General features: G+C 29.8%; 7 protein-coding genes across 11 annotated transcripts in view; 6 read left to right on the forward strand and 1 right to left on the reverse strand.

Annotated features, from left to right (window-relative positions):
• Window positions 1-13,505, reverse strand: part of LOC119687114 — a 19,176-nt gene extending 5,671 nt beyond the window's left edge. For both annotated transcript variants that reach the window (XM_038101304.1, XM_038101303.1), the window contains exons 1-8: window positions 13,263-13,505; window positions 12,856-13,187; window positions 7,971-9,269; window positions 7,159-7,569; window positions 6,982-7,099; window positions 4,764-4,899; window positions 3,681-3,813; window positions 3,421-3,612 (exon numbers count right to left, since the gene is read on the reverse strand). In XM_038101304.1, coding sequence (XP_037957232.1) covers window positions 3,421-3,612; window positions 3,681-3,813; window positions 4,764-4,899; window positions 6,982-7,099; window positions 7,159-7,569; window positions 7,971-9,269; window positions 12,856-12,946 — 2,380 coding nt within the window. In that variant the 5' untranslated portion in view covers window positions 12,947-13,187; window positions 13,263-13,505. The remainder of the gene's footprint in view (window positions 1-3,420; window positions 3,613-3,680; window positions 3,814-4,763; window positions 4,900-6,981; window positions 7,100-7,158; window positions 7,570-7,970; window positions 9,270-12,855; window positions 13,188-13,262) is intronic.
• Window positions 13,506-19,947: 6,442 nt separating this feature from the next.
• On the forward strand, window positions 19,948-26,825 carry LOC119688040 (dynein assembly factor 1, axonemal homolog). Of its 2 annotated transcripts, none has more exons than XM_038102662.1 (8): window positions 19,948-20,131; window positions 21,185-21,348; window positions 21,403-21,773; window positions 22,020-22,118; window positions 22,176-22,240; window positions 22,548-22,633; window positions 22,688-26,415; window positions 26,468-26,825. In XM_038102662.1, exons 1-8 carry the CDS (start codon window positions 20,100-20,102, stop codon window positions 26,741-26,743), a joined length of 4,821 nt encoding a protein of 1,606 aa, XP_037958590.1. In that variant the 5' UTR covers window positions 19,948-20,099; the 3' UTR covers window positions 26,744-26,825. The 2 variants fall into 2 exon arrangements, with proteins under 2 accessions (XP_037958590.1, XP_037958591.1); XM_038102663.1 differs by having other exon boundaries at window positions 22,688-26,406.
• Window positions 26,826-27,382: 557 nt separating this feature from the next.
• Window positions 27,383-44,193, forward strand: LOC119662780 (dynein assembly factor 1, axonemal homolog). The gene is made up of 12 exons (XM_038072532.1): window positions 27,383-27,472; window positions 29,666-29,879; window positions 29,947-30,317; window positions 31,378-31,476; window positions 31,534-31,598; window positions 33,272-33,357; window positions 33,413-39,268; window positions 41,519-42,348; window positions 42,410-42,560; window positions 42,623-42,712; window positions 42,814-42,876; window positions 43,912-44,193. Exons 2-12 carry the CDS (start codon window positions 29,726-29,728, stop codon window positions 44,103-44,105), a joined length of 7,959 nt encoding a protein of 2,652 aa, XP_037928460.1. The 5' UTR covers window positions 27,383-27,472; window positions 29,666-29,725; the 3' UTR covers window positions 44,106-44,193.
• A 2,004-nt stretch (window positions 44,194-46,197) lies between these two features.
• LOC119688668 (dynein assembly factor 1, axonemal homolog) lies at window positions 46,198-47,195 on the forward strand. The gene is made up of 3 exons (XM_038103338.1): window positions 46,198-46,404; window positions 46,459-46,829; window positions 47,076-47,195. Exons 1-3 carry the CDS (start codon window positions 46,245-46,247, stop codon window positions 47,193-47,195), a joined length of 651 nt encoding a protein of 216 aa, XP_037959266.1. The 5' UTR covers window positions 46,198-46,244.
• A 4,660-nt stretch (window positions 47,196-51,855) lies between these two features.
• Window positions 51,856-59,404, forward strand: LOC119689582 (dynein assembly factor 1, axonemal homolog). Of its 3 annotated transcripts, XM_038104445.1 has the most exons (9): window positions 51,866-51,914; window positions 52,816-52,919; window positions 53,637-53,798; window positions 53,850-54,220; window positions 54,284-54,382; window positions 54,454-54,518; window positions 55,166-55,254; window positions 56,416-56,475; window positions 56,759-59,404. In XM_038104445.1, the coding sequence occupies exons 3-9, from the start codon at window positions 53,639-53,641 to the stop codon at window positions 59,323-59,325; spliced, it is 3,411 nt and encodes a 1,136-aa protein (XP_037960373.1). In that variant the 5' UTR covers window positions 51,866-51,914; window positions 52,816-52,919; window positions 53,637-53,638; the 3' UTR covers window positions 59,326-59,404. The 3 variants fall into 3 exon arrangements, with proteins under 3 accessions (XP_037960374.1, XP_037960373.1, XP_037960376.1); XM_038104446.1 differs by lacking the exon at window positions 52,816-52,919 and having other exon boundaries at window positions 51,856-51,914; XM_038104448.1 differs by lacking the exon at window positions 52,816-52,919 and having other exon boundaries at window positions 51,888-51,967.
• Window positions 59,405-73,145: 13,741 nt separating this feature from the next.
• On the forward strand, window positions 73,146-75,701 carry LOC119688669 (putative gustatory receptor 39b). Its single transcript, XM_038103339.1, has 3 exons — window positions 73,146-73,721; window positions 73,823-73,993; window positions 75,627-75,701. Exons 1-3 carry the CDS (start codon window positions 73,146-73,148, stop codon window positions 75,699-75,701), a joined length of 822 nt encoding a protein of 273 aa, XP_037959267.1.
• Window positions 75,702-84,069: 8,368 nt separating this feature from the next.
• On the forward strand, window positions 84,070-95,702 carry LOC119689280 (cytosolic 10-formyltetrahydrofolate dehydrogenase). The gene is made up of 4 exons (XM_038104072.1): window positions 84,070-84,108; window positions 92,530-94,241; window positions 94,304-94,691; window positions 94,903-95,702. Exons 1-4 carry the CDS (start codon window positions 84,103-84,105, stop codon window positions 95,530-95,532), a joined length of 2,736 nt encoding a protein of 911 aa, XP_037960000.1. The 5' UTR covers window positions 84,070-84,102; the 3' UTR covers window positions 95,533-95,702.
• The last annotated feature ends 26,648 nt before the right edge of the window (window positions 95,703-122,350 follow it).

A 122,350-nucleotide genomic window follows, 5' to 3' on the forward strand; every position in this document is an offset into this window, starting at 1 on the left:
TTTTTTTTTTTTTTTTTTGGGGGTTAATAAAAACATTTAAACCAAAATCTTCACGTTCTCAGCAGCACTTCAAATTAAAAATATATACTAAAAATAACTATAACATTCATATATATGGTATATTTGTTTATGTAAAAAGATACTTGTATCTTTTATTACACTTATCTTACGTATATTAGTGAAGAGTCAACATTAACGACTTTAAAAATATTTTATTGTTTTCATTTCATTTATAAAAATAACGTATTTTACAATAATTATATTTTTATTTGATTTGAATGATTCGAACTTTAATAACTGTAATCATTATCGAGATTTATAAGATATTTCATGTAAGAAGGTTTTTAATTTTTGATTTTGCAATGATGTTATGTTATCATACTTATTTATTCATTATGCACATATTTATATAAAAATGAAAAGAAATATGTGTGATATACATATATACATATATAGAAATACATAAAAATATAAAATATTAATATCATAAATAAATAAATAAATAGTCATAAGAATGGAAAGAAAAATGGGTGAAATATTTACATATATATAAATATATAAAAATATAAAATATAAATATATATATAAATACATATTTACATATACATTTATAAACACAAGTCTTACATTTATATGTATATAAATATTTAGCTATATACACAAGTTAATATAATTAGTACAAAATTTTGAAAGCTAATGCCGTCAAATAAATTTTTGAATTAAATATAGTATTTAAATAAAAAATTTTATTTATATATACGACAAAATATATTTATATTTATATTTATATTTATATTTATATTTATATTTATATTAATATTTATATTTATATTTATATTTATATTTATATTTATAATTATATTTATATTTTTAAATTAATATTTATGTTTATATATATTTATATTTATAAGTTTATATTTATAAGTTTATATTTATAAGTTTATAAGTTTATATTTATATTTATTTTTTATTTACATTTATATTTTACTATAATATAATATAAATTTAATATGCAAATATTATATTAATTATAAATAGTTATAGGACAATGTTATTAAATTAATATTTATGTTTATATATATTTATATTTATAAGTTTATATTTATAAGTTTATATTTATAAGTTTATAAGTTTATATTTATATTTATTTTTTATTTACATTTATATTTTACTATAATATAATATAAATTTAATATGCAAATATTATATTAATTATAAATAGTTATAGGACAATGTTATTAAATTAATATTTATGTTTATATATATTTATATTTATAAGTTTATATTTATAAGTTTATATTTATAAGTTTATAAGTTTATATTTATATTTATTTTTTATTTACATTTATATTTTACTAAATATAATTAAATTTGTTTTTATTTATATTTATTTTTATTTATGTTTATTTTTATTAATTATTTTTATTTTTATTTATATTTATTTTTATTTATATTTATTTATTTTTATTTATATTTATTTTTATTTATATTTATATTTATTTATTTTTATTTATATTTATTTTTATTTATATTTATTATTATTTATATTTATTTTTATTTATAATTATATTTATATTTATTTTTATTTATTTATATTTATTTTTATTTATATATATTTTTATTCATATTTATTTTTATTTTCTTTTATTTTTTTATTTACTTTTATTTATTTTAATTTATTTTTATTTATTTATATTTGTTTTTATTTATTGTTATTTATTTTTATTTATATTTATCTATTTTAATTTATTACTATTTATTTTTATTTATTTTTATTTATTTTTATATATTTATATTTATTTTTATTTATTTATATTTATTTTTAATATTTATATTTAATATTTATATTTATATTTATATTTAATATCCTTATATTTATATTTATATATTTATATTTATATTTATATTTATATTTATATATATATATATATTTATATTTATATTTATATTTATACTTATATATATATTTTTAAATATATTTATATTTATAATTATAGTTATGTATATATATATATATATATATATATATATATATATATATGTATATATATATATATAGTTATGTATATATACTATAACTATATATAATATAATTTAATTTATAATATTTATATTTATATTTAATATTTACGTTTTGTTTTTATTTATGCTTTTATTTTTGTTTATATTTTTATATTTATCTTTATATTAATTTTTATACTTACATTTGTAAATAAGTTGATAGATGAAATTATGTATATATATTTATAATTAGTTTGATATTATCTGCATGTTAATATAAATATACTCTACTCTTGGTAATAAAATTATTTATATATAATATATATCAAATCACAGTTAAAGTGATAATCAATCAGAGTATAAAGTTAATATGAAATCATCAAATCTTTAGACAAAACAATTGGAGTTACAAAATGGCCATGAATGAAATATATATATAATTATTTTAGATAAATGTAATAATAATAAGTTTAGTACATACTCTGTCTCTTATACATAATATGTCTCATTTAAAACTTAAAATTTTAAATATATTTAAAAAAAATGCCTAAACCCTGTAAAGTATATATTTTAGCAAATATTCCAGAAAAGTAGATAATTACCATATTCTTATGTTTTGATAACTTCTTTAATTATAAAGAAGTATATATAAAATATTTATTTTATAGTTAAATATTTTACTATTAACGACCTGAAATTAATGCTTTAAATAGCACTAATTAATTGCTGTATGCGTAAGAAAGTTATGAGACATATTGAGAGACATATTGGTAAAAAATAAATTAACATTTATGCCTTTTGGCATACTCAGACAAATGGCATCGAGGAATTCATTCAACTTCTGAAATCTTGACTTAACTTGCGTATTATTTTTGAAAATGTATTAATATCTGGGTTGTGAACTGGATATATTTTTAAAGTTATTCGTTTTAGGGGTTCCATAGTGTGAACCATTGATTCGATAGTATGAACCATTTATTCGATGTAGAGAAAAATTGCTCTTATACTTTTAACCACTAATTTACAAAAAGAGATCATCATTTTACAATAAAATAAAGTTAATTTAAATTCTACAATAATAAGTTTTAGATTCATTCGTTACAATTAAACTTTAAAGTCGAAGATTTAGGAATAAATCCAGTTTAACTGAGAAGGTGTTTTACGGTACTGGTTTTAGTGTTAATATATATTTTTGAATTAATGAATATATAAATGTTGGAAGTGGGAGCGATGATGATTTCAGTTTGATTGATTTCATTTACTATATATACTGATGACTTAACACTTTAACTTTAATATAAATATACCATTCACTGATAATACCCAACACCAAAAGAAAATCTTTTTTTAAAATAAATATATAAAATAGAATAAATACTGCATACTAAATGTTTTAAATACTAGGAATATATTGTTTACCTATACTATTCGTCTCCTCAGTATGCTGCAAAAGACTTTTCTCAAAAGGTTTTGGTGCTGTCATTACGGGTGACTCTCCAGCAGTGGACGCTGGTGATATGTTGTTATCATCTTGATTTTTTTTTTCATAAGACTTTGGCAGTTCATGTAGTTCAGCAACAAATTTGCTTTTGCAGTCGGGACAACGTACATCTGTGAAACAGATCAGTAAATGTCAAAAATAAAATTCGTATGTATTGATTTAAATAAAATGAATTTACCTTGATTATTTGTACTGAGGTTCCTATTTTCATGTGAAAATTGACACGAACAATTAACGCAGTGGTATAGAGTTTGATTCATTTCAGTGAGATCACGTTGGGAGAGTATATTTCTTAATTTCTTTTCCAGTTCCTGGAAATATAGTGATATATTTTAATTAGTTATACATTATATGCTTAATTGCAATAACTAAGTACATATTTATATTCTATAAATCAGTCGATATATAAAATAAAGTAAACAATTAAAAAACTTTCAAATCAATTGAAAAATCAAAGACTCTGAACAAAAATTTACATTAAAAATCATTTAATTTAGAATTATAATGCCCACAATATTGTTTCAAAATTGATATATATTTACGGACCTATTCTGTGCACTTTATAAACTTGTCAAACATTGACACTTGTCAAAATTAACTGCTGTAAAGGTTTTGGTATTCTGTGACATAAATAAAAAGCTCTTTTCCTTGTTAGTTGTCAATACTACAAATGCTGACAACTATTAAAATATGCTCTTTTTAAGCATTTTTTATTTTTTGCATGTATGACAAATATTTTTAACTAAAATATACGCTCTTTAGAAGCATATTTTTTATTGTTATTTGAATGCATGAAAAATGCTTTTGGCAACTTAAAATATGTGCTCTTTACAAGCATTTTTTACGAACAGTTACGAACAATTACGAACAGTTTTCTATACCAAACATTTTACACCATAGTGTGGTGAGAAGCACTAGGTACTTGAGCTTTGAAATTTGTCAAGATGTGTCCAGAATACCAAAAAGTTTTCTGCTTTATAAAAATCAAAAATTTTATTAAAGAATTTGACAAATCTGTCAAGTGCACAGAATAGGTCCGTTAGTGTATTAACGCAGCGATGGGGAATGTACAGCACTTGTGCCATCGTCCCTGGCAGGCAGGGCGATTTTAATTTATTTTTCTTATGTAATGTTGTTCGTTTAAAACATCTGGATATGCTAAAAGTTCACAAATCTTAATACTTATCACGCCTTTATAGAAACACCATTGCACTTTGCCATTGCTGCACTTAAGCATTTAAGACTTGAAGTATTCATTTACCTTACATAAATCATCTTCCACTGTATATATTCGTGACTGTTTATCAACTTTTACTGTATCAAAATGTATTCTTAGAGTGTTTGATTTCACACGCTCACATGATTCTAAAATTTTCAAGCTCCATTTTGTTCTAGTCCTGTAAAACATAATAAAAAAAATATATAATTAGAAATCTATACAAAGTAAAAATACCTCAATATTTAAATTTAATGTATAATCCAGCATACTGAAATTATATAATATATATAATAGCATAGTAGACTACAATATAAACAATAGAACAGCAGATATTATAATTATTATGTGACAGTGAGTACTGTCATTGTAATACATATTATATAATAATTTCTTCGTCTTAGTATTATAGCTCGTTGTGGTCCTCGCGACTATTATTTGGTGCCTTAGTACAAGCCTAAGATATCGTAAGTCTGTGTTTTAATATATTATATTATTTTTACATTTTACTCTTCTTTTCAATGTAGTGGATTTGTACAGCACTTGATTGTATAGGTTAAGGCAAGACTCACAGTTCAGTAGGAGTGAGCCATATATGCCAATATCTGATTCATTTTATACAAATTAATAATGTATACTTTACAACCGTATATAAAATTGAGTAAATCATACGTGACAACATTAAAATAAAGACTTATTTTTCGAATACATATAGAATAACAAAAGTTATTCTACAATCATTTTGTAAAACATTCAGTTCAGAACACATAGTGGGTTAATTCGGGACAATTTTAAAATAATTAATTTATTTTGTAAGAAGTTACAACGTCAGTAGATAAATAAATGTAATACTACGTTTATGCTTCAGAATCATCCAACGTCGGTTAGCGATAATTAATAAAAAAAATTTACATTAAGACAATGTAAACAGCTCTTATTGTATATGCACAAAAACATAAATGAATTCTGAAAATGAGCAAAAAAAAATTTATTTCACACGAACAAATGGTACTAGGCTGTAAAGATTTTAATCGACTTTTCACTTGCTTAAGTCTTAGCTAAAAACATTCGGCACTACATCATTTCACAATCTTTCAAAGAAATATTTTGCGAATATGATGTGTTGATTATAGTTACAAAGGTCACCTGCTTGTATGACCCCTTTGTGGGATGTTGAACGACGCTTGGTCGTCTTCAACGAGTAGACCCGGGACGTAGACCTGGTCGTTTTTGGAATCACAGCTTTACGAATTGCAACCAGCTGCCTTCGTATGTTGCATGTTGACCACCTTCATGCGGAATCGAAACTATTTTTTGTAAAGAAACACAACCAACTCCTGTCCAAGCAATTTCTCCTTGCGTGCCACACAGATGGATATCCTAATGGTGCCATGGCTAGTAGAGCCTTCCCTCCACGATGCATCCGTGGATCCCTTACCAACTATAACCATATCGACCAATATTGCAATGGAGCTAACATCAGTGAGGTCGAATACAAACGTGGACTAATATCACTACATACAGTGATAAGATGCAGTATCTTTTTCGAAACCTAGGTTGACTCCCAACAAAGTTCTCAATAGGCCTCTGCCTAATATATCCTAGGATGAACGTAGTCTCCCCCGTGCAGTAAGAACTGTTCTAGCTCAATTGTGATCAGGTTATAGCCATGTGCTAAACAGTTATTTGTCACGCATAAACACGTCCATTCCTAACGTGTGCCCAAATTGCAGCTCTACCCCCATGACGTCGCTCATCTGTTTTCTTGCCCCAATGCACACACTGATTTAAGTCTAATCGACCTTTGGACTCATTTTCTTAAGGTAGCTAGGTTTCTTCGGCTGGACCCTGGTTAATTTCAATCATATCGTCCCCCACTTCCTTTATCCCCTTAATTCTAACCCCACCTATCCACTCCCTTATCCATGTACTCGTCTTGTAATCCTTACGTGTTATCTGCTTTCAGATCTCTGCGGGTTACAACAACAACAACAAAAGTCTCCAACTGATTCCTTAGTTTAATGCAACTTCTTGTGAGTGTCGAGTGAAGAGGTTTATCTCACAATTGATCTGAATTAAATTTAGCAGGGGATGTACTGTTTAACAGAAGCATTTCTGAACTTTTTAAGAAATTTGTGTTTAAAAAACTATAATGCAATTTTAATATAGTATTTAATGAAATAATTAAATATAAGAAATAAATGGTAGTTATAGAAATGTTTTTTTTAAGTTATTGATTATAAATACTAGTAATTTCTTATACCTTTGAGATAGTGTATCTTTTTCACGTAGAAAGTTTGAAGATATTGTTAAGAAAATTGCTTTAGATTGATTTGAACCATATACAATGTAAGTTTCTTCATCGTCTTCTGGTTCAGAAACTAAAAATAACTTTTCTTAATTTAAGTTATAATCAAATAATTTTTAATAATAAAAATACCTTCAGGTTCACTATCACCGCATGCTGTATATACGTTTTTCAAATATCGGTCTTTATAGCTTTCTTCTAAACAAGTATCATCAGCATTTAAGGATTCCTCAACAATATGTGTAGTGATTTGTGCATTAGATTCATGTAATGATTTATGAAATGGTGATGTTTCAGTTGTTATATTTCCCAAATTCTCGACGGTAGTTTCTGCACTCATATAGAGTGTAGTATCATTGTCCTTAGAAGATTCTAAATCATTATTTAAATTTGATGCAATATTTATTGCTTGGAGACTAGAATTTATAGGCGTTGATGTTTTATCGGTTGTTCCAATATCACTTGTTTCTGATAGTTCACCTAAAAATTCTTTAAACATGTTTTGTGAATCCTGTGCTTCCAAATCATCATCTGTTTCAATACCTATGTGTAGAAAATATATGAAAATATATCTAAAAGTATTTTGCAGAATTTAAAATGAATGACAAGACATTATCAGATGTGTTCTGCAAATTGACATTTTAGTTTGATTTTAATTAGTTCAGTTTCTTATGGGCTAATTGATAGAAAGCATATTGTTATTAAATAATGTCGGTCTTCAAAAACAATATTAAAAACGGAAACATGATTATTTTTATAAAATAATTTTAACAAAACAATTAATCATTGTTGATCATTATTTTGATTCGAAAACTTAGTCCGAAGAAATAAGCCCTTAATCCAGGCTCAAAGCCCTGGAATACCAACGATTTTTTTCAGGCTAAATTCAAACCAACTGACTTTGAAATCACCGTCAAAGCGCAGAACACATCTCTATAACTTACCCAAAACGCTGTTTATCATTTCAGCGTTTCCTGCTTGCAACCATTCAGCACCATACTTTTCACGCAGTATATTAATTTGTTCCTTTGCTTCCAAATATGCTGTGCTTGTGTTGTTTGGCTCCTCACTTATAGAAGAGTTTTCAGATTGTACGTTTTTGATATTATCAACGGTGGACTCTTCATCAAAATTTACAGTGCGTATTTTTATTGTACGCTTTTTTGTATTCTGATCAACATTTATAGAGGATTCCGTATCAGTATTAGAATTTAGCAAGGAAAATGAACGTACGGAGCCAAAACTTGAAGCAGGTGTGTGTGAAGATGGCGTGGCACGTGAACTTATTGCGGGACTTGCTGATTTCGTCGAATATCGATTCAAAGTTGACCCATGTCGCATTTGGTGGGTCCCAGTGATTGAATTTTCTCTTTTGGAAAGCGGCTCAAAGTCTAGTATGAATTTCATATTCGCGCAATTTTTGTGTAGAAATTGTGCTGTTGCGAGACGATGTTTCGGATGACAGTGTAATGGATTTCCATATAGATTTAAAATTTTTAAAGTTATTAAGGTACTTAAGGGTAAAAGGTATGTGTGTTCTAGTAAACAGTTATCCGATAAATCTAAATCAGTTAGAGCACTCAATTTGGCTATACCCAAAAGATCTTCAACTAAATTGTTACTCATATTAAGCACTTGAAGACGCTTATATGCTTCCGCATGAAGTTGTGGCACACCTATCAAACGATTAAAACTTAAATCAAGAATTTTCAAATTTGGTAACCACTTAATAGCATCGACACTTTGTAGATTATTGTGACGTAAATTTAAGTGCTGTAGATACTGAGCAAATTCCAGGGAAGTATCAACTTTTTGTAAATTATTATAACTAAAGTCAGCCATTCTAAGTTCATTCCAAACGAATCCATTGGAATTATCACCACCACAATTTGTTATTATCTCATCAATACAATTTAAACTTTTAATACAGATTAATTCTTCCAGTTGAGAACGTAATGGTTGTATTCCGATTATTTGAAGCACATTTGTTTTTTGTACCTCAAGTCGCTTTAGCATATGAAACTTACTTATGTCGATGGTACCCTCGAAATACTCTTCGGTAGGGTAATGTATAATGCAAAGCAATCCAGTCTTTTGGACAAAATCGTGTATCAGTTGCAGATCGCGGAAAACTGGTGATTTTGAATTGATTGGCTTCGCTACCTGAAATGTATGTGAATCTCCAACATCCACAGTATCCGCTATAAGTGTGAAGGAATCATTTAAAGCGCGTAGTAGTGAGCCTATTGAAAAGAAATATATTATTAATGTGTGCTTCAAATTGTCAAATATTATTTTAAAACAGAATATAGTATTTATTTACAATGTAATAACAGATATAATTTAATTAGATTTCTTATTCAAACCAGTTCACTATTTTTAAATAATTCGTGAAAGTTAGAATTTTTCAATAGTAGCTAATAAAAAGAGTTGACTTTTTAAGCAAATGTGTCTTCAAATCTCTTACAAAGATTTCTAGTGCTAAGATTTTCAATATTTTAAGCTTTATGGGACCCACGAAATTGTTCCATATTTAAAAATCGTTAACGTTTCATGTTAAGTAGTGCTAATAAAATAGATCCCTAGGGGTTACAAATTTATTCGTACATTTTAAAATCCAAAATTCAGAATTAATAAACATACAATGCCTAAGAGCGACATAAGAAAGATATGTAATATATATAGAGTAATTGTTTTTAGAAAAAAAATAAAATTAAATGTCACACTAACACCTACTGCGAAATCTATATGTAAATATGTTTCAAATTAACAGTAAAAAATGTTGTATTAGAAAAGAAAATTTAAATAATTGTAACATACAACATATTTGGGTCCATAGGAGCAAATATATCCAATATAATAACTTATAAATCAAATCAATTGTAAATCACAAATTTTGGGCATGTCTGGCTTAAATGAACTACATTTTAATGGATAACTTCACAAAAGTAATCACCTCATATATTGTGAATTATATTTAATAAGATATTGAAGAAATGCTGAAATTTTAGCATACATCAGAGATATAATTAGTAGTAAGTGACTCTTAAACATAAACTGAAATAAATAATATATAAATTGAACAAGATTAGTGCTGTAACTTCTGGTTCTGTTCTTTAAACTCAACCATAGTCAACACTAAGTAACCTTTACGAAATGTGAGCTTTGTTTTAAAAGGAAACATTTGTATGTATATGTATATAAAATGTATATATGTATATATATAATGTATATATGTATATATATAATGTATATATGTATATATATAATGTATATATGTATATATATAATGTATATATGTATATATATAATGTATATATGTATATATATAATGTATATACAAATTTTTTAATATACAGTCCTAGCCAAAAGTATTTACACAACCTAAATTTTTCTGCATATTGGACTAAAGCAGTTTTTTGTTGTTGTTGTTGGAGGTAGGTTGCAAAAAAATGTTTGTTGTCACTTAACTTTATCTATACAGAACCAAATAAAAAAAGATTTGGAAAGATAACTGCCAAAAACTGCCATGAATCAAAGGGAATGCAGATGATTATTAGGAGTAGTCGTAGAAAATCCTACAATAAGACCTGTCAAAATTGCAGCATCATCGCAAAAGTTGATTCGCATTAATTATTATTATTTATTAACATTACTAACATTATTAATGATGCTACACTGCATCGCAGGTTAAAAGTTGTTATTATGAACACCTATGTAGTGCATAAAACTGTCAGTATTACTCTAACGACCCTATCAAATCGTCTCCCATTTGCTTTGAATTATTTGAAGAAACTTATACAGTTTTGGTACAATGTGTTATGGACAGATGAATCTGTATTTTAATTTTAGGGTTCGTTTGGTAAGTACTTCATGCATTTACAACAACGTCAACAAAATAAAGCAGTGCAGCTACTTAATAGATTTGAAGGTGGCATAGTGATCTTTACGGGATGTCTATCATGCTATGCATTTGGAGATTTGGTACCGACAAATGGCACCTTAAATCAGTCCCGTTATATTGGTATTTTAAATAACCATGTCTTTACGTCAGAAAATAGCCACTTTCCAATCAATAACTGGATTCTACAACATGACAATGCACCAAGTCATAAAGAATGTACTATTAACCAATTTTTAAAAGAGTTAAATCATGCTGTGTTTTTATGGCTTCTACAGAACCCTGATTTTAATGTCATTGAAAATACTTGAGGTTTCATAAAACAGCAAAGAACTATTGATAAAAATCCAAAACGTAGTGATACCATAATAGAAATATGAAATATTCAGGCGTAATTGATTCGCAATTTGATTGGATCAATTCCAGCAAGGTTGCAGGCAGTTATTGATGCCAAAGGTAGTGTACCTAAATATTAAAAATATTAATTAAATAAGCATAAAAAGGTTTTAAAAACTTCATTACTTAAGAAGAAGAAAATGAAATTAATGTTTCGTGTAAACACTTTTGACGTGAAAAAATTGTGTGTATATACTTTTGACAACTAATAAGCATTAGTGCATTTGCTTATATTTTTGTGAAATGATCAGTTATCTTTCCAAATCTTTTTTTATTTGGTTCTGCATAGATTAAACTAAGTGACAATAAAAAATTTTTTTGCAACTTACGTCCAACAACAACAATAAAAACATGTTTTAATCCAATATGCACAAAAATTTAGGTTGTGTAAATACTTTTAAGTAGGGCTGTATGTGCATCCATATATGAAGGTACATATGTGTGTATATATCAAGCAAGCATTAGTAAAATTTAATTTGTAAATAATACCTTATCGGTATTTGTAATTGAAAAATGTGTTCAGATGACGTACAAGTTTGTTAAATTTTCCTAAGATTATGCAAATGCATGAATATGAAACGTGAACTTTTATTTGTACTTTTGCATAAAAATTATAAAATTAAACAATAATAAAAAAAATTATATATTTTTATAATATTATTGTTATTATATAGTATATATACATATATATTGTATATACTATTATATTATATATACATATATATATCCCAGCTGACACATTCTTTTTCAATCGCTTATCAATCGGCCATAACTTTTTACTGAGATCGTTCCTATTAGTGCCTTTTGTAAAAATAAACAAATAATATAAAAGCAAGAATAGTAGTTCCAATAAGTATTGGTAATATCAACTCTCTATACATACTACAGTAAATTTTTTACGTATATAATATAATCAGTGGCGTATACATTGGAGGATGTTGGACTCTTAACATATTTTGGATTGATTTATACTAACACATTGTTTTTATTTTATATTTATTTTTATATGAACTTTGAATTACTTTTGAAAAACCCCGCTTAAATGAGTACTTGAATACGCTTCTGAACGCAATATTAAACAAAAATCAAAATTTTCTTAATTAAAGTAAAAATTAGTTGAATTTAATTTATGTAAAATTAAGAATTCATAAATTAATAATATAAAAATATTAATTTTATATTTCAACATATTTAAGACTATGCAAAATTATTGCAAGGCCATTGTACACATTCTTCTGTACTTCTTATTTGAGATCTTTAATAACATATTTGAAGAACGTTAAGACTTAATATATAAAGTATTTTATAACCATACAATTGTGTTCTTAGAATGTTACTGATATATGAAATAATTACGCCAGTAAAGTTTGTAGTATAATAAATGAAAACAACAATAATCTAAAAATACTTTATGATGCACACACACAAATATAAACAATTGCACTAAAATAATATAATAAAGAAATGCAGTAAAATTTGGTACACTAAACTAAAGCAAATTATTGATTCACATATTTTAGTTGATTACTTACCTGATAGTGTTAGCTTAAATTCTGAATTTAATATTTTGTCTCCGTTGTTTCTTAATAAATTTGCAAGCTCTGTTATTTTTTGTGGATCCATAGTTGGTACAGAGTTTACCTTTTAATGTTATGCGCTTTAACTATAAAGCAAATAATAATATTGCAACACAAGATTCTTAAAGCAAAAATTGTGGGTTAAACATATTAAAAAATTATTCATATATCAAGCGTTCAACAATGCTTGATATATGTGCGGTTGGAAGGCGAAGTTCAGTTTTTCGTTAGCTTCATGAGATGAATAATGTACAAATTTTCCACATTTTTTGAGTTTGTTCGTTGCACTAAGAAAAAATAATGTAAATTAATATTTACATTTTTATTAGTTTTTGACAAGTGTACTTTATTGCAATTCATACCTTCCTCCTTTAACAATGAGTACTTTCAGAATTTGTTGAAATTAATTTATTAATCTGACGATTTACTTTAGGGCTAATATGCCTTTAGAAAATATGTGAATACAACAAATAATTTAAATTGAAAATTTATTTTACAAACTAAAATATTTTAACAATGCGTGTACATGCCCTTTTTATTGTTATTGCTTTTCTTATTTAGTTAAAATATTGTTTTGTTATTGCGTTTTAGTTCTTTCTCTTTTTGTACAAAATTCTGTTTTTAAATATCAGCTGTTTAAACAGAGTTGATAATTGAGTGACAGCCACTCACAAATAAACAGGGATGTCATATATATCAATTAGGTTTAAAATTTTATATACACGTATATATTGTATTATATACATCCGGTGTTTGTTAAGGGTTACGTAAACAGATACATAAATTTAAAACAACATTAATGCTATAAGCTTTTATTCAATTTTACAATGCACACTTAAGAACCGATTTCACTTTAAAGTGACATTAATTTAAATTTAAATGACACTAACCAATATTGAACTTTTAAGGTTTACATGGATGCTATATATGTGATTTTTTTTATCAAGCTGTGAATATATACATATATATGCGAGTTCAAATACACATTTCTTTCGAAATACATGCAAAAACTTAAAAGATTTTTGATTTTGACATTTTCTCAAACATTCTCAAAATTTGAATTTTATTTTATACTTGGAAAATTTGAAATACTGGTACATATAATGATATATTTCCGCTGTTTTTTTGATTATTTTCATTTTTTGTATTTATATATACAAAATATATATCGCTTCATATACAAAAATAATGTAAAACTAATTAAAGTAAAAATTTGCCCTTGAAATCTATCATTCGCTTTATTTGTGAAGTTTGTGTCATGAAAGCATTTGTAAAACAATTTTCTCAAAAATGTTGCTAAAATGCAAAGTAAAAACTTTCATTAGGGTTATTTACGAGTTCGAATAACGCGCTCGGTAACCGAGTATCGTATTAAAAGTGCAAAGCAGCAACAACAAAATACATGTCGAGTAATACGTTGCAACAGTACTACGTTATACTACGTTTCCACTACTTTCTTAGTAAGTCATATAGTAACTTTGAGCTTTTTGCGTTTACATTATCACGCGTTACTTAAGGAATGAGAAAGAGCTTTTATGTGTTAAAAAGTTCTAGTTTTAGAGCTTTTCTGGGTTTACATTTCAATTGTAAACAGATGATATTAAATGTTGTATTGTTAGAAGAAAATAAATCAGCATGGAAGAAAACACAGAAAATTTGAGTAATTTAATATATAATGTTTGTAATGTTTTTCATAATATAAAAGCGGCAGTTGCTGCATATACAAAAGAACAAAAAATTACAAATTATTCAAAATCAAAACATCTTCAATGATAACTAGAAACCAAAGAAAGTGCTGGGCTTCTGGTAAATACGGGCAGTAAATATTATAAAATAAAGAATAAAATTTTACTGAGTTGCTATTTTAGATGAAAATGAAATCCGTATGTCGGTTCTGAGAAGACAACAGAGGGCTTCAAAACAAGTTTAAACACTAAACAACCACAATCCAAATAGAAAAGAAATAAGGCGATGTCTGAAACAAATTTTCAGTAACTTTTATTTTAATAATAACACTAATAACTTATAAACTTAAAGTAAAAACAACAAAAAATATATACTTTATTTTTTATATAATTAGATTTTATATAATTATAAAATTTATAAAAAATTTATATTATTACATTTATAATTTTAATAATTTTTAATATATTAAAAATAAAAATAAAAAAATATAGTCGGTTATCACTGATTTTTCTTTTCTTTGTAGGTGTGTTCTTTTTTGACTTCAAAGATGTTGACGATAATGTTGACGACGCTGACAGTAACGGTGAGGATGACTATCAGAAAATAATTCAAAGGTGTTGTCAATAGGCAAGTTCTTCAAAATTCTATACACGTTATGGACAAACTTCCACAATGACGGAGCCTCCGCTGAAAACCACAATACATTGCTGATTCTATCTGTTTTAAAATAAAAGAGAAAAGTAGTTAACATAACATTAACTATTAAACAAAACATCTAATATTAATCGTAAAAGATTATGTGGTTTTAATTACAAAAAAGTAATGATATGATAGAAATTTCACTTATTGAACACTTACCTAAAATGTTGGGTGAAGTGCACTTTCGTTTGCACTCCGGACGCGGTTACCATAAAAACTCTTTCACCTTTTTCATCGAAGAAGATGAAAAACACGCATTCCGGGTAATATTTTTTTGTTTTACATTAAACACAATTTCAAATTTATAAATCAAACTTGTAAGATCTCAATTATTGCTTTCCTGATGTTAACCTGAAATAAATAATTTTTATTATATTATATATGAAATTTTATATTTATATTAAATATATATTTGATAAATAAACTTATTTTTATATTTATATGTGCTAATTATATATTTTATTTATAAAGAAACAAATGTTTAAAAAAAATTCTTACCTGTTGTCTGTTTTGAATTTTGATTGCTTGTTTATGTTTACATTTTGCTTCATATGTCAAATATGTCAAATTTCGATAATTTCCAATGTTGCATTCGTCATATTTGGTATAATTTTGGTCAAATTTTGTTTACTATATTTTATAGTAAATGAAAAAGCACGGAAGCTCTTTGTATGGCTAATGCAATTTACTCAGTAAATGAAGCTTACTAAGTACTTAGTGGAAACGTAGTATTAGCCTAATACGGCGCTTACATTGGCCGAAAATGGCTCCTTTTGAATGAGCCATTTGACAGTGTTTACATTCATTGTAAATCGTTTGTTCTCATTTCAAACAGCTGATTTTTCAACTTAGGGTTGTTGATTTGATTTTTGGCCTGTGCCAGTTCTAAAATATTAGTTTTTATATTGATTGTATTTATCAATCAAATTGAAGCTTCTAAAGTTATTCTAGAAATTTTCTCCAATAGAAAAAGATTTATTTTTATCTCCATATTATGAAATTGGAGCTTCTATTTTCTACAGCGCTTCGTCAGATGTTGTGATAATTGTCAAACAATATTTTGACAGTTCATCAGTAAAATATTTGAAATTTTGTTGCAATGTAGAGCATTGGTTTTAAGCCTTAACTGAAAGTTAAATAAAAACATAATTGGGTGTTTTTTATATATCCTGATTATTGTATAGACTGTTGTAGTGTGGGATAATGTTTCCGATGTAAATGATTGTATCGGCTATGAATGCTTAAAAAATGTAATTGTATAGTGAAATGCTGTTAAAAGTGGGAATTGATTTGTAATTGCAACAACAAATCATCAAACATTTTCATAGAGTTTAAATGTGTTCCAGCGAGTCGCCAAATCAAATGTTCCAGTACAAGCTTACTGGGACATCAAAACGATTGAAGATTCAAACAGCTCTAATAATATTTGAAGTACTTGTGTTGATTTTAATTTACACTTTATATTAGAAATTTTTATTTGCATTTTTCATTGTATGGCAATCGGCATTGCAAATGGTGTCTTGTGGAAACAAATCTCTGCACACCTAGGCTTTAATCGTCTTGATCTGCACTATTCTTTTGAGCGCAATCACAGTCTGACTCGTCATTTTCCATAAAATCTGCCACCAATGGTTCTCCAAGTAAGCTTCTTCACATTCATTGAAGTCCATTCACATGTCCACCGGAGTCTACCGAGGTTTATTTTTACGACTATGTCCACTTCAAAGAAAATTATTTATGAGAGATCCCTAACAGATTGTAATTAGTTTTGTTGGATTTCATTAGCCACTCGTATTTTTAGTACATATTATTATTAGCTTTTTATTGCAAATGATGCATCGTCTGAGTGAAGAATTCTTGTACTACTGATTCAGCTTTCCCGAAAACATTAATTGCGTACGGGTATGTCTGTCTGGACTTTGTGGTAATAGTCCCTTTTGCTTAAGTATCAGTGACTTAGATTGATATTTCGAACGTCATGTTGAAGAAGAAATAGGCTAGACCTTCCCCATGTCGGTGTAAATATAAGATGATTACAATTAAGATGATTGATTATGATAATAACTTTTACTTGGTTTGTTATGGTGGTCAGAGGAAACCTACATAGTTGTACAGTTTGTTAGGAATGCAAACTTTTTTCATAGCATTGTGTAATTTTAATCTTGTAATCTTGTTGTAGACGGCGCAACAGTCCATAAATGGGCGGTCCAGTTGAATACTGAACACCCGACATTTTTTAATCGCTAGCTTCACTGTGAAGATTTTTTATTAAAAAAATCTGAAATATCTCTTCTTTTTTTTTAACTTTATTAATATTGTAGTGTGATGTATTGTAATAAATCAACGCCTGTACAATATTCGTAAAATTCTGTGACATCGGAGATATCGGTTATGGGCAATTTGCACTCGGTAACATTCTTAATTACACTCGGTTTTTTATAAAATTATAAAGGTTAACAGTTATGCTAAAATTAAGTTAATTAAGGTATGTTGCTAATATTTATCAATTGCGTATATGTGTATTTACAGTGTCAGCTGTTTGTTTATTTTTTTTTTATTTGAAACAACTGTTTTCTAATGGTAAAGCTGTGTTTGTTAATTGATTTATTTGTTGTGAATATTGTTTTCTTTTTTCTTAATTGTAGTAATTTTAGTTAATATATATAAAAATAATGGTGATTCCTTATTTTGTACATGTTTTGTATAAGCTTAGTATTAGGAAAGTCAGTCGAATCAGAAAGCAGTGTAAAGATACTGCTCTTTTCGTAATGAAAAATCTCCAGTAAAGAATTGTCTATTATTATATCCGAAAAATATATCTGCAAATAATTAAGATCTTTAAATCTATAAGTTTATTATGTGGATTTATTCCACATATTTGTCAAATTAAGTTTTGTCTTACTTGTATCAAGCCAAATAATAGACAAAGCGCAATATCACAGTTTTTGTTTAGGAATTTATTCTACACACAAAGTAACGCTTCCTGTTTACACTATTTTAAGTGCATTGAAGTTTACTCACTGTTTATGCTGATTCAGCTATGATTACTGCAGTCAGGCTGCTGTGTTCAGTTATGATTCGTTGTTTTCTTTATGAACAATGTTGCGCTTATGGTCCCTCCTATAGGAATCAACTTACATACGACAAACACTACCGCACTTATCTTAGGAATGCTAATCAATCTCAGCATGATTGATTTGGTTTGGTTAGCTTTTGCTTGATTCTTTAAATTCAGTTCGAGTCAAGCTAACAAAACATCAACAGCTTGTTTAAGTTCATAACAAGTTTAAAAGTTTATAAGTGTGTTCTATTATGATTTCATTTCAACAATAAAAAGGTCAACAGTCATTGAATGGTATTTCAGTAACAATAAAAGTGAATTGCACGAGCTGGAAATTCATTGTTGGAATAATAAAATTATCTTATATTGACAGTTTTGGTGTTTTCACCGATCCCATTTTTTTCTATTAAAATGCTCTGTGGACAGGGATTTTCGTTTCATCACAGAGTTTTTGGTCCTTAGTATTAGGTTACAATATTATGTTTAGTATAAGAATGTGTTAGTTAAATATGTTTATAAGGAAATAATTAGTCCTGATTAATTTCAGATAACCATATTAAACTGTGCACGTAACTCAATGCTTCTGTTAATCGATATTCAGCAGATGAAATAGATTAATGATTTTTTGAAGACATCGGTAATTAATTTTGAATAATATTGTGGTATGGGTTAGGACAAGGTTAAATGGCAGACGCTCCGGCAGTCAGGCTTACTTGTCGAAGAATTAGAGCCAAAGTGACACCATCAATGCTATGGTACAATCGGCAAACATAGGATTAGATAGAGCAGTTCAATGGAACATTTCACAGTATTGTCATAATGATGTTATAAATATATAACCATTTATATTGACATGTTACAACGTTAGGCATGCTAAAACTTAACGATTATAAATACGACTTATATGACAAGTTTTAGTATATTTTCGATCATCATATTTCTTCGCATTTTTTTTATATATAGAGATATTTAATTTATTGTCAATATATCTTTATTGTGAATAAATTATTTATCATTATATAAAATTCTTATATTGAATTTTATACAATTTGCACAATGATCGTTATTTTATATCACAGTGTTTTAAGAACATATTAATGAAATATCATAAATTATAATATATATCGTATTAAGAGTTATAGAATATAGGTTGGCCATTGCATTTTTTCAAGAAAGCATCATACAGTCTTCAAGTATGTGAGTGATAATTTGTTTCAGATGGTCACATAGAAAATTGGATCGTTTTTTAAGCCTCATTTTCTCAATGTTTCGTTAGGCCTTGTTTTGATGTAAATATCTTCTATAAATTGAATTATGCTTCCAGTAGTCTGATTAACGGATAGGTCATCTCGTGGGAGTCTGTTACGATTGAAACCAAATGCAACCAATGGTTTAATTGAACCCAAATCCAACTAATATGTTTGTTTGTTTGTTTTGTTTTTGTTTTTAGTTTTTCAAAAATAAATTCATAAATTTTGTAATTTTTAACTTTTTATGGAATAGGTTCAGCTAAAAAAATGGTCTTATTTTAAAATCGTAATCGAAGTTAACATAGATTTATATCTTACTTTACTGTAGTTGAATTTTGTTTAAACAAAAAAATAATTTTTTCCAATACTTACGTTAATCTCTTAATAAAAGGGAACGTGTACAATAAAAGGAAAATAAGGGGTTAATTAGATTATATTTTTGGTTAACAATTTACTTATATTTACGACTACTGCTTTAAGTCTGGCCCAGATGTTAAGAATAAATGACAACGTCAAAGATCTACTGCAATAATATGTAAGTACGATCATTCAAGAAAATCTAGATCTTAATTTATAATGTAAATATGTACGCGTATTTAACACTGGATATACATAACCTTTAAATTGGATTTGAAAACAATTGAGAACAATTATAAAGTTTTTTTTTTGCTGTAATGTCTAATCTCATAGGTTTTTTTAAGTATTAATATGTTGAAGCTGTTTTGAGCTAGTGCACTTAAGCCATTATACTCTTTTTTAACTCGAGGTTTCTTCAAAACCCCTCTTTACACCTTGACTAGGTTATTGTTTATCACTTCATCAGACTAAGCAATAATTGACCTCAGATCTGCATACCTCCCCGAGGAGCCTGTAACCATTCTGAGATTTGATAACGCGGTGTTGGTGTAATTGTTATTAATTTTGTTTTCACTATTACTATTGTAGTGAAGCAAGTATCGGATTTCCAGAAATTTTTTGATAGGTTAGAAAACAAGAAAAGGTTTTTCAAAAAATAAAGTGTATTTTTCTGATCATGTGTATATTTAAATACCAAACAATAAAGCATATGAACAACATTAGTTATAGAGTAGAGATACTGATCTGGTACATATTAGTCATAGGCATTTAGTTGAAATATTTTAGAATATTTAGTTTAGAGTATTAGTCTTATTATCCATTTTTAATAAGCTATTAAATATAACTGTTGATAAGCATTGATGTCCATGTGTTTACATCACCATGTGTAACGTCTATTGGCTTTAGCTCGTCAGGACTGTCAATACTGTAAATTTAAACCTAAAGTGTAAAAATTATGTATAAAGTTTTGCTTTTTTAAATCGCTTTATCGAATTTTAAATGAAGGGTATGAAATAGTAACCTTAATTTTTATATATGATTAAATAAATGATTAAGCGTTTCGACGTCAGTTCATAACAAATTTATGTATGACCAGCCAATAGGAATGGCAGACAATTTTTTTTAAATTAAAGGACATCTGTGTTTTGTACTTACAGTACAGTTTTGTATTTTTGTATTTTTGTATTTTTGTACTTACGTTATTGAAACGGGATTTGAATATATCGAATAGAATTATGGAATCTCCTTCTTCAAGTGCAGAAGGAGAAACAGAGTTGAAGCGCGAAGTTACTCGATTAAATCGCATTACGAAACCACTGCTTCGTGAGCTTTGCAGAAAACATAAACTTTATCAAACACCTGCTTTGAATGATGTCCTCTATTTGCATTATCAAGGTAATTCACACATTTCCGTAAAAGATTAAAAATCTATTATATTTTTATTAATAGGAATACAGTTCATTGAAGAATTGGAGGAATACACCGAGTTGAAATGTCTTTGGCTCGAAAATAATGCAATAAGTAAAATTGAAGGTCTTCAGAATCAAACAAAACTACGAAGTTTATTTTTACACTCAAATCTCATTAAACAAATTGAAAATCTGGAAAATTGTAAACTTCTAGATACTCTAAATCTAACATCGAATCATATACGAAAAATTGAAAATATTGGCTCAGAAATATTACCTGTTCTAAATACGTTATATTTGGCATCAAATTACCTACAGGATGCTGAGTCCTTAAGGGAATTAGAAAGCTGTCTATATCTCTCAGTATTGGATTTAAGTGACAATCGTATTGATGATCTATTAGCTATTAAGGTAAAAAAACTTAATTTAAGATCTAATATTACTGGGTGTTAAGGAGATAGAAATATAGAAATGCATTAGACATATTAATATGTTATACAATTTTCTCTTGTTGTGTAAAATGCTTTATTTTAATTTGTAATTTTAAATCTTGATTTTAAGAAAAATTTCGATACTAATCGTTTTTTCTGATTATTTTAAATGTAAATAATGATTTGAATTAGGAATTCTCTTTTAAGTTTTCTTCTTTTTTATAAGATCTTTTCAAAAATGCCAGCACTGCGGGTTTTAGTGTTGCGCGGCAATCCCATTGTATCCATGTTACCACAATATCGAAAGACAGTAATTTTGGAATGTGTAATATTTAAATAAATTTTATGAAATTATTTCTTTTATTAATTTTGTATATTTTAGAGAGAGTTAACATACTTAGATAGTCGACCGGTTTTTCCTAAAGATCGTGCTTGTGCTGAAGCTTGGTAAGATTAATCGATTTTACTACATATGATTTATTTTGTATTAAGTTAGCTACGCCAGCAAAGAGGACTATTAATTCTCTATTAGTTTTTATCTTGTAAAATCTACGTAAATATGCAATCTATCTATTATAATTATATAATAAAAACTGTCCGACTAAGACTGTCCGACGAAGAGGTTGAGTTTTTTCAAATCATGGATTTAATAGATTTTGGATTTAGAAATATTAGCCCGCAATGAAAGGAGTCCGTTAGGAGAGTTTTTACTGTATTACAAAAATATTAAAAAGTGAGCATTCTTTTCTTCTAGGCTTGCTGGTGGATATGAAGCTGAAAATAAGGAACATGGGAAATGGGCACGTAAAGAACACAAAAAAATGATACAAAGCATAAATGGTAAAATAAATTATTTTTTTTAGTATAATTTTACGTATGCTTTGGTTTTTGTAGCATCAATACGTTTAAGGAATAAGTATTCATCCGAAGAGTTTCAATCATCATTGCTTAGTGACTCTTCTACAGAGGATGAAACCGATACCGATAAAGGAACTTTGTACGAATCTATTGAAGAAAATAATAATATTGTGTCTTATGTGCCTAAAATCAGCTACTTTACTAGTTTAGATACTTCGAAAATTGATGCAAGTCAAATTGAAAACTCTGTTCCAAAAGAAGACAAACCACTTATTAACAATCCAATTGTTGAAAATTTTATTGATAATATTGAAGGTATTTCACGTGAATTAAAATACTCGCATACAAATAGATTGAATTCAAACCAATCTGAAGAAATGATTGTGGGATGTACAACTTCTGAAACATTAGACACTGCTGATTCTGCTCAAATAGAAATTGATTCAATTTATTCGCATTATGTGAATAAAATAGAAGCTATAGAAGTTAATGAATTTATGAAAAAAAAATTGAATGAATCATCTTCTCAGTTGGAATATCCAAAATTTGAAACAGAATGTGAAACTGATATCTATGATTTTAGTACAGACGAGAAAGGAGATAAAGAGATAGTTTCTATGGATTTAACAGAACTAAACAATAATGAATATCAGAGTGATGTTATGATATTTTCGCAAGATATAAATAGCAATATCCTAGCATCTAACTCTATCAACTGTCAAATTGCGGAAAGTAATGTTGAAACACTTCAATGTAATTTTAGTAATGAAAATGATCAACTGGAGTCGTTTGGTTTGAAAACTGAAAATGATGATAATTTTAAAATTACTTCTACTCGTTTATCTATGATAGATAACGAAAGGGAAAAAAATGACTTCGTTTCAGAATCTACAGTGAAAAAAGACTGCGATGCACTTATTAACACAAATGAACTATTTCATGACAATGTATTTAATGAGAATATAAATCTTAAACATAAAGAAATTAGTACAGAAAGTGAAACTGGTGAGCCATTTGAAAATAAATCAGAACCTGAGCTTAATAAGTCTAAGCAAATCTTAACTCTTTCGCATGACTCTCAACATAATTTTAAGAAAAGTGCAAAAGACTCTTTTTGCAATAATTTAACTCATCAATTGATTGAGTCAGAAGTCACTCCAGACGCAAATAAAAATTTATGTTATAAACTATGTAACTCTGAAGTGCTAATTCAAGATACTGAGCATATTTTATCAGAACGAACTGATGAAATTCAAATATCGAATGAATACAATGATTGCGAAACTCAGATTGAATGTTCAGACGAGTACAATCATAATGAAATTGTGGATGATATTGATTTCAGTAAGGATCTTGGGTATATCTTAGATTTATTGGAGAAAATTGAACAACTTAATCTACCGGTTCAGCAAGATTATGCTAAAGACACAGAGTTAATTCTTAGTGATGAAGTTATTCATACGGATACTTCAAGTGCTATTGATTTAATTCAGGATTTATCAACACTAAATGTATCTGAAATAATGCGTACAATTTTACAGTCATTTCGTATATTTACTAAAATATTAACTGAGAAACAAAAAATACATAACAGTTCGAAAGAAGCAGACATTCCGACACCTGTGCCATTAAATATATGCCACCTTAAGAACTTGTTAAATTCTCCAAATCTGAGTACTTTCAATAACGATACCAAAGAGATATTAGATAAAAAAATACATGAAATGAATTTAGAAAAAAAGCGAGAAATCAAACGAATTGTACATCGTGTTTATAAGCAAAAAGATAAATACGATGACACTTTAGAAGTTGTTGAGGGTAGGTTAGTTGTAATTAAAAAGGATACTGGAGCTATTGAAGATTTGCCAGAAGTTAAAACTTACTGTAGCGAAGATGATGATGAATATGAATCGGATGAATGGGAGTCAGAGAATAATGACGATCCAGTAATCGATAGCGCAGAAAAACAAAAATTACAAGATGTTTTTATACGAGATTCAGTTACTGATGAGTGCAAACCAAAGCCAACTATTGTTAGAACTTTTGAAAGGTTTTACAATGGCTTAAAAAAGTTTGAAAGTCATTCTGAAAGCCTTGAATCTATAAGAAAATTTGATATTAGCAATATAGATCTTGATGCTGATGACATATATGTGGTTACGAAATTCGTTAGTTGTTATAAGCATTTAAATAGTGTCGATAATGAAATAAACAAGGCTCTCAATTGCGATGAGACGCACCTTCTTAATATGATGTTGGATCTTAACAACAAAGCTACATTACTAAGTGAACCTGATACCGTATTTAGTTTAATAGATAATAAAAAAGAGCAGACTAACAGTGGCGTAAAGCCCACCAATTCCGCTGAATCTCTTGACGATTTAAAGCTGGAAAATAAACAGAACGAGAAGAAAGTACCACTTAAATTCAAAGTAAACGCTGTGAGACGTCAGAGACTGTCTTATAAATTTAATACTATTCGGAAATATATTGTCAAAGTCAACCAAATTAAACTATTGAAAGAAAAGAATATGGCAATTACTTGTATTAACAATGATAAAGTAAACATGGACACATTGATAAAAACTCAGAAAAAATCATGTTTATACTACAGGCCCAAAAACCGATATCGTAGGCGTAAAAGAAAAAGTAAATTGTCAAAAGGCAAGTTCTTAAATCCAATAGATCCTATAAGTGATATTGAAGATATGGCGGACTTGAATTTCGATGAAAACTTTATATGCATTGACAGTGTAGAAAATGATAGTCTAGCAGATGATCAAGATTATAAGGAGAATTCTATTCAAAACGAGACTAGGAAAAATTCATTTGAAGAACTCGAAAAAGAAAAACTTCACAATTGTAGTATTAAAGGAAGAAATGATACGTTCTTACTTCAGTTACTTGAAGACTTTTCGGAAGGGATTAGAGATAAAGACAAAACTGCCGAAATGATTGAAAACTATTTAAATGAAAAAAGTCCAAAACAAATTATTGAATGCCAAAGAGTAGCACCAGAGGAATTATATTGTTGCAGTTGTGATTGTGACTGCGATGCCAATTCTAAAATACCACGTGATAAACAAAATGAAATGCAGAAACAAACTAAGATTCACTCATGCGCTGATACTATTAAATTAACAACTGAGCAAGCACTTAGTGATAAAGCTTGTACAGAAACTCAAAAAGTCGATTCGGCTATTGATGGACAGAAACTATCAGAAAATTTGATACCTTTTGTTGTTCTCAATAAATCGAATGAAAACGACGAACATGGACCATATAATGAGAGAAACGGTGTAGGAGTAAATGACTTAAACTCGATATGCGGTCCACATATTCTTTCACAAAAAATGCTAGAAACTTGTGAAGCTATTGTAGCTGTGAATATAACGAACGATAATGATATTCAGGAGGTATGCAAGAAAGAAACTGATTTGAAAGAAGACGCTCCAAATTCTATTGGTGATACAGAAATTCTTATACAAAACCCATCAAAAACTTGTGTACCAATGGACCCTGTAAATACAACGAATGAAAATGGTATTCTTGAGGTGTGCAATGTTAAAACCGATACGGAAATAGAAACTCCAAACTCAATTTGTGGTACACATATTCTTACGGAAAAGCAATCAGAAATGCGTTTGCCAAGAGATACTGTAGAATTAAAAACTTCATCAGATGTATTTGAAAATGGAACTACTACAACTTTAGACAGTGATTGGTTAGATGATATATTTGATATTTTGGATGAAGTATTTGATGTGCGTTTTATTGCTTCAATATTAAAATAATAATTAAAAAAATTGTTTTCAGGAAACATGTAGCAATAAAAATAATACTGAAATTGATACTGTTAATTCGAAAAGTGATGAATGTCTCCTCATGCAAGGACAGTCTGCAGCTTGTCTAAATAATGATCATGTAGGCGATGGTATAATATTTCCAGAAATATTAGAAGTTTGCATCAACAACGATCTTTCCAAAGTAGAACGTATACATAATGATGATGCTATAAAAATAAACGAAGAAAATATAGGAACCGGGATTGAGGCTGAGTTAGGGGTAGCTGAAGAAAAAGAGAACCAGTAGTACCAAGCAAAGCATTTTCGTATAACTTAAGTATTGATCTTAGAAAATTTTAAAGAACAAAACATTGTAAGATTAATTTATATTTGAACATTTTTAATAATTGGTTAATATATTTTTATTAAATTTGTTTCTCATGCTTTTTTTTAGCAAAGGCAATTAAATGATTATACATTTTATTTGATTAGAGGTAAAAAAAGTACTGCTTTAAAATAATTAATTTTTAATTATAATATAACAAGTAATGCTGTCTCTGCTGATATTTGTTCGGCAATATATATTAGGGTCTTAATTTTTGGGGTATTTATTGTCTTCAAATAAGCTCTTTCTCCAGGTTAACTCCTTTGCAAATCTATTACAATCGATGCACAGTGTGTAATCGAGAAATAAATAAGAATGTTGCTAAATTTCGACTAAAATAGTTCATGTACTAGAAATATCCCTCAGGGTACCGTTAAGGTTCAATGTGGTTGACAACAAGTTAATTCTTCCAAATTTAATATAGAATTAAAAATTCAGATTAATTATAGGTATTTCATAGTGTGCAATGCATTCGTTATCAGAATGTGAATAAAAAATATCTACAAAACAAAATATAAATTTAATTTATAATTCAAAAAATTTGGTTAAAAATAAAAAAATAAAATATTGTGAGTTCTTTTATTTTCACTGCTGCAAAAATTATTAGAAGCTCTGAGAATTCAGAGTTGCAAATACTTTGAAACATATCAAGTAAGTAAAATATATGTATTTTTACTGTTTACAACTGTAATGTATGGAATGCGAAGCTTTGCGAAGGGATTCTCTAATTTTTTTTCTAGTTATCTATTTTTAATTTACACAGAAGTAATTAAGTGTGAAAGTTTTTGAATTCCCGCGCTTATCCAATCGGCAATTTTTCTTTATTTTCACGCTGGCAACACTATTACACACATTCTGTCAAAGTTTAACGCATATCGTACGATTAGTTTTTGTTTGGCGTCTATACGAAGAAGTCGAAGAATTTTCGTGTGTCGATTTTTAGCAGAATTTCATTCAAAAAAAGCATCGTTGTGATGTGGTCAAAGAGATGATTTCCAACGCAGATAGGGACCCCACATTCATTGAACGCATCATAACTGGTGATGAGACATGGGTCTATGAATTTGACATGCCCTCAAACAAGAATCGAGTGATGCTTTGAAGGTGAGCTGAAACCGAAAAGAGAACGCTAAAATCGGTCCAAAATCAAGGTTATGCTGACTGTTTTCTTCGATATTCGTGGTGTAGTGCACTATGAATTCCTTCCGGACGGTCAAACGGTCAATAAGGAGTATTATTTTACACCACGATAACGCACATGTTCACACAGTGTTGGTTGTGTCGCAGTTTTAGGCCAAAAACTCCATCAATATCATCATCAAGAACCGTACTCTCCAGATATGGCCCAGTGTGACTTTTTCCTCTTCCCCCGATTCAAATGGCCATTGCGAGGAACGCGTTTTGAGACCATAGAGGCCATAAAAGAGAATTTGCTACGTGAACTAAAGGCCATACCTTCGGCGGCCTATAAAACTTGTATGGAAAATTGAATCAAGCGTTGGCATGCATTTATTGCCGCAGGAGGAGAGTACTTTGAAGGCAATAATAAAGAAAATTATTAAAAATTAAATTTTTGCGGGTTTTTTTAACTTCTCGTCCTTTTTTGATCAAATGGTATATGGCTTTAAATTCTTTACTCTCTAAGCGAGCAAAGGGCTTCTTCAATGTAGTAATTTTAGTAGACTCGATTCTGATTCCAAATAGTACGCTTTTAGTAATTTTCAGTACACCTTGTTGTCTTGACCTTTTTGAATTCCATTTTGATGCGGTTATATCATTGTTGCTGTATAGTCCTTTGAGGACATGATCAACGCAGCGTCATTTGTTTATTATTGTTTGTATAACGTGTCTGTTTGTATAACGATCGAGTTGCTCGTTCTAATGGGTGGGGTTAGTCCTATATATTTTTCTGACTGGGTGCTTCATACGCACTTCCTTACACGAGAATCCTCTTATACAGACTGTCATGGTCACGTTGTATGAGTAATCAGTGTAAATTAAGTAATTGAAAATGAGAGAAATTCCGATTTAAATTTGGTCCCGGTGATAAAGATTACTGTGCCTCATTAGATTGATCAACACAGTGTTGTCCACTAATCAATGCCATTTTTAATTGAGACAAAATAAAACATACCAAAATAGTAGTAGAAAATTGACAATGGTGATATGAGTCCGTTGTCATATGACTGTCTGTGTCACATGGCCCCTTCGAAAGATGCCATTTGGATTCGCTTACAGTTTAGTGTGCTAACTATATTCTTTGGTATTTAGAATATTTTTTTTTAAATCAAAGTAGGCATGTAGGCATAAATGCTTATATATCGGTATCTGTATACGAGATACTAATTTCTTTTGTAAAATAAAATTTTTACTTTTAGCTAACGTTAAATTATTAACTTATTGGTATGTTTTAAAAAACAATTTGACTGACGAAGAGAAAACAAGGTAAGTGGAATTATTTTACATTTTTGTGAATTTAGGTTTTTTAAAATAAAATTCCACTGATATTTCTCATAATAATACTATCTGCATAATACAACTTAACGGTGGTTGTCATAGATCTTGCCTCATTAAATGCTATATATTGGAACTTATTGTTACTTAGAAAACATTTTTTTGTTTTTTTGTTATTGATGTGTATCTCAATTGCAACTTTAAATCAATTCTTTAGAAAAGTTGTTTATATCATAGCTTTGTTTATTTAAACAATTATGTGGATGTAATGCTTTTGTTTATTTGAAATCTAAGTTGTTAGTTACGTTTGCTTAGTAACATTGAGAACGATTAATAAATCAATAACACATTTTGTTCAAAAACTTAACACAAAATTTTAACGTTATTTAGAAATAAATATCGGCAATAGAGAATAACATAACCGGAGGAGGTTGCCACAAAAATACAGATATGGATCGCTCTAGTATTGTTGTGCAAAATGAGCAGAAAAAAGAAATTATGGGTCTGCATCGTATCACAAAAAAACTTCTCCGTGAACTATGCAATAAACATAAACTATATCAAACGCCTGCTTTAAATGATGTCCTCTATCTACATTTTCAAGGTATATACATTTTGATTACATATGAATTGTATAACAAATATATTTAAAAATATGCATTATTTTCAAGGTATACAATATATTGAAGAGTTGGAAGAGTATACTGAGTTGAAATGCCTTTGGCTAGAGAGTAACGCAATATGTAAGATTGAAGGTCTACAAAACCAAACAAAACTGAAATGCTTGTTTTTGCATTCCAATCTCATAACGCGCATTGAAAATCTTGATAGTTGTAAGCTTCTAGATAATCTCAATCTTTCATCGAATCATATACGAAAAATTGAGAATATTGGTTCGGAGATATTGCCCATGTTAAATTCACTCAACTTGTCATCTAATTATCTTAAAGATGCTGAATCATTGCAAGAATTGGAAAACTGCTCACATCTTTCCGTATTGGATCTTAGCAACAACCGTATTGATGATCTTCTAGTTGTAAAGGTAGGAGTGATCTGTTGTATTTTTATGTGATGGTATATATAACATTTATCAAAGGCTCCATATGTTTAATATGGGGTTTGCTATTTAACATTATATAGTATGAGTACTTAATAGATACAAAATGTAAAAAGTATAAAAACTTACAGCAAAATGGTGAATCTGTAGTACGTATATTTTACATTAAATTATCTTTAATGATGAGGCGTATTGTTTGTTAAGAGACTATGTCCAAAAAAAATTGAATCTGGGGTAATGAAAATTCACAAGTAATTATCTAAAGGGTATGGTATTCACATAAAGTTACTGTTGGTGTATGGGGGTGGTATTTGGGCTGAAGGTTTGCTAGATACACATATTCTTTTGTAAATGAAGGTGTTAAATAAACAGTAAATTCCGTTCGCTACAACCAAAGGATTACAAAATTTGTTTTGTCGTGAAATTGAAATTATAGATGTCAAAGGTATGTGTTTATAACAGAACGGTGCTACAAGATAAAATTCATACAACGCAGACTCATGATTCCACGTTTTGTTGATTCGAATTGGCTATTAAAACCATGAGATTTGTCTCCAATGGACTGTTTTTTGATGGATTCTTTTTGATGCAAAGAATTGTGCTTAGGTGTAAAATCCTTAAATTCTCAACTCTTTGAAAATGATTCTTAAAGGATTCAGTATTGTAAGATGTCCTGTGGATAACATTTCAATGATTTTGTATTTGACACTTAATGGCAACATTAAGTTCCGTTATATATAAAAATAAAAATTTATTCAAAATTTCAACGTTGATCTTTGGAGCCACAAAATGGATAACCTTATCATTTGTTATTAAATCCCTTTTTTATTTATTTTTATTTCTAATAATAAATTTATTTGTATTTTGGGTACAAACTATTATGGTTTTTTTTATTTAATTTTAAAATGTGATTATAAAATTTGATTCGTGCTCTAATATTGATTTTTATTGTAATGTATTTTATAAATTAAATACTGATTTTATATAGGTGTTTTTTTTTAAGTTTATTTTAGATTATAATATTAATAAAATAATTTTACATTAGATTTTTGCAAAAATGTCAAGACTTCGTGTTTTGATATTACAAGGAAATCCTATTGTGTCAATGCTGCCACAGTACCGAAAGACACTAATATTAGAATGTGTAAGATTAATTTCAAATAAAGTTGTTTACTTTAGCAGTAAATACTTGTCATTTCAGAAAGAACTAACTTACCTGGATAGTCGCCCAGTTTTCCCTAAAGATCGGGCCTGTGCAGAAGCTTGGTAAGTTGCATAAAAATTTTCTGCAAATCAAAACTTTAAATGTAACGAAGTGATTGGTAGATGTACATTGTATTTAGGAGGAGGGGTAATGCTGCATTGCCACCTAAGATATCTATAGTGGTATCCATATTAACAGTCTTTTAAATTAACCTGGTTCATTTAAGGTTATTTATAAACCTATAAATATCTCAGTTCAAGGCCACAAACCTTATTCTGATTAATAAAGACATATAGAGTAATTGCACTATAGATTTCTTGAGGATTGCAGAACATTAGCAGATAAGATTAGTAGAAGATTAACTTACTATTATACAAACTCTGTAGATATCAATGTCGTTCAGCCTTAACATGTTTAGTTAAGAAATAAATAATTTGACTTCAGATGTATGTAGAAGTAGCAAATTCTCAGTAATTGTTTAGATTGCGTTAGTCGTTTGGTATTGAGACAAGCCTTCTCAATCAGATTATGTTCAAGACATAACAAGTGGATATTCTGTAAAAAGCTGTAAGACTTATGCATGTAGTTAGATCATCCTTCTTCATAAGCTTGTAAGCTATTTTGTTATCACTGCATCTCCTTCAGCAAGATATTTAGATCCATTAGTCAAAAAACACACGTATTTTGGATTTTTACAAATCTATTGTCTTACACTTCTTTTGGGAGTGACCATATTTTAGTTGCTGGAGTAGTCGCCATCATAAAGTGTATATCGAGTCATTGAGGATAATTTGTTTAAGTTGTCGGTTGTAAGTTTTATGTGAGTTAAAAAATTCAATGTATTACATTAATTGAGCTCCGCTATGGCACTACAGAAGGGTATTGATTTTTATATTAACTTAGAGATAATCTATTTGGCGGTTTGATCAATAAAGCTTTACTGATGTGCGCTATTCCGATCTGAGGTGTTCTTCTTTAAATGTGACTATTATTTAAATTAAATCAATTATAATTTGAAAATATAAGTACATATAAAACGTATGCCGAATTTGAAGGGTTACTAACTTCTTAACTGCAATTTGCCTAATGCTTTCTTTAGATAATCCTTTATACATGATAGAATTTAAATGTAATAATGTGGTAATGTATAAGTTAATCAATCTCTTAGCCATCAATCTCTTAGAAAATGCTTTCATTGAAAACAAAAAACACAAAGTGTCTTTCCATTAAAATATTGTACTGTAACCAAAAGAATGGCGACGACCAAATCATATGAATTCCACTACGAATTACTTCAGTACAGATTATGCGGTCATCATCTGATCTTGAGCGAATATTAACTGTTCGCGAAAATGAAATGTTTCCTCTAGGACATATATTCTACTCCTGTTAAAGAATTAACAGCCGAAAGACACATAGCAATTTGAGTAAAAATTAAAAAAGTATGCTAAATTTTAGAAAAATTTTATGGGTGATCGCAGACTTTTTTTGCTGTGTGTATATTAATTTTGAAATTCATGATAAATCGTTTTGTAAGAATAATATATATATATATAAAAATAGATATATGTAAAAAATTTATTAAAATTACTGAATTAGAGTAGTATATAAAACCATATATAATATTTTTTTTGTATCAAGACATCACCTATTATGTTGATGCCATTTTGTTAGTAAATACATCGTTTAACAACTTCTCCAAACATGAGCTAAATATTTTAGCTTTCTGTTTCAGGCGTGTTGGAGGATACGAGGCTGAAAATGCTGAACACAAAAAATGGGCGCGTAAAGAGCGAAAAAAAATGACAGATAGCATTAATGGTAATATTGTAAAACTTCCATATACATTGTTTCTTTTTATACATATTTTTCTTAGCAACTATACGTTTACGCAATAAATATAAACCTCCTGAAGATCAGACATCATTGATTGGCACTTCTTCAGAAGATGACGAAGGTAAAGACGCAAATGACCTTTGGAAGGAAGTAGAGGATGATGAAGATACTTGTATACAACCGGAATACACATTTAATAAAAGTAAAAGAAGACGTAAACAGAAATCAAAGACAGTGGACTTGGATGAATTTAGTGTAGTACCGGATAGTGATGAAGATTCTTCAAGTGAACTTGAGTTCGATTCACCAGAGACAGAAAATTCAAGTGGCGAAACTAATTCCTATGAATTTGAGCAAGAAAATAAAGAAATGGTTACATCAAATAACAATAAAGATAAAGAAAATTATTTTGATTCAACTGAAACAACTGAAGAAACATTCCCAATCAACAGCATAGATATTTCACAATTAGGTTCAGAAAAAGTTGTTGTAGAAACTGACAAAGAAATTAGTATAAATGCAAAAAAAATGAGTGAGATTGTTAATAATATGGATGAAGATGGTGTGCAATCTGAATATGTGAAAACTGTAAATGCTATATTTAAAGTTGTTAACAATGAGACGGATAATAAAAATAATGTCCCATTTACGACATCAGCTCATGAGACCTTTATCAATGAATTAGAGACTTATGATTCAAATGAAATAAAATTGGAATCAAAACAAACTGATAAAATGGATAATTTGCGTGTATCAACTAAAAATGAAAATCGTGATGATAAATGTACTGCTAAGAGCCTGCTCTTGGATTATTTAAATAAAGCAGATTCTGAAGAAAGCAATGCCCAGGTTACGAAAGACTTCGAAGAGTTGTCTTCTAATATGGATGCTTTCATTGAAGAATTTCAAGAACACAACATAAAAAGAGATAAGTTTTTGGCAAATAGCAACGAGAATGTCGAAAAAGATTTTTCTTTAGGCATCGAATCAGAATCCGAAACAGAGTTTGATTTTGGTAATAACGTACTTCAGATAGAAGATACACATTTAAACATAAAGGATATAACAGAATTAAATAATAATAATGATATCAATGAAACTGTTGTAGTGAAGTCTATAGGTAATTCTGACCAAAAATATAATTTAAGTATGTCATTTTCTAAGGAAAATGAGAATAATCAATATAATTGTACGTATGATGGAAATGACGCAAATGCAGCTAATAAAATATCATCGAATATATCAAAAATATCTTATGAAGCCATGAATGAGGAAACTAAGGCATTTGATAAGTACTTAAATGAGTTTTATAACAAAACTCGCTCTAATACGGGTTTGATGAGATATGAAAGGGAAGAAAGAGAACTATTTGAAAAATTACGTAAATTTGAACAGGAAAATGGATATGATGATTTGATTGCGGAAAAAACTGATAAAGAAAAATTGATTGATAATAATACTGTTTCATGCTTTAAAGAAACAGTTAATAAAGTAGAACTGAACACATCATTTAAAGAAACGGTTTCAAGAAGCAAAAACCAAAATAAAAATGTTTCGTTTCTCGATTGTTGTGATTCTAATAAAGTAACAAATAGATCAACTTATAAAGAGTTGATTGCCGAAAATACAAAAATGGCTACAGAAGTATGTGATAAGATTAATCCATTCATAATTCAAAGCGAAAGTTTGGTACAAACTGGTGACATTGATGGTTCAAGAGAAAATGATGTTTTAGAAGAAGATAATGTTTCAAAACAGAATATCACGAACCCAACCAAAACTATATATAGTGTTTTAAATTCCTTTAACGAATTTGTTAATCAACTGTCTATTCAGCAACGTAATCGCGTTGTACAGAAAGAGACAACTATCAGTTTAATTTCAAAATATGCTCCACTCCTAGGACCATACAAAACTCATTATATGCGAAACTTAATAAATTCACCTTTCTTTAAAAGATTTGATCACAATATTAGGTATCCGTTTAATGAAGAAATATTGGAAATGATGGTTAAAAACATTAAAGAACGGCGCGTATACAATGAGAAAGATAGATACACTGATAAAAAACTGGTTGATAATAAAACTATTTCGATTTGGAATGATGATATTGAAAATATTAAGGATTTCTTAGGCCTTAAAGGCTATTATAGTGAAGATGATGTACAATTTGAAGTTCAATATGATTCTGAGAAAGATCTCGAAAATGACTCCGAATCTGAAAATATATTTAACATATGTAAATTTAAAAAAGAGTTGTCAGGGAAAGCGAAAGATGAGGCAAAAGAATCAAAACAACTAGTGCTTGATTATAATGGTGGAAATGATACTAGTTCCGACACAGAACGTCTTACAAACATGGTCCAGTCTAAAGACATTAAGACTAATTTTACTTTTAACAATAGTAACGAATTTATAGAATCTCCGAATCTCTTATTACAAAAAGAAAAAGAGGAACTTATTAAGAACGATGTTGTAGTTGATATTACAAACGAAGCACATCCTTGTAAGAGTATTGAGGAAATTACCGACAATAATAAAAAAAATGTATCATTGGATGATCTTCTACAAGAACTTGAAAATGACGTAGTCCTTTTAAAAAATTTGAAAATTTTGAGCAGCCCGAATTGTTTCGATTTGAATAGTAACAAAAATTTAGTTGAAGAAGAAAATATCACAAGAATTGAAAAGGATGAATTGATTTTAGAAGTTTTAGATGACAAAAAAAATTATAGTACAGAAAAAATAAATAATATTATTCACTTAGATAGTGAAAAAAGATGCATTCTCAGTTGTGACAACGCTTTAGTAAAAGATAATTTATTACAAAAAGATGTGTCAATATTAAGTGAATACGATGAGCTAACTCCAGAATTGATCAAAACTAATAAAGTTTTTGATGATAAATATAAATTACCAAAGGCTATACCACATAAAGATGAATCCACATCAAATGAAAATGATTTATCTGTCAAAGAAAACAATAGAGACAGTACTGCTGTTATCAGTCACATGCAATTAGCCTGTGATGATTTGATTCAAGGAGAAGAGTCTATACCCACTGAAGACGACATAAATAACCTGATCTTAGTTAATAATATAAATAAATCACGCTCTTTAGAAAATATCCATAAAATCCATGTTACTAATTATAAAAACAAATCATTAAACGATCTTTTACAAGAAGTTGAAAATGACGTGGTCCTTTTAAAGAATCTACGAAACCTATGCGGTACAAGCTGTAACAAGGAATTAGTTGAGGAAGCAAAAATTACAAGCATGAAGAATAATGAGTTGATTTTAGATGCTTTAGATGACAAAAGTAATCATTGTACAGAAAATGTACAAAAAGTCAGTACCAGTTATGACAATGCGGAAGTAATAGACTACACATTGCAAGAAAAATTATCATTCTTAAATGAATACGATGGACTTACTACGGAATTTATTAAATGTAATAATATTGTTAGCGAAAACAAATCATTGAATGCTTCATCCTATGAAGATATATCCACATTGCATGAAAATAATTTATCAATATTAACTACTAACAAGAAACAAGTCTCTATAGATGATTCATTGGAAGGATCAAATTACAATTGCAATAAAAATCTTATATTTAGTAAAGATGAATTATTGAAATTTGAAACTGCTACTAGCAAGGTGGTTAAGAGTTACAAGGGTCTTGTATTTATTGACGGTAATGTCGTCTCAAATTTATCATCGTGGGAAGAACCTATGCTGCATAAAAGTATAGAACCTATTTCTGAAGTTTTAGTAGACTTCGATAATTGTGGTTTAGAAAAAGTTGAAAACGCAGAAACCGAGGAAATAAAAAACAAAAAACACTACATTATTTCTGATTGTGAAAATAAAGAAAAAATGTCTGTTTTAGTCGAGAATTATGAAAATACGAATGCGCAAGTAATAAGTGATGTTTCCACAGAAGAATGTGATGGCTTGCTCAAGAAAGTACTGTTATTTAATAAGGTTAGTAGTTCCGAGCCACAAAATAATGCTGCTTTATCTGATCATGAATCTGTGTCAGAATTACACAAGGAAGAACTACTATATAATAATGTAATTGGTTCTGAACCACAAAATATTGCTGCTTTATCTGATCATGAATCTGTGTCAGACTTACACAAGGAAGAACTACTATATAATAATGTAATTGGTTCTGAACCACGAAATATTGCTGCTTTATCTGATCATGAATCTGTGTCAGACTTACACAAGGAAGAACTACTATATAATAATGTAATTGGTTCTGAACCACAAAATAATACTGTTTTATCTGATGATAAATCTGTGTCAGACCTACACAAGGAAGAACTACTGTTTAATAATGTAATTGATTCTGAACTACAAAATAATACTGCTTTATTTGATCATGAATCTGTGTCAGACTTACACAAGGAAGAAGTACTATATAATAATGTAATTGGTTCTGAACCACGAAATATTGCTGCTTTATCTGATCATGAATCTGTGTCAGACTTACACAAGGAAGAACTACTATATAATAATGTAATTGGTTCTGAACCACAAAATAATACTGTTTTATCTGATGATAAATCTGTGTCAGACCTACACAAGGAAGAACTACTGTTTAATAATGTAATTGATTCTGAACTACAAAATAATACTGCTTTATTTGATCATGAATCTGTGTCAGACTTACACAAGGAAGAAGTACTATATAATAATGTAATTGGTTCTGAACCACAAAATAATACTGATTTATCTGATCAAGAAGCTGTGTCAGACTTACACAAGGAAGAGCTATTACACAATAAAATTATTGGTTCCGAGCAACAAAATAATGCTGCTTTATCTGATCAAGAAGCTGTGTCAGACTTACACAAGGAAGAAGTACTATTTAATAATGTAATTGGTTCTGAACCACAAAATAATACTGTTTTATCTGATGATAAATCTGTGTCAGACCTACACAAGGAAGAACTACTGTTTAATAATGTAATTGGTTCTGAACTACAAAATAATACTGCTTTATCTGATCATGAATCTGTGTCAGACTTACACAAGGAAGAACTACTATATAATAATGTAATTGGTTCTGAACCACAAAATAATGCTGATTTATCTGATCATGAAGCTGTGTCAGACTTACACAAGGAAGAGCTATTACACAATAAAATTATTGGTTCCGAGCAACAAAATAATGCTGCTTTATCTGATCAAGAAGCTGTGTCAGACTTACACAAGGAAGAAGTACTATTTAATAATGTAATTGGTTCTGAACCACAAAATAATACTGTTTTATCTGATGATAAATCTGTGTCAGACTTACACAAGGAAGAACTACTATATAATAATGTAATTGGTTCTGAACCACAAAATATTGCTGCTTTATCTGATCATGAATCTGTGTCAGACTTACACAAGGAAGAACTACTATATAATAATGTAATTGGTTCTGAACCACAAAATATTGGTGCTTTATCTGATCATGAATCTGTGTCAGACTTACACAAGGAAGAACTATTATACACTAAAGTTATTGGTTCCGAACCACAAAATAATGCTGCTTTATCTGATCAAGAAGCTGTGTCAGACTTACACAAGGAAGAAGTACTATATAATAATGTAATTGGTTCTGAACCACAAAATAATACTGCTATATCTGATCAAGAAGCTGTGTCAGACTTACACAAGGAAGAAGTACTATTTAATAATGTAATTGGTTCTGAACCACAAAATAATACTGCTATATCTGATTACGAATCTGTGACAGAATTAGCCAAGGAAGAAATATTATTTAATAATGTAATTGACTCTGAACCACAAAATAATGCTGCTCTATCTGTTGATAAATCTGTGTCAGACTTACACAAGGAAGGAGTACTATTTAATAATGTAATTGCTTCTGAACCACAAAATATTGATACTTTATCTGATGACGAAGCAGTATCAGACTTACACAAAGGAAAGAAGTACATATAATAATGAATTGGTCTGAACCACCAAAATAATACTGATTTATCTGATCAAGAAGCTGTGTCAGACTTACACAAGGAAGAGCTATTACACAATAAAATTATTGGTTCCGAGCAACAAAATAATGCTGCTTTATCTGATCAAGAAGCTGTGTCAGACTTACACAAGGAAGAAGTACTATTTAATAATGTAATTGGTTCTGAACCACAAAATAATACTGTTTTATCTGATGATAAATCTGTGTCAGACCTACACAAGGAAGAACTACTGTTTAATAATGTAATTGGTTCTGAACTACAAAATAATACTGCTTTATCTGATCATGAATCTGTGTCAGACTTACACAAGGAAGAACTACTATATAATAATGTAATTGGTTCTGAACCACAAAATAATACTGATTTATCTGATCAAGAAGCTGTGTCAGACTTACACAAGGAAGAGCTATTACACAATAAAATTATTGGTTCCGAGCAACAAAATAATGCTGCTTTATCTGATCAAGAAGCTGTGTCAGACTTACACAAGGAAGAAGTACTATTTAATAATGTAATTGGTTCTGAACCACAAAATAATACTGTTTTATCTGATGATAAATCTGTGTCAGACTTACACAAGGAAGAACTACTATATAATAATGTAATTGGTTCTGAACCACAAAATATTGCTGCTTTATCTGATCATGAATCTGTGTCAGACTTACACAAGGAAGAACTACTATATAATAATGTAATTGGTTCTGAACCACGAAATATTGCTGCTTTATCTGATCATGAATCTGTGTCAGACTTACACAAGGAAGAACTACTATATAATAATGTAATTGGTTCTGAACCACAAAATAATACTGTTTTATCTGATGATAAATCTGTGTCAGACCTACACAAGGAAGAACTACTGTTTAATAATGTAATTGATTCTGAACTACAAAATAATACTGCTTTATTTGATCATGAATCTGTGTCAGACTTACACAAGGAAGAAGTACTATATAATAATGTAATTGGTTCTGAACCACAAAATAATACTGATTTATCTGATCAAGAAGCTGTGTCAGACTTACACAAGGAAGAGCTATTACACAATAAAATTATTGGTTCCGAGCAACAAAATAATGCTGCTTTATCTGATCAAGAAGCTGTGTCAGACTTACACAAGGAAGAAGTACTATTTAATAATGTAATTGGTTCTGAACCACAAAATAATACTGTTTTATCTGATGATAAATCTGTGTCAGACCTACACAAGGAAGAACTACTGTTTAATAATGTAATTGGTTCTGAACTACAAAATAATACTGCTTTATCTGATCATGAATCTGTGTCAGACTTACACAAGGAAGAACTACTATATAATAATGTAATTGGTTCTGAACCACAAAATAATACTGATTTATCTGATCATGAAGCTGTGTCAGACTTACACAAGGAAGAGCTATTACACAATAAAATTATTGGTTCCGAGCAACAAAATAATGCTGCTTTATCTGATCAAGAAGCTGTGTCAGACTTACACAAGGAAGAAGTACTATTTAATAATGTAATTGGTTCTGAACCACAAAATAATACTGTTTTATCTGATGATAAATCTGTGTCAGACCTACACAAGGAAGAACTACTGTTTAATAATGTAATTGGTTCTGAACTACAAAATAATACTGCTTTATTTGATCATGAATCTGTGTCAGACTTACACAAGGAAGAACTACTGTATAATAATGAAATTGGTTCTGAACCACAAAATATTGGTGCTTTATCTGATCATGAATCTGTGTCAGACTTACACAAGGAAGAACTATTATACACTAAAGTTATTGGTTCCGAACCACAAAATAATGCTGCTTTATCTGATCAAGAAGCTGTGTCAGACTTACACAAGGAAGAAGTACTATATAATAATGTAATTGGTTCTGAACCACAAAATAATACTGCTATATCTGATCAAGAAGCTGTGTCAGACTTACACAAGGAAGAAGTACTATTTAATAATGTAATTGGTTCTGAACCACAAAATAATACTGCTATATCTGATTACGAATCTGTGACAGAATTAGCCAAGGAAGAAATATTATTTAATAATGTAATTGACTCTGAACCACAAAATAATGCTGCTCTATCTGTTGATAAATCTGTGTCAGACTTACACAAGGAAGGAGTACTATTTAATAATGTAATTGCTTCTGAACCACAAAATATTGATACTTTATCTGATGACGAAGCAGTATCACTTGATGATTTAATTCATTTAGAAGTAATCACACCAGATGAAAATAATATTGAAGTAATTGACTTTAGTAGTAATGTGAGCAACTGTGTAGCTAAATTTGAAAATTTAAAGGACTTGAAAACGATTACGTATGAATCAGACGAATCTTGTATTGATTTCAATGCATGTCATTTAGAAACTAAGTTGGAAAATGATATTAAACAAATTCCTAGATTGGAAGCACTTCAGTATATTAAAAAGAGAAAGGGTAAAAGTCGATATGTAGCTAAATATACTATGCACGTTAAAAAAGTATCCGTGAAATACAATAATCTTTACAAGTTTCTCGGACATAAATTCAAAAGAAAATGTAAACATAGTAAACTTGAGTATTCTAAACTCAATAACTCAAGTGATTTAAGTTTGAGTGAAAATGAGGAAACAGAGGACGAAAATTCTGATGTCAATACAGATATTCAATGGGACCAATATGATAAGTTTGATGATATATCTTGTATGAAGCTACTTGAGCAAAATGAATTTGATTCGATTTGCAGTTTATCAGACAAATTTTCTAATAATATACTGCCAACTGATGATGATTCTTCCACTCAAATGGTTGAAGAATTCCTAACAAACTTTAAAGAGCAAAAAATGTTGCCGTTAAATCAAGGACTGCAGTATGAAACTGTTCAGCGATGTGCTGACGTATTTGAGAACGGCACTAACTTATTGTACCCTTCCTGGAGTGATAAGTCAGAGATGACTAAAGACACTAGCGTATCTGAAAACAACGATAATCTAGAGCATGTAAATAAAGATAGTAATTTTGCTGACAAAATTTAATTAATTGTCATTTCAACATTTTTAGGAAAAAAGTAATGGTGAATATGATAGAACTTTCGTAAACGATGCACCCAATGATACAGTGGAACCTTTTGAAAATAATTCGCAACTAAATGAATCTGAGGGCATTTTTGAAAATGTCCATACTCAGGCTATTTTTAGCGACGATGCAGATGGTAAGATATGTTTTTATTTGTTTTTAATTTTTAATAATATTATATCATAAACATTTTTGTAGAGCTACAACTTGAATTTAATTTTAATGAAAGAATTGTCAGCGTTCCATACGATGTTAATGCTGAAGAAGTATTCAATATAAATACTGAGGGTAACTAATATTTTCTTATATACCTTATTTCTAATAAATTGTACTTTACAATTGTTATATTTTTTTAATGTTCATATATAAATCATTACTTGTTTTTCAAGGAGGGACTGGTAACATTTCTAATGAGCTTATCTCGGAAGGATTGTGTAACGCGGATGTTGGCGGTAAAATCCAATTCAAATATGTTTAATTTTATTTCATAGTTTTCTTAAAAAATCTATTCGTATGTTTTTAAAGTTCTATTGTTTTAAATTATATTACTTTTTTCGCTTTATACAGGGCGTTACGTACCAACGTAGGGAGAAGATTTCTTGTTCCAAACTAACAAACTAATAAAAAAAAATCATGGGAGTAGATTAGGGTTTATTTTTAATATTTACAGAGATGCAGCATATTAATCATGCATATTATCGAAAACCACTTTTAGTGAAAGATTTTAAAAATATCTTAAAAACGGTTCATCTAAGCAAATATCTAAAACTAAATTAAAATATAAATATATTTAAAACTAAATTTTAGTTTATTAAAGTTTTTTGAATTGATTCTTAATATATCTTTTAATGGCAGGGGTCCTGTTTATATGACTTTTTCTATTTCTCGAACTGTGAAATCATCTCCAGGTTAAAGTACATATGTCCTGTTCATCAAGGCCAAATAAATGGTGGTATTAAGACATAGTTTGGTAATTTAATAACTTTGAATTGAATAAGGAGAAAAATATTAGTCAGATTTCTGAACGTATTTCTTGAATTCTTTCTCAGTGAAGTTGTAAAAGTTGTAAATATAACCAGAAAAGTACGGTTTTTTACTTTTTGTGTAATAATATTAGGAATAAATTCATGTTTTATTAAATACCTAAATATTGGTCAGATGTGATGTCTCTATAGCTTGGTAATTGGAATATATGGTAATTTTACAAAAAAAAATTTTATAACTATATAAAATTTTTTCATTTTTTCGATTAATCGAACAAGTCTGAATACCACTTATATTGCTAAATTAACATTAGAAATTTACAAATACTTGCGATCTGAGTTGTTTGCAATATTTCTATAATAAATATAGTGTTTATTTAGTGTATGTAGTACAATTATATTTACATACTTGCTATATTATATTGATCAATTAACCCGATAATTATGTGTAATTAAATTAGTAATTGCCCAAGAAAATTTCTTTTTAAATTAAAATTTTCGTAGAGCAACAAACGGTAAATTATTACACAGAACATACTGAAGACGTTTGCAATAATATGAGAGTTCATGGAACATATATTGATGAAAGTGGCAGCAAAACATCCATACAAACCATTCAGAAGAATTCATCAACTAGTGCAGATGAATTTTCATTTGATGGAAATTGCGGGGACGTTTCTAAGGACATTAATGACTAAAAAGCAGCACTAAAAATGATTGGATTTTGTTTTTTTAATTGTAAATATTTATATTGTTGAAAAAACATTCAGAAATATTTTATATATTAATTTTTAATGACTGCAAATAATAAATTGTCAAAATAAAATTATATATTCCATACTTTATTAATTAAACAGCTTAAGATTTAAGTGAACAATTAAAAAATGCATACAAATCGGTACATAATGGTATAGTTTTTCAATATTACTCTTTAGATTTATGCGAATGTATGTATGCCAATTTATTGTCAATCATCAATAAGTCAGAATTTTTTTTATCGTGTTTGAAGCAGAACCCATTTAGTGCAATTCAATTATGCTAGCACTATGCGCTTGACTAAATATTCCCTGCATTCATAGGCTGATTTAGGTATGACCTTTTCTTTTATGGCCGCAATCGGTTTGATACACCTTTTATATTCATGAACCAAAAAAAGCACATGTTACCAAAATAAGTAAGTATGGGGATTGGTTGATCAATTTCGTTAAGTTTTTTTAAATAAAAATATATTTTAAATGTAGAAAACAAAGATTTTAACTAAAACACCTGACTTTTATACAGGTGGACGTCCAAGAGTTTGAAATGGAGTTTTGTGATGTATCAAGAAAAGTTCTGTTATATTGACTTATTCATAAACATTAATATTCCACTTCAATATTAAGTGCTTGAGAGGGTCAAAAGCCTCTTTAGTTTCATATAAACGTTATTTTTGTATGAAGGATGGTATTAATTCTTGAGGCAGAACTTTGCAACTTACTGGAAAAAATTTTATTATAAAAATTCGATATTAATCTGTTGCATATGTTAAGTCTCCAGGACCTCATGTCAACTAATTAATGGTCAACAACTATGTGATTTTGGCAAAAATATTAACTTTTACAATTCGATATAGAGGTTTGCATAATATAAATGAAATCTCTTCGATTCCTCTAAAACATAGTAACCATGCAAGAAACCGAAATTTTTCTTAATTTTCTAAATTTTAATATGCAATAATAAAAAAGTAAAATGTGATTTTTTATAATTAAAAAATATTTGAAGGGTTTCTTATACAACAAGTAGCTATTCTAGATGTAATAAGACCGATCTCAATAAGTCGGTATTTGATATCTCGATATTCGGTAAAATGATAAAACTCTTAGTTCAAATTATTTGATTATATTTGTTTATTTTGAAACAAAGAATACTGAAACTAAAATTGAAGTTCATAAATATCGGTTATAATGGTTTGTTATTATTAGGGGCACCACTAATATTTAGAAAGGTTAATACGATTTAAAAATCTACTACATTATTTAAGAAATTAATCAGGTTCTGATAGACCTTCAATTAAGTTCAAAACTCCTTGTGGTATGACATATAGGATGTTTAGTAGAGGAAACATGTATTGTTGTAGTGTTTTTCCACATGGAATAAAATAGTATTGGATCCAGGAGTGATATGTAAAATAAGCAGTTAAAGAGTCAGCAAATGATGAACAAGACTCGGAATTTATTATGCAAGAGTTAGTAAAGTATATTGCTAATCTTACTTTTGATATATTTATTTCTTTTAAATTGTATATGATTTTCCTTAATCATCTTAATCGTTAATAGAATAATTCCGGTATAATTATCTTTGTGTTTTGTCACCATTTAATATATGTCGGTTATATTACTAAATCCATGCTGACTAATAAAACATCATGAGGTTATAGTATTAGTCTTATTATCCATTTTTAATAAGCTATTAAATATAACTGTTGATAAGCATTGATGTCCATGTGTTTACATCAACCATGTGTGACGTCCATTGGCTTCAGCTCTTCATGGCTGTCAATACTGTAAATTTAATCCTAAAGTGTATATCAATATGTTCTAAAGTTTTGCTTTTTTAAATCGCTTTATCGAATCTTAAATAATTGGTATGAAATAGTAACCTTAATTTTTATATTTGATTAAATAAATGATTAAGCGTTCCGACGTCAGTTCATAACAAATTTATGTATGACCAGCCAATAGGAATGGCAGACAATTTTTTTTTAAATTAAAGGACATCTGTGTTTTGTACTTACAGTACAGTTTTGTATTTTTGTATTTACTTTATTGAAACGGGATTTGAATATATCGAATAGAATTATGGAATCTCCTTCTTCAAGTGCAGAAGGAGAAACAGAGTTGAAGCGCGAAGTTACTCGATTAAATCGCATTGCGAAACCACTGCTTCGTGAGCTTTGCAGAAAACATAAACTTTATCAAACACCTGCTTTGAATGATGTCCTCTATTTGCATTATCAAGGTAATTCACACATTTCCGTAAAAGATTAAAAATCTATTATATTTTTATTAATAGGAATACAGTTCATTGAAGAATTGGAGGAATACACCGAGTTGAAATGTCTTTGGCTCGAAAATAATGCAATAAGTAAAATTGAAGGTCTTCAGAATCAAACAAAACTACGAAGTTTATTTTTACACTCAAATCTCATTAAACAAATTGAAAATCTGGAAAATTGTAAACTTCTAGATACTCTAAATCTAACATCGAATCATATACGAAAAATTGAAAATATTGGCTCAGAAATATTACCTGTTCTAAATACGTTATATTTGGCATCAAATTACCTACAGGATGCTGAGTCCTTAAGGGAATTAGAAAGCTGTCTATATCTCTCAGTATTGGATTTAAGTGACAATCGTATTGATGATCTATTAGCTATTAAGGTAAAAAAACTTAATTTAAGATTTAATATTACTGGGTGTTAAGGAGATAGAAATATAGAAATGCATTAGACATATTAATATGTTATACAATTTTCTCTTGTTGTGTAAAATGCTTTATTTTAATTTGTGATTTTAAATCTTGATTTTAAGAAAAATTTCGATACTAATCGTTTTTTCTGATTATTTTAAATGTAAATAATGATTTGATTTAGGAATTCTCTTTTAAGTTTTGTTCTTTTTTATAAGATCTTTTCTAAAATGCCAGCACTGCGGGTTTTAGTGTTGCGCGGCAATCCCATTGTATCCATGTTACCACAATATCGAAAGACAGTAATTTTGGAATGTGTAATATTTAAAAAAATTTAATTTATTTTTAAGAAGTTATTACTTATTAAGTTTTGAAGAAACTAGTAAAGTTGATAGTAGAGGGAAAAATAGGATTTTCTAAATGTAAAAGTAAATATTCAAGAGGCAAGGTTATAACTTCAATAGATCTTATAAATGATATCGAAAATGAGGCGGACCTTAAATCAGTTTAATGAACATTTTATATACATTGAGTGAATAGAAAGTATTACAGGTATTTATGATAATCATGCAAAATGCCAAGAATACAAAGCGAATAATTTAAATTGGTAATATGTCATTTGAAGTGATCGTAAGGGAAGAACTTCAACATTGTATTTTGTTAGAGGCAAAAAGAAAACGTTTTTACTTCAATTCCTTGAGGACTTTTTGGAAGAGAAATTGGATATAAAGACGAAACTGTTGAAATGATTGTGATTGTGTATGGGATACCTATTCTAAAATGGCGTGTAATATACATATACCATATAATGAAGTACAGAAGCAATCTAAAATTATCTATTCACAATTAAAGCAGTATGTGGTAATAAAACTAACACGAAAACTATTGATGGGCAGGAATTATAAGAAAAAGAAGAAAGCATCTATTGTTACTTAAAATATGACAACTGAAATAAACATTTAGAGAGAATCTAATAATGAAAACGATATGAAAGCAGAGATTCGACTTGTAGTTAGTTCTACACCGCAGCACTTTAAAATGAGCTCAGAAAAATTTACTATAGAAATCACAACTTGCCCAGAATAATTTTAAACCGGAACTGTTACAATTGTGTACTTTGATTGGTGAATAGTCCATCTATGTTTGATCTTATGTAGAGAGAACTTCGTGTATAAAATTTTGTTTCAATATTAATAAAATAATTGAAAAATGAGCAGAATTATTTCTCTAATTACTTGTTATGTGTTTTTATTTATTGTCATAATATTAGTTTATCACTCATCTTGAAGTTTCATCACTCTTAGCGTAAAACACGAAAGTCCTAGGTGTAGAGCTTGAAATTTCTTAACAAGTGCTAATAAGTCCCATGAGCAATTCTCGTTCCAGGAATTTTCGAATTAACGGTTGAAATAAATGGTGTGACTTTCGTTACTATTTAGATTTTCGCAGCTTTAGAGTATGAAATTTTGCATTTTATGACATATTCTGGCTAAGTTCAGTACTTCTTCACAGTCTAGTCTTTGAACAGCTGTTCTAATGATTGTTGCCCACTACTTCTAGACATTTCAAATTTATATTATACATGCCACATACTGCAATTTGACAATAAATAAGGAGTAATTGGATCTGTCTGCTGCAATTGTAACTGCAGCGAATATATGTATATAATATTATTAATATTATCGTAACGTATTACTTAAGTAGTGTTAATAGTATTTGAAACTTTTGCGGTTGCGTAATAAATTTTGATTAGGTTAACGAGATTATTAGTTCCGTCTAGTACAATGATACTATTTTAATGACACTTTCTCACTGATGGGGAATGGGGAATGAAATAGTTGCGCTAACTGAAATGGGAAAGAAAGGGATGGACAAGTGAAGATCTTATGAAAGATAATTTTTTTTTATTTTGCTTTTTGCCACGATTACTTGTCTTATAACATACATATTTGAACCCATGACCGTTGTCAATTAACTATTCTTTGTAGTACGCTAAAAATCACTGTAAGCTACTTCAGAATGCAATTATTATCCGGCCTTTTACCAAATAAGTGCAAATGTAACTCTTTAGTCACAGTTCCACACTTAATATATTATGTTAACAGTCCATAAATTTAAAGGCAAATTGCATTTACAGTAGCATATTTTCAACAACTGTCATAAGTATTCTTTTTTGTGTTTTGCAATAATATTTTTACAGTGAGCATTTCGATTGATTCCATAGAGTAATAATTAAAGACCAACCAATAGGATTGACAGACGGAATTAAATTTCTACCGCGCAACAAGGACAAATGAAATAATGTATCATACAATAAATTCCATCCCAAGGATAAAAGTATGTGTGTATATAGAGTATGACATCAATAACATAAAACCAGCTAATGAGCAGCTTCGGAGTATGACAATCAACATTGGCGTCTACAATAAAAATTATAAGGATAATGATTTAAGGATATATAAATTCAAACGTTTCGATCTTTCTTAAGAAATATGCCTCTATCTAGATAATGTCACCACTATTTAGGAAGTACGTGGGGTCAACAAGTCTATTATAATATAGCTGAGTGTGATTTATTTTGCAGCTGCCTTACAAGTAAGCGTGAATTCCAGTGCGGTCTTGGACTAAGTAATTCTACCTCAGTCAATTTGTTCACATTAATAAACAAAATACTATTTACTATTCACATCAAGTAAACGCTTTTTGCTTTTCGGTTATGTATACGTAATGATGGAAAAAATTAGAATAAAGATTGCAATTACTACGCCTTCAGGATTAAAATTGTACATGATGGTTTTTAAGTAAAGGTCGGAAGAGAGGGAATTTTTGCTTAACAGTCAAAAAATTTGTTATTCACTGTTCGCTGGTGTCAAGGTTAGCTTGCTATCTACTAATCCTTCAATGTAAGAATCTATTGATTATTTCGTAATTGTAGGAGTACGTTTCTAATATATTAAATTCGCATTAGTTTCGTGGTCCACACATCGACTTCCACCATTACTGTGTCCCTGCTTAGGTAGATTTGTTATGTAGCAAAAATTTAGTCTACCTCCTCAAGTCTACATGGTAAATTGTCCGACTCAACTCACCATTTTAATAAGATCTTTAAAGAATGGAGATATTTCTTCTACTTTCTTTGCGCATCATCAAAAGACATGTTCAGTTCTGATGAAACAAATAATACTACGAGGAATACTGTCAAGTAATTGACATTTTACTATGAGAATGTTTTGTAGTTAGTAGCGATATGGTAAATTTTATCATAAGTTATTAGTTTGCCTCAAGAATTATACTTAGGTATTACTTTGCGGGATTTTTTGCGGCGAACTGTTTCTGAATGATCTTATACATTCAAATAAGTACTGAAATTATGAAAGACAAATTTCTAAGAAATTTGTTTTTAGGGATTGTAATAAATAGGTATACCTATGGAAATTTAGGCTGTACTTTTTTAATAAGGGGATTAAGATATTTGAATAAATTACAAAATATAACTATACAAATGTATGCTCCATTAATGGGCGTTCAGAACTGCAATCAGTGCCGTTATAGGCCTGATGGTTTCGTTATTGATTTTATATTTACATGATCCTATATTCTAAAAAAAGATTAACTAAAGTGAGCTTACCAGAGAATAAATTCAAAACGAGGTACATACACTGAATAATACGATTTTTAGAGTTGGTTGAAATTATGATTATTATTATATTGTAGTTTTAGGATGTCTCAAATATATAAGGAAAATGAAAATTTTATATTTCATTATGTGGATTGATAAATACTTGGCCTAAGTAAAAAACGTTTTTTTTTAGAGAATTATATTTTATGCTTTTATATAGTGCATTTTTAGCTCGACACAATGAAAAGCATCCGACAATCTTTTAACATTTGGATACCTTTTAAATAATACGAATCATCCGTTGACGCAAGTCTTTATCTTTTTCTTTTCAAATTTTGAAACAGAAAATAGTCACTGGGGGTTAAATCTGGAGAATAGGGTGGGTGAGGAAGTAATATGTACCGTAATTCGTTTAATTTTGCATTGGTTTTCATTAACGTGTAAGCGGGTGCGTTATCGTGAAAAAACAAATTTTTTTCTTCAACAATTATGATTTTTCTTCTTGATTGAATCGATCTTCATCCAATCGATCCAATAACATGCAATAGTTATATGATGTTGTTGGTTCTTTTTTTATAAAATTGTCTATGAAAATTATTCCACTTCAATCCCAAAATACGGAATCCAAAACTTTTGCAGCCGATTGTTAAGTTCGTGGTCGTTTGGGAGCACTACTCCCGGGCTCTAGCCATGCAATGGCTTGTTGTGTTTTTTACCCTCAGGTGTGAAGTAATGGATTAATGTTTCATCATTTCATGAACTGTCACTAGTCGAAGTTCACATTTCCAAAAAATTTTTTGAATGACGAAGTCAATTGGTCAACTGTGAGCACCTATTTTTCATACCCAAATATTTATGTAAAATATTCAATCATCTTTTACGCAGTTTAATTTTTGGATTATCCAACACAACATCGGGGATGATTTTCAACGTTTTTTTTCAGTGGTGACCTCATTTAGATGATCCGGACGCTATTCAGCAAAAATACTGGTACGACCACGTTTCCGTTAACGATGGTATAGGGTTGTCGTAAATAGAATTCATTTCAAATTTGATTGAATCATTGTTTATTACTTTCAAATGGAGGAATTTTATTACTAAACGATGTTCAGTTTTTCCCATTTTGTAAAAACTCACCAATGAAATAAGTGGACTCTCAATTATTTGCAAAAAGCTAACTAAACATCTGATGAAGGCGAAACTTTTACAGTTATCGTTTAAAACTTGTCAGATATATAAAGTATAATTGATTTTGTTCTGGCGTTGCCACGTAATGTTGCAACATACTATGCATACATAGTATGCTATGTATTATTAGTTAATTTTTCTATAAATCTAGATATAGTTTGGTTAATATATATTTCTCTGTCAATTACGTGTGTCGCAAAACATATCAATATATTTACAAAAAGTTTTTCAAAAGTTTGTTAAATTTAAAGTAAGTCATAATTTAATTTGTCGAGTTTAAAGAACTCGACTTTAAATTTAAAGGTTATTATCTTCTTTATTAGCAATATTAATAATAATATTCTCATTTATTAATTTTTTACAGTAATATATTTAGAGTCCTTTGTAAAATCGTCCCATTGTGTAGTTTGATAATCAAATCAGATCGATTATGTATAATTTATTCTGATTTAAATTGATATAAATAATATACTTGAAAGCACCTTCTAACAAAAAAATTTGCGAAAAGTATGTTATTATGGGATATTACATACGAGTATCATTATCAATACAAGCAAACAGAACCTGGGGTAGGTCAAAGTTTCCCTCGCATGCCCACTTCTTTTCACAGTACATGGTCACTGAGTATAACTATTTCTCGCTCTTGGTTAGTTGTGCTGCCACAATTGAACTGGTTTTGTAGTTAGAAGGTTGCCTCTGATCGATGTTGCTCCGAATTTTAAAGGTGTTGTGTCTTAATTTCAACTGGCCAAAAACACGATGGAATTCAGAGTTGGATAGTTATATCTTTTTAGTATTATAGCGAACTTTAAAGGCATTATATTAGAGTTTCATAATATCATATACAGTAAATCTTAGTCTGAAATCTTATCTATATCTCACTGTCGCATGTGAAAAACGGTTGTTAGATACTTTGACATAAAAAACGTTCGATTTATATGATATGTATTAGTCGGTCTAATTATGAGGCCTTTAATTGTATTTAATTGTATTGAAAACATGATGTGTAGATACTGGAATTCTTGTATTTTTATAATATATTGTCTTTTGTAATATTTTAATTAATAATAATATTTAATAATAATTATTATTATTATTAATTATTATTATTAATTATTATTATTTAATAATAATATTTTGATTTTACATAGGTGTTTTTGATTAACTGGAAGATTTATATACTCTGCATGCACAAATATTTTTGCAACAAATGTTTATATTAGTGATGAGGGGAGGGTCGCCATCTCTTCCACATGTACGTACACTTTTATTTTTTTTTTATCATATGTGATGATTTTTAAAACGTAATGTAGCCTATCTTATTTGTATTACTATTCAGTACTCAGTATTACTATTCGATTTTTATTGAAGCGAATGGTGTCTGCGAGATATTTTTAAGTTTGTCAATATCTTTAATTCAGAATCGTCTTCTCAGAAAAAGGGCAATAGTGCTCATAGGTCGCAGTGCACTATTGTCTCTTTACACAATGTTATATGATATTACAGCGAGCGCCCATCTAGTTAAGTCCAGAATTTAATGAAAAAGAGATTTGATAGTTGTTTTTGAATAAGCACTTTGTTATTGTGGTATTGATGAGTTTGGAAGTTTTGTTGAAGAATGCAGATTTGTGCATTATTATTGCTATGATTAATACACAAAAAATCTTACTATGAGAATGTAGATGTTTGAAAATTATATTGTATTTGAATAAAGCTACAAATGACCATCTACTTTTATTTCCGTAATGTTAAAGCGAAGGGAATGTTATTGTCCTAAAATTTTTTTAAGGGTGGGTCATCATTTAGTGGGTCAGTATTCAAAAAATTTGAAAACATATTACAAGTATGATGAATAATATATTGTAGAAAATAATATATAATATATATAATATATATAATATATAACATATATATTATGTATATATAATATAATCGCGTTTAGTAATTATATGTTGATATTTTTTTTTTTAAGAAATGAAACGATTAAAGTATTCATGTGATGCTTCAAGTGATGACAATTTGATGCTTTTGGATGTCTCACGTATGACAAATGAACGATTGGATGAGATTTGCAAGAAATATAATTTATTAAAAGCCAAAGCAATAAATCCGGTTTTGTATTTATGTAATGAAGGTTTGTTTATCTTTTATTAAATAAATATAGACAGAAAACAGACTTTTTCAGGATTTGAAAAGATTGAATGTCTAGAAGAATATGTTCAATTGAAATATTTGTGGTTACATCGCAATGCCATAACACAAATTGGTGGTCTTGAAAATCAAACCAATTTAAGTCACCTATATTTACAGTTTAATCTTATAAGCCGTATTGAAAATCTAAATGGTCTTAAAAATCTGCATACTCTGAATCTGTCTTCCAATCGAATCGAGAAAATTGAGAATATTGGGTCAGATATTTTGCCTGTTTTAACAAAATTAGATTTGTCATACAATTATCTTTGGAATGCTGATTCAGTTAGGGAACTGGAAACCTGCTTGCAACTAACAGATTTAAATCTGAACAACAACCGTATAGCTCATCTGCCAGTTATAAAGGAAGGAATTAATTATTTTAAAATTTATTTAAGTGTACATTAATTTGAATTTTTTTATAAATAGGTTTTGGGGAAAATTCCAAAGTTACGCACTCTGAATTTTAATAAAAATTCTATTGCTTCCATATTATCTCAATACCGTACTACAATTATATTGGAATGCGTAAGATAATTTTATAATAAAATATATTATAAGTGAAAAGTTTCCACACAGTCCATTATTTATATATTTAGAACAATCTTACGTATTTGGACATGTATCCGGTCTACCTACTTGAACGTGAAAATGCTCGGAAATGGTATGTATTCGTATGTCAACTAAATATGAAAAAACTTTATAATTTTTTCGGTAGGGAATATTAATGACAGTAGAATTATAAACATACATTCGTCGTTAGAAGTGTCACAAGAGTGTTCAAGAATATCTCACAATTTCAATATATATTTAACTATTGTAAAATCTTAACTATGTGTTAAATCAACTATTGTTGAAGTGTACTTAATAGATATTAAATGACACTTGTGCGGTTTTACTGAATCAGTGTTCGGCTCTCATTAAAATAATTTATAATATAACATTATCCATATTAACTCATGAGATTTTGTTCGCTTTAGCCCTTTAAGTTCATTGGTAATATCCAGTAGTTGAATAGCTTCTACATTGGCCTGATTGAATAGTAATTTTTCTTGCCTTGTTTGGTAAATGTAATAACCACACTTCTTTGTTTTAATATGATAAAGGATTTTGATGTTGAAATAATTAATGAAATAATATTTAAAGCAGGGCAGATAGTCCATGATAAAGATTAATTGTGGGGTTATATTTGTTTTATACAAATACTTTAGTCAATTGGCTTTATTTATTAATTTATTTATTATTTTAATACTGATTTAACATTTGAATATGCATATAAGTACTTTCAATAAATGAAATAATAAATTTTAGGCTTGCTGTAGATTCTCAAATATCTACATTACGAAAGAATTGTTTTTTGAAGCGGTATTTCCATTTCAAAAACGAGTGCTTTGACTGTGGTAAGGTATATTAAATATGTACGTATATGTAAATATTATACTATATACTAAATAAATATAAATAAATATAAATAACAAACACCAAATGAAATCGTAAGGAATGGTTGTGTGTCCTTTTTATTAAATGAAAAGGACTTTAAACTATTTATCATTTGCAACATGTTTTCGGTCAATGGTGTAATTTGTGTAGTAATTGAGAACTCAAGCACAAAATAGCAATGCAGGGGTTACATGCCTTGTTAAAAAACTTGAAAATAGTAAAAAAAGATCCTTAAATAGAACACGTAAGAATTTTACAGAGCTAACCAACAAAATACTACATAACCTATTAACACTGAATATCAGCAGTTTGGATCGTAGGAAAAGATTTGACATATAGTTCTTGAAAGATTAGTATACCGACCGACTATTACTGAAAACAACATTACACTCACTACAAAATAATAATTATAGTAGTGACCACGAACTCAACAATCGGTTGGAAAAGTTTTGGCTTCCGTATTTTGGGATTCAAGTGAAATAATTGTCATAGACTATTTGAAAAAAGGAGAAAAGAAAAATAATAACATCAGATTACTATTGCATATTATTGGATCGATTGATTGAATAGTCGATCTTCATTCAATCACATCAAGAATCTAGAAAAAACGACCACCTTTGTTGAAGAAAAAAAATTTTTTTTCGCACGTTAACGAACCCGATCACACGCTAATGAAAATCATGGGAAAATTATACGAATTACGGTACGAATTGCTTCCTCGCTATTACCTGTTTCCAAATGTAGTAGAATAGGAAACTAAGGTATGTTTTGGAGGACTTGATAAATCATATTATTTAAAAGGTATCCAAATGTTAAAAGATTGTCGGATAACTGGTCAGTATGTCGAGCTAAAAATTGACTTTATTGAAGCATAAAAATCATTTTCCGAAAAGAAATGATTTTCTTACTTAGGCTAAGTATTTATCAATCCACCTAGTATTCGAGGGAACCATCTTGCAGATGTAGAGTTTTTTATGTAAAGTCTTACTAAACGCACTGTGTTTTGGCTATTTTTTGATTTTGATTTTCATATGATTTTGAAAGCAATTACCATGTCTAGACATAATTATGTGTGTAAATATATACAATATAAAAAATGTGAATGTTTTCTTTTTCTCCAGATCCTGTAATTTTGGACACTTCACATAACTCCTTCAGCAATGACGAAACATCTTCAGATGGTAAGTGAAAATCAATAGTGGTATATATTTCTATAAAGAATAAAAATAAAGAATACTTTTGTTTTTTATGAAAATAATCCACTATTCTTATTTAATGAATAAATATATCCTCTAACAAAATTTATTATATGAAATTAATGTTTAAAGCATTGTCTAAATTCTATGAAAAACTTACTGCTAGTCGTATTATTCGTTGTAATATAGATAACATATTTTTAATTAATAATAATTTTTAAAAAAATAAAAAAGATTAAAAAACTGATTTAAATTTTATCATTTTTAGAATCTGAAGTAATATCAGATGCAGATATTAGTGCGCAATTTCAAGTAGATCAGTGTGAAAATCTTAACGAATTGAGTATAGTTCCACTTGACTTTGCTGAAAAAGAGGAACCCTATTTGAGTTTTTCAGATGATGAAAATACTTGTAGTCATACTAGTATTTCTGAAAACTCACAAAAGGAGTGGGTGCTTAAAGCTCCGTGTTGGGAAAGAGTATACCACAATATTAAAAGACGTGCAAATAATGAATGTAATGAAAATAAAATGGGCTGTGTGAAAAATAATGATAAAGAATTATCCGATTTAAAGGAAATCCATGAAATTACGAATAGTGAAATTGAAAGTTTGCAGCAAAATAAAGTAGTTCTTGAAAATGATCTAGAATATGTTAACTCTACAGATAACTCTATTGGTACAGTACTTACTTTGATTGATTATAATGATGAAGAAAGTAAATTGTTGAGTGAAATACATACTTTAGAAACTGACAAAGATTGTTTAAAGAAAATCAATGACGTACAAAGGAACTTTTTTAAAGACAATGATAAACGAAGAGAACTATCTCAAGAAATAAATAAATATTATATGAAAATATTTTGTGAAAATTTATTTAATAATATTGGATCTCAAATAAGTACAAATGATACGGTATTACAAGAGGATTCTTGTCAAACGACTCCAGCTAATTCAATAAATGAAATGAATTCAAAGACCTCAGATAAACCAATAAGCAATTTGCATGTTTTTGCAGAAAATATTGCCAAAGAGATGTACATAAAGTACAAAAATTCCAATATAGGCATTCGGAGTTCAGGTTCAAATGATGTATCGGGAAATATAAATGGTGTTGATTACTTAACCATTGATTATGAAAGTTGCCACGAAAGTGATGTAAAACGTGAAATTTATCCACAATTGAAAACAATAGAAGAAAGTGACGAAGAAGAAGTTCCACATGGCTCTAAATGCGAAAATCTAGATGAAACTGTGTATAGTGTGGTTAATTCATTTAAAAATTTTTTGGAATTGTTGGACAGAAAAAAAAGTGAAGAAACTGCACGAAAGGCTGAAGTTGAACGCTTAATGCTCAAATATTCCAAATACTTGGAACCGCAAAACACAGACTCGAAAATAACGTATTATCGCGACTACGGCCCAAAAAGAAATGCCAATGTAGCGGGTACAATACAAAATGTGGAAGATATTTCTTTATCGAAAGAGAACGACACAACCATATCAAAAGCCATTGTTACGGCAGGTGGTACTTTGGTAGAATATATCAACCCTATTTCAATTAAAACTGTTCAAAATGTCAACGAAAGGAATGAATGCAGTGATTTATTTGAATATCATTCGACTATGCATGATAATAAAATGTTCTTTGATGATTTTTCCAGATCAATAAATCGTTTTAGCAAGGATGATGGTTACAATGATGATGAAATTACTTTCAATGTTGATGAATCAAATTTACCAAATGATATAGTGCTGGCAGATATAGAATTTTTAGAAAAACTTGACTTTGAGAAAATTAAGTTGGATGATTCTGATGAAAATTGTCCACTTGTTGAATGTGCTCAGAGTTATGAAGAGTTGAAAAAATTTGTTGATTGTAATGACTTGAATAGTGCCTTGACTGATGACGAAATAGTTATACTTAACGAAATATTGGAAATTTCAATGGCTAATAAAAACTCAATGAAGATTAATTCTGAAAAACATTTAGAGGAAAATATATTGTTGCAAAAATTGTTTGAACGTGTATTATATAGCAAAGAGAATTATGAACATGACTTAAATAATGATCAATTGAAATTAATGTATAAATGTGCACATCTTTTTGCTACAACTGAACAAAATCCTGCGACTTCTCAAAATAAAATGACTGATTTTACAAATTCAAATACATCTGAGACTAAGGGAATGTTGCGTAAATTAACGACTCCGAAAAAACATTTTAAAGGCAAAGTTGCTAATTATAATGTTAGAACTGCTACTAAGCAAAAGGTCAGAGGCAAACGAATCAAGAATTTGGCAAATTCTAAGAATAAATTAAAAAATGATAAAAAAGAAAAGAATAGTAAAAAGTCTGAAGGTATGGCATGTGCTAATGAACCAGATCAAAAAGTACTAGACTCGCCATGCAGTGAATTGCAATATCCAAATGTTTGCATGGATCAATCAAAAACTATTCCACAAGATGTAAAAGCAGTGAATCGTAATTCGAAGAGGTTAATAGAATTACTAGACGAATTTTCGAAAGGTGTAAGAAATAAAGAAAACACAGCTGATATGATTTTTTTTAGCATGCAAAATGAAAGTCCAATTAGCTCACAATGTGGCGAAGAAAAGAAAAGTACGTCTATGAGAAAGGATGATGTTGTTATCAAGAAAAAGCAGAGAAAGCACAAATTTAGTGCACGTATCTATAAATCCCGCTTAAGTGTTGACTCAAAATTTTCTATTTACTCCAAAGATTTGCTAAATCCAAATGGCTATAAATTCAACAAATCGGTGAAGAAAGCTGTATTTGATGAGGAAGAAATACAGCTTCTGGAGTTTGAATAATTATTGTTAAATTTCGGTTAAAGAAGCACGCAATAAATGCGTATATATTTATTAGCTTTAACTGTAAGGAGGTTTTTTATGCGCAAATTACAATTAAAATCATATTTTGAAAAAAAGTATAAATTCATTTTTATTTCAAAGCATTATTAGATTAGTTAATTGAAAGATATTTTCAGATATTTTTATCTCTAGTGTGCATCAAGAAACCACTATGTGGCTTTGGCTAGTATCAATTAGTGACAGATCAGTTTATTTATTCCTATGGCATGTTTATTAAAATAAATGCAAATGAATTTCATGTATGGTTTATAACTGACTCTATCGGCAAAGAGACGCCTATTGCTTTGTATCGCACTTTTGCTTATAACTAATTGAACAATTTTTGATTGTTTTTCTTCACGTCATTTTAGGCCGTCTGATCAAGATGTACATGGCCAATCTATTCCAAAAGCAGAACCTCTGGCTTGATACACAGAAGCAATCACAGGTATCTAGATCGATATCTGTCTTTACATCTGGCTTGATACACAGACGCAATCATAGGTATCTAGGTTGATAACTGTCTTTACAGAGTAATGGACCATAGGACAGCATGGAGCTAGACTTGGCCTGTGCTGTCGTGTCTCCTGCAACGCATGTCTACCAACTGTCGAAAAAAGAACACCAGAAGTCCTGTTGTGTATATGTCTAGGTTTGGCCACAACTAGGCTTTTTAGGGGTTTTTAGGGGTCCCTTGCTTTAATATACTTAGCAATATCTCCAGTATTAGCATTGACCAGACTCTCGCATTTATAAATGCTTCTGGCTGGTATATGAAAAGTGAATATATGAAAAGTGAAAAGATTAGTATACATTTTCAAAAAAATTAGATCAACAAAAATTTTCGAAAGTTCTCAAAAAATTAAATATTAAAGCGCTATAATTTTCGAACTCATTTAGCGATCTTATAACATACAGCAAACTGTTAAAGAATATCACAGAATGCACAGCATTTAGGGTACAAATATAGTCGAGTAGAGCATATGGACTGGTATGTTTACAACGTCTTCAGTATATCTTGCTCTAAACTGTAATAGGTATACAAAATAATGATTTAAATAATTTATTTAAATCTCTAAGATTAATGTCTTGTAGAGACTATAACTGCAAGCATACCGAGTGGAGGTAGTAAATAGTAATAGGGAGAGTTCGTCTTATAGGAATTTACTTATTCATAAAATGAATCAATTTAGGTCATTTTTATAACATATATGCAGATATATGGGAGTTATGTGCATCTAATGGGGTGTATAATATTATGGTACAATAAGGTCTGCTTAGATTTTATCATTAGATCTTTTCCTAATAAAACTGACGATTAACAGAGTTAGAGAATATAGAGGTGCCATCAATATTACACAATAAATTCACAAATTAAGAAAATTCATTACCGAGTTGCTTATTTCTAAAGTACACTAAGCAGTAGTTTCAACATCGATAAAGAAATAAAAAATATCTTAATTTTTATTTAGTCGGGGTAGTGATCTTCAATTCCCGAAATGAAATCAACGCGCAAGATAAGCAATGTCCCGATATAAATCAAAGAAATGATTAAAGATAATAGATATCTTAAAAAATGGCTATTTACCAAAAATCAGCAGTTAAAAATATATATAATAAAGCAATAAAAGACTTTTGGGCATAAAGCAGTTTAAACGACAAACTGCTTTATATGGAAAGCAACAAGAACTTTAGCAACTGATGTCGCACAGTGTGCCAAAACAGAAATTAGCCGATTAAAATTTTGTATTTTTTGAACCACTAGAAATATTGAAATGGAATTTTTCTAAATCTAAATTAAATTTAATTTAATTTAAACCCAATCAGCCTACCGAAACTCCTCTGAATTTTCTTAGTTCAGTCAAAAACTGTGATAAGTAGAGAGTAAAAATTTGATGCCTTAAATATCTATATACGCTATGTTATGTATGCCGTATGGCCTAACTTTTTTATAATAATTCGCTCACTGCAACACCCATCTGCCATACAAAATTTTTATTAAAAATCGTTTATTACTGTTTAAAAAACATGTTACCCTTATTAGACTATATATATTAATTATGTACATAACAATATAGCCTTAAGCAAACAATGGGCGTGAACCGCCTATTCTTAAGTTATTTGCCGTTTTATGCATTTTTAGCGAAATTGTTTGCGCACTCTATGTATTATACATATTTCAGGCCTCAGAAATCATTGTAACATTACACAAGATATGACCTTACCTTCAGGTAAGCCAGTCATATCAAAAATATTTGAGAAATTGCATATTGGAAGTTTTTTAAAATAATCCATAACAGAATCTAACACTAAATTATGCACTTGCTCAATCACCAGACATTATACCTATATATATATATATATATATATATATCTGTTTTACTGATATTTAGATCTAATTTCACATAATCACAGTCACAGTTTTAAGTAGTTATTTGATTATCGAATATTACCTATTATTAATTAAATTGTTTATATATCATAAAGTATGTTGAGTGGAACTGATAACTTCACTATATTTAACCCATTTATAACTTGATAAAATATATTAAAATTTTGACATGACATACTACGATTGAGCAGGTACATAGAGTGTTTCATATAGCTGGAAATGTTCCGCAACAAAACCACACTTAAACATTTAATAAAGTGTGACACCTGAACATTATGCAGAAGCTAAGAAACAACTCTTATATAAGTAATACACTTGACTCCGTTTTTATCTTAAAAGCCATGGGAAAATCCAATAAACTTAGATGTACCACATATGTACTTTCTTCAATTTACTTTACTTTACTTTCTGGAAATTTATGGATTCCGTGGAAAAAAAATGGTGGTCTGTTGATACGATCAATCCATCGAGACATCGTTTCTGAACAATCGGTCTTATAGAGCGCTTTATATTAATCGGAACAATGCTTTGAAAGTGTTTCTACTTGTGTTGCGACATGGACTTGAGCATAGTCGTGCAGTAAAATTTCTTTGCATTGTTTATTGGCCGAAATCGGATATTTTTGTTCAATGTATGGTTTAAGTCTTCCAATTGGCTTTAGTCTATCTCACCTTTAGCAGTAACAGTTTTTTTCGGATTAAGTAAATCATAGTACACTACTTCTTTCTGAAACCAACATATGCACAATATTACTTTACTTTCATCAATGTTTTCTTTTGCAGTTTGTAGGGTTCATGATTTTACCTCTCGGGCTATCATAGTAGTAGTTTATGTAGTTTATGTGGAACCCATTTTCCTTCTTCTTGAATCATTTTAATTGCATATTAACGTTTGACCACGATATGTAAACGCTTGAGTTACATTTAAATATTCTGCGAGTTCTATTTCTGTTTGAACAGGGTCTTTATTAAATAATGCTGACCATAACGTCCTTTATCACTAATGTCAAAATCACCACCTTTCAGCCTTTCGCAAGTCTGTCGAGCACTAGGATGTTATTCAGCTTAAAATAATTTTTTTTTAATTAGTAGAAAGAAGGAATTATTTTATAGGTGGTGTAATAAGAAATGAACAGCTGATGGAAAATAGAGAATAAATGAAACTGTTGAAGATGCAGAAGTGATCAATTTATCATTTATCAACTAAGCAGTATCAATGTTTGCCAGTCCAAAAGTGGCAATGGACTGGCAAATTGACTGGTTGTTTTCTTTTCATATTTTTCAGGCTAATTTGGCACTTCCATTCGAGTTGAGTAGTTGTATTTAATAAACGCTTATTTAAAAAAAAATGCATTTCACTTGTTTTTATATGACGACTCCTGGATCACTAATATTTTGTAAATTGGTACACAATTTTTTCCACAAAATTTAAAATTTTTTGTATTACAAATGGCGTGCATGGGTCTGTGTGCAGTAAAATGGGTGGGACTTTGTAGAAACCCCCCAAAGATGCACTAACTCGGAAAAGGCTCAACATTAGATATATAAACTTAACTTCTCCTATATAGCTCATTTAGTTATATTAGTTCTGAAATTTAAAATTTTTATTTGAAAAGTATGTAAACTTTTGTATTATCCCTTAACATATGTTTTCTTAATATCTTCCATATAGAGTATAAGAATTGTGTTAGCTTAAATGAAATTTCATATTTGCAAGTTTAAAATAGTAGTGATTTTAAAATTGATTTCTGAAAAATAGGCTGTCTATTTTTATTGCTCATTTTGTAGAACAACCGAAACAAAACAAAGCAATAAGAAAAAATAACATTTCGGTTAACAAATGGTTCCTAGCAAAAATTTAGATAATAAATACAGAGAAGGCCTGTAAACTAATAGGTTAATGTTCAATGTAGCAGTAATGGAAAAACATTGGAAGAAAAAAAATAGACTACGTTTTAAGAACAGATAACTGGAAACTAAATTTATTGATATCAACTGTATATTAAGTTTTGAAGTTGTTGAAGTTTTCGTAATAATAATGGTAATAAAAATATTACATGACGCTTAAATTTATTATTATATTGAAGCTATTTGAGCCAGTGCACTTAAGCACTTTTACTATTTATTAACAGCGAAGTATCTTCAAAACCCCTCTTTACGCCTTGACTGGGTTATTGTTTATCGCTTCATCAGACTACGCAATAATTGACCTCAGAGCTGCATACCTCCCCGAGGAGCCTGTAACCATTCCGAGATTCGATAACGCGGTGTTGGTAAGTCTGTCAGTTTTTGAAAATAATTTCAGGGCTCTATCTTTAGTTTACAAAAATTTGTTTTTAATTCAGAGCATTTTTTTTTTAAATTAAATAATTTTTTTTTTGTTAATCAATAAATAATGAATTTGTATTAAGGTGGGAGAGAAATAGATTCTCCAAGAGTGAGCGTTAGTGACACGGAAAGCATAAAATATCTGGAGGTCACATTTGAAAATGGCTCAATTGGTATAAACACATGAAATGCAAACGGAATAGCTATTCTAAAACTCTACATCTTCCAAAGCCGATGTTCAATAATAATCACTTCAACCACAAAAATAGAGAGTTACTATATGCTCAAATAATTAGGCCAGCACTACTGTACAGTCACATACAGCAAAGCCTCAAATACTGCCATAAAGCAATTACAGATAGCTCAAAATCTGGCTATAAGAAGACTATTTAAGATCCCATGGTATATAAGAAAAACAGAAAATATATATCAAGGACAGAGCCCTAAAATTATTCATTATTCCGCCCTAACAAGCCTCAAGTCCACCTCAGGACCCACAGAAAGATATGCTAACTTACGGTCCGTCATCAGTTAAACGATAAATAAACGAAATGAGTTCCAGTATAGTTAAAGCTTAGTATGGGGCAGAAATAAGCTCCCCAGCCACAAAAGAGTAAAAATGCGCAATAGCATTAACACAAGAAACCACAACGACAGTGACAAGTTTTTGTCAAAAGATTTTATTGACATTTTAAAATTTATTATGTTATTTAATTAAGGTGTTATTTAATTAATTAAGGTGCGCTGATTCTGAGCTTCATATTTGGCAGGACCCGAGTTCAATTCCTGGTACTTGCAGTCTCAAAAATAATTATTTACGAATAATTAAATATAAGAATTATTTCCAAGACCACTGATGAAGGGTATTTGACAATACTCGAAACAGCTGTATGGTCAGCCAAAAATTCAATTAATTAAAATAATTTAAAAAATAAATTTTTGTTGTTGTTTGACTTCTGTTCGAAAACCTCTTTATGTTATTTAATTAAGAATATATTTTTAAAAATACTTTAGTATACCTTATTTTAGGTTTTTGTTGATTTTTACACTGATGGCGCAGTAATCACACAACTAATTCGTTGTGTCTCCATTTTATTACTGAAACATTTCGTAACATGTCATTGCGCACCTAGTATGGACAGCTAAGATTAACATAGGTTCGTGTATCACAACTGCTAGTCTGGACAAACCCACATACGAAATTTGTGTGCCCGAAGGAAAACTGCAAGGTAATAAATAAAAACTACTTTACACATTTTTTTTAACTATGGAGAGACTTGTATTCTAATGCATTCATACGAGTATATTTATCATTTCTATCTATAGATATCATGGCACCACGATGGATGTTGAAAGAAAAAAAAACTTTTAGATGACTGATAAAGTTAGATATTTTTTCACTTCACTTATCGAGAAATCACTAGTAATATAATCTGTATCACATTAATACTCCCAAATAATGTTAGTTTTTACAGCGAGCGAAAACTATTCTCTTAAATGAAACAATTTTTTCAAAAGATCAAAGTAAGATAAGTCACTGTGTATCCACAGTATCCACAATTGTCTCAGAGAAAAGTTTGATATATGCTCTTATAAGTCAAATCCCAGAGATCGTGATAAGTTTGCAAGTGAAACTGCAAACTGGGTTGTCTATAGCACTCTAAGGATTTTTATATAGCAGGATTATAATTGTAATTATAATTCAGATTTTCCAAGCTCGGAAATCGCTCATTTTATAATGGATTCTAGTGAGGGCAGATATTTCAAACAACATTTCCTCTGCTAGAATATATGTATGTGAATATAACTTAGTTCTCGAGATACTGACTTTAATGTTCCAAAGTTTTATGTTCAACTTTCTGTCTAAAAGATAGTTGAATTTTTACCTAGCACTTCTTATTATTTAGTCCTACTCCATAAGCGACTATTTTAATAGCGTGTTCGGATCCTTATTCTGAGTTAAGATATGCCATTGCAATTCTGATTGGTGTTTTGAGTTTAATGATAGGTACATAGTGATCTACAGCATTGAAAGTAAAGCAAGCACCCTTGCAAAAAGATTACGATAAAGAAAGTAGACGCTGACCATATGTTCTGTTTGACCATCCTTAGAATAACCACATCTTATGCTTGGAATAGGATATGAATTCGAAGAAGTATGACTCCCCGCAATACTTGCACACAGTATTTTCTGTTAATTGTGTTTCATTGTGAAATTATCTCAGATTACTTCTCCAAAAGGATATCAAGGATTTGTGAAAATAAATTGATGGAAATAACAATGATGATAAAAGCCAACAATGGAATACATTGCATGTTAGTACAGGAACTTTAAGTTGAATATTATTCCTAAAGAATTTTGATTTTTTCTGTTGATCTAAGTTCATTTCATATAGACTTTATAGTTCAACTTTAAAAATTCCCTCGTAAATGATACAATGGTAGTTTTTCCTCCATAAGTTGTAGTTTTAGCCAAATTCAATTTTGATAAAAAAAGAAAATACTTTTCACTCAAGTCAACATTAAGAACATATTTTTATTTATATTTACATTGCGGGTATTATCATATTATTATAAGTTTTAGTTATCTTTAATTAGTTATGCTTGGACTAAGATTTTTTATTCAAGTATTTTAACAATCGATCGTAATCTTTGAAGGGAGGAACCCACTTATATAGGTTTACTCTTATTTATTCAAAAATATATGATAACTTTGAAAAATTATTTAAGCTCATGAACGATTTTATTAAAGTAACAATGTATACGTAAACTAATTTAATTATTCAATATTTGAAAATATAGATTATTAATTTTATTGTTACGTATATTAATAATAATAAAATAAAATATATAAAATTTATTTTAATAAAGTATGAAATGTGTTTTTTACTTGACATTTTGTTAGATGACACGAATAAAAATATGTATACATTTTAATTATTATATTGTGAAAATTACATTTACATCAAAATTTGTACTTCATCATCCTTCAAAATAAAAATATGTAAGGCATTTTATTGATTGATTGGTTGCAGTGGCACACAGGCCATCAGATAACTTTCATGTACCTCAATCAGCAATTTCTCACCATATTGCTCGCAAGAACCCCTAAATAGAAGAGTATAGCCTAAATACATCTAATCGAATTTAGGTAATTTCATAGGTGTTTCATCTTTACCGATGAACAGTATGATAAACTCTCAAAGAAGTAGCTTCCTAAAAACCTATTTGTTCTGGACGCCAAAACCGGACATTCACAAAGAAAGTGTTTTTTTCGTGTTTGGTTTCTTTTTCCTACAGGTTTCTACAATTTCTGCAGTGAGTATTATGATGAATGCGCAGTTTCTCTGCATGGGTTCCTGTAGACCAAAGAAAGAACTGCAGTAAGCCTTACAGTGCTCACGTAGTCTCTTGTAATAAGTTCCCAAAAGCATATTATTACTACAGTAAATTAATTTTTGTAAATTAAGTTTTTTATAACAAATTTATATTTGGAAAATTTTTAAAATATGAATACATTATGTAGGTACATGAAATCTTTTATTTTTATTTATATATATAACATCGGTTGTATATTTTATTAAATAAATTAAGTATTTCTCAACTCAAATTCTTTCTATTCATAAATAATTAATTTAAGAAGTCAACACTTTCTTAAAGCCCACTCACTTGGCGAAAGTGATTTGTGAAGTTCAGGGTTTGAAAAAAGAGATACACACTTTATTTATGTAGTTGAACTACTAAACATTGAAATCTTCCTGATGAAGGCAAAAGGGAATTTGCTGAAATACAGGAAGAAAATACACAAAAATAAACGTTCGAAATAAAAGTAAAAATCTACTTTATTTACTGGATATTGTTTATTGTAGAGGTCTCACTTAGGTCTCTACTTACGAAATGCAATCAGTGTTAATCCTCATTCATCGAGTATTGTTTATAAGGAGAAAAAATCCTTTACATAGTTTAGATGTCCTAGAAGTACAAAGAGATTTTACGGAAGCCTAAATAGTTTTTATCATTACCAAGTCCTCCGTGAAAATAAAGAATTCACAGTAATATAAAACAAATCCCCAAGGAGTGAATTTAAATGATCCAGCACTTTTATTGTCTCACGGTATCAGTCACAAATTATTCATAATCTCATAGACATATTTTGAACCTAACAATTGATAAAGTCCAAACATTATTTTTGTTTAACCGGTTCTGCAAATATTTTTAACCGCTTTGAGCTGGTTTGTTATTTTTGTGGCACAATTAAGTCAGACAAAGCTATCAAAATAATTTATTTTTCACATTAAAACACTAATCAATAAGTAAATACTTAAAAATAAACTCTGTAATCTAATGTTCCAGTAATAAGTAGCTCTTTAATCAAATATAATATACATGTATGTAAGAAGTATAGTTGTGTACATATATGCAAATATTGATAAAATATATACTAATTCCGCACGTACACTCTAATTTCTTTTTCAGTTTATATGAATAAGTAACGAAATTTCTATACAAATATTTACCTAAGAGCGTAGTATTTAGTGTAGTGAACTTATTTGTATAAGTTCCGTGCTTCCAATCCTGGACCTGAGCGTAGTAGAGAATAATGTAGAAATATTAATAATTACCGGTATTCAGTCATATTATATTAAACAATATGAATATAAGAGAGTCAGTATACCTTATAATATGAAGAAGTTTTTTCGTTTATCATAGGTGCATATACTACGTTGGGTTTGATCCCAAAGGGTTCTGTTCTTGTATTAATTTTTTTTTGATGCGATGAGATAGATGCTAAAATGCAGAGGCTTTGAAAACGTTTCCCTCTTTTAAGCAAAACATATCTGGTTTTATCTGGACAAAACCAAATGACATTTTATGTATGCAACAGAATTTGACAATTGTGCGACCAGTCCGATTTTATGGAACGTTTGATCAGTAAGAGAAGTAAAATATTCACGATTATTAGAAATAATTCCAATTCTTCAATTCGCAAGGGATTTGTATATTTTCTGCCATCAAGACCGAGGATCAGAAAGCATATGATAGTCATATGGCAACGGGGTCAATGGAATTCTAGGTGACTAGTGGATCCGCTCACAAGATGAATATGTAACTTTTGGCTTATGTAATACTCTTAAGGATCCAGGCATCTATTGTATACATTGTATTTTAGTTTTAAATAATTCCACCTAAAAAATACCAGATGTAGAGTATGTAGAGATGTAGAATTACTTGTTTGATACTGTTTAAGTGTAGTCTAAAACGTATGTAAAAAAGTAATAACTTCTGTTGCTATGTCTATTACTAGATCTTAACACTAGAACAACAAATGATTTGACAAATGTTTACAATATCTAACTTAATTACCGCGTCAAATGTTAAAACCTCTTGAGCAAATTTCAGATAAGTACGAAAAAATTTCCGAACCACTTTGAACTGGTTCACCAAAGTGGCATAATTAACTCAGACAAACTAATAAATAGTATTTTTATACTTTAATTGCGCTAAATCTAATCAAAATGAACGCTGTAATTATTTCGTTATCATAATCACGACTCTCATTGTGTCACTGGTGCCAGCGTTTGCCTTAAAATGTATATGAACATCTTATCAAACTGTGCTAGATTACCGGTTCTAACTGGTTCCAAAAATACTAAGCTCTCTCAGTTCAGTTATTTTCGTTTAAAGTGGTTCAATTAGTTATAGAGGTTATCTGTTATATTTTGGCATGGAAACATAACATATTGCTTTCAAGTGGTATTTATACCATTCAGGTACTGGTGATGTGTACAGTTGGGAATTGCATAAACAAACAAAATCTCTATGAGTACAACATCAGCTGATTTAATTTTAATAATTTATTTAATAATAATAGCCACTGCTTGTGATATTTTATTTAATAATTTCATTTTATAAATTCTGGTATTGATAAACTTCTTCTTCTTTCGCACTGCTCGCGTTCATCACGGAAGTCACGTATTGACGCTATTACTGATAAGCTTTTTGGCCATTCGACCATGAGAAATATTTTTGCTAAAAATTAGCAAAAATCGAATTGAAGCAAATTTTAAATATTTTAAAATTGATAACTTCATAAGCTAAAATTTATTGGTTAATTCGGCGAATTAACCAATAATGGAATTTGCAAGCAATTGCTACACACATGAAAACTATTCAACGTTTTTTGTCCCTAGATGGTCTTGATGCCCATATATCTGGTAACAGTAATCCGATTTTAAGCAACGAATAATATGTGTTTGAAAGGTAACATTTTGGGTTACATTTTTTGTGAAGACGATTGTGAAATATATTGCTTGAGTGAGAAGTTATGTTATTTGAAAATGAGTGAAATATCTGAAGACAAACTCTATGTGATGATTTATTATTATAAAAAGGTAAAAATGCTGAAAAAAGATGCCAAAAAATTCAGATCCTTTGAGGAAGCGCCGGGCCCGAGACTGGTTCGGTAAAATCCTTTCCAAAAACTTTAATCGCTCTCGTCGGTCAGACTGACATATCAAGAGATAGCAGAAGCACTAAACAACCACATGAAAGTTTAGAATTATTTGAAAAGAGTAGGCTACGCAATGAAGCTCAATGCTTGAATATCACTTGAAATTTGATTGACTGAATTAAGATCAATGAATTCCTTCTGAAACGCAACGAAAATGAAATATTTTTGAAGCGCATCACTACGAGCTATGAAAAATGGATTAAAGAACATTCAATACAAGTAATTATGACCAATGCCCAGAAATCTTTCACATACGACGTCAAAGCCTGAATTGACAACAAACAGTGAAATGTTGAGTGTTTTGTGGGGTTTGAAGAGAACTGTCTACGAGGGTGGTTTGATAAGTCAGTGACTTTTTGAATAAAACAAATTTTTTCCGACATTTTCCTAATTTTCTTATTTTCTCCAAATAATAGGTTTTCTCAAAGCTCTCAAAATACGCGTGTGTGTCGGTAATGACTTTTTTATTCGACTGAAATCTCTTACCGCCCACTCATTTCTTTAGGTTTAGAAACAGAAAATAGTCACAAGGGGCTAAAACTGGAGAATATGCTGGATGGGGTAGCAGTTCGTATCCCAATTTGTGACTTTGGGATCGAAATGCTTAATCAGCACACGAAATTCACTTTTTTCTATTTTCGTAAAAATTCACGAGGTTGTCTGCTTTGAACGGCTATCAAACACCAACTGAAGGATGAAATTACAGCTGACGGCAGCACTGTTGCATTTGAACTAACTGTGCGGGAAATTCAAAAAGTCACTGACTTGTCAAACCGCCTTCGTATTATGAGACGTTCCAACCTGGTGCACCGTACCATTCAAATTATTTTATTACTTAATTTACCATAGTTATGAATGGTCTTATAAAACTAAAATCAGAATACATTATGTTCCACGACATCCAAATTATAGAAAGTTGCCTTGCAAGAAGAATAAACTTTCTGTGATAAAGATAAGTCCATTCAAAAAGAAAAAAAAATAAAGAAACCCTTGAATAAATGAAAATATCTTAATTTTGACGTATGGCTTAAACATTTGCTGCAACTTAGGTGCAGGAATATTCTCGCTATTCACTAAAGATAAAATATTTCAGGCTAAATTTTAAATGATTCTCGAAGCTTGTAGATTAGATACAAATCACATCAGAGATAGGTGTAAATTTGTGTTTTTATCGACAATATAAGTTTCTCAAGCAGCAATATAAGTTTCTCAATAATTTACGAATAAATCAAAGGTCGTCAGAGAAGATAGCAGCAAAATTGAGGATAATCAACTTGTTGACATAACTCGTATTTAGATTAACGGTCACATTCACATATATTGAGAGAAATAAAATAGTAGACACACTTTGGTGCTTCTATGATTGTATCTAAAGGGATTTGAATGAATGTTTCTCTAAACATCGTTACAAGGTATACTTACTCCACTTTCTTTAGTTAAGGCTTAGTAATATTCTGTTGGACTTGGCAATTGTATAATAAGATTTCGTCTTGGCAAGTTAGAGTTTTTCTGTTGACTAGTGTATAAGAGCCGACACAGATAAACTAAGCATGTCTTATAATAATAATAATAATAATATCTAATTGCAATAAGTAAAATCTGCTTTGAGTTTCTAATGGTTTAACTTTGAAATAAATCTTCCTCCAATAATTGGGTGCTGGTCAATATGTTTTGTGTATGAAATACTTACAGTTACATAAGTTATAAGTTTTTAAATAATTATTATATATTAATTATAAATTTTTATTATTAAATATTTATAATAAAATAATAAAAAATACAGATACATTTGAGTCTTTAATATTAAAACTAAAAGTGATCAATTAAACTCGATTAGCATTTCGCAATTTTTCAATTTTTTTTCTAATACGAAATTAATTAAATTATTTTAGTAACTATTTTTACTTACATTTTTTTTTGTTTTAAAAACGCAAATAATTTACAGCTGGGAAAATTGAAAATTCACGTGAGTAATAAATTCATGTGAAGTTATCTTTATGGCAGGCATTAAAAATTAATATTACAAATTGTGTGTAATGAATAAAAAAACCAGGCGTTATCGTGTCTATCACGTTTTTTTAACGAATTATATACACTCGTATTGCAGCCTGAAAGTCTACTGAAACGGTGTGGTTTTTTAGTGAAGTTGTACACTTTCTTGTGGTAACAATCTGATATTAGAGAAATCAGGTGTAAGATACCTACTTCTTTCATGACGGTGCAAGATTTTTGGTTATGTCATTTTGCATTTCTGGGATTGGTACCGTTTCGGTACTATCAGCAGCAACATCGGAACCAATATAAATATATGCAGCAAATATACGCTACTACTATACTCTTATTCAATTGGTTTTTAACGATTTACAGCCTTTTTACACTGCAGATTAAGGATAATTTGATGATATCAAATTTCGTCAATATAATTGTTTTCATACTGAAGACTTTTTGCTTATCTATAATACTGACTGAGGTTATATTTAATTGCACAAAATTTGATATTTATTTGGAGAAGTGTAAACTTCTAGAGAAAAATTTTCGTATTCAGCTACATATGATAAGTAGCAGCTATTGGTCCTTGTTTCGACGTAAACATCAGAGAATAAAATATTTAATTTTCATCATAACGGTTGGAGTGGGAATTATTATTGCATCGCTGGTCATATGTCTACAGAACTACACAGCTTACTTTTTGTATTCTATACCGTCTCTATTGGTATTACGTGGTCGTTTCCTGCAAATTATGGTATATATAGACCATATTGTGATGTATATGGAAATGTTGAATTTAAAATTGAAGTCTGTTGTAAACTGTAAAATACGGAAAGAGCACATACACTTGGATTTAAATTATGATGCAATTGAGTCCTTGGAATATCTGTTACAATTAAAAAATATTTACAATGAAATCTATGAGTTGGTGATACATTTTAATGAGTTTTGTGGTTGGTCGATGTTTAGCTTATTCACAATTAATTTTGTTGATATCATTGTAAATGTGTATTGGATTTTTATGACCATTGTTGATCTCTATCCATTCTCAATGATATATTTTACTACGTCACTTGTAATGCCACTTATTGTCATTGTTGTTATGATCTGCTATAGCGGGGAATATTGTAAAAGGGAAGTAAGTGATGTGAATTAAAAATATTTTTATAATTTCAATATATAACAAATACATATTCAATTTGCTTTCTACATGTAAATAATGCGTTCTTATTATTTTAGCATCTTAATACAATGAAATTTGTTCAACGACTTTTATGTACGTCTTGTTATGATAACACCACAAAAGCTTATAATAATTTAGTGGCTGAGTTCTGTACCCAAATCAAGCAGGATCCTTTGCTCATAACGCCAAAGGAATTTTTTACTATTGATTTACAATTGCTGATGCAGGTAAGACTTTTTAACTCCATACCAAAACTTACCAGCTCTTTGTGTCTCAGTTGGAAAGATTTTTTATGCTGCACATATCTTCAACTATTAAATTGATTGTTAAAGCCTGTTTCGACGAAAGAAACTATATTCTTAATATGAACTATTACGAGTATTTTCAATAGATTTAATTTTTTTATTGCTACGCCTATTTGCATTATAAACAACGAGTAGCTTGTGTCTGATCAATAATATAAATACATAAATAAGCAATTTTCAAACGAAATTACTGTAGAAACTAATTCGTTGCTATTTCAGCAACATTTCGCCGTTTTAGTCGAAATGTTGCTGCAACCTCAGTGTGAAACATGTTGCTTTCGTCAGTGACTGGACAATTTTACATCACTGTTCCTAATGTGCCATGGTGCTTTTAAACGTTGGATTATTTTGAAATTATGTTGTCGAACACTAGTGATATTGTAACAACAAAAAATTATTCTTATTATTATTTTTAATTAATTAATGGTTTATATAATTTTTTTAAAATTCCAAGGTTAATATACGTACGTCGTCAATAATTTTACGAATAGTTCCTTGCCATTTCGAAACAAACTGTGTTTTAGAATCGATGTGACTAGTCTCAAAAAAGATGCAAAGCGTGTTTGCTTATTTTTGCTTACTTGAAGTGGTGAATTTCCGATCCAATATAGCAGTGAAACCATACAACAAAGTTTTTGCAATATTTTTGGAACTCATCGGACGAAATTGCTTTTGGTATGTCTTTTGAAGTTTTTTAAATGACCGATATAGTATTGAAAGAATTATCTTTCGTCGCGAATTTTAGTTTGCAAAATAGTCAAAAGTCACCGCCTGAAATAAATTCAGATGAATAAGATGGATCAGAATTAAAACGAATGATTATCTGATCTGACAAAAGTTAATTGCTTGGCATATTCTCTTCGACTGCCTTAATGTGTCTTTTTAAATGGATGAAAATAGTCAGCTGAGAGTACTTTGAGTCTACTGAGAAAACTGAGAGCTTTTGACTCATATTTCTATCAAAAAAATTGTTATGAATAAATCTTTAAATGAATTCGCCATATAATGTCTCTATGCAATTAGTTGTATTTGTTTGTAAATATATGATATTGTTTTTATCCGCTAGCTAAGGATGGAAGAGAATGATGCCGAAACTAATTTAAGAATGATGAGTTAATTTTTAACTATTCCCCGAAAACGAGTTATTACCATTTAAGTACGTATTATATAAAAATGTAATCAAGTTTTAAGATAAAAGGTTTTGTTTTGCTACCATAAAACAGCTATGCTTCCGAAATTATCTTGCAATTTTAATAATAGGCTTAAGAGAACATTCTTAGACTATAAATGATTTTTATCGTCTTATTACTTGTTAATAAGTTTATTTGCTTTTATAATATATTCTCATTTTGAAGGATAATAGAGCGACTCATATTGGCAACATAATGTGCTGTTAACTCGAATTATTATTGAATTAAATATGAAATAACACAAAGGATAATTAATATCATTTATCATTAATATTAAAAAAAAATTGGAACGAATATGTAGAATTGCATAGATTTATCAAACGATGTATAAGATATATATACATATAATAAATTTTTAATTTCAGATCTTTGCTGCGGTTGTTTCGTATGTGGTGATTTTAATGCAATTCCAGACATTAAAAAATGAAGCCCAAAACTAAATTCACGAAAGATTACAATTTAATTTCTAACTTATAAATTCGTAAGAAAAATAAAATCGTTTTTAAATATATATATTTATATATATATATACTCCAATTTACATCGATATAACTGATGAAAACCACTTTTGTATATTGAATAATAATAAAACTTAATAAATAATTTCGTTCATATTATAGTATTTCAATGTAATGTAGTTGCTTATAATCTCTTACTTTAATAAATCCTTATAAGAATAACTTCAAAAGTCTAGCACTAAGTATAATAAACTCTGGAATTATTCAAAACTTTGCATTTTTAAATACAGCAATAATGTCATGATATATACACGTATCTTCTGCTCAAAAAGTGCCGGGATTTTGATGTTTGTTAACTACTCCTTAATTAATAGACCATCTGTCAAACTTAAGTCTATTTAGCGATTTTCACTATGGAAAATTCTTGTTGTACGCGATTTTTTGACCAAACACGGCACCACTGTTATCGCTCAGGCACCATATTCGCAAGATCTGGATCCGTGCGACTTTTTCCTGTTCCCGAAACTCAAATTGCCCCTTCGTAGTAAGCGTTTTGAGTCTATTGAATCGGTAAAAAAGAATTCGCTGAAGGAACTAAAATCCATACTTGCGCGGGCCTACGAAAAGTGTATAAAAGATTGGATTAAGCGTTGGCATATGTGTATCGCTTCAGAAGGAGCATATTTTGAAGGAGATAAAATAAATTTGGAATAAAATTTAAATTTGTGTGTTTCATTTACAAAATCCGAGTATTTTTTGAGCAGAAGGCTTAAATGTTGTTGTAACATCACTTTGAATGTATAATCGGATACTTTTTGAACTAGTGTCACTATTTCTTGATAATTATTGACTTGAATAGTCGATCCTCTGTTAATATTCTATTCTATATACATATTTTGCAACACTTTATTTAGGGGAAACAGTTTTTTTTTTGTTTTGTATATTGTTTTATATGGTATTATATATGGTATTAAAGAACAATAAATAAAACAAAACAAGACATAAAGCAACTAGTTATAGATAACTAACAAGCAATTTAAATTTAAACATATTAGGGGATTCCACGCAATAATGAATTAACTGTAGTACATTTCAATGATTTAAGCCCAAAGATCGCACGGCTTTTGGCGCTTTAGACGGCGAATTGGCTCAGTTGTCGCTAGTAAATGCGCCTAAGCATTTATGTGACAACTAAGTCTATCTTGGTGTGATTTGGCTTTGGCATGAATTTCTTCCTGTACTGTTGACACTCCGAGGTCACGATGTAAGCGTTTGTTACACTCCGTAGCATGAAATTTTGGAATCTTTGAATGATGGAAATTTGTGTTTTGCTTGCGCAACCCCATGGCTGTATTCCATATGTCCAGATTGGTTGGAGCATTTGTTTGTATAATACAAGTTTATTGAAAAGCGATAGTTTTGATTTTTTGCCGATTAACCATTTCAACGATTTGAATTTAAGATCTAATTCACTTCTTTTCTTTTTTATGTGCTCGCTCCATCTTAGTTTTGCGTCCAAAGTCATACCCAAGTATTTCGCAGAATTTCAAAAAACATATTTAAGAAATCGTTAAACAACAAAATCATAACTCTTATGAAAAAAAATGTCTCTTCATCAAAACAAGTCAAAAATCAAATATCAATGACTGTGAAGTTTGAATTGCATGAATTTTATATTGAATTGGGTTCTTCAATTGTGTTACGGGACTAACTTCGTGGATGTGAAATGCACACTAACATCATGCCCTTTGTCACCCAGGATTTTTTGTTTTTGCAACGTTGTAGAAACGATCGTGTGTATAACGATAATCCAGAAATTCTCGACATTTTATAAACGAACATCTGTTAAGTTATTCTCGTTCTAGTACCAGCTACTATATATACCGACAAGTCATGAATAATGATCTCAAAAGGGCAATCGATTACATTTTAATGACGTTTTGTATCGCACCAAATAGTTAAGTTTAAACAAAATCAGAAATGTGTTTTCTACAGTTATGTATGTTTGGAACCATAAAATGAAGAACATTGTAATCTTATTGTAGTTTTTTTTATTAAGTAGTTTCAGTTCAGACCCGCATTAAATACCCAAAATGTTGTCTTATTAAGAACAACTGTGGCTCATTTTTTTCAGTTTGCACAATGTTATAGCTGTCCTGAATATTTTTTTCGTCAGTAGTTTTATTTTGTATTATAATTGGTCAGCATAATAAGATGTTAATCTTCAAAATATTAACAAAAATATTTTTAAAAGTATAGAAAGTATAGAAAAATTGTGCAATATTTAATAAATTGGATTAAAAGTTTTTGTTGTTGTGATTTGAGTTAGTGCTATTGTGCACTTTTACTCTTTTGTGGCTGGGGGGGGGGGGGTCTTATCCCTGCCACTTACTAAGCCTTAACTATACTTGTACTAGAATTGTTATCATTTATTTATCTTTTAACTGATGACGTACCGTAGATCAGTATATCTTCCTGTGCGTCCTGTGAAAGACTTAAGGTTTGATAGGACGGGGTTGGGCAACGTATCAACTTTTGTGAATAATTTTAGGGCTCTGTCCTTGATATATTTTTTCACTGAGTCGATCCTTAGACTCTATGCGTATCTGTTGTTCTGATTTACCATAGAATCTTAATTAATCTTCTTAAAGTCAGATTTTGTGCTATCTGTAATTGCTTTATGGCAGTATTTGAGGCTTTGCTGTATGTAACAGCTATTAGAACAGCTATTTCGTTTGCATTTCATAAGTTTATAACAGTTAAGCTATTTGTCAAAAGTGACTCCTAAATATTTTATGCTTTCTTCCCACCGTATCTTCGTGCTACCGACGCTCACTCCTGGAGGATGCTGTCTTCTCTTTCGTGTTATGAATATAGTCTTGGTTTTTTCGTTGCTAATTTTAATCTTCCATTTCTGGAAGTATTCCACCATGAGGTCTATATTTCTCTATAAAGTGTTACTTACATTTATGCCATCCCAGAAGTTTTTGTATCCACTCGATTTAGAACTGCTTTAATTTTGATACTGTATTATGTGCTTGCTTGGATTGCAATGCCATTATATATCATGAGCTGTTATTAGCATGCTTAAAAACTGGAACGAATTTGTGTTATCATTATATTATTGCGAAATGCGGTAAAAGAATGTCCTACAAATGGACCACTTACATCCTCCTGTTATCCGGCGAAAATTGAAGGATCGTATTTAGGAAAATCGTTACATCAATCTTATCAGTACATAAGGTACTGATACCTTATGGCAATATTTTTTGTTTTAATTCTTTCAATATTCTATTTGTGGCGTAAAACTGAGAACGATAATTAAAAAATGGACTGCGAAATGTACTCGTTAAATAATGTTGGAAGAAGATTGTCAAAAATGGGTACAAATATCGTATTTTCAACGAAAATAATATATAATTTTGACTTAAGGTTTTAAAGTAAGACCTACGCATATTTTAAGTTTTAAGTAATGGACTAAATATTGTTATGTTATAAATACAATATATATTGATATTCAGATGTCTGAGTTGGTGAAACAGCACCTTTACTCTATTTTATCTGTGGACAGTTTTAAGTCACACTAAATACGGGGCTTTATAATATGATGGATCTGATGTCTTTGTATCTGCCTGTGTTTATCAAATTTCGCTGTATTTTTAGGATACTGAGAGTTGGATTATAAATACAATATATAATGTAAATAATGTTCCAACATTATTTCATTGTGATTTATGTTTGTCAATTTTTTTGTAATTTTCTTTGAAATAATGATCATAAAATCTTTTATCTCCGATTACATATAATACTTGTCTATTCTATTATCAATATAAGCTCTTTGAAGACTTTTATTGTTTAGTTATTAAATTTGCAAGTTTATTTTAAGAATTTTGCAGAGAAGTTACCTTGAAGAGTTATAATATAGTATTATTTAATAATAGATCATTTTACAGTGTACATACATTGCTACTATTTGCATTGCATTGAAATATTAACAAAACCTTTTCTTACATACATATGTGTGCAGTTTTTAAAGACACTCGGCGAGCTTACTTACTTACATATTCAAGATACATTTATCGTTACCAATAAAATTAAAATTGATAAGAAAAGTACTTGGTTAGTAGAATTTATTTGTTTATATTTTTTGTTATTCGGAATTAGTTTATTTTTAAAATTTCTAATTATGTGTGACTATAAAGTTAGAAATGTTCATATATATTTCATTGATAAAGAAATTTTGCTTGTCATCTAAATTAACGTACATATAAGGTATAAAGAGACAAAAAGAGAGAAAGACTACACCCTACTTACGGTATACTATTAATGTAAAAGTAGCAAATAATTTCGATATTACAGGTATGATAGCTTAAATAAATACTTGATAAAATAGTTGTAAATAATACATAATATAATTTTAAATTAGTATCCAATAATTCGTGAAAGCAACTATGCTCTTAAGATATATGAAATTATTATATAGGTAGATAAATTAATTACGAATTATGGTAAAAAATAAAATTTCTAACATGAATTAAAAAAGGAAATAATATTATATAGCTCTTTTAATTATTACATATTCAATATTTAATTTTAAAGTTCCTTGATACTTTTTTTTGATATTAATAAACAGATCTTGGTCAGATCTTGGTTTAGTGTAGGTTTTATATTAAGGTCTTTTGTAACTTTATTACCTTGTTTTTGATTTGTTTTATAAATCAAGTTCTTATTCAACAAACATCAAATCTGAGATATCTTGTTTCCCTAAATTTTCCTACAACGACTGCAAATACTAATTATTTATTCGACTTGGTCACAAAATTTTTAAGACCTCAGCCGTCAGACTTGAAAGTCATTTGGCTGAGATCTCATTCCAGTAATCTGGAGGAGAAGATAAAAGAAACTTTATATTATGTACAAATGTATATATTTCGTAAGGATATTTAAATAATTTAATGTCATAATGACAAAGTTATCTATTTCCGTACAAAGATAAATACATATTGAAGATATTTTTCTTGCTTTAAATACAAAAATTTATTAATAATTAGACTTCATCTGTGGTTGACTGACTTTATATTTTTTTACAAATAATGGCAAATTGTAGAAAGACTTGATGCTTTCATAACATACAGTCCAAAAACTATATACGAACCATCAAATGTTTCTAAAGATCACTCACTGATGATATATATTTAGCGACGTTCGAAAAAGCTAAATGGTTAGATTAACATTTAACATATTTGTATTCAAAACAAAATTTATTGTGTAAGGACACATATGAATGTATATAAGAGTACAGTTCCATTTAAAATTTTGCTGCTTGTTAACAGTTTCATTAATATTATTATTAAAATATTATAATATTAATTTAAATTAGTTTCTCAAATACGCAAAATAAAGTATTATGATACTTCATAATACTTTATGGTGCTTTGTTATTGCGGACTTCAGCACTCATTGCATGGGTTTTATTATAGAATTATTAAAACTCTATTTCAAGTCTTGTCAAACTTAAGGGTTTAGTCACTTTTATAACGTGTACCGTATCACTTTTCATATCGATTTTTGGCACTGTATTTGAATCAGTTTATTTTTTTTAGTCGTCGAGTTTATATATATATAAATGAAACGCAACTGAGTTTAGTATTATATTTAGGATTATATTATATCAAGAAGAATCATAAACTATATACGTGATTTAACTATGCTCGGTTTGCTAGAAATTTAGTTTTTATCGGTTTTAGTTTTGTTAAATATTTTAGACTACGTTGTTAAAAGTTATTACAGCAATTTTAGTACTCTTATATTATTAATAAGTTTTTAGATATTCAATAGATCTTTGTTTAGTCGGTACTGGGCGTGGATGTTCGCCAATATAGTATAGATTTTATAACCTTAACTTGCATTCGATTGTAAAACACTTTTGCATAACAGAAGATACTTTTTCTGTGAAATTTTCCGAACTTTACTATTTTTATCATTCAATACTATATCATTTTATCATTCTCAATTTTTTCCCGTGATTTATTTTTATTTTTACCTTTTTATTATTATCGCTGCTTACTATAGACTCCAGATTTTTTCAATATCGATATTCTTTGAAATTGTATTTAGCTGTGTTTATAAGTTAGTATATAATAGTCGTTTCAATTTCATATCGATTCACATTTTTTTTTGTTTTATTTAATAATTTTTAATTGATTTTTATAAAAACAATATTAAAAAAATGTGTTTTTGAAATTTGTTTAGTCAATTATATTATTATTGTTTTTAATTAATATTTCAATTATTGAATACGAACATACGTTTCCTTAAAATTTTATGTTATGTAGAATTTACGTTATTTTTTAAATAATTGAATTTATTTTTAAAAACATATGGTTATGGGTCAAGTACGGTTTTGGGTCTTTTGGTTAAGAAGCGCTGACTCTGAGACTCACATTTGGCAGGACCGGAATTCGATTCCTGGTACTTGCAGTATCAAAAATAAATATTTATGAATAATTATATACAAGAATTATTTCCAAGGGCATTGATGATGGATATTTGGCAATACTCGAAATAGCTGTATGGTTAGCCAAAAATTCAATTAATTAAAATTTTTGTTGTTGTAGTTTACTACTTTTCAAAAATTAATTTTTATTTAATCTTATATATGAAAATAAATCGAAAAATGTATTGGTAGGCGCATAACTCAACAAGAGAAGCTGAACCCTACACACCAGGTTCTATTGAGGAGATTTTTTTTACCGACTATAAAATAGGTAGGAACATAAAACTGCCACATTTCAAATCTTTTTGACAGAACGAAGTCTGTCGGGTTCGCTAGTATAAGAATAAATTCTAAGGTATAGATGGTGTAAAAAGTTTATATGCAATTAATTATTTAAAACTATTAATGTAATACAATTTTATTCCTAACTGCGTTTCATTGTCGTATGGAACGCATATTCTCAATCGATGTACCTCAGACCATACTTGCATTAGTATTGCTGGACATAATTATATAAAATATAAATTAAATAAAAAATTAAATGTTGTTGCGATTTTATTACTGTTAAAAACCTCGCCATCAAAAACAATAGTTTATATTAGAAATTTACTTTCCTCATCAAAACGGACGCTAAAAATCATTTAATAAAATGTTAAATAAAAATTAAAATTATTGTATTTTTTATTTTAATAAGTTTTGTAACTTGCACTTAATAAAAACAAAAACTGAAATATATGAAACTTATACAAGGCTTTTAATCTTCTATTACACTATTTTTTTGAATGGTTTTAGCAAAGTTTTATTACTTATTTATATATTTAGCTGATAGCAAAGTTCTAAATCGGAACTAAGCCATAAACCGGTATATTTGTAGGAGGGGAAACCGACCCAACTGAAAGAAATATATCAGGCTATGGTTTTTTGAACAGTGTTGATTTATACCAATAAAATTTTTATTTTTATTTAATCAAATTTTTAGCCATCTACATAGCTATTTTGGGATATTTTAAATATCCATCGTCTGTGGCGTTTCGCAAACATTTTTTATATATAATGTGAACCGTTTTTAAAAAGTTGTTTTTATATTAAAACGGATAAGTATGTTTATTTATTAAATAAATTTGTTAAGTATGCTTTTTAAAAGAATAACTTATATAATTATAATAGTGCAGACACTAAAAATATTTTAAACTGGATCGTAAAAACCTCAATGTCAGAGCGAAAGACTTAACGAAACAATTCCATTTCTTTTTTTTTTGAATCGAAACAAAAAAAATTTTCAGTTCGAAACATTGCTTAACATATATCTAACCATATTTAAGCATACATTTTTTTTTGTACCAATGTCATATCAATAATTTAATAACTTTTCACACAAAAGCTTAAGAAAATAATCGTTAAGTGCAAATTTTTAGCTCATTGCAATAGTCAGTGAAACCGACTACAATAACTGATTAGTTTATAATAATCTAAATAATATTTATTTATGTAAAAATATTTGTACGATAATATGGTAATATGTTTATTAAATATTTTAACTTCCATTTTTTTGCTGTATTTGTACCAGCTGATTTGTTGATAATATTTGAAAAGCTTAAGATTATGAAAAAGTTCAAACAATAAAATAAAGTAAAAAACTTTTTAATCAAATGTAAGTATATATAAAGTTGTTCTGTTGCAGATCACTCAATAGTGCAGCAGTTTTCTCTACGATTAGTTGTACTAAACTAGGCTATTTGGAAAGTGTTTAACTAAAAGTTCATAAGCCACAATAGCGTTTAATAGAAATTAATCGCCAGAAAGTGCTTTTAAGTGTTTTTTAAAATAAAAAATAAATTAATATATACACAAAATCCATCCCGCTAAATTATATTAAAGAAGACTAAAATGGCAGTTAGTATTTAAAATTTTTACAAATAAAATTATTTTCTATTAAATCAATTTATTTTAGTTTTTTTGTGAAAGAATTAATGAAAGTTTTTATATAATTAATCAATTATAAAATAATTTTAAAGTGCTAATTTTTTTTCGTTTCACTTTTGCATTAATGCATTAAATTTAAGAAATTTAATAATGCGTTAATTTATAATTAAATTTATTGCCGTCATTTGTGTTAAAAATTCTATTCTTGCTTAAAGTGAAATAGTATGTAGAGATTCGTAATTATTCGATTCGTAAAAATATTTATTTAATTAAAATAATTAAATATGCATAATATGTAATTTAATTTCGGTTTTAGTATATTTGGTATTATATTTTTATATAAAAGATTTTTATAGAATAATATGTAAAATAATTTAAAAAATTAAGTAATTATATAAAGTAATTTAATTAAAATAAATAATTAAGTGTGATAACAATAAAATCAAAAATCATTTTTATTAATATTTTAAATATGTTATTAAACTATTTTGCTCATTGTTGGTTTCTTTTATTTTTTTTTATTTTCTATAAAAAGCTCGTTGTACAAATAATATCGAAAATTATTTGATTTTCATTTAACACAATTTCGGCCGGCGTCGTACTTTCGCTTTACTTGCGTGCTTGAAAGTAAATATGAAATTATTTTGAATGCTCATGGGGGGTTTCTTATCGGTCATAATTTCAAATGTCAACGTAGATACATTTTAATATAAGTATATATATATAAACTACAATTATTTGATTGAATATAGAGTACATTTGAGTACATTAAATCACACACAAATAAATAACGAATAACAAAAATTGTAAATAACAAAATGAAGTATATATTTTTATTGACATTAAAAAGTCATTATAATATAATACGACATTTCTCGAATAAAAGTAAAAGTAATATATTCTTATATTAATTTCAATGAAAAGATAATTAAATGTTATTTTTATATTTTAAAAATTGTTGTGGAATATATACTTGGATTATACTAATAAATTATACTAATTGATTTTATAAAGAAGACCTGGGAACAGGTGATTACTGACCAAAGCATTTTTTTTAACAGAGTAGTATCGAGATTAAACAATTAAAAATAAAAATATAATTAATTAATTAATTCAATTATTCTACAGCTGGTTTATGATTTCGTTCCAATATAAACACAGCAAGTAAATTTGTTAATAAAACTTTCACAGCAAAAGTAACAAAACTCCAGAAAAATAGTAGGGCTTTGGGTCAGTTGGTTAAGGTACGCTGATACTGAGCTTCACATTTGGCTGAACCAGAACTCGATTTCTGGTACTTGCAGTATCAAAAATAATTATTTATGAATAAATTAATACAAGAATTATTTCCAAGACCACTGATGATGGGTATTTGACAATACTCGAAACAGCTGCATGGTCAGCCAAAAATTCAATTAATCAAAATAATATAAAAAATAAAATTTTTGTTGTTGTAGTTCACTACTGTTCACTACGAAAAATCTCTTTTAATTTTTATGTATTATTTTATTTTTAAATTTTTTATGTTTCACAATAATTTTGTATATTTAAAAGTTTTGTTTGTAGAAATATTAAAATGTTTTTGGGTTTCTAAGGTAAACTAAAATATTAAGAAAATAGGAATAATTAGATATACAAATAGATATAATTAATAATCGTAATCTTCAATTTGTCATTCATATTCTTTTTATAATAAAAATAAGTAATAAATGCGCATAGATTAAAAAGTTAGTATTTAGATTTAGGTGTTAATCACTTCAGTTGTATGTTGCAGTTTTAAAAACATTTCTCTAAATTAATTAATAAATAACAAAACTTTTGCATTTTAATGATTTAAAGAGGACTCTAATAAGCAGATATAATAAAAGTACTTAGTCGTAGTTGTTACACATAGAAAGCATTTATCTATATATATAAAAATAAAACTTAAAATTAACACATATAGTAAATGAATTTAACAATGTTTTAATTATATACAACAGTAATTAAAACAAAACATTCTACATCAGGATTATGTTTCACTTTGTAAAATATATATCATGTAAAAGACTTTTGTGCTTTAAAAATTAAATATAACCGAAGTAAACTAATATTTTATTAAGAAAAATATTTGGAGAATCCCAAATAATCACAATAATATTAATAAATACTATTATTATAATTATTATATGGTAATATTATTATATAATATTGTAATTAACAAAAATTATAACAAATAAAAGTATATTTATGTATAGTATAGTATATAAAAATATATATGAATACTTAAGAGAAATATTGTTTTTATAAATGACTTACAAACATTTAATTATTTAAATTTATAAACAAATTTTAAATTCACAAATATTTCGCTTGACTTTATAGACTATTTGTAGTGTACATAATAAAAAAAAAGTTGGTTGAAATATTTGGTTACTAAACAATACTTTATCAAATTTAAATAACTTACGCACCTTAGTAGACTCTTAGAATCGTCCTTATAAACTTTTTGGCTGTTAATATGTAAACTCTATGTTAGTTACTGAGGAAAAAATAAAACAATTTATTTTTATATATTTTATTAAAACTCATATTTTATTATATTAAGCTTTTATTATATTAAGGCGTATAATTTAACATTTTTTTATTTTTATTTAGTTATATTGTTTGAATAAAACTAAATTATTAAATTTGCTGACTCAGGTAATTTGCATTTATTTGAGGATTTTTTAAATATATCTGCAATATTTTTATATATAAATAATTTGTGAGATTTTACAGGGATCAGATTGTTCCAAGACCCCTTTAATATGACGACGTCCCTCGAATAGTTTTTCAATAATATAAATTTATCTTTTTAATCTCTTTTAATCAATTCAACTTTTTTTTATTGGCAATTAAACTTAATAGATAATATTATTATTATTATTTCCTTGGTGTACTTTGGGTAAAGACACCGCTCTTAGTAAGAGCATAGGGCGGATAATGGTTCAGTACTTTCTCACCTTTACTTAATTTTATTATAAGTTGTCGATTTAAGCTGTAAGTTTTTAATATTGTTTTTATTTTAAGTGCTGTAATCGTTAGTAGTTTATTACTAAAATAATCTGTTAAATATTAATGAAATTTAAATAGAGTTTAGAAAATATTGATAATATTGTTGTTTTGTTTTAAAATATTATTTCACACACATTATATATATAATTTTTTTTGCTATTTGAGGCTTTTCTGAATTGCCAATTGTCAATAATTTTTTGTTGGTTTTTATTTTACCATATATTTATATAATAATTTAATATAAATAATTTATTCACATTTCTGCTACTTTGGATAGAAAAAAATAACAAATGATAGTTCGATCATAATTCTAAATAGGTTCGAATTGGAACAAAAAAATTTATATAAAAAATAAATCAAAATAATTATAATAATATAATATTATAATGTAATAAATATTTTAATAAATGGACTTACAAACTGTAATATGTGTCATATAAAACAATTTATAGAGGCGGTGACAGAAATCCTTTTTAAATTTTTTTTTAACTCATACTACATGTGGTCCCATTTTCACTAAGTCACACTTAAAAGTAACGTACATACTAGATTTCTAATAGATATAAATTTGTTTATTAATTATTTTTAAATTAATTATATTTATCATTTTAAAGTATTCTTTAATTAATAATAGAAGATGTAAAAAATTAAATTAAATTAAATTCAAATTTTTATTGAAATTAACTTTTTCAATCTCAATTGTTATTTTTTAAAGATATTATTTATTTTAAAAAAAAAATTTATTTTTTGAGTGGTACGAAGTAAATAAAAATTTAAAAAGTAAATCATTATTTTATGAAATTTTAGTAATATGTAGAATAATATAAATTACCATTATTAAATTAAATTTTTAATAAAATTGTAATGCATCAAGAGTCTGATAAATTATAGAATTATAAACATGAACAGTTTAATTTATAAATAATAATACAAAATTTTTTTTATTACGTGATATAAGTCGTTGTGCTTCAAAATACCTTTGATTTTGAAAAAATCTATAATATAATACTATAATTGCATTAAATGAGAACAAAATTTAAAAAGACTTAAAAGGCAGTAGTCTTAACAAATAGTGCCTACTTTTTTTTAGTTTGCAATTATACTTATACAATTATTAATACATTAATGAAATATAATTGAATATTAAATTTTCTAATGACTCCAATTATCCGGTCTTAGTATGAAAAAGTTAATCTTATTAAAGCCTCGTTATATGATTATTTGTAAATACTATAGTTTTGATTTAGTTTTAGTTCCTTCAATTATAGTTCATTAACAACATTGGTCTAGCATAACTTGATACTAGTAAAATACGTTCAAAAATTTTTAACTAATTTAACTTTAGGTTAACTGGCGATTTTGTGTAAGATTGCGACAGATTCCACGTAAAACGTTTACGGGTCCATTGCATTACACTAAAGCTCTAGTTTTCAATATGTTCCCACTTCGAGTGACTTGGTATCCTAGAAGCATTATATGATACTTGTATTCAAGATTTAACTGCTTCACCTTGACACCTATTTATGTTCTGTGAAAATTATGTGAAACTTCCGACATCAATTTCTGACAGTTTTTCACGGTCCTCAAAAAACAGAGGATGCATTAATTTTCAGTAATAAAAACGATGTTTAACGTTAAATTTTTCTTGCCGAGAGTGACGCGTTTTTATGATGAAAAGAAACTATTTAGAAGTTATTTAGAAGGATTCGAATAGCAAAGAAAGGACAAGGACAAAAATTTCTTTAATTTATTGAAATTCGGCTGACCATACAACGCTGTTTCGAGTACTGCCAAGTACTCATCATGAGTGGTCTTAGGAAATAATCAAATTTTTTAATTAGTTTATAGTCCATATGTATAAAAATGATATTTATTTAACATTTTTGTTTTTCATACCAAAGGTTTCACAAAACTAAAATAATTTTTTTTTGGTCTTATTACGTAGCGAAACAAAAAACTTAGATAAAAAAAAAAAAATATTACAAACTGTATTTCGTTCCGCATAACAAATTATTTAAAATTGTTTTGTTAGAAAAATAATGTTATGTTCCGTAACAATTGAAAAATTGTTCAAGGTGTAATATCACAAAGAAAATGTGATATGCAATCGAGTGATCTAGGTTTGTGTCTATGAGAATTACGTAAAATAAATGTACACAAATATAGAGAGAAAAAGTAGAAACCAAGGGTAGTAACTGTTAGTAAAATGTTAAATTTAAGCCAATAGTTATAATATAGGTAAGGGTTTGTATGTACAGAGATTATATAAATATAAAATTTATGATAAACCGATGCTATACATATATAAACAGAAAATATCATAAAAAGTGAATATGCGTATTTATGTTATATTTTAAACCCGCCAATAATACAGTTACTTATACAGTTTAACTATGTTTGGTATATATTTCTATACATGTTAATCGTTATATATAGAACTATTCCCTCGTAAAAATGTATATTACAATTTGTATGCATATTGCGCTATTTTAACTTAAATGGTTTAGAACTGAAATTATGTATAAGATGTGCCTAGTATAATTGCGAGGATTATTATAATTATTAAAATATGTTAATTGAAAATACTCATTAAACTATTTGGAAATTGTTATTCACACAAAAAAAAATGTGTAAATGAATTTTGTTTTTATAATTATTTTAACTATTTATTGTAGCAGAGAACTACAACGAGTCATAATTTTAATACTCAGAGTACACTCATAAAAAACCAAATCTAAGTGCGTATAAATATTTTTCACGTACACTATTTATATGCATTCGTATACGCCACAGCAATGATTCATAAGTGCTTCACAGCTCCACAAGAATGCATATACATTTCTAAGTAGATAAGCATAAATGGCAAATGATTCATGAATCATAGTATATACTCAGGGTGAGTATACTCATATACTCATCGAAAATGAATCAATCGATCGTTTTTAGCATTCGAAAAAATTTTGTGTGAACGCTGTTGTTTGCTAAGCAAAAAGTTTGCGTGTTGCTGTTGTTGTTAGCATTGCAAATGCATGTGTTTTGTTTGTGTTTTTGAATACTTCATGTGCGGTTGCTTTAGTAGCAAATTGTGTGCACAGTAAAGAACAACAGACAAATTTTTACCGACTGTGACGTAATACTCATGAATGATTCATACATCATTTGCATCACCTTTGTGTCGAATGTCGGTGTTTATGAATATCATATGAGAGGAGAGTATAAATTATTATAAGTGCTGTCAGCTGTATGTATGAATCAGGTGGAGTCGAATATACGAAAAAATAGAGTCAAAATGCATATAAATGAAACACAGTCACTGATTCGAGTATGATTCAAGTATGATTCGAGTGTTGAGCACTTACTGCAGTTCTCTGATATGTAAGCCATTTTTAACATAAAAATTACTAACGTCTTTGTTGTTTAAATGATCGTAACTTTATTTTTTGTTCTATTGCAGAACAGTTTATCTTTGTAAATTTATTTCTTTGTGACAGGAAAAAACAAATTCCAAAAATAATACTATGAAGTGAAGAAAGTCCATTGGTATGTACCGAGTTAGAAGACAACACAATATTTGTACTATTATAAAATTCAGAAAGAATTTGTACATGGTTGTATTTCAGTTTTGTTGTTGGTGTTTTAAGTATTATGCCCAAGTCATACACAATTCACCGAAATATCTAAATTGTGATGATTTCAGGCTTGCATTTCCTAAGAATATCTATCGGTTAAGTATAGGCAAATTCTTACTTAAATCACTTACTAGGTTCGTTTATGAAACTGTGATTTCTTTTCTGATGTCTTATCGTTCTATTCACACAAAGGTGGTGAACCTAAACACTGGGGAAGTTATTTTTGCTGTGCACATTAGTTCGCTATTAATAGTTCCAGAGGAATCACGTAAAGTAGTATGCCTGTTTGATTACAGCAGCGAAAGGGATTACTTTGTCGATAGCTAAGTTCAATAAAAGCAATAAAAAAATGTTACTTAGAAAATGCGTAAATGTCGAGACGGATGAGCTTGAGTAAAAGAGACTTTTCAATTTGTGAAATATGATTCCGATTTTTTTACAATTTTTAAGTAGAAAATATTATTTATTTTCTTTATTTGTTTATTAATTTTTTTTTATAAATTTTATAAGTTGAAATCATAACTGATAACACAAAATAAATTGCATGAAACCTCCCTTCAGCAAATTAATTTGTTTGTGTGTGAATTAAAATTGATAGGAAAATTTATTTTTTTATTAATATTACTAACATCACGATGATGATTTTTTTATAAATAATTTTATTAAAATAATCATATCCTTGAGTCCAAATTTCGTAGGATACAGGGATTGTACGCTTAGCTCTTTTCAGTAATTGTAATTTGTTTTATTGTAATCTTATTATTAAGAGATTTTTCGGGACAAACATTAGCTTTTTAAACTGGCTATAACGATTGATCCAATTATATTAAAAATTCTTTAAAATAAAAAATTACTTTTTTTTTTGCTATTCGATTATATTTGTATATTAGAAAAAAATATATACTTATTAAGGTGAAAGCATCATCCTCACTTCCTTATCATGAAGTGATTTAAGTATTTCCTAAGTGCGCCTTAAGTGGTAATATTATTTAAGTGCTGAATGCAAAAAAAAAACATAAGTATCTTATAGTATTAAGTCTCACACAAAGGAATATAATATTAAATGATTTTGAGTGGAATTTGTTTTTACTTAAAATAAAATGAAATTGGTAAGGGCCATGTTATGTAGAGTGTCATCGGCTCGTCATGAGCAAAATGGTTGTTGTTGTAAACGCAAATTATATAATTGAAAGTGAGAGAAAAAACAATATGTCGGTTCATATTTGATCATGAGAGCCGAGTCTATCTGTGCCTTGTCACTTAGGCAAAGCAGTGTTCTTCAGTAAGAAATGTTAACATTTGTATCTTTTAGAAGCAAATTATTACAATTTCTGTGACACTCTACATAACATGCTCAAAACAGGCAAATTGACGATCCAATAACACTCTACATAACATGGCCTTAAAAAACCAAATAATAAATTGCTTTAAATCAATGTAGTATAGATTTTAAGAAACAGGGTAATCCTTTCGATTAAATGGTTATTTTGATATATTGTTTGGACCATTAAAAGCTAGTAGGCATTGTTCAAATCAATTTATTAAGAGAAAACTTCTATTTTATAGTTCTTCTTTGATCACTTAAATTCTTTTTGAATAAATGTTGCAATAGCAGGATAATACAATTAAATTCATACTACATATGTAAAAAGTTGTTAATATTATATTATTAGTTTAATATTATTTATTTTACCACTAATACTCTCAATTTTTCTGTATTTTTTAGAATGACTTACGCATTGCAATCATTGGACAGAGCAATTTTGCAGCTGATGTGCTTGAATTGCTCTTATCAAAGCAGTATAATATAGTAGGTGTATTCACAATACCAGATAAGGGTAGTCGCGAAGATGTTTTAGCTACAACAGCAGCATACCATAAGATACCTGTTTTTAAATTTGCATCCTGGCGTCGTAAAGGTGTTGCCATACCTGAAGTTTTGGCACAATATAAGTCGGTGAATGCTACACTTAATGTGTTACCCTATTGTTCGCAGTTTATACCAATGGAAGTAATTGATGGTGCTGCCTTAGGTAGTATTTGTTATCACCCATCTGTATTACCTAGACATCGTGGTGCTAGTGCAATATCTTGGACTTTGATTGAAGGTGATGAAGTTGCTGGTTTCACTATATTCTGGGCTGATGATGGTCTTGATACTGGTCCAATTCTTTTAATAAAACAAACACCTTTGGAACCCACCGACACATTAGATACAATATATAAACGTTTTCTATATCCAGAAGGTGTTAAGTCTATGGGTATTGCTGTTGATATGGTTGCTGCTGGTACTGCCCCAAAGATTACTCAAACCGAAGTTGGTGCCACTTATGATCCTGCCATGTTTAAAGAGGAAAATCAGTACATAAATTTAAATCAAAATGCAGACCGTATTTGGAATTATGTACGTGGACTTGATTCAGTACCAGGTGCTTTGGCTGTAGTGATACATGAGGATGGTAGTGAGGAGAAAATACGCCTATTTGGTGCACACTTGTTTTCAGCTGGTTTAAAGACACCTGCCAAATCGTTAACATTGAAAGGAAGTCCTTCAAAGGCATATGTGCACGATGAAGGCTTGTTAATTAAGGGTACAGACGGAGCATTTGTAAATGTGAGACGTATAAAGAAAGGAAGCAAGATGATTAATGCCTGTGATTGGTTTAAGCAAGCAGAAGTGAAGCAAATTACAGATTTTTCTGAAGATGAACTTTCTAAAAAGGAAATTTTACGCAATATATGGCAAGCAATATTAAAATCCCCAATTGAGGCAGAGAGTGATTTCTTTGCTGCCGGTGCAGGATCCATGGATGTGGTACGTTTGGTAGAAGAGTGTAAAGATGCTTTAGATGTGCCCTTAGAAAATGAAAATGTTTATATGGCACCAGTATTTGAGGAATTCTTTGCTGAAATTGTTAAAAGTCTTCGACAGGGCAGTTCAAGCTCAAATGTTAAGGTAGAATTCGAAGGCTTCGTACTTAAAGCAAATAAACGTGAAATTTCAGTGCCAACACAACTATTTATTAATGGTAAATTTGTGGACGCTGAGGGAAAACAAGTATTAGAGACGATTAATCCAGCGGATGAGGAGGTTATTTGCGAAGTGGCTTGCGCTTCTGTTGGAGACGTTGATAAGGCAACACAAGCAGCACATAAAGCTTTCTATGGTGCATGGAAACAAATATCAGCTAGACAGCGTGGTGAGCTAATGCTCAAATTGGCTGATCTTATGGAACAACATAAGGAGGAACTAGCAACAATTGAAGCGGTTGATTCCGGCGCAGTCTATACGTTAGCACTAAAAACACATGTTGGAATGTCAATTGACGCATGGCGTTACTTTGCTGGATGGTGCGATAAAATACAAGGAAATACTATTCCTGTTAATCCAGCCAGACCAAATAATGTGCTTACATTTACAAAGAAGGAACCAATTGGGTAGGAATAGAAAATTAATAATTATTTTATGATAAATAATATAACTACATAATTTTTCACAGTGTGGTGGGATTAATTACACCTTGGAACTATCCTTTGATGATGTTGTCATGGAAAATGGCTGCTTGTATTGCAGCCGGTAATACTTGCTTGATTAAACCTGCTCAAACATCTCCGCTCACCGCTTTGAAATTTGCTGAACTAACAGTAAAAGCTGGTTTTCCACCAGGTGTTATTAATGTTGTACCTGGCAGGGGTGGAGAAGCAGGACAAGCAATTGCCGACCATATGCTTATACGTAAATTGGGTTTCACTGGTTCCACACCCATTGGCCAAACTATAATGAAGTCATGTGCGGTTTCTAATATTAAAAAATGCTCCTTGGAATTAGGTGGAAAAAGTCCGTTAGTTATTTTTGCTGATTGTGATTTAGATAAAGCCGTGAAGCATGTAAGTTCATTTTTATTTGTTTGATTATATAAAAATTTATGTTTGTTTTTGCTTAACCTACTATCTGCTAAGGAAATATTTTGCTTGCTACAAGATATTGATTAGTTCAAAGCGCCTGTGTTGTGCCTATTTCTATTTTCTATATCTAGAATATCTCTCTATATCTCTATATAATTTAATTCGTTAATTAATATGTTTCTCTTGATTTCAGGGCATGTCATCAGTATTTTTCAACAAGGGTGAAAACTGCATTGCTGCTGGACGCTTGTTTATAGAAGATCGTATACATGATGAGTTTGTACGTCGTGTCTTAAAAGATTTACGTACGATGGCAATTGGAGATCCATTAAATCGCTCTACTGCGCATGGACCACAAAATCACCGTGCACATTTTGAAAAATTGCTTGCTTTCTGCGAACGTGGCATTGCAGAAGGTGCGAAATTACTTTATGGAGGCAGAAAAGTGCCAAATTTGAAGGGTCTATTCTTTGAACCCACCGTTTTTACAGATGTTGAGGACCATATGTTTATTGCTCAGGAAGAATCTTTTGGACCAATTATGATAATATCGAAATTCAATGGCAGCGATGTCGATTCTGTAATGAAACGTGCAAATCGTACAGAGTATGGCTTGGCTAGTGGAGTATTTACAAAAGACATTGCTAAAGCGTTATCATTTGCTGATAACATTGAAGCCGGTACTGTGTTTGTGAATGTTTATAATAAGACTGACGTAGCAGCACCATTTGGTGGTTTCAAACAGAGTGGTTTTGGCAAGGATTTGGGTCAAGAAGCACTTAATGAATATTTGAAAACGAAATGTGTTACTATTGAATATTAATTCGAATCAACTGTTGTTACTTAAAGTTCTCAAGACTTATTATATATTATTATGTATAATACAGAATATTATTGTATTAAGCGAATGGTCAAATATTATCTACTTAATTTGAATAGAATTTCATGTAATAATGAACCATTTGAAATTGAATAAATATATTAAAATAAATGGAATTGCATTATGTTTTATATTCCAAGTTTATCGTTTTGTTTTAGGAGTTAACAGGAATATTTAACAGAGTTACGTTTAGAAGATATTTGTTGATCTATACTACTAGCTTGTAAGCAAGTGTGAAATGTAATAATGTTTAAAGAACTTAGTATTAATATTAATACGTTTAGTGATTATTTTTTGTTAAGTATATTAATGAAAGAGTCTAAAAACAGCATTTTTATTCCGTTCTTGTATTGTTTGATTATTATAGAAATTATTTGAAAAAGGATCTAATCGTTTGGCTCATAGTATTATAGAAGAGAAATAATATAAACAAATCATTTGTTTAGATCTATTTTTATAGAAAGTGGACCAAATCATTACATAGACAATCTTCTACAAGGTATAAGTGCACACAAAGGATTGTGATTCAAGGTATCATATGTGTAGTTCAAGGTTTTCTAATTCACAATACGAATCCGTTGAATAAGTTATGAATCTGTTGAATTGTAAAACTTTTCAACAAAAACGATGACCAATTCGTATCAAGCTTTTCCCAGTTAAATTTTAGCTTAGTAAATATGTCGCCAAATAAATTGTCACATCTGGAGTATTTAAAATATAAAAATAATACCCGAAATACCATTTATTCATAACAAAGTAAGTGTATGGCAGCGACTTTATGATATTTAGTTTGAAGGAATAATGGGATGATGATGGGAATGATCTATTTTTTTCATTCTGATTGTTTCAATCACATTACTCGAATCATCAATATTTTTCTAGCTTGAAATTCAATATATAGATGAGGAAGACCACAAATCACACAACAAATATTGTTTTGACTTTATTGTGCAAGAAATAATCGTATTTGTAATTTCATGTTCTGGAGATATATATTTTTCAACACTGGACCTTATTTTTGGGGTTGTGCAAAAGACCGTCTTTATGCAGATAATCCTTGAACTTATGATGATTGAACAAAAAGAACATTTTTAAAGTTTTGACTGTCTTGACGGTTCTTCGTTCAGAGATGATTAGGTTAAATATGTATATATATATATAAATACATCTTTTTGGTCTTTAGGTACATTTTTCTTATGAGCTCCTTTTGTAAAATGAGAACACACGTATCTCAGGAAAAAATTTTGTATTTTATTCCCTAGAAGATGTGAATCCATGGGGTTTTGATAATTAGTATTTTTAAACGACCATATCTCAGCCTTTATAAATCATAGAAACTTGCAATTTGTTACATTTTAAAGATCATTGATTGAGCTTTTACGAAATAGTTTAAACAATTATGGTTGTATACATTTTAGTACTAATATCAACCGTTAAATTTCAAAAAAAAAAATTTTTCCTAACGTGTCCATAGAATTTTTAATTTTTTAGATTTTATTTAGATGCGGTATTAAATCTTAGTAAGAAACAAAAATTTTCAGTATTTTCAGCATTATTTTTAGAAATTTGTTAAAATTTTTTTTCTCCTGCAAAACACATCGAGCACATGCGTACTATATTTCCAATAAATGAAATTTCAAAGAATATTCTTCTTTGAGCCCATAAACATTTCTGTGTCTACAAGCCCATGCCATTAGTGTATTGTCGGCATATTGCTCAGTGCTGAAATGTACATTAAAAATATCAAGCGCTCACAATGAACTGACAATCTACCAGGGTGTGTTAACTCCATCAAAGGTATCCCGTCCCCTCACGCGCATGCAAAGGGATCAGCAGTTGTGCTACGCATACCTTTCGTGAATCCATTAACACCCCCAGTTTTAACCTTAAAGGTCCAATACACGAAATTAGTAAATTTTACATTCCTAAGTGATGCTTTTAGTGGGTAGGAGTCTCACACTGTGACTTTCGATGCTTTCCACTTTCCTACAAAAAAAAGGTCAGTCATATCGACAATATCAAATTAATAAGATAAATACGGTTTTTTACACTTAATAGATCTATATAAGCTTTTGGATATAAAATATTAAATGCTTTGTATAAAGTGTATAAAAAATACACTGACACATTAACTTTAAATGTCTTACAAACTAATAAAAAACTAACAGTTTGAAATAGATCCTTAGAATAGATCCAGTCAAAAAATATATAAGTAACAGAGCCCTGAAGTTATATGCGAAAACCTACAGGCTGCCCTACTTAGGGCTATCTAATCTCAAAGTAATCACTAACCGGGTGGGGCGGTGCGCAGATCTTAGATCAGTCATTGAATAATCACGATCTTATGAGGAACAAATTAGTCAGTGAGATGGGTGGAACTCTGCACCTATTGATTTAGATTTCAAGATGTAAATTAAGAAATTCACAGATATGCACCCGATGTTTTCATACAGTCTCACAGTACATTATACCATAGAACTGAAATAATTGTGAATATTTTGTTTTTGCCTGGCGTAGCAAATATTTCATTGAAAACTGAAAACTTTTTTGCAAAAATATCGTTTTTAAATATTTCAGACTTTGGGACCGGGACGATTTTCTGTAAGTCAGTGCTGCAAATGGCAATATCTGGATGTATTGACACATTAGTTTGATATTGCTCCTTTGTTCTTTCCGCCTCTTAAAGACATTATTGTTTGAGCTGGAACTCAACTTCCATTATCTGTGCCTCAATCAGCATGTGTGCTAATACTATATGCTTTATTTCGACTACACTGACTATGCGCTTAAAATATTCGCATTTTTCGTGGTCAATTTATATACATGATATGTTAAGTGCATCAAATTGCACTCGTCATACATAGATGCAATAACCTGGTTTATTTGAAGTTTTATCACATACTTTGTAGTTATTCTGGAAGATCAAGTCGTTTGGCAAGATGAGTCTTTTTAGGGCGTGCTTCCTTCCTCAATGAGATACCAGTGAATTCTACTTGCATACTAAAAATCATCATTTGAGGTTGTAATTTTATATCTTAAATGATTTTTGTTTTTTAATGGCTATATCTACATAGTTTATGACCAATATTGCTTAGGGATTTCTATGTCTCTAAGCTATATCTACATAGTTCATGGCCAGTGGCGTAACTACATTTTTTAGGCCCATAAGCAAATTCTAACTAACTGCCTCCTACTAACATTTTTTTAAACCCTTTAAACGAAAAAGTGTAAAAAGGGTATATTAGACTTGTCAAGATTTTCGTAACGCATTAAAGGAAACGTCGAAAATACCATAAAGTATATATCAGTATATATATATATATACTTTTTCAGTTCAAACTATTCTCTCAGCTTTTGAACTTTTCGAACGAAACTTTACACACATACTTTTCAAGCCAGGACCCTGTTCACCATTTGATTTGATTAAAATTGACCTAATGATTCTTATAGATGTAGGTATGTACATTTATTTCTCCTGACAAATTTTTCCAATCCCGAAATCCAGAACACCATTGATTTGTTTGATTAGAAAATAACCAGCACGGCTTACAATATACTGAATCCAATAACTTTGAATGGCATAACTAAAGTCGTGACACTGTTCCATATTTTGTTTCTATTTTCTACTTCTATTTTCTTGAATATAATTCTTCGGCAATGGCCCTTGTAATCTCTCGTGGTCGGAAGAATTAGTCTGTTCAGATTTGTTTCAGTATTTGAACAATGTGGTTATTCTGTGTATCAAAATTAGCAAATAGTAAAGACATCATTTAAATCGTTTATTTCTTCACTTTTGTTTTCATTTATTTTTAGAAAATTGTCTTAAATTTCTTTGATGTTTCTTCTCGTTCGTTTTGCTCTTTTCTTTTCTTGGCTCCACTTAAATATCAACACTAAGAAATTTTAAGGATTTTCTTGAAATTATACAAATTCAACCCTGTTCAAAAACCAAAATTTAAGTTATTCCAACATAAAACGTAACGTCTCACTTTTGAGAATTTATTAAAAATAAATATAATGAATACATAAATTTATAAGGGGGACCCCTAAATTCGGGTGCCCAAAAGCGTTGCATTCAATCGCTTCCCTGTAGTTACGTCACTGTTCATGGGCAATATTGCTAAGGGATTTTGGGTTTTTACAAATTGATAAATAATGCTTAAAATATTCGTATTCTGTACCAGTAGGAGTATGTTTTTAATCTGCAGTGTCTCTTGCAGATACGGAAGAGTCCTTAAGCGTTTGTAGTCAAGACTGCAGATATGTTCATTTTTCAACAGCTTGAATTAATTTTTTAAATGTAATTAATTAATCTTTGTATATATAAGATTATTATGAACATTCTGCATCACAATGAGTCATAAATATTCAAACAATCACCTAAAATTAATACAGTTTAATTAAATAAAATCAATTTTAAATATGTATTTAGAATATTTTATTCTTCATATCAATTCTATCATATCAACTTCTGCGATTTTTTTTGGCGCGCAAGGTGATCACTCCGCAACTTCTTTTAATTGTTTTGTTTTTTAATCGGAAAAAAGCTAATTTTAAATTTCAATGTATGATCAATCGAGCTATGATTATAAATAAAACAAAATTATTAAAAACGGTGCCCGATATTAAACGCTAAATTTCAGTTTTTTGTAATTTAAAAATTTCTTTCTAACAAAATTAATTTTTTTACTTTTGCAAAATAAACAAAAACAAAAATTGAGTTTGCTCATAACAGCTGATAGAGACAGCATATGAAAGTTAACGAAAGCTTAAAATTGTAAATGTGGTGTTGCCACAGTATAAGTTTTAAGTGTTTTTAAAAAAATAAATTTTATTAATTATATATATTAAATTTTTTAAATAATTAAATGAACAAACTGCTAATATATTGAAAACTATTATATGAGCGAAAAAGTTATACGACGGCATTCTCAAATTAGTGAAAATGGTCTAAATGGCTATATAATGCTAAGTACAGAGGACGTTAAAATAAATGAACAATCCACAACCAAACCTTTACATAAAGAAATTACTGAAGGAAATATATCAAAAATAGCTAGTGAAATTGCCATAGCTAATAAAATAAAATTAATTAATAATCCAATGAGCTTCTCATCAAAAAACGCAAACAACACCAATTCCAGCCAAAAAAAAAATGTGGAAATACACTGGTGACGAAGAAAGCGACACTCAATCGGTAAGTAGCGTCAAAAGCACGCCAATAAACACTTCCATTTATACAAAAAGATTTGGTGAAACAACGCAACCAGAATGGCAACGGGTAAACTCGTCAAAAAGAAGTCGTTCAAGTCCCCAAGGAGCTCGACAAAGTTCAAATTTCAAACAAAAGAAGCTGGATACCTATTGGTTGTCAACTGAACCCAAAAAAAACTCTAACCGATATTCCGTGCTAGATGAAGACTCTCATTCATCAGAAAAGTCCATTGAGCAAAATGAAAAAATTACAATCTCGAAGCCTCCCCCAATATTTGTTGCAGGAGTCGGTAATATACAACCATTAAGGCAGCTTCTGAACGAAATAGCCCCTAATGAATATAACTTTAAAATACTTGCCAACAATGAGGTTAAAATACAGCCTAGTAGCCCAGAAAAATATTCTGCAATCACTAAGGCTCTTGAAGCCAAAAAAACTGAGTTCCATACCTATAAACTCAAACAAGACAGAAGTTTTAACGTTGTATTGAGAGGCATGCATCCTTCTATGCCAGTCGGTGAAATCGAAGAGGCGATAAATAGCTTAGGCTTTAAGGTGGCCAATATAAGTAATATACGTCAACGAACAACCAAAAATCCACTTCCGTTATTTTTTATTGGTTTGAAACCATCAGATACAAACAAGAATATTTTCAATTGTAACAGCCTAATGCATACAAAAATCACTTTTGAAGCTCCAAGAAAAAAACGCTAAATTCCCCAATGCTCTCGTTGTCAGCGTTATGGTCATACAAAGCATTACTGTAAACGAACGCCCCGTTGTGTAAAATGCCCTGGTAATCACTTGACATCAGAGTGTAATCGTAATGTAGTCGACAATGAAGTAAAATGTGTATTATGCAACGTAAATCACCCCGCTAATTACAAGGGCTGTGAAGTATACAGGCAGCTTCAACAAAAAGCGTTTCCACCGCTCCGAAGAAAAGAAACCACTAGTCCACCAACGCGCACAGAGTTCGTTCAAGCTGGTCGAACATACTCTAATGTCGTAAGCAACGGCCAAACCATCACTAGTGAACCACAAACAAGATCAGAAAACAACGATATGTCAGAGCTGAAAGTAATGCTTAAAACACTAATGCAACAAATGAGTACTATGCTAAATATTTTAACAGCGTTCGTCGCTAATACATCAAAATAATGAGTGCGTTTAAAATTGCTTTCTGGAATGCTAATGGGCTAGCTCAACATAGCAGCGAACTACAGACTTTCCTCACTGACAAAAATATTGATATTATGTTAATATCAGAAACCCACTTCAACCAAAGAAGCCATCTCAGATTTCCGAAGTATTCTATATACGATGCCAACCACCCATCTGGAAATGCTCGCGGAGGAGCTGCGATAATCGTGAAAAGCGATATTGATCACTCTGTGCACAACAAATACGAAAAACCATTTCTTCAGTCAATATCATTAACAGTTAAAAACAATAAAGGTCCAATATGTATAGCCTCTATCTATTGCCCACCAAACCAAAAAATTAAAAGTCATCAGTTTGAGGAATTTTTCCACACGCTTGGTCAAACATTTATAGCTGCTGGGGACTTCAATGCAAAGCATACTCACTGGGGCTCCAGACTAATCACACCTAGAGGCCGCGAATTGTTTAAGACTATGCAGGCCAACGATTTGCTTCACGCATCAACTGGTGAACCAACTTACTGGCCAACAGACCACAATAAAGTTCCAGACGTGATCGATTTTTGCATATTTAAAGGCATTTCAAGCTCACTATTATCGATTCATTCCAGTTTAGATCTTTCCTCAGACCACTCTCCCCTTATTATGGAGTTGAACTCTAAAATTTTTGTAAAGAACAAAGAGCCTCGATTATACAACAAAAGAACAGACTGGAGTATTTTCAGAAGCATCATACATAAATGAAAATTTAACAACCAACATCCCACTCAAAACCGGTACCGATATCGAATCTGCGGTCGAGCAATTTAATACAACCGTACAGAATGCCGCGTGGAACTCAACCATGCATTTTAATGAATACAAAGAAGAACACATAGACAGAGGCATAAAGGAACAGCTACTTCAAAAACGTAGATTGCGACGAATTTGGCAAATAACAAAAAATCGTGAAGACAAAAGACGTTTGAATGAAGCGATAAAAAAACTTAAAGAAACCCTAAGGGAGAACAAAAACAAAAACATTGAAACATACCTATCTGCATTGTCTCCCAGTGAAGCAACCGACTATTCATTATGGCGGGCCACTCGTAAGCTGAATGGATCAACGCCACACATTCCACCACTCAAAATGTATAATGGACAGTGGGTTAGATCCAGAATCGACAAGGCTCAAATTTTCGCAGAGCATCTTCAAGGTGTATTTCAACCATACCCGTGCATAAGTTATGAAGACGACACTGAAATTGAGTCTTTCCTGCAAACACCACATCAAATGGACTTCCCGGTTCCTAAAACCACAATACAAGAAATTAAATGGACAATTAAGACAAAAATTAAAACCAAAAAGGCTCCTGGGTACGATTTGATTACTGGCAAAGTGTTGAAAGAGCTTCCAAACATTGGTCTTGTTTTCATCAACCAACTTTTTAATGCTATTATATGTCAAGAATACTATCCAAGTCAATGGAAAGTAGCTCAAATTATCCTGATACCAAAACCAGGTAAACCTTTAGAGTTAGTTACATCTTATCGACCTATAAGCTTACTTCCGGTGCTCTCCAAAGTCTTCGAAAAAATACTCTTAAAGTGTCTTAACCAGATCACCCAAAGTCGCTTACTAATTCCTGCTTACCAATTCGGCTTTCGAAACCGCCACTCAACCATTGAACAGGTAAATCGTGTTTATCAATATGCAAGAGATGGACTGGAAAGAAAAGAATACTGCACTGCAGCATTTATCGATATAACGCAAGCATTTGACAAGGTATGGCACACCGGACTGCTCTACAAATTGTAATTACATCTACCACACAGCTTCTATTTGTTACTTAAGTCTTATATCAATAACCGATATTTCATGGTTAAAATAGAAGACTATAATACGAAAATCTTCCCGATAAAAGCTGGAGTTCCACAAGGGAGTGTACTAGGTCCAACCCTCTACACACTGTTCACAGCTGACTTACCACTTAACCCATCAACATATACCGCAACTTTTGCCGATGACACAGTGATCATGGCTAAAAGCAAAAACCCAACAGTCGCTTCTAGTCAGTTGCAAACAAACCTAGATAGCATCCAAGTGTGGCTAAACAAATGGCGCATTAAAGCTAATGAATCCAAATCTGCACAAATCACATTCACTCTTCGCAATGGTTACTGTCCACCAGTCACACTAAATAATAACGTACTACCACAATCCGATCACGTGAAGTATCTAGGTGTTCATCTTGATCGGCGTCTCACCTGGAAACATCATATATTTACGAAACGCAAGCAACTGGGTTTAAAAATGCGCTCCATGCACTGGCTTCTTTGCCAAAATTCAAAACTATCACTGAACAATAAAGTACTTTTATATAAAGTTATTTTAAAACCAATATGGACCTACGGTGTCTCGATCTGGGGAACAGCTGCAAAATCTAATATAGCGATATTGCAAAGATTTGAATCAAAAATACTTCGTTTATGTGCGGCTGCTCCATGGTATATTCCAAATAGCACTTTACAGCGCGATCTCCACGTCCCATCAGTGTTTGAAACAATACAAACAGTCAGCAAAAACTATCGTATAAGACTATCAAATCACCCGAACCCACTGGCACACGAGCTACTATCAGATATCAATCATCCACGTCGACTAAGAAGATCTTCTACGTCGGACTTGCCAAGTAGAACCCTAAACACGTGAATCGTAATTGTAAACTCACTGAAATTTAATATTTATATAGCCAACTATTTACTCATTATTATTAGTCATCATTATTATTAGTTGTAATTTAATCTTTAGCGGTGTTTACTACTGAGTGTCCCGCACATGTCTACAAATCACTTTTTCTATTTTTATGTTCATAAATAATACTGAATGTTCTTTTACAGATTGTATTTATATAATAATAATAATAAAAAAAAAAAAAAAATATATATATACGAAACCACTTCGTGCAATTTAAAATAGAACTTTGAAGATTTATAATTGAAAACGTATGTGAAAGTTTCTTTTTCTAGAAAATGGTGCGATATCAAATTACTCAGAGACAGTTGGCTGCGCAGCTGACTTCCGTGCTACTAGCAAAATTATGCCAATTAATAGATCAGCGCCTTCTCATAATGGAAGCACAAATAACTCACCAAAATGCTACTCAACAGCAGATGGTAGTTCTAAAATATCAATACTCGGTAAGTGAAACTTCTTCCAAGCCAAGCCATCAACAACTTCCAAAATTAACACATCAGTAAAACAAAATAATGCAGGTACACCCAAAGTCCGTGGCTTGGATAAATATATACAAATAATTAAAAGAACACGTAGCCCGAAATCAGAAAATGCTAATATTGCAAATTCAACAAAAACGCGAAAAATAGAAAATATTTCAACAGTGAAACGATTTGCCGTTCTAGCAGAAGATGATAAGAATACCCGACCCGCCCCTAAAAAAACTCAAATGCTCTTATATACTCCCTAACACAAAGTATTGGAAAAGATTCATTACATGTTGTGCCTCTTCGTAAAGGAAATGTCGATGAGACAAAAATTACGACCAACGAAGAAAAACATTACAGAACAGTTGTAAATAGCCTTGAAAAATATGGTAAAAACTTTTACATATACCAACTGAAAAGTGTTAAAGGATTAACAGTGGTTATAAGAGGAATAGAACCGGATCTAAACACAACAGAAATTAAAGAAGCGCTCACAGAAAAAGGGTATAAAGCAAAATCTGTGTAAAATATTAAAAACCTCGACAAAGTTTTGACGCCCCTATATAGAATAGAACTTGAACCAGATGAAAATAAAGTCAAATCGAACGAGGCTCACCCAATTTATTCGCTATAATTCCTACTCCACAGAAAAATATCAGTAGAAGAACCGCACAACCGTAAAAATTCGGTGCAATGTACTAATTGCCAGGAATATGGATATTTGAAGTCCTATTGCACACTCCGCAGTATCTGCGTTGCATGTGGCGATTTTCACCCCGCTAAGGACTGTATATCAAATAAAAAGGACCCAGCTACAAAAAAAATGCGGAAATTGTGGCGGTAACCACACTGCTAATTATAAAGGATGTGTGGTATATATTGCCGAAAAACAGAGAATGTTTCCAGCATTGCGTCCCCGCTCTCAGTCAGTAGTCACACCACAACCTATACAAACGCGATCTCACCCAAATGCTCCATCTGTCTCCAACAATACAATACAAGTTCACGATTGTCATATGCAAACGCTGTTAGAGGATTCGTTGGCTCAAGCAACGCCTAAAATGAAAGCTCCACTAAACCATCTCCAAATGTCGAAAATATGATCCAACTTCTTATGGAAAATATGACACAATTTATGAACACCATGCAAAATATGATGCAGGGAATGATTCAAAATCAAAATATCCTACTTTCAATCCTATCCAAACCATGAATGCAATCAAAATTTGCTTCTGGAATGCTAACGGCTTAAACCAACATAAAAACGAACTAGTATTGTTTTTACAATCACATCAAATTGACGTCATGCTTATCTCAGAAACTCATTTTAACGAAAAAAGCCTCTTTAAGATACCTGGTTACATACTATACGATACAAAATACCCCAGTGGACGAGCAAGAGGTGGATCTGCTGTCCTCATAAAAAATAACATTAAACATTTTCCGACTCACAACCTTGAAGCTGAATATATGCAGGCGACAAGCATTTGCCTAGAAGAGTACATAAAAGGTCTGACAATAACCTCAATTTATTGCCCACAAAGGTATAAAATAACGGAATCCCAATTTGGCGACTTCAATGCCAAACATACATTCTGGAGCTCAAGACTTATATCACCAAAAGGAAAATTCCTAATGAACGTGGTATCAAAACTCGACCTTGACATAACTTCCACTGGCAGACTCACCTATTGGCCCTCAGACCGGAAAAATACTCCAGACGTCATTGATTTTGCATTTACAAAGAATTTAAAAAGTGATCAAATTGCTACAGAGGCATTCTTAGAACTCTCCTCTGATCACACACCGACTTTTATTATGATTAAAAATACAACAATAGTCAACCCAAAATTCGAAGAAAAGCTCACAAACCAACACACAAATTAGCTAAAATTTAAAAAATATATTACCTCACATATTAACATCGACAGTTCCCTAAAATTAAATGATGAAATAGACAAGGCTGTATAGGACTTCACAGCTCTACTACAGCAAGCCGCACGAATATCAACCCCAGTTCCAATACCCCACAAACCTATAAACTACCACACATCGAACGAAATTACAACCCTTATACAGGAGAAACGACAAGTACGACGCCAATGGCAACAACAAAGATCCCCCCGAATTAAAAGACAACTTAAGAATCTTGCTTTGGATAAGTTTGTTTACAAGTGGATTTTGGTGATTCCTGAGTTTGATTTTGTACTTTTGTGTGTTGCTGTCGATTTCATTTGTGACTGCGTTAATTCGAAGATCTCTATAAATATTCTCGTTTTTTATATACTAGGGGGCACCGACTATTTTTTCGAACGAAATTACAACCCTTATACAGGAGAAACGACAAGTACGACGCCAATGGCAACAACAAAGATCCCCCCGAATTAAAAGACAACTTAAGAATCTTGCTTTCGATAAGTTTGTTTACAAGTGGATTTTGGTGATTCCTGAGTTTGACTTTGTACTTTTGTGTGATGCTGTCGATTTCATTTGTGACTGCGTTAATTCGAAGATCTCTATAAACATTCTCGTTTTTATATACCAGGGGTGAGACTAAGTTCAGAATTTTTGTTTATCAACCAGTTTAGTTCTTGTTGCTTTAGTTTTAATTGGGTTACTTTAGTTTCTATATGCTTTTTCCAAGCAAGCCTTCGTTCGAGGTGTATTCCTAAGTATTTTGTGTCATTGCATTGGGGTATTACTTTTCCATTAATACGAAGTGCAGGGCAGATATCTCGTCGTAGAGTGAAAGTTATGTGTGTACTTTTCAATTCGTTAACTTTTATTTTCAAGAGATCGAGCCATTTTTGTAGTTTGTTGATGTGATCTATGGCTGAGGATGGCAGTGTCGTCCGCAAATGTTGATGTTGTTGTGTACTCACTGGTTGGCATATCTACTGTGAAAATTAGGTAGAGCAAGGGGCCCAGTACACAATCTTTTAAACCAAATCTTCTTTTTGAGAGGTAGTTTTTGATAAGTGAGGATATATTGTATGGTAAATGTTTTTCAAGCTTCCAAAACAATCCTTCGTGCCAAACTTTGTCGAAGGCTTGAGTTATGTCTAGAAAGACGCCTGAACAATACCGCCTCTTCCCAAATGTACTTGTTCAATTATGTTGTGCTTTTTTCTAAACCCAAATTTTTGGTTAGGTATTATTTTTTTTTTATTTATGTAGGGGATCAGCTGCTTTATAAAAAGTTTTTTAGTTTTGAGAAAATTGGGAGTAGACTTATGGGTCGATATGAGGTGCCTTGAGCAGAGTCCTTTCCGGGCTTGGTAATTATCATGATTTTGGATAGCTTCTAGTCGTTTGGAAAATACGCAGTCCTTAGAATAGCGTTATAAATGAAGAGTAGCCGGTCTTTGGCGATTTGTGGGATCTCTTTCAGCATTTTCGCTGTAATTAGGTGGAAGCCTGGGCCTTTTTTGGTATTTCAATTTTTGATTTCGCTTTTTAGTGGTTTTTTACTGAAGCAAATTGCCATGTTGTCGTTTCGTGCGGACTAAGGCAGAGAATCAAGTTTTGTTAAAGTAGAGATTGGGGTAAGAACATATTTAAGGTGATTTGCAAAAGCAGCACCCTTTTTCTCATCGCTTTTAGCCCAGTTTCCATCTGTGAGTCGGAGGGGTGCTCTGTGTATAACAGGGTTTTTCTTGAGTTTAGTGGCTTTCCACAGGAAGTAGTTTGTTGTTTCCATTGGAGACAACTGTGAAATAAAATTTTCGTATTCTATGCGATTTTTTTCTTTGAGTAATCTCTGAAGTGCTTTCGTCAGATTCTTAAGTTGCCTTTTAATTCGGGGGGTTCTTTGTTGTTGCCATTGGCGTCGTACTTGTCGTTTCTCCTGTATAAGGGTTGCAATTTCGTTCGAAAAAATAGTCAGTGCCTCTGGTATATAAAAAACGAGAATATTTATAGAGATCTTGGAATAAACGCAGTCGCAAATAAAATCGACAGCAACACACAAAGTACAAAATCAAACTCAGGAATCACCAAAATCCACTTGTAAACAAACTTATCCAAAGCAAGATTCTTAAGTTGTCTTTTAATTCGGGGGGATCTTTGTTGTTGCCATTGGCGTCGTACTTGTCGTTTCTCCTGTATAATGGTTGTAATTTCGTTCGATGTGTGGTTGTTTATAGGTTTGTGGGGTATTGGAACTGGGGTTGATATTCGTGCGGCTTGCTGTATTAGAGCTGTGAAGTCCTATACAGCCTTGTCTATTTCATCATTTAATTTTAGGGAACTGTCGATGTTAATATGTGAGGTAATATATTTTTTAAATTTTAGCTAATTTGTGTGTTGGTTTGTGAGCTTTTCTTCGAATTTTGGGTTGACTATTGTTGTATTTTTAATCATAATAAAAGTCGGTGTGTGATCAGAGGAGAGTTCTAAGAATGCCTCTGTAGCAATTTGATCACTTTTTAAATTCTTTGTAAATGCAAAATCAATGACGTCTGGAGTATTTTTCCGGTCTGAGGGCCAATAGGTGAGTCTACCAGTGGAAGTTATGTCAAGGTCGAGTTTTGATACCACGTTCATTAGGAATTTTCCTTTTGGTGATATAAGTCTTGAGCTCCAGAATGTATGTTTGGCATTGAAGTCGCCAAATTGGGATTCCGTTATTTTATACCTTTGTGGGCAATAAATTGAGGTTATTGTCAGACCTTTTATGTACTCTTCTAGGCAAATGCTTGTCGCCTGCATATATTCAGCTTCAAGGTTGTGAGTCGGAAAATGTTTAATGTTATTTTTTATGAGGACAGCAGATCCACCTCTTGCTCGTCCACTGGGGTATTTTGTATCGTATAGTATGTAACCAGGTATCTTAAAGAGGCTTTTTTCGTTAAAATGAGTTTCTGAGATAAGCATGACGTCAATTTGATGTGATTGTAAAAATAATACTAGTTCGTTTTTATGTTGGTTTAAGCCGTTAGCATTCCAGAAGCAAATTTTGATTGCATTCATGGTTTGGATAGGATTGAAAGTAGGATATTTTGATTTTGAATCATTCCCTGCATCATATTTTGCATGGTGTTTATAAATTGTGTCATATTTTCCATAAGAAGTTGGATCATATTTTCGACATTTGGAGATGGTTTAGTGGAGCTTTCATTTTAGGCGTTGCTTGAGCCAACGAATCCTCTAACAGCGTTTGCATATGACATTCGTGAACTTGTGTTGTATTGTTGGAGACAGATGGAGCATTTGGGTGAGATCGCGTTTGTATAGGTTGTGGTGTGACTACTGACTGAGAGCGGGGACGCAATGCTGGAAACATTCTCTGTTTTTCGGCAATATATACCACACATCCTTTATAATTAGCAGTGTGGTTACCGCCACAATTTCCGCATTTTTTTTGTAGCTGGGTCCTTTTTATTTGATATACAGTCCTTAGCGGGGTGAAAATCGCCACATGCAACGCAGATACTGCGGAGTGTGCAATAGGACTTCAAATATCCATATTCCTGGCAATTAGTACATTGCACCGAATTTTTACGGTTGTGCGGTTCTTCTACTGATATTTTTCTGTGGAGTAGGAATTATAGCGAATAAATTGGGTGAGCCTCGTTCGATTTGACTTTATTTTCATCTGGTTCAAGTTCTATTCTATATAGGGGCGTCAAAACTTTGTCGAGGTTTTTAATATTTTACACAGATTTTGCTTTATACCCTTTTTCTGTGAGCGCTTCTTTAATTTCTGTTGTGTTTAGATCCGGTTCTATTCCTCTTATAACCACTGTTAATCCTTTAACACTTTTCAGTTGGTATGTTTGAGTTTTGAGTTTTTTTCACGCAAAAATATAGGTGACGGTTTCTGTGTAGGGGCGGGTCGGGTATTCTTATCATCTTCTGCTAGAACGGCAAATCGATTCACTGTTTAAATATTTTCTATTTTTCGCGTTTTTGTTAAATTTGCATTATTAGCATTTTCTGATTTCGGGCTACGTGTTCTTTTAATTAATTGTATATATTTATCCAAGTCACGGATTTTGGGTATATTTGCTCCCATATTTTTGAAGTTGTTGATGGCTTAGATTAATATTTGAAGTTTTTGATGGCTTGGAAGAAGTTTCACTTACCGAGTATTAGAGTTGGGATTGATTTTGTACCGTTGTTGGCATTTCAGAACTATTGAGTAGCCAAAAGTGCAACATCAGCATATTTTGTACATCAAAGTTGTTATAAAAAATAAACAAATTTAAATGTTTATGCCCTGACCTTGAAGCAATGCATGATGATGCACCTTATTAGAGTTCTGTCACTGCACATAACAGAATAAAAGAATGCAAAGGAAAAGTGGTGCCTATTCTGAATCGCATGGGAATAAGAGTTTGTTTTCTATTCCCAAGTTTGCTATCGTGAATAATATGGGAATGGGAGTTTTGTTCCCTGTTCCCAATTTTGCTATTCTGAATCGCATGGGAATGGGAGTTTTTTTTTCCCAATTTTGCACATATTCTTTTCCAAGCAAATTGTTTGGGAGACAAGTTAAAAAAATATTAAAAATAGTTTAATTTAATCATAGCAATTCTGAATACTCCCAGGGAACAAAATACTCTATTCCCACACTGTTCCCAAAAACAGAACTCCTTTATTCTGAATTACTTAGGAGGCAACAGATTTGGGAACAACAACAGTTTCAAATTTGTTTTGTTAAATTTTGGCAACCATGGCAGTTTTTAATGACGAAAAGTGCGAAAATGAGCAAAACAAAGAAAAGAATTGCATTATTTGTTTGCTGCACAAATTATTAGAAATAAATATAAATTATTCAATAATTGAATAATTGAATTTTTGGCTGACCATACAGCTGTTTCGTGTATTGCCAAATACCCATCATCAGTGTTCTTGGAAATAATTCTTGTATTTAATTATTCGTAAATAATTATTTTATAGAACCTACTCTAGGAACGTAATGCTGAGAAAGTCATGCTAATGTTACTCCACTAGTCGCACAGGCGAGACCAATATTTTGTGAATATAAGTTGTAATGTAACGTCAAATTTTCCAGACGCAAGTGACTATTATATTTTAATAGAAACTAATTAAAATAATATAAAAAAATAAATTTTTGTTGTTGTAGTTCACTACTGTTCAAAAAACCTCTTTATAAGTGAATAATAAAAAACTTTTATTTTAATGAGCAAAATAAACATATACAGAGAATTGTGCATGAGCAAAATAAATTTTAATGAGCAAAATAAATGTATAAAAAGAATTATGCAGTTGTTGGTGTTTATTTAAATAAGAAATTTTCAAAAAGTTTTCAATAATGCATTCAATTGCATTTCGAATTTTAGTGGAGGACTTGGCTCAAGAACAGGAGCAAGAAATTTTGCAACAGAGGATCAATCGGAGAAACTTACGAGACGCTGAAAATCTACTTGAGTTGCCTGATTCCTTGTAAGTACTTACTTAGTTGGCCATTACAGATGTGTGTCGTCCTTGGCCGCGTCGAGTAGCCTCCGCCAGTCAGCCCGATTAGTTGCCTTCTGACGCCAGTTGGTAGTACCGAGCGCCCCCAAATCGTTGGTCACCTGGTCCTTCCACCGAAGATGCGGACGTCCTTTACAGCGTTAGTCCTTGTAAGTACAAATGTAAATTTAATTTGGTTATATAATAAACATTTTTTTATTATAGATTTCAAAAATGTTACAGAATAAATAAACCAACATTTATTTACCTGTTAGAGGAACTTACTAAAGAAATACAACCAGCAAAGAAGCAATTTGCAGCTTCTTTAATTATGAAATTGATCGGGGTTGCGTTTTTTTTTTCTGAATGAGCTTATGAGACGGGTTTGGACAAGACTACGATGTCGCTCTAGCTCAGTCTGGCTTTAGTAAAGTGCTTTTTTAAGTTGTAAACATTTTTGAAACGCGCTTTTTTTCAAAATGGATAAGTGTTCCAAAGACATCTGAGGGAAAATAGCTTCAGCATTTTATCTTAAAATTAACATTACCGGAATAATGAATTACTTTCCATTAACTGCAGCAGCATTTTTTATTGCATTTTATTTGCGTATTTAGTCCTGTATAAATATCACATTTAAATATATTTGAGAAACAAATTATTATAAGTTATTTACGTGATAAATTAAACTCTTTTTTTTAATTTTTTAACTAATTATAAAACAACCTTACGTTATATCAATTCTTCAATTTTTTTATTTTTAAACTGTTCAATAACTCGTTTGTTATTGAATCTGAATCGATACTTGAATCGATTCAGTATTGCTTCTGATGAGGAACCCGGCACTTGAACCAGTTCCTATACTGAATTCGGTACTTGAACCAACTTCAGTATGTTCAAATAATATTCGTAAGCAACTAGGCACTTTAATCTATTTGTTTTATGTTCAAATAATATTCGTTAGCAACTACGCACTTTAGCCTATTTGCCTTTAATGTTTAATAAGCATTTGAACCAATTAAACTCAATGAATTCTGGAATTGAATTGTTTTTTATTATTAAAAATTTAGGATTTTATACAAATTTTGCAAGGTGTACCTAGATTCATACAATTCCCACGATAATGTCCTAGACTTTAAGCTGCATTAAAATAGCGATTAGATATCGCTCAGCTTAGTTGTGGGAATGGTCACAATTCTCATGCATATTGTAAGCATGAGAATAAGAAGTGTGCTCGTGTGATATACAACTGTTGTTGTTGTTTTTGATAAAAGTTGATATCTTAACCCACTGTTCAAGGCTAAGACATCAAGTCATTCATATTGTGAAAATAAAAATTCGCTTTGACAACAAAATAAAATACTAGAATAAATCTAATTAAATTAAAACTGAATGATTAAATTGACACTTGGCGAACTCGGTTGATTTTTGTACGCTGTGCGTATGTTTTTAATTTTGAAGCCTTATTTGTTCGTGAAAGCACTTTAAATGCGGTAAAATTTACAAACAACATAAAGCATTTTATATTGAAATTGATTTTTATTTGTCATTTGCGCGTATTCACTTATAATTATTCAAGTATATTTATCAAAAATTTAAACACATGTTTTTTCATGTTTTTGCAAAAACAAGCGCAGTTAATTCTGTATTTTGTTTTTTCTCACATGTAAACAGCTGATAGAGATAGCATTAAATTCATAAGCGCATATAGTGTTGTAAAACAATAAATCTGTTACACAATTTTTTAAATTTCATATTGTGTAATTGTGTAATTTTAAATACTCTAATACTATTAATATAAAAGAGTGTCACAAGTGTCCTGGAGGTGTCCGTGGAGAAACTGGTTTAATATGTTCGGAAAGGCATATCACACAGCTAGCAAATGTTCTGGTGTAGAGCAATTTAATATTAACTGCTTAAATAATTCTATTATTCATTTCATGTGCGATGACTGTGTACAATATGTTCACAATGGTAACTTTGCACTTAGGGAAATAAATGAAAATGTGGGAAAAAATAATCATTATCTTAAAGAATATAAAATAGAATTTAAAGACGCATTGAAAGTTAATGAAAATGAACTTAAGTGTTTATTAAAATCTATCGAGACTAAATACTCTGATAGAATAAATGCTCTGAAGAAAGTTCAATAAGCATACGTAAATAAATTTACGACATTTGAACAAAAAATATTAAATTTGTCGAATAACTTAAAAAAGAAAATGAATTATTGTGTTCCGAATTATTAAAACAAATTAATAAATGTGAAGATAAGAAAGAATCTTATGCAGCAAAATTTAAATCGAGTTATTCATCTAATGTACCCATTACAGTGAAACCTATAAGGAAACTGTTATGTATGTGTAAATTTTATATGCATTGTACTTTTTCTCTTTATTATAAATGTAAATAAAGTTAGTCGTAACGTAGCTCTAGCTGAAAGCGCTCGTTTATTTCTACACGGACGCAACATTCTGGCGACGAGGATTAAAAAATAAAAAAAAAAATACGAAACATGGCGAACGAACAAAATGTTATAGAAAAGCTATTAATTCAACAACAACAATTTGAAAAAGACTTATTGGAAAAACAACAACATTGGATGGATTCTATTTTGAAGGTAAATAGTAGCACTTATTCAAGCCATGTGGGTGAATTGGTTGCATGTCCACCGTTTCCTAGTTTCAATAAGAACAACCAAAATTGGGAGTCTTATCTCCAGCAATTAGAGCAACATTTTGAGCAACACATTCATTGATGTATACCCTACGTACAATGCTAGTAATTAGGGCCTCTAATTCTGGTGTCGCATGAACTGATTGATGACTTGGGTTTAGATTTGGATTTGAAGCATTATTGTTGTTGTTATTATTGTTATTTGGGCTGTTATTGAGAGGTTGATTTAATACAGGTGGCCTAATAATATTCGGATTCATTTTGATTTATTTTAATAAGGATAATAATTAGTACAATATAAATTAATGCAATAATAATATTATAATAACAATTGAGTTTAATATATTTATATTAGAAGTAATATACTGAATCTTACAATATTCCAATTGCTTTCATTATTTCTTCAGCTCCAGATGATTTAGATAACGGCAGCGTTCCGATTTTCGCCTCTCTTTTTTAGCTGTATTTTTTTTATTATAAATTATTGTAAATTGTTTGTTTATTATTTAAAAGTTTTAATATTTTACTTTAATTCACTTTAAATTTCTATATTTTGAATTATTATAAATTGTTTGATTATTACTTTGTTATTTAAAAGATTTAGGATTTTATTTTAATTCACTTTAAATTTCTTTATTTTAAATTATTATAAATTGTTTATTTACTATTTTATAATTTAAAAGTTTTAGTATTTTATTTTAATTCACTTTAAATTTCTCTATTTTAAATTATTATAAATTGTTTGTTTACTATTTTATTATTTAAAAGTTTTAGTATTTTATTTTAATTCACCTTTAATTTCTCTATTTTAAATTATTATAAATTGTTTGTTTACTATTTTATTATTTAAAGTTTTAATATTTTATTTTAATTCACTTTAAATTTCTTTATTTTAAATTATTATAAATTGTTTGTTTACTATTTTATTATTTAAAAGTTTTATTTTATTTTAATTCACTTTATGCTTCTTAGTGTAATGAAGCGACTGATACTACATGTATCCCCTTTTTGCAATTAAGCTACTCAGGAGCCTCTTTCTTCACATGTACACTAGAGTTTTAAATTTTGAGAAATTTTATTGGGATTTCTCTGAATTGTGTTCGATTATGTCGAATTTTTTTTTTTATATTTTTAAATCCACTTATTGTTTCCACAAAGTTATTTAGAATTTTTTTTATATTGGATAATTTTTATTTATTAGTTTAACAAAATTATTTCCACTTTTATATTGGATAATTTTTTATTTATTTGTTTAACAAAATTATTTCCACTTTTATATTGGATAATTTTTTATTTATTTGTTTAACAAATAACAAAATTATTTCCACTTTTATATTGGATAATTTTTTATTTATTTTGTTAAACAAAATTATCACGTTGGTCGCCAATTTGTTCTTTTTCTATTTCTTTTATATAAAAAAAATAAAAATTTAATTACTTTATTTACGTAGCTATGCTACTTCTTTATTGAAAACAGGAATTAGAACTAACATTAATAATAATGCAATGTTGGGCTGTAGCCGAAATTTTTGGGTGATCGCGCTGCACTGCCACGTGAATGTTGAATGTAGAGTTCTCACGCTGTAGTAGACGCACTGTCAGCAAATTATAATTTCCGCGTGTTTGGCATTGTTGTTGCTGCTGCATTTTTATCGTTAACATATATACAAAATTCAATTAATTATATAAAAAAAATGACATTGAGATAATATATACATTAGGGTGGCCGTTATTTACGAATGTGTTCAAATTTTAGATGCCACCCCCTAAATTTATTCGAATACTCAAAAAACTATTAAATGTGAAGTTTTAGACTAATCGGATAATGTTTAGAGGTCGCTCATCGACCTTAAACTTCGGAAAAATGCCATTTTTTCACTTTTTTCAAATTTCTTCGCTCCCATCTCGCGTATTTTTCACCTTTGACTATTTGTATCAAATTAATATTATTCTTTAACATATTAGCTTTCAAATAAGGTAAAAATCAATCAATTTCGTCCACAATTAACTAAATTATTACTAAAATAAGAAATCATAGTCGACGTTTATTGAAGCTTTCAAGAGCAACATAAATATGGGAGTAAATACAAATACGTATGAGCGAAAGCACAGTTTCTTGGACACAAAATGGTGCAATATAATATTTGAAACAATCAAACACTTCCTCACTATATATAATTGTCCACACTTGATTTGAATAATATGCACAAAATAGATTAATAAATATAATAAAAGAAAAGGAGTCCTTAAGTAAACAAAAGAAATTCTCTTAAGTGTTAAGGATGAAATAACAACTTTTTATTACAAAGAACTACAAAAATCAATTTGCAGAGATAATTATAAAGAACTATTGGAACTAGTTATCATCTCTTTGGGAGAAAGTTCATCACCAATATTCCGTGACCCTGGACCAATGCACCATGCTCGTTGGATGTCCAAAGCCCTTTACTGTTTAAAGATATATTTATTTCGAAATGAGTTCACATTGTCATCTTTCGAAGAGCAAAAGCTAAAAGAAATCTGTTTGTTCATAATACATGTTTACGTAAAATATTGGTTCAAATGTGTTATAGCATCAGAAGTAGCTTACCAAGATTTTTGTTTTATAAAAGAAATGTATAATTATAGATGTATTGATAAGACAATATCTGAGGCTGCTATTAAGAAGATGTGTAACCATTTATGGTATTTATCCGATAAATGCATTGGTCTATCATTTTTGGATGACAACATTCCAATTAAAATTAAAAAAAGAATGGCAGATAAGTTAAAAAAAATTATATCAATGAATGTTGAAGTAGATAGTGGTGATAACAATGTAAGCCACGACAATGTGGACGATAATAAAAAAGACGGAGAAAAACGAATTCTTTTGAAGACGGAGAATGTAACCGATTTTTTATCGAAATCACTAGAGAATTTTGTGCCAGCCAATACCATTAACTTTTTTAAGCGATTCAATATATCTACAGATTTCTTGAACCTAGAACCAGATAAATGGAACCAACATACAGATTATGTACACGCGTTAAAAATTGTTCACAGTATAAGACCTGTTAATGATAAGGCAGAGCGAGGAGTAAAACTTTTCGAAGAATTTAATAGAGTCCTTGGTAAAAATGAGCAAGATAAACAATATTTATTGCAAGTAATAACAGATTATAGAAAGACGTTTAAAAAGTATACCAAAACAGTTTTGTCAAATAATAAATAAATTTAATATGTTTTTTAAATAAATTACTTAAGGACTCCTTTCCTTTTATTATATTGTAATGAACCTAATTTTCGTAGCCGGGGTAGTCCTCAGCCTAGTCCAAGGTCTTACAAAAAATTTGTATTCGCGGGGACCCAAGCGTTCAACCAATGTAGTTTCCACCGTCGCGAAGTAAGATCCAGTACAAAAAACTATTTCTTTATAATTCAAGATTTACTTTATTGAACAATTTGTAATATATGTATATGTGTAATATAGCAATAAATGTATTTTAAAGAAAAAAAATTATCAAATAATATCTTTACAAATACTCGTATATAATAATAAGCAAATAATATTTAACTGTTTTCAATTTTAAAAAAAAAACAACATTAATTAATCATATTTTAAGTTTAAAGTTTTATAAATGCAATTTCGTGTTCACTTAAATACAACAAAATTCATAAAATTCATAAAATATTTTCAAATAAAAATATAAGGGAAGAAGAATTTCTATTAAGCGTAGTCGTGTGAAGATTACTTTGATATTTTACTTAGAATTTTATGTAATATTTTTACATTCCTTAAATGTGGATTAAATAATTAAATTCTTAATGTTACACTTTATAATTAATTGAGATTATGTTTGCATATAACAGAATACATTTTTTTTTTACAAATATCTTGTTTTCAGTTGCTTAAGTTCAATTTTACAAAGATACATATTTTTTTTTTTTTATTTTTAATATAAATTCTACTTCATAAGAACTAATAATTCATGAGCTTGTTGAGGTTAGAAAGTTTATACTCCTATGCACTTAACTTGAAGCCTTTACGATTGTGACCGCATTGTTGTTACTTTTCCCATTTCCATTTAAATGAATAAGATTTGTAGATATTCAATTATACAATTTGGAATGTGTTAATTTTGAAGCGGTTCGTTCGTTTCAAATAAAATGAATTTTAAAAATTGCGCTTATACATTGAATTTATTTACGCGAAAATCTGCACTGCATTTTATAAATAAATCTTACCCTTTCTGGTACATCGGGGCGTAATATCCCACTGCTTGTAACGTCCAGCGACGATGATATATAAAAAAAAATCACCGATCAACTTATGTTCTGCAACGTATCGAGGGGGGACACCCAAGCCGCGCCACGTCTTTTGCCTGTGGTGTCAACACTTTCGTTTATACGTAAGGAAACTTGCACGAGTACAAAATCTTTTAATCGACTACTGTTAAAGCCGTCGATTATTTCTTTTGTACTGTGGCTCTTACCAATATTTTACCGCTTCGCGCCGTGTCGATAAAAAATTTATCAAATAAAGTTTTTAAGAATTTCGATTTTTTACACATTTACTAGTTCAATTAGTTTAATTTTTAGTTTTAAATAATTCTTTTGTTTATATACCAGATTTTACACTATCTCTGAGAAATTATTTTTTGATATTGCCATCGCCGTCTTAGTTAGAGAAATTTCGCTGCTGCTAACGCCAGAACCAGGAGTTTTTCCTTTCACGATCGCACAAAACAAGACAAGAGACCGCTTCTTCCAAGTGTACGCACTTTTATACCGTCAACGATCAACGGTGCCAGCTGTAGGTACGTTAAAGTTCAACGACCGTTGATCGAAGCTCGTGAACTGATCCCTCTGCAATGCACCAGCGAAAGTCTAGCTTTAGGGCGAATTCTAATTTTTCTCTCTCATGTGGAAGCTGGAACTTGCTCTTTCTTTAAGCTTCGCCCTAGTTTCACACCTTTTCCACAAAAGCTTTCTTCGTTTGACAGCTCGTGTTGTTTTGTTTTGATTTTATTCTATTTTTACAATGTGGTTTTTTTTTTAAAGATAAATTACAATTTAATCAAATAATTATAATTATAATAAATATATTAATCAATTTAAATAAAAAAATAGTGTGTGGACTATAGTAAAATATAACTATCACTTCCAGTGCTGGAGTTCTGTTGTTGCGGGGTGGGCTGTTGCGGTTTGGTATAGCGTGTGGTGATGCTGTATAGCGAGAGGTTATTGCTTTGTTGGAACCAATTGTTAAATTCAATCCTGTAAATTTTGTTCGTCAAGGTGCATCCATTGCATCGGCAATGATAGTAATGAAGTATACTGACCAAACTTTACCAAAAGTAACTTACTTTATGCAATTATAAGCAGAAGTTATAAGCAACAAACATGAAGATGTACTGGCAAAATATGGTGCTATATCAGCTCAAGGTATTCTGGATATTGGAGCTTTGTTATTGGGCTGCGGAACCCACAGCCCTGCTTCTGTAATATTCTTCCCGGGCTAAGGTCTTCATTCAGAAGTTCATCAGTGGTCGCTTCATTATTATGCTTTGATGTGACTGCTTTCTCGTGAGCGTTTTGCTGTTGTAGAATGGCTTTAGCTGGACAATCCCAGTTGTTTATGGTTTGTCTCATAGAGTGTTGTATATCTCGCTGTTCATGGAAATGGTTCATGTACTCGTCTCTCGCTTCTGCATCACCTGACTTAAACGGCCAGCTTCGTTTGCGATAGTCTTTGTTGTCATTTTCTTGGCGGTTTAAAATTGTCTTGGCAATTGGAGGCGTTGGAGGGCAATCACTGCTGTTCGTCACTCGTGGAGGTGTATGAAGTATGTCCCACCAATCAGGAGAGGCCGTGATTTGCAGGATGTCTTCCAGACGACTCTCGTTCACCTCATCTGACAGCGAATTTTCAGAATGATGACAACTATAAAGATAAACAAGATTAAGTAAGTGGTACAAAGTAATTTAAATTAACAATGATACTGTTTAATTCGACTTAGGTGGGCAGAAATTATTTTATCGGCATGTAGTTCACGCAGCTTCACTATGACCGGTGATACAAAGTCTATTACTTCATAAGGTCCGCAATATTTCGGGGCTAATTTTGCATTAAAGCCGTCTAGTGCATTAGATAGTGGTTGTGAACGATTAAGTACCAGTGTGCCGAGTTCTGGTTTCCATTCCCGTCGTCGGAGGTTATAGTATCTGGCCTGGTCTTGTGAGGCTTTTCCCATGTTTCTACTAGCAATAGTGTATATTTCGAGTAACTTTTGCGCTTTGTCCTCTGAAGATTCTGTAGCTCTTCCCAGTCCTGGTGTCACCGCATCATATAATGTACTCGGCATTCGTAGTTCTCTACCTTGCGTAATATATGCCGGACTGAACCCTGTTGAAGACGAAATTGAGGAATTTATCGCTAACGTGATTTCGGGTAAACACTAGTCCCAGTGTCGGTGATCAACTATTGAGTTTTGAGCGATCATCGTTTTAATTGTACGATTGGCACGTTCGGTCGGGTTCTCCTGAGGTGTGTAAGGGGCTGTATGGTGATGTTGAATGCCCAATTCGGCTAAGAATTTTTAAAATATCTTGCTCGTAAATTGAGTTCCATTGTCCGTGACCAAGATCTTTGGAATCCCAAACCGCGCCATGACGTTTTCCCTAAAGGCTCTTTTAACTCCGGCCGTTGTGGCGTTTCTCATTGGTATAATCTCCATCCATTTAGAGAACTTATCAAAAAATACCAACGCTACCGTATTTCCTTTAACTAAACGTGGTAAAGGCCCAATAAAATCTGCGCATACTGTTACCCATGGCTCTTCTGGTAAACTTGTTAACATTTTCCCTGCATTAGGTTGTTGACTGACCTTGTATTTTTGACATGTATCACACTTCCGCACATATTCTTTGATGTCGCGATACATTCCTGGCCAAAAATATCTCGATGTAACTCGAAGGATCGTTTTCTGACTACCTAAGTGCCCTGCCGTGATATCATTGTGACACTCTTTTAATACTTGAGGCCGAATGGATTGAGGTACACACAGTTACCAGCAAGGGTGTCCCTCGTTGCTATAAGAGT

This window comes from Teleopsis dalmanni, chromosome X (genome assembly GCF_002237135.1).
Source record: "Teleopsis dalmanni isolate 2A chromosome X, ASM223713v2, whole genome shotgun sequence".
Taxonomy (NCBI): Eukaryota; Metazoa; Arthropoda; class Insecta; order Diptera; family Diopsidae; genus Teleopsis; species Teleopsis dalmanni.

Bases quoted from the DNA above. Each gene is read 5' to 3' on its own strand.
- LOC119688040 (XM_038102662.1), top strand. From the start codon at position 20,100: ATGACAACGTCAAAGATCTACTGCAATAATAT. The intron at 21,349-21,402 runs GTAATTCACACA...TTTTATTAATAG, and splicing joins CCTCTATTTGCATTATCAAG to GAATACAGTTCATTGAAGAA. The intron at 26,416-26,467 runs GTGCGTTTTATT...AATTGTTTTCAG, and splicing joins TTTTGGATGAAGTATTTGAT to GAAACATGTAGCAATAAAAA.
- LOC119662780 (XM_038072532.1), top strand. From the start codon at position 29,726: ATGGATCGCTCTAGTATTGTTGTGCAAAATGAGCAGAAAAAAGAAATT. The intron at 31,599-33,271 runs GTAAGTTGCATA...TTTCTGTTTCAG, and splicing joins CGGGCCTGTGCAGAAGCTTG to GCGTGTTGGAGGATACGAGG. The intron at 42,713-42,813 runs GTAACTAATATT...TTGTTTTTCAAG, and splicing joins ATTCAATATAAATACTGAGG to GAGGGACTGGTAACATTTCT.
- LOC119688668 (XM_038103338.1), top strand. From the start codon at position 46,245: ATGGAATCTCCTTCTTCAAGTGCAGAAGGAGAAACAGAGTTGAAGCGC. The intron at 46,405-46,458 runs GTAATTCACACA...TTTTATTAATAG, and splicing joins CCTCTATTTGCATTATCAAG to GAATACAGTTCATTGAAGAA. The intron at 46,830-47,075 runs GTAAAAAAACTT...CTTTTTTATAAG, and splicing joins ATGATCTATTAGCTATTAAG to ATCTTTTCTAAAATGCCAGC.
- LOC119689582 (XM_038104446.1), top strand. From the start codon at position 53,639: ATGAAACGATTAAAGTATTCATGTGATGCTTCAAGTGATGACAATTTG. The intron at 54,383-54,453 runs GTAAGATAATTT...TTATATATTTAG, and splicing joins CTACAATTATATTGGAATGC to AACAATCTTACGTATTTGGA. The intron at 56,476-56,758 runs GTAAGTGAAAAT...TATCATTTTTAG, and splicing joins TGACGAAACATCTTCAGATG to AATCTGAAGTAATATCAGAT.
- LOC119688669 (XM_038103339.1), top strand. From the start codon at position 73,146: ATGATAAGTAGCAGCTATTGGTCCTTGTTTCGACGTAAACATCAGAGA. The intron at 73,722-73,822 runs GTAAGTGATGTG...TTATTATTTTAG, and splicing joins GGGAATATTGTAAAAGGGAA to CATCTTAATACAATGAAATT. The intron at 73,994-75,626 runs GTAAGACTTTTT...TTTTAATTTCAG, and splicing joins ATTTACAATTGCTGATGCAG to ATCTTTGCTGCGGTTGTTTC.
- LOC119689280 (XM_038104072.1), top strand. The intron at 94,242-94,303 runs GTAGGAATAGAA...AATTTTTCACAG, and splicing joins ACAAAGAAGGAACCAATTGG to TGTGGTGGGATTAATTACAC. The intron at 94,692-94,902 runs GTAAGTTCATTT...TCTTGATTTCAG, and splicing joins TAGATAAAGCCGTGAAGCAT to GGCATGTCATCAGTATTTTT.